The sequence below is a fragment of the Epinephelus lanceolatus genome, chromosome 3 (genome assembly GCF_041903045.1).
Source record: "Epinephelus lanceolatus isolate andai-2023 chromosome 3, ASM4190304v1, whole genome shotgun sequence".
NCBI lineage: Eukaryota > Metazoa > Chordata > Actinopteri > Perciformes > Serranidae > Epinephelus > Epinephelus lanceolatus.
Genome location: NC_135736.1, coordinates 17,078,889 through 17,222,712, shown reverse-complemented (window position 1 = coordinate 17,222,712; position 143,824 = coordinate 17,078,889). Strand labels below are relative to the sequence as shown.

Below are 143,824 nucleotides of genomic sequence, written 5' to 3'. Positions count from 1 at the left end.
TTTCCTCTTTGGCCGTGCCTGACTGTATGAATTCATTATGCCTTTAGGGGAGCACTCGTCCAAAAATCAGCCCTGAACCCCCCGCGCCCCCCTGCCAACCCATCAATTGGGCCTACATTTATTATTTTGACCTTTCCTTTGCGGGGGAGTGACATCAAAGTGGATCTTCGACTAGTTCCTCTGTAAAGGAGACGGAGGTGTCATCCTCACAGTGTGAGAGGCAGACTGCCGGCCTGCGCTGGTTTTGTTGTCAGTGAAGAAGAGAGACGGAGTCTGGGTCAACATAATTAAAATGAGAATCAATTAGGCTGCAGTGTGTGGAAGGAAAACTGGGTGAAACCAGGCGTGTTAATGTGTGGGCATGTTTGTTTATGAACCTATAAGTCATTCAGATGATTCCAGGATCTCACAGAATAAACTTTGGTATTTTCAATATATATTACTCCTGCTTGAATCATACATAATCATAATCATACCACTCTTAAAAATCAAATCTTTATTATTATACATATGTACAGGGTTTGTTTTTGATTTGTTTGTTTTACATTAAAATATCCAGTCTGAATGATAATGATAATAATATATTATTCTTGTTTATACTTTGAATTGAAAAATCTACTAAATATTAACTGAATCATTTGCTATATTTGTTCCATACAAAGTATAAAAAATTAACTAATTAACTGTTGTTGAGTCAGACGTCATTCAATTCACTTTTTAGTAACTTTGTTGTCTAAAAAGTTTTCTAAGGATGTATTATAAGAGAAAAATCTCTGTTTCCACAGTTACCAAAGAGCACCAAAACTATTTTCAGTAAATTGGTTCCAATTGCTAAAGTGAGTTTTGACATTTGAAGGTCAAGGGACAGCCCAAAATATCAACTGAAACGAGTTATGTCATTAAAACCACAAGGGAAATAAATAAAAATGCTTCCACTCAATGTTACCAGGTGAATTTATTAAAATGGATTCCTTTTATCACGAAATCACATTTTACGATATCACCCACAGAAACAGAGTTCTTTCTAAAACTTGTTGAATTTCCAGTCCTCCTGTCACATTTGTAAGCTCAATGAAGCGTGACTCCATAAGCTCCTACTTCAAGTACCAACTGTTCGACTAACTGTGGATTTGAAGCCTTTGTGTTGTTTTATTTGAAGCAGAGCAGTGACGATGTGGTTAAAGGAAAAAAGAAGAACAGACGGTTTTCACCAGAAACAATTTAAGCACAGTGCTTCCTTGTGTCTCCGAAGTATTTCTCACAGCCATTAAGTGTCATTGATATAAAGCGTGTGAGGACCACATTTTTTCATATAATCCAAAAGTGACAATCCTTTTTTTCTTTAAGCTTTAAAAACAAATTTGGATTTTTTTTCTATTTAACACATTGTTTTAGCTCAGTTTGATGATGTTAGAATAAATTACTAATTTAAGTTTTAGTCACTTACTTTATTTAAATAGTCAACATGTCTGCTCGTCTCCATACATATCTGATGTTAAACATTACAGGGATTTTTAAACAAATAATTACAGATATTTTTTTAGTGAGAACAGGCTGAATCATTGCTTTTTCAATGTAACCTCAGTGTTAGTAAAATTCCCAGTATTCATGGCCTTTTAAGAAACTATGTGGCATTTAATTTAACAAGAAATACAACTATACAGAATTTAAAAATGAAATGACACCAAATGTTCAATCACAGCACAGTTCTAGAGCACATCTGTAAAGGCCAGAGAGTTATAGTGAATGAATGTAACCTAAGGTACAAGGTCTCCAGCCTTGATATAGGGATATATAAGACACTATAGCTCAATGTGAAGCAGCACTGACCCTGTACTGGCCGCTCCGCTCTCCTCTGCCATGCAGCCTTCAATCATCTCTTCTCTGGCTCAACGGAGCACCAACTGTTGTCTCTTCAGCAGAAAACTCATCTTCTAAACAACATTGCCCTCTTCCCACTGAAGAATGTGACCTGCATGCTCTCGAAAAATGTCTCATCTGTCCCTCTCCCAGTTTCTTTCTCACTTTCTTTCCTCACACCAATATCAAAGAAAACCAAGGAGGCTATTGCTGTTCATATTTTTGGCAAAGGCTTATTTTTCTTATTTTATTCTTGATACCAGTAAGAACAGCAGTGAAATGCCTGAAATGTCAGATGTGTGATAATAAAAAGAGCAGATGCTATGTATAATCTTTTACCACAGTGGGTGTCTAAACCCTCAGTATTATTCATGATTGTCTTTTATTTGCTTAACAAACACAAGACAAAGAGAGTAATTATACTTTATTGGATAATTCTAAGTTGTTTGCATCAATTTGATGTTTTTTAGTATAATTTGAATTTTCTTTCTCACACTTTGAAATGAAAATAATATATTTCCATTTAATAAGACTACTTCTCCACTTCCCATCTGCTGTTCTTTTTGTAATTCACATCATCATGTGAGCAGCAGTCAACTGCCTTTGTCCACTGAGTACAACATATAATTTTGGGGTACAATGGGAACTTGGGTGGGGAGGTTAAAATCACAAAGTAACATAAAGTATCTAAACATAAAACTGATGAAATGAGTTGAATATGAGATGACTATAAAAATCCCGCTTCACATATTGTGTTTATGCAACAGAAATGCTGTTCCCTCCTTTGACAAAGCTGTTGCAGCGTTTTAAATCAATGTCAACAGCTTTACCAACAGGGCCATCTAGTGTCTGATAACCCACATAACCTGTCCAGTAGACGCTGAGCCCAAAAACACAGAGGATGACTTTCTGTTTCCTGACATGTACAAACTGTCAGCGTAGGTTTGGCTGTCAGATGGATGAGCTGAAACAGATCTCACAACAAGTTTTCAGTTCAGCCACTGAGCATGTTCACAGTGTGACACATCTCTGGATCAGTTGGTATTCATTATCAACAGATGGCAGCACCACATCAGGGACAAGAACGATTCGACATGGGACTGTATTTCCTTGATTTGATAATAAGCAGATTATAGTCTGTTGATTTGAAACTATAAACTAAACATTATTGTTGTCAATCATTTTTAATTCCAACAAATAAATTAGAATCAAGATGTCTCTTGATCGTTAATGCTTTGGTGAAGACTTGGATATCAGGTGTTAATGACAGAGACATATTTGATCAGTGTTTAATAATACACATTATTTCTTTTCTAATGATCCCTTAGTTTTGCTATGCATTAGAAAGAATGGGCATATTGTGAGACAATGGGCGCATGGGCAAAAACATGCAAAAGGCCCCACCAACTCTCCGACATAGGACCAAGACACACAGACTTTGGGGTTTTTCCTCTTTTTGTTGTTGTTGTTGATTTGCATCTTATTGTGGTCAATATGTCTCTTTCTCCTTGTGGTTGTGTTGAGTCTCTGTATAGTTGTTTTCATCTCTTTGAGGTCATTTTGTGTCTCTTTGAGGTAACTCTGAGTCATTTTGAGTCTCTTCCTGGACAGTACATGTTGATTTGAGTGACATTTTGCAGGTGAAGGCCGGAGTGGCCCCTGAAACTTTGGACCCCTGGGCCTGTGCTCGTTAGGCCTGTTCAGTATCCATACATCATTAGAAGTAATGTTTTATGAATTATGGCTAGAGCAAAACTTATCTTTATCTAAAATACATGAGAGTCAAGTCACGATAAAATGCAAGTAATGGCATTTAAATGATACAGACTACCAGTTTAATATAAATGCACAACCTACATCGAGGATAGAGCTGACAAATCAGGTAATAATGAACTACTCATTTATTCCAATTGAGGACATTACTGAATGCACTGAGGGCTTATAAACACTTATTACATGTTACCAAATAAATATTCAGGCTCTGCCAGTAATTACATAGAAACAGTTTGCACCACATATTTAAGTGGTTTATTGTCAGATGGGGAAAGTCTGAGAGAAAGCATTTTTAAAGGATAGGTTCACTGTTTTTTTGTTGTTGTTTTTTTAAACCCAAACCTTGTTAAAAGGTTTAACATAGTTGAACACAGCACAATCTCATAATAGGTTTAGTTTTGAGAACCCTCCTGATGACGCTTCGGATTGGGCTTTGAAACAATCAAATTGGGCAGGTTTTTACATAAGGAAGGTTACAAAGCACGCTTCCTAAAATTCCAGCATGAATGTAACCAAATGAAAAGGTCAATAGAACTTGCGCAACAGTGCCATCTATGGCTCAGTTTTGATCCCTTAAATATAAAGTATTTGTACTAGAGTACTTTCAGTTTTGTGACAGGTGCACTCACGTACTTAGCTCTGGACATTAAAAAAACATTAATTCTTTAGTCAACTAAATGAACTGAGTACAACGACAAAACACGAGACAAAGGGTCTACTAAACTGGATTTGCTGCATTTTGTGGCACAAGTTTAAAATATACTATTATTAAATCGATGAATAGTATATGAATTCAATTATCCATTAAAATGTGTCTAATCATGAAAAACCTTTATATCGTTGATTCAAATTGTAATTTAAATTCCTTCCTTGAAATGAATACAGTAACTGAAACAGCCAACTGCAAGTAAAGTTCTGTATTCAAATTCTGCAAGAGCACATACAGCAGTAAATGTACTTCACTGTTGAGCAGTCTGAGAAATGTTCATGGTGCAGTGTTAAATTAACCAGCATTAAATGGTGATGAGTTTGCAGTGTAACAACTCCATTTACATGCAGTTGGTTTAAAATCATTTGACTATTTTTCATATTTTATATTTTACAACCATCAGCTATAATAGTGTGGGGAAATATATACAAATCTGTGCTCTGATATATAGTGGAGTGAAACTATTTATAGAATCTGATGCTTTTTACCTATGCAAAAAGATTCAAACAACCTCTAAAAAATAACTGGTTAAACCCATAGTTAAATTATTATCTGAAAACACTGTGCAGAATGATTTAGATTTTGTATAGATATTATTTAGGACAGACACACACATAACCTCATCAAACTCATCAGCACCTCAGAGGATACATTAGTCTCAATGTAAAAAATAAATAAAAAATGTTATGGTTGATGGCTGTGTTGTGCACCAGTGGGATGTGCTCACACCCTGGGGTAAATACTGATAACACGTTAAACCACAGGTGAATTCCAGGCAAAGGTGTTAATAAACAAATTTTGACATCAACAAATGATGCAACCACATCCCCTTTACACGAGTCATGACCTCAGCTGGGGCAGAAAACAGGAACGTACTAGCTGGTGAAAACAAAGTATTACTAATGAACAGTGACGATGGCTCCCTGACAGAGTGACAGTGAGTCAGCCTGCAGGACCCTGAAACTGAAGAGGCCAAATGTAATTCAGACATCATTCATTTTAATATTTACTCTTGTGCTTGTCCTACTGTGACATGTGAAAATGTCTTCTGTTACAAAGGCCTTTACACACAGCTGCAGAAGCAATCACACTGGCATTATGGGGAAATAAACAGAACTGAACGCTGAATCTATGTGGGTAGACTTCCTCATATGTCTCATCAAAGTCCTGAGGCCACAGCATCTGTAAACAGATAAATAGATAAGTGTCCTGATTACCAATTACTTGCAGCTGTGACTGGATAAAGTCACTGTTACCTCTGCTGACCCAGCCATCTAACGTCTGCTTACACTTTCTCTGAGGTCTTTGTACAAGAGCTGTGGACCATCTTGAAACCAGGGTTGTCCTAAACTAAAATACTACAAAGCATCCCAACAGTCGTTCAATAGAGTGTCGTAACACTGCTTTCAGGACAAAATGGTTCACTGAGACCTCTGTCCATTGCAGCTGAGACACAAAGAAGAGAAGTTAAGGCCACTCTGAACTGTATCTGACGCTCGCTTGCAGGTGAGGTCAGGTCAACGAAACCTTACAATGTAACGTCAGCAGTAGCTGCCATACCTATAAACCATCTCCTATCTGTTTTTGGGCCACTGTGGCTAACCTTGGAACACACTCCCCCCACCTGAGCATACAGTACACCAAATGCTGTACCCCAGCTCACTAAAAAAACACCCTTTCTCAAGTTGGCCCTGAGTCCTGTCTGTCTCAAGCACTTCACAACTTTGACCAAAATAATTATGAGATCCAAGTAGGCAGCAATGTACACAGAATGAAAGTGCAGGACCCAGTCCATGAGGTGCTAAAAACTGGCTATGGCTCCAAACTATGTGAAGGAAAGTTAGCTTGAGTTGTCCTAAGCCTTGGAGTGTGAGGAGAAATTTGGACTGTGGCAACAGGGGAGTTAGTATTCTTTTGTCAAAGCCAATGTAAGAGCAAGCAGAGACTTGCCAGTCCAAGAAGTCCTTGATCAGTTAATGCCCATCCCAGCTTTGGCTAAGGGGCTAGAATGCGTCATCCATTCGTTACAAGGTTGACAGTTTGGTCCTGTCCACATGTCAAAGAATCATTGAGCACAACAGTGAACCCCGATTTGCTCCTTGCTCTGAATAAAAGCACTGCATCCAGACTCTGAACTCCAGAGTCTGAAATTCAGGGCTCCAACTTAAAATTAGTTTCACTGTCATTGATCTTTTTCCATCATAGATCTATTTTCTGCTGCTTATCTGGGGCCCAGCTGTGGTGGCAGCAAACTGAGAGAGCTAGTCCAGACATTCCTTTCCCAGCAATGTTTTCAAGCTCCTCCTGGAGGATCCTGAGGCGCTTTCAAGCCACATGAGATGTATAATCTCTCCAGAGTGTTCTAAGTCAACCATGGGGTCTCAGTTTAGAAACAGTTTTGTATCCCTGATCTTATTCTTTTGGTCACTGTCCAAAGCTCATGACCATCAATGATGGTTGGAAAGTAGATCAACTGGTTAACCAAAAGCTTTGCCTTCCAGCTCAGCGCCTTCTTCACCACAACAGCCCGGAACAATGCTTGCATTACTGCTGATGCTGCACCACTCTGCCTGTCGATCTCACATTTCATTTTACTCTCACTTGTGATCTAGACCGGAGATACTCAAACTCCTTCACAGGGGGGCAGCAACTCACCCCCAACCTGCAATGAGCACCCTTCTTGTCTGGCAGAGAACCATGGCCTCAGACTTGGAGGAGCTGACTCTCATCCTGACTGCTTCACACTCAACTGCAAACATGCCCTAGTGCATGCTGAAGGTCACGTCTAATGAAGTCAACAGAACCCACTCATCTGTAATAAGCTGATAATCAATAATGAGGTCCCCAAACCAGGCACTCTCCTCCCCCAGCTGCATCTTGAGATCCTACTTGTAAAAAATCATGAACAGGATTGGTGATAAAGGACAACCCTGGCCAACACTAAAAATGTTTTTGGCTTCTTGGCAAGAATCTGGACACAGGTATCGCTCTGGTAATATAGGTATCGGATTGCTTGTAGCACTGTTCCTGGCCTCGCCGTAGCCAGCTATGAGGTCACCGAGGTCCAGACTTCGGTAAAAATTTCAAACTTCATTTGAGGCCTTCATTCAGCCTGCAGGTAACACCCTTTTCCTCTTCTCACACACATCCAGATTACACAGAAACACAGTATATGATATGGCTTGTGCTTGTCTTGGAGAGATGTTATATTTGGCCTTTAACTTTAGTTTGACCCCTCACAAGCTACTTAAGGCAGATTTAAACATTTTCAATTTTTCACCGATAAGGTTCAGGGTACCCCAAATTTCAGCAGCTGTCACGGATTTTCCTATGGGAGTTGAATTTAAATCTTTTTATATGTGTTGTTAGACACCTTTACAAACACATTGGTGAAGAAATCTTTTGGTAAGGAATTTATTCCCAGATTTTCACAATATTCCCTGACCATATGGATATGTTATGAGCATGCTCCTAAATATCTATCCCTGTAGCTTCATCCATCTGCACACCAAGGTCCTGAGCCCATGTTTGCAAGATTGCACAGTTCACTTTACAGGAACGTGTAAAGGGCCTCATAACATCATCTCACTATAAATCTATTGCTTGGTGATTTATTTAGAATTGCTCAGTTGGTGACATTTCCAGATTAAATTCCTACACAGTTTGATTCTGTATAAAACATCTTACTTGTAGGAACCTAAAAAGTGTGTTTGAGGCTGTTTACATTTCAGCCTAAGTCTTTCAGAATTGCAAAAGCTGCATTTTTCCACATAGAAAACCCATTATCTGTCATCCCTGGTGGAAAATCTATCTATCTTATAATCGCTTTTTTATTTATGATTATTATGTTTTTTGTATTTGAGTGATTGGTGATAAAACATCTGTTCTTTTTTCCCCATTCCTTACTGATATCCCAAGCCTTTAGTGTAGATTTAGCAATTAAATTAACATCTGTAATCTCTAATTCTCGCAGATTCAAGATAAATAGGAGACTAGCCGGACTACCCAGCCTGAATGCTCAAATATCTAACCACATTAAGAATCTAGATCATTTTGTACTCTACCAGATACTGAAAATCAGAAGCTAGCTGTTATAGTTAAATGCTGGGGACTGCCATCTCTCCTTGATCTAAAAGTAACTGCAACTTACCAAATTTTAGTTGTGGTCTCTTACGGTTCCTAATAAATGTCCTAAACCAACTGTTTACTGTATTAATAGTGTTATAATTTCACAAAGTTGGAGTAGAGACAGTTTTGTAAATTCCAGCTTAGTGCAAATTATTAAATCCATCACTCTGTTTTTACTGAAACTATCTTACCAAATGAGCCCGCAGTGAATCAAAATGTGTCCACCATAAACCGTACTGTAAACAGCTAATGCAATTTCTCACTAAATAAACCTCCAGTGGTCATGAAAAAAAGACAATATTTTGCTGTCAGGGTAGATTAAAAGTGTTTTATTTCAGAATTGTACGTCAGAAACTGAATTTTTGACATCATTTTGAATTGTGTTAACATGTAGCCTTTCTCAGCCAATGGGAAAAGAGTATCTCTAAGAATCATTTCTTAACTTATGGATCAATAAATCTTTGTAAAAATACAGTTCAGATGTTTTCTATGTTGTCTAGATAAAGTATGCAGACTCTCAGAATTTTGTCTTGATAACTGTATTTTTGACACTAGTTTAAAATCCGCTGTGTAAATACATGCACGGCTGTTATGCTGCCCCCTGGTGGTTGACTGTGTTATTGTGTGAAGTCGCGACTAAATTGTACACTGGTGAAGTAACTCAACTTGATAACACTTTGCTGTTGGTTCCTAAAAGCTGTGAGATCAAGTCTCTGATGCAGATTAAACACTGTTCCTCCATTTTGCTGTGGGTTAGAAACACATGATTTCAAAGCTATTTCAAGGATTAATAATATTTTTGGCCCAGAAAGTTCTACTGATGGATCCTCATGGATTTGTTATTTGTCTTCCTCCTCTCCTTCCTTTTACTCCTTCTCATCCTCCCCTTCTTCTTCTTTTCATTTTATTCTTCTTCCTCCCTTTCTAAACTCTTCTCCATAGGTATGTTTGGCTTAGCTATCAGGCTTTACACACAGTTTGTCTATCCGTAGGGGTTCCCCAGCTCAGATACCTGGGTCCTGGATCACAATTAGCCTCTGGTGTCAGAGGTTGTCAGTTCATCTCACACAGTTCTGGGCAGAAAACATGCAGTTCTTCACATGCAGTACATGTGTTATTCTCACCTATGTGTATTTGACTATTTCTGCATACTGGGGTCCCTAAACAGTCCTGGGGCTGCATAAATTGGACGTTGAGTGACAGTGAGACCAATTGTTTTCATCTGTGATGATGTAAGACCCCATAACTGACTATTTAATGAGACCATTTTTTTAAATGACCTCACTGCACTAAATGACCTATTGTAACCTCTAGGATTATCACAGTAATAATGGGCGCCTAACCAGAATACAATGTTTATTATAGAGTTTATTATTATCAAATTAATCTTCAGGTTCCCAGCTTATATATGGTGTATACTTCTTGAATATGGCATCTACTGCTGACCTCCTATCTTCCCCCAAGCAGGATTTTTATGCCATGCCTATGGCAGACTCTCTCCGTCAATGCAGAGGCTACGCTGCACCCTATGCTGTAGCCTTACCGTGCACCTTCCCAAAAATGTAAACGTGTCGTGGCAATGCAGACCTATTCTATAGTCTATTTCTGTACGCTGAAACCATTTCCCTCAGTGGACACAGAGCTTTAATTTACTTTTATTTCACAGATAAGAAACAATAAAGTGTGAAGGCAATAAAACCTCCACACAAAAAAAATGTCTTGTGTTTGATTTATCCTAGCTTCATACAGTAAGTAGAGGACATCTCTGCTAGTCGCTAGGCTAATTTATACAATGTAAAATGCCATAGGCTTGTGCTAACAACGTTACCATGTTGTATTTGTTTAGAAAATGTGTTGAATATATGACAGCTGTTTTGTCTGCAAACCTTGTGAGCTGTAAAGGAGCTGAATTTTGTAATGGTATCGCTGTTAAATGTTGCTGTTGTCCCTGGCTTCATATGAGAGGAGGAAAACATACGCTAGCCTCTTGGCTGATTTATACAATGTAAAATGCCATAGGCTTGTGCTAATAACATTAGCATGTTGTATTTGTGGGGAAAATGTGTCCAGATAAAGACAAGTGTTTTGTCTGTGAATGCTGCGAGTTATAATTGAGCCGATTTGTGTACTTGTGTTTGAAATTGTTGCTATTAAGTCATGTTTAATGTGTGTGTTTGAAACAATTCGACTTTACAGCACTTCACAGAAACTCCACCCCACTCTAATGTTTAAGAGGTGTAACTGCAGAGTGACACAGACCACCTCCAAGTACAAATGCCCACAACAATGTAGGCTCAACAAAAATATGTATTAAGAGCTATGGCTACCTTTCAGTATTCATCCCACAAAATATTTTCACATACCACATCATATTAAAATAACATGAAGAACTGAATGATTATGGAATATCTTTGTTTAACATTAATAATACCAATTAACACTAACTGCCCACAACCAACATGTGGCTTAGGGTGGATATCGTCTGCATTTCCTGCTACGCTCTCATGTTCTCTTGGGAGACGTCAAAAGCTCACAGTGATCACAAATCCTTCAGTGCCTTTATCTCCAGACGAATCCAGCTCAAGCTATTCAAAGACCCTCGTCCTACACTAAGGTCTCTTTTTGACAGAAAGGTTTTCACATGTGTGCCGTACACCTTTTGTCACATCCCCTCCAAATTCATGTCTGCAAGGCTTGAAGCTCTGCCCATTGCACATATTTAACTGTTACTGACAGAGGACCATTACTGTCAAAAATAACTTTGAGAAACAGATTCTATGTTTGTGAAAATTGTGTAGTCTCTGCCACAATGTGAATCCTACTGTCCAGGTAAAACTTTTTCTTACTTTTGTTAGTCATAGATTTTATCTGAGAACAAAAGGTAATGACTGGTGTTTGATGGAGGAGGAGCCAGTCAGGACATTACTGACAGTCATCATTCTCTTATAGTTGGAGGGAGGTCTGCAGCAGGGGACGAGTGAGTGAGGTACACATCAGATGTTTGACAGGAAGAGACAGCACAGTGTGGTCTGAGAAAAACTGAGGTGAACATCACTCTTTGTAAATCCACAGAAACCTATACACTGGTGTACCCCATACTATACATAGGCCCACTTTACAACATACACACACACACAGTCACATTATTTGGTTTTGATATTTTATTGTAATTGTAATTTTCATGCACTTTTTGAAGCACCTTGTAACCTTGTTCAGATAAGTGCTATACAAATAAAATTATTAATATTACTACTATTATTATTATTACTATTATAATAATTATTATTTGTACTCTTACTCGTACTCGTTCTTGTCTTCCTCCGCTTATCCGGGTCCAGGTTGTGGGGGCAGCAGCCTCAGCAAAGAAGCCCAGACAGTCCTCTCCCCAGCCACTTCCGTCACCTCTTCCGAGGTTCGGGCTGAGCCCAGCCGGACCCCATAGGCAAAGGCATGGCCACCAGGCGCTCGCCCACAGGCCCCGACCCCAGACCTGGCTCCAGGGCGGGGCCCTGGTGATGCTTCGGGCCGGGTACACGTTCTCCTGTTGTTGTCCATCATGAAGGGTCCTTTAAACCATTCTTCGTCTGACCCTTCGCCCAGAACCAATCTGCCATGGGAAACCCTACCAGGGGCAAAATGCCCCCGACAGCATAGCTCCTAGGGTCATTAGGGCACTCAAACTCCTCCACCACGATAAGGTGACGGTTCTCGGAGGAGATAACTATTATTATTATTATTATTATTATTAATATTACTTTTACTATCAATATTACTATTATAATTATTAATATTAATATTACTATTAATATTAATATTACTAGTTTTATTATTATTATTATTATTATTACTATTATCATCATTATTACTATTAATATTACTATTGCTATTATTATTATTATTAATATTAATATTATTACTGTTATTATTGCTATTATTAATATTAATATTGATCTTATGATTATTATTACTATTAATATTACTATTTTTATTATTGTTGTTATTATTATTATTATTATTATTATCATCACTATTACTATTATTATTACTATTATTATTATTATTATTATTATTATTATTATTATTATTATCGTTATTACTAGGTGCATGTGAGGAGCGCCATAATTCCACCTGTACAGAGGGAGCATTTACAGACAGCGTCCTCTGAGCTGGTGGGGACAGGGCACTCATTGTTTCATCTGGTGGGTGAAGAGAGAGGTGTCCTGGGTCGAGGTGGAGGTGCAGGGGCATCCTGAACTCACTCGAGTGCTGAGAGTGGGTCAGTGGTCTGCTGTGGTGTCAGGTCTACCTGGGATGATTGACGTCCACTCTCAGCTGCCCCAGGAGCACCAAAACCTCAGAGGAGTCCTGTCCTATAAAACAGAAACACAAGTAATGAAGACTTTTGAACTCAACTATACATGGAATGATATTATAAACAATGAATAATATTCAACAAGGCTCCTGTAATAAAAATAATTCACATATGTAAAGTTAACTTTATCTCAGCACCACTTTACGTCACTATGGTACTTTTGTAGACTTAGTGAGGGGATTACTTACTGAGCCCACTGAATGAAACACGCCCATCACTCTCCATCTGGTCCTGGAGTCATCCATCCTTCTCATCTGGTCCTGGAGTCATCCATCCTTCTCATTCGGTCTTGTCTTGGTCTTTCGCGTTGTCGCATCTTGTGTGGGGGGGATCTGGTACACCTAGAAATACCTAAGTAAAAGAGACTAGGAGACTTTTCTTTCTGTTAGTAATAATTACTTTCCCTCTGTTGCATCCACCTCCACCTGAAGACACAGGACAATGCAGCAGAGTGAGCAAAAAAGACAATGTGATATTATTAAACTGGTTAGTGACAGAAATACTTGTGTCAATGTTGTCATGAAGTCCTGACTTACCTCACTCTGGTATAGCCACCTATACTTTATAAAGGAAAATAGGTAACAGTATAGCCTGCATCATCTGTTAAATGGACTCAACCCTGACATCCCAAATAAATTCGGGCCAATCTCCAACCTACCCTTTCTGTCTAAACTACTGAAACGTGCTGTAACCTCCCGAAATACCACCTCTCTGTCAACGACATGTATGAAACATTCAATCCTGATTTTGATAAACCAGAGTACTGAAACTGCCCTGCTTAAAATCACTGACAACCTCTTTCTAACCTCTGATGCCAGAACACTCAACATCCTCATCCTCCTTGACCTCAGTGCCGCCTTTGACACCATCAGGCCCTCTATCCCTCAGACTTCAGACAGGCTTCAGTTCATCTCCATCAATAACTGCAAATCTCCCACTGCTCCCCTCCTCCAAGATGTCCCCCACGGTTCAGTTTGGTCCCCTCCTCTTCATCCTGTACCTTTTCCCCCTTGGTCACATAATACGCCGTCATGGTGTCCAGTTCCATTGCATCGTCCATGATATCCAGCTCCTAATCTCCACCAAGACAATCTCCACTGCCACCCACTCAACCCTGACAAACTGCATCACTGAAATAAAATCCTGGCTTCAAACCAACTTCCTCCAATTAAACTGCCACAAATCCTAAATTATCATCATTGTACCAAAAGCAGTCACCAAATCCACCCATAACTTCACCCTCAACATCGACGGCTCCACAGTATCCACCTTACTCACATCCAAAATCTTGGCGTCATTTTCGATTAATTCCTCTCCTTCGACCGGCACATCAAACACATCACCAAAACAGCCTTTTTTCACCTCAGGAACATCGCCTGCCTCTGTCCATCCCTCTCCTTCTAACCTGCAGGTCTACAAACCTCTCCTCATAACATACAAATACCTGTCTGAGCTCCTCCACTATCACATTCCAACGGCACACTCCGCTTTGCCGATGCCACTCTCCTGCTGCTTTTATTAAATCGCTGACAGTTTCTTCTCCTCATCCTTCATTTGTTCTCTTGCTTGTTCCTTGCCTTTTTTTGTTGTTGTTTTGTCCCTGAATTTGTAAATCATCTCTGAGTGCCTTGGAAAGCGCTATAGAAGTATAATGTATTAGTATTATTATTAACTTAGCACTGGAACATCCATCCAGTGTCATCAACTATAATGGAAAAAGTAAAATGTAAATAAAAAACCCTGGTGCAAGACGCTACTGAGGGCTGTGCTAGCCTCGCCAGATGCAGAGGCCGCATGGGGCTTTACCCAGTCACTGGAAAATACATCCATCAACTATTACTCAAAAGAAAAATGTAATTAAACAGCTCTGGTGCAAGACGCTACCAAGGGCTGTGTTAGCCTCGCCAGACGCAAAGGCTGCCTGAGACTTTATCAGTCCTTCCAGGCACAAAGGTTTCCCAATCACTGGTAAATGCATCCAGCAATATCAACTATAATAAAAGATTAAAATGTAAATAAAAAGCCCTGGTGCAAGATGCTACCGAGGGCTGTGCTAACCTTGCCAGACGCAGAGGCCGCATAGGGCTTTACCCAACCACTGGTATATGCATCCAGCAATATCAACTATAATAAAAGATTAAAATGAAGATAAAAAGCCCTGGTGCAAGACGCCACCAAGGGCTGTGCTGGCCTCGCCAGACGCAGAGGCCGCATGGGGCTTTACCCAACCACTGGTAAATGCATCCAGCAATATCAACTATAATAAAAGAGTAAAATGTAAATAAAAAGCCTTGGTGCAAGACGCTACCAAGGGCTGTGCTAGCCTCGCCAGACACAGAGGCCGCATGGGGCTTTACCCAACCACTGGTAAATGCATCCAGCAATATAATTGATAATAAAAGAGTAAAATGTAAATAAAAAGCCCTGGTGCAAGACGCTACCGAGGGCTGTGCTAGCCTCGCCAGACGCAGAGGCTGCCTGGGCCTTTATCAGTCCTTCCAGACACAAAGGTTTCCCAATCAGGTCCGTCAGTCTTCATCGGAGTCGCTGTCATCGGGCCTCCTCTGGTACTGGAAAGAACTTGGCCAATATCTTCTGGGCATGGAGGAGCTGGTGCCTGAAGTGGAGGGTCTTGGCTCTTCATCGCAGTCCTCACAGTTCTTCCTCTGCCTCTTCCCACTTACCTGAGGTGTGTCGCTGTCCTCCCTGCTCCTCTTGGTGGATGAGCTGAGGCCGGAGGCTGGGGGAGCAGAGTCTTCAGACCTAGGACAGACTGGGGGCAGATCTTCAGGACGCTCCACTGGCTGTGCACGAGGCTCCGGGGAAGGAACAGGAAAATAACGCCAAACAGGCCGAAATCTGTCGTCATCAACGTCCACCTCCTCCTCTTCCTCCGCTTCCCCCTCGCTGGTGGACCTGTAACCGGGATCTTCGCCCTCCGGGTCAGACCAGTCCTCTTCATTGTCGTCCTCCTCGGCCTCAGACTCATCCTCTTCATCAGAGAAATCTAGGGGAATGAAGTCAGCTGCAAGTACATCACCTACCTGTACATCACCTACCTGAACCTCACCTTCATCGTCGTCGAGGAGCCTGATGTCTTCAGGGGGAAAAAAAAAACAAATACTCAAATTATAATATTGGAGTGACTATTTGCACCCCAGTATGAATAGCCTTGGCCTCTCAGCTGGGCTATTTTCACCCCTGTATGACGTGACAACAACCTTTGCGCATATAAAAAAACCTAACTGACGCAGACCTCTCTGTTTCTGTATACTGAAACCATTTCTCTCAGTGGAAACAAAGCTTTTATTTATTCTTATTTCACAGAGAGAACTATAAATTGTGAAGACAGTAAAGCCTCTACTAAAATAGCATTTAGTCTTGTGTGTAATTTATCCTTCAGGGATTTATACTAAGGGATTTATCCAGGTTTCATATGAGAAGAGGAAATCTCCGTTCGTCGCTAATTTATACAATGTAAAATGCCATAGGCTGGCGCTAATAACGTTAGCATGTTGTATTTGTCTGGAAAACCTGTTAGTATAAGACAGTTGTTTTGTCGGTGAAACTTGTGAGTTGTAATGGAGCCAAACTGGGTGCTGTTACCTTTGTTAAATGTTGCTGTTGGCCCTGGTTTTATATGAGAAGAAGGAAAGATCGCTAGTTGCTAGGCTAATTTATACATTGTAAAATGCTATATGTTGGCGCTAATAATGTTAGCATGTTATATTTATTTGGAAAACATGTTTAGTATAAGACAGTTGTTTTGTCAGTGAACTTTTTGAGTTGTAATGGAGCAAAACTGGGTGCTGTTACCTTTGTTAAATGTTGCTGTTGTCCCTATTTTATCTGAGAAGAGGGATGGATCGCTAGTTGCTAGGCTAATGTTGTAAAATGCCATAGGTTGGCGCTAATAACGTTAGCATGTTATATTTGTCTGGAAAACCTGTTAGTATAAGACAGTTGTTTTGTCGGTGAATCTTGTGAGTTGTAATGGAGCCAAACTGGGTGCTGTTACCTTTGTTAAATGTTGCTGTTGGCCCTAGTTTTATATGAGAAGAGGGAAAGATCGCTAGTTGCTAGGCTAATATATACATTGTAAAATGCTATATGTTGGCGCTAATAACGTTAGTATGTTATATTTATTTGGAAAACATGTTTAGTATAAGACCGTTGTTTTGTCAGTGAGCTTTTTGAGTTGTAATGGAGCAAAACTGGGTGCTGTTACCTTTGTTAAATGTTGCTGTTGTCCCTAGTTTTATCTGAGAAGAGGGATGAATCGCTAGTTGCTAGGCTAATATTGTAAAATGCCATAGGTTGGCGGGGTCCATGTCATTGGTTCGACAGCCCATTGGTTCGACATCCCATTAGTCCGACTGTCCACGGTGCTAAACGGCTTGCGGCGGGTGTATGGTGCGCTGCGACCGGCTTGAGGCGGAGCAGGCTCACGGTTGATGTGTTTGTCACTTTCTTTTTCATTTTAACCTACACCATGATCTTTTCCTGACCCTAACCAAGTGGTTTTTGTGCCTAAACCTAACCAGACCTTAACCACAGGGCATCATGATGATTTGGGAACGGACTTCGGAACAATGGGTTTAATATGGTCGGAACAATGGGATGTCGAACCAATGGGCAGTTCCTGGTTGGCGCTAATAACATTAGCATGTTGTATTTGTCTGGAAAACCTGTTTAGTATAAGACAGTTTCTGTGATCTTGTGAGTTGTAATGGAGCCAAACTGTGTGCCGTTACATTTGTTAATGTTGTCCCTGGTTTTATATGAGAAGAGGGAAAGATCGCTAGTTGCTAGGCTAATATATACAATGTAAAATGCCATAGGTTGGCGCTAATAACGTTAGCATGTTGTAGCATATTTGTGGGGAAAATGTGTCAGGATTAACACAAGTGTTTGTCTGTGAATGCTGAGAGTTATAGTGAAACTGATGTGTGTATGCTTGTGTTTGAAATCATCTCTATTAAGACATGTTTAATGTGTGTTTTGGGTGTGATTTGAATCAACTAAACTTTACAGCGCTTCACAGAAACCTCTGCCGCCAACTAGTGTTTTGGAGTGTAACTGCAGAGTGACACAGACACGCCACCGCTAATGCTCACAACGGCATGGGTGACGTACGTAGGGTCTACGCACAACCATAAATCCGCTTAAAGAAAAGGCACTTGGCATGGTTGCATTGTAATGGTAGGATAGTTAACTATGTAGCTAACCTAGGTCCTGAGAGTTGAGGTTGAATAATAATAGTTTAGTTGTAAAAATTAGGGTACAAATATTTGCACCAAGGTGGGCATAAGCATCACACATCACTATAATCCAGGGTACGAATAGCATCCACTTCTAATTGTATAGCTGGGTGTAAATAGCATACACTGCTATATAGCCTACAGCAGAGTACAAATAGCATCGGCTTCTAATTGTACCCCGGTACAAATAGCAATATGTTGTTATTAATATTAATATTAATAATAATAATATATTAGCCATATATTATAAGGATTTCTGATTAAGTCTCTCTTTAAATATTTTAGATTAAATAAACAGCAATCATAATGTAAATTGGAAAACACCACAACATACACATATACTAAATACAGCTGCACTATGTCAGTATCAAAGTCCACCAACACACAAGAGGCTACACCTTCTAACAGTAATATCAAATACTGCGCAGCTCAGCCTCCTAGTTTGAGGGTCAGTGACAAATAAGGGTTGGCAAGATGAGCAATTCAGAAATATCTTCAAAAATAGTTTTCAAAGCATGCATCAGATTTGTTAAAATGTACATTCTGTATTTTTGTTGGTTTTATGTCATTTGAAATGACATTTGCACCATTTTTTATGAAAAGCAAGACTGAATGCCCCTGAAAATGTCAAATGGTGTAACCACAACAGAATGATAAATATTAAATATTTTATCCACCTTCAGTATATTTAAGTGTACTTATAAAAAAAAACTTTATTTCAAAAGCATTCAATTGAAATAAGATATTTTTGGAGTATTTCTATATTTAAATTTTAATGCATTTTGGCAATACTGAGCAGGACATTTCCTAAAAACACCCCTTTTTTTCTAAATAACGCTTGACAAATTATGTAAAATTTGTTAAAAAACACAGTGTTGCACTGCAAAAGTGGATTACATTTATTCCACATTTTACTCCACATTTATTTTCCTGTATATAATCATATTTTTTTATGAAAAAATACCAGTTACACCAAATGACACTGGGTTGTGTCAATTGGTGTAACTGATATTTTTCATAAAAATATGATACACTGCCTGACCATGTTCTTTCTACAGTCAAACACCATTGTTTGTTGAAGAAATTGACTCTGAAAATCAAATATGACAGTCAACAAGGTTAAGTGAACTTGTTTTTGTTTTCATGTTATTTCAGTTGACAGTGAGCTAATTTCTTCTACTGTAAATTCTTTGCTGAAAAAACATTTCACAATCATGTTTCATTTTTAAAATTTAACTCATGTTTTGTATCTTAAGTTCTGATAAGAAAAAAGTCACCTGACAACAACAATTGGCCCTTGCTGCAGCATTAGCATTCGTTAGCATTAATTTGCATTTGCATTTGCACTCTATCACTTTTTCCTTGTTAGAGACTGGCTCGTAATGGGGAAAATTGATTTCATTTATTTAGTTTGATTACTTTAGTTTTCTATAAATGTATCACATATTAGTAATGAAATAGCAGAAATGTAAATAATTGTATATTACAGACAGAAATTTTAATGTTTCAGTAACATTTCTACTTTAAATGAATTAATGGATTTTTAGGTATTTTAAAGCTACTGTACAAGTTCAAAATAAGTTGTTTTTTTTATAATACATCTTTAATTAGCATCATAAACTACTGATATCCAACAAATTGCTATCATAAACTGCTGATATTTGACATAATTGGCCTATAATAGAAAGGCTCTTAATAGGAGTCAAATGGTGTAACCAGTTACACCATTTGACATTTCATTTTAAAATCAAATTTGACAGGCATTACCATGGACACCTGTGTAACATGGCCTTACTCTCAATATTTCAAACATAATTTTTAAATTGAATATTCATTTTAATGATTTTTATGAATTATTAATGTTTTTCTAGGGTCATACCATTTGACATGTAAACTTACCAAACCTGACCAGAGTCTAAAAACGTCAATTTATTAGTAATTTTAAGAGATTCTAACCTTGTCATGAAGCAGTTGTGATCATCAGGGGTCCTTCTCTGTAACACCATTTCCTGTCAAATGGCCTTCTTTACAATACTAACAAAACGGCCTCTTAAATGGTGGTTACACCACTTGACACTTCATGTAGTTTACTTGACTTTCATGATTCCCCAAATAAAATTTCATATTTAGAACAATTGTATTCCATTACCTTTACTGAATATAAAAACGTAATAATTTAAAGATCATGCAAACTAGTTGATATGGTGTTTCATTGAGAATTTTAGTGTTTTTAAGCAAGTTTAATTATTTGGTGCAAGTTTTTATGGTTACACCACATTTTTGCCATTATCCGCCAATTCTCTCAAAATGTATTGACAACAGAAATTTTATACTGGATCCACACAAAATTGAAGTTTGTAAGTTAATCATACATTTATTTTCAAATTTTAACCCTTTTAAATTTGACTAAACCATATGGACACAAAAAAGTAGCGTCACGTCGTTGACCCTTGAACAGATGATAGCATAAAATAAAGCTGCAGTAACAATGTGATCAATCCACATCACTTCAGTGATGACAAAACGCCCGATGGTTTGCAATAATACAGTGTAAATGTAGGCTATTTCATATGAGTCGCACTACATGCGTCATTACGCACAGTGCACCATGGCTACATTAATCCAAAAAATACCTCAGTGAGCTCTGGGCAGACCGAACTACAAGGTTATAACACATTATTCTCAAAGTTAATGAGCTGCAAATCACAGCGCGTGTAGCAGGTGATCTCATCCTGGGCGCAGGACGCACACACAGTCAGTCACATACAGTCACATAACAAATCATTCTCTTGTCTCTCGCAAACAAAATACTACACTAATGAGCAACGCGCATTTCAATATAAAATGTTAAAATAGACTAAGTTTATTTAGAGAACCAGATACAAAAAGCCAGGCTTCAACAATCAAAACAAACGAACTCAGGAGACCATGCCCTGGTCTGATTACACCTGGTGCGTCCTCACCTCCTGACGTTCCATCGTTGCCATGGCGCACAACATGATAACATTTTTGATAATGTTTAAAATTCAGTCCGGTCGCCATCTTTTTTTTTCAGTGGAACTGATCACAGATTGTCACATTTCGATAAATTGATACCCTCAAACAAAATTAGCAGTGTTTCCAAATCACTATATTAATTATTAACACATTCCGCACCTGTTCCGGTTGATTTAACACATCCTGTCCATCAAATACATCCGTTTACACGACAAAGGTGAATTAGTGTGATAACGAGATTGTGATCATTAAAAATAAGCGTCTGTTTTCACCAAATCTGAGTTTTCCGACAGACCTAATAACATGCTGTGAACTGTCCAACTTTTAAACTGATAACGCTTTTAACAATTTCAGAGGTCGTGTCAACCAGTAAAATGCAAAAATAAATCTGGAAGTTGTCTTACCTGGTAGGTCGAAGTCCCTCACAGACAGGTGGTCCGCCGGGGGTCCGCTAGGAGCCATCTTCGGGTTTTCCACAAAGTTGAGTTGTCCAAACGGTTGAAAAGTGTTGTCGAAAAAGTTGTGCTTTCTGCTTTAAATCTCACAGAGTAATCTTTCCACAGGTTGGTTCTGGTCCAAATCCAAGTGCAAAGTGAGAGATCACAATGATCTGAAGGCCTTATGCACGTGACCTTGGCCGGGTCATCGTTCTGTTTCTATGACATTTGATGTCATAGAAACAGAAAGCCTGCGAGTGACTGAGACAGACAGACTGGCATTATTCAGTTATATTTTCATAATTGTTCATATCTTAATTTTATTCTTGTCTTTAAATTTTCACTGGTTTCCATTAGCATTTCTCTCTTTAATGGCAGTGCAGCTGCTGGTTCTGTGTAATTACTGCAACATAAATAACTAAAAACATTATAAACCAAACCATAGCCACCCTTCACATTATAATGCACTGGACCTTATTGTTATCCCAGTAACAGACATTTTTGGGCCCTGTTCTTCTTCTTTGAGTTTGCTGCTAACTGCTTCTAGATGCTTTTTAAATTTTGCGGTGGTGGGTCACACACATAAGATGCCATCTAAACAACACCCCCATCCTATCTATGGTCCTGTCCTTCCAGCTGTCACCTTCACACAGACATTGATTTGGCACTGTTACTACCTCTACTGCCAGCTTAAAAGCAAGACAGCTCTGCTCCCCCATTCTGCCCTAAATAAGGCAAACCCATCTCCATCATGACTTTCTGGTTTTGTAAAACAGTCTCAATCTATAACAAATTATAAACTTTTTCTACATAAACCATTTAAAAAAACTATAATTTACCAATAAAAACAATCAAGTTAAACTAATAATTTCCTATTTTCTTTTGTAGATTAGTCTTATACAGATATGTAATGATGATTGCTGTGTAATATGTATGTTAATGTGTCCGATATCAAGTATCTGCAAGTGGATGTAACGTAAAAGCGGCAGTAAGACACACTGTTGCTAAAATATATATACACCTAAAACTCTGTGTGTGTGTGTGTGTGTGTGTGCACTTCATAACTTGTAACTAGGGCGTAATAGGGCCCCTCATAATAGCGTGCACTGGGGCCCATTGTAACTACCTTACGCCACTGCTTTGTAGTTAAGAGAAAAGTTCTTCATCATCATCAGCTGCATGACTCTGCTATGTTGCATCATGTAACTGTGGAAAAAAAAGGAAGATGGAATGATGCAATAACCAAGGGAGAGATGAGGAAGAGGAAGAGGGATGAGGAGAAATAACAGATACAACAAATAGACTGACAAAAGCAGCCTATAAGCCTATAGCAGACAGTGATGAGGAGGATGACTGGGGAGTTGAGGAGTGCCGTAAGAGATAAGTGAGCTGCACTATGTCTTGTACGATCAGAGAGCTGCTTGAGCTCAGCAGGTTCAGGTCGTCACCTCTCCACAGTGCTGGATGATGGACAGCCTGGAGGGAGAGGAGCTCTGTTACCCTCTGCTCCTGAACGTGTCCTGCAGGGGTTTAATGCGTCCTCGCTTTGAGGCCATCCTCCTCTACACGCTTTTCTCCTCCATCACTGTGCTCACTGTAGCTCTCAACCTTATGGTTATTATCTCCATCTCACACTTCAGACAGCTTCACACCCCCACCAACCTGCTCCTGCTCTCCCTGGCTGTCTCAGACCTCCTCGTTGGGGTTGTGGTGATGCCGGTGGAAACCGTGCGATTCATAGAAACCTGCTGGTTGTTGGGCGATGTCATGTGTGCTCTGTCTTACATCATAGGCTTCACTCTCACCTCAGCGTCTGTGGGGAACATGGTGCTCATATCGATCGATCGCTTTGTAGCTATTTGTTATCCTCTGCAGTACCCAAACAAAATCACTCGCAGCAGAATTGAGGTGTCTGTGTGCCTGTGCTGGGCCTGCTCATTTCTCTACAATGGCTTGATTTTAAAGGACCATCTCAGGCAGCCTGACAGATACAACTCCTGCTATGGGGAGTGTATGGTGGTCATTAACTATATCTCCGGAACTGTCGACCTTGTGTTCACATTCATCGGCCCCTGCTCAATCATCCTCATTCTGTACATAAGAGTGTTTATTGTGGCAGTGTCTCAGGCTCGTGCCATGCAGTCTCACATTACAGCTGCTGCAGCCAGAAAAGTTCCAGTCACTGCAAAGAAGTCAGAGAGAAAAGCAGCCAGGACTCTGGGTATTGTCATACTGGTGTTTCTGATGAGTTTCTGTCCATATTACTATCCCTCCCTCGCAGGACAGGACATCTCAAATGATGCTTCATCTTGGGCCATTGTGTCCTGGCTGTTGTTTTTTAATTCTTGTTTGAACCCAATCATATATGCTTTTTTCTATCCATGGTTTAGAAAAGCTATCAGGTTCATTGTCACCCTGAAGATACTTGAGCAGGGCTCCTCTCAGGCTAATATACTGTAGAGTCACAACACCCTTTTCTCATGACCTGTATCACCTGGCATGTTGCAAAAATTAAACTGCTGTTGATGTGTGACAGTAGAGTATGTAAACAACACAAATGCAGCATAATCAATTTTTAAAGTCATTATTTATCAAGTAATAATGCCTAACAATTGATCTTTTCAGGCTCCTAAGTGTGACAATTTTCTGCTTTTCTTTCTTACATTATAGCACTGAATATATCTGGGTTTTAGACAGTTTGTCAAATGAGAAAGGGGATTTGAATTTATTGCCGTGGCTTTAGGAAATGAGCAATGTAAGTAAGGGGCATGTTTTGCTATTTTCTGATATTTTATAGACCAAACTATGATTTCATTAAACCAGAAAGTAATCAGAAGACTATTTTACAATTAAAATAGTTGTTAGTTGCAGACCTGGTATAGTTGTACTAGACATGTTTAAATTTTACATAAAGCCATTAGATAAAATCTATCTATCTAATACAGCATGTTGTATACCTTTCAATATGAGCCTATGTGGACCTTAACAGACTGAACGTGATGGGCTCCCAACAGGTGAACTTTCCTTAGGTGGCTTCAGTTTGGCTTATGCTTCAGTCACAGCATTGTTATGGCACAAGTGACAAACATTGTAACCAGAAGATAATACAAGACATAATTTGGGATTCAGCAACAGAGACTAAAACTGTTATTATTATCAAGGTGGTTGGATTTTACAGACATAAAGCATGACTCTATCTCTGACTGTACACAGTTATCTATTTCAGACTGTTTCAAGAACTTAGGGGAAAGAAAATGTGAAAGTATATTCAGTTGGGTGTAAATGTTTTTCATCATTGTCATAGCAACTTCATTTAGACAGGATTATCAAGGTAATGTGTGAATTATACATGTCAGGATTCAGCAGCAATGCAAAACTTGTGTAAATACTACATCTACTTAATGAGAATAAATGTTTAACAGCAGGCCTCATGATATTTGTGTCTCCCCTGGTTTGGTAAAACCTTTAATGCTGTTGTAATTATAAGGTCTGATTTCTGTCAGATCAAGAACCTGGTTTGAGAGAGAATTAAAATGGATGATAAAAAAAAAGTGTCTTTACGTAACATTTGAGAAGCTTTATTATGTTCTTAATAATTGAGCTTAAAGCAGCACATAGGAGTGAACAATGTGGAAGGAAAATGACTGCAATGAACAAACAAATGATGGAAACAAACAGATGCAGATATATTGTGTACAAAATTAGCACAAAATAAGAATGCATTGGGGTTTCTTTCTGATGGGGACTGTGTTTAAATAAACATTTAAACAAACAAATAACATTTATTTTTGTAAAAATAACTTTAATTTTTATATTAACAGTCTGGTGTAGTACAAAATCATGTTGAAAAAAATTTAACAAACAAACAAGAAAAATTGATGCTGAAGTCCTCATCTTCTGGACTGAGAACGGGGCCGTCTGACTTCTGTAATGAACAGTAAAAATATTTGAAACATATAAGCAGAGAGTATTTTCTTGTTCTAGTCACTTGACAGTCATACATCTGTTCATTTTTATTCTATTTATTAACACATAAAGTAAGACTAATATACTATGTGGTTTTAAAAGGTCAAATAAAATAAAATAAAGAGACAAGAGGCCAGAATATTTTGAAGTTCTTTTTCATGCAGTCATCTAATATTAATAATTTAGACAATAAAAACAGTTGAACAGCATGTTGTACCACACAATTGCAAATGTATGATTATTTTCCAAAAATCAAAATAGAACAAAATCTGATTTTTGAAAAGAAAAAACATTGTGGGAATGGATCTGGAGGGAGCCACTTTCTTTAAAGTATATGTAGGAAATGCATGTAGGACAGTTTTTATTAATAAACAATAAATACCAGGGATTTCATGTGGCCAAAAGTCATCACAAGCTGGACACCGCGGCTCTGCTTTTCCTTTAAAGTATCTGGCCACACATGGGTTGTGTATCTTAATGCCACATAAAGAATTCTCACAAATTTGACACTGAAAAAACAAGAACAAAAACAAAACAAAAAAAAAATCAGATCAGATCACATTAATATGTGAGAAAACTCATTTTGTAAAGATCAGGTTTGTTACACATTAGCTGAACTAACGCAAAAATGATGACTGTAATGTCAACGCAAGGTGAAAAACAATTCAGCCTGACACAGGAAGTAAAAACTGAACAAATCTGAAAATGACAGAGAAATAAAAAGCACCAAGACACATCACCAATATTAATCTCACTGTGTCCTGTATCTGTAGTGCAGATACTACTCAAATCACATTAATAAAAAAAAGGGAATTCTTGGTCATTCATATTTATGTAGTTACTCAAGAGCATGTCTGTGTGACTTCTGAGGTGATTTGCTTCTTACACTGTAATCATAATTGTGTTTGTTCCTCAGATTGACAGCTTTAAATGGTACAATTATGTGATTTATTTGATTAAAGCACCTGATATCAGGCTTTTAGAGTCATATTTAAACAAATTAAGAGATATATGTTATGCCACTGCTTTTAAATGACAAAATTGCTAATTTAGAATAATATTTTGTAACAACTGTGAATATAATCATGTAATTAAAGAAGGCTGCTTTCAAATAAAAAATAGTTGTCACCAGTATGGAATAGCATTTCTACCTGAAAGGGGTAGTTTGGGTTAGTTCGAGTGCACTGACCGCCATTTACTGTATGTAATACACTAAATGTAGGTAAGTATCTCATTCAGCCCCGCTTCAAAAAACCCAAACTATCCCTCTTGCATCATGGCTTTAATGGAATGAGTACTGAAAGCAGTACTGGGAGTTTCTAAATGACAGACCTATCCATCCATTTCCATCCGCTTAACCAGGGCCGGGTCACAGGAGCAGCAGGCTGAGCAAAGCCCTCTCCCCAGCAAAGCTTTCCAGGTCCTCCTGGGGGATCCAAAGGTGTTCCCAGGCCAGATGAGATATGTAATCCCTCCAGCGTGTCCTGGGTCTACCCTGGGGCCTCTCACTAGTGGGACGTGCCCAGAACACCTCTAATGGGAGGCGCCCAGGAAGCATCCTGATCAGATGACTGAACCACCTCAACTGACCCCTTTTGATGTGAAGGAACAGCCGCTCTACTCCGAGCTCCTTACCCTATCTCTAGGGCTGAGCCCAGCCAACCCACGGAGGAAACTAATTTCAGCCACTTATATTCGCAATCTCATTCTTTCGGTCACAACCCAGAACTCATGACCATATGAGAGGGTTGGGACATAGATAGACCAGTGAATCGAAAGCTTCGCCTTCCAGCTCAGTCCGGTGCAGTGCTCGCATCACTGCAGACGCCACACCTAACTGCCAATCCATCTCAAGCTCCAGTCCAAACAAATTCTAATCAATTACATTCAGGTATTTTTCAGAGCTGATGCATTTATACATAGAAGAGAAACAGAAGAAAAATTTACCTGGAAAGCGAAGTTGTGACAGATGTGGCACACTTTGACCTGGTCCTGATACATTGCACGCATGTATGGCTCCATCTCTATGATACATCTGGTGGACAAAGTGTATTCACCCCGTTTCTGCATCAATGAGGAGAAATCAGTTACACACCAATAAAGCAACAAAGAGGGAGCAACAAGTGCTTTAAAAACTACAAAAAAGAGACTTCAAAGGAGATGAAAATGGACACAGAGAAAGGAGCAGGTTGTGTTTACTGTGGTGGAATTTAACTAAGTACATTTGCTCAAGCACTGTGCTTCATTACAACATTGAGGTATTTAACTTTATATGCTACTTTGTATTTCTACTTCACTACATTTCAGAGGTAAATATTGTACTTTTTACTCCACTACATTTGTCTGACAGCTTTAGTTACCTTTCAGATTACAACTTTTCAACACCTTCCTGTCCTGTGAAAACCATGCATCTCCAGATGTGTTGATGTATTTGTGATAAACTGATATGTTGAGAAATGTCTCTTACTTCTAAGCTAAATAAACTCTTTAAAATTACTAAAAAAAGCATCAGCTGGAAAATGTAATATTATTGCACAATGCTAAAAACAGGGCTGTCATCTGACACCATGAGACATTGACTTTTTAGAGATATGTGGTTCTCACAGGACAGCCTCACTGCAACCATTTAATGATCTTACAGAACATGATGCATTCATGTAGATTAAACTACCCAACAATATATAAAGGAGTTAAAATTAGCACAACAGTAATTGTCATCAAATATGACAGGAAACATTTTACTACAAAATGACTACTTTTACATTGAGTACTTCAAGTACATTTTGTTAATAACACTTCTATATTTACTTTTACTTAAGTACTACACTGAATGCAGGACTTTCAGCTGTAGTGGATTATTTTTACAGTGTGGTATTATTAATACTTTACTGCAGTGAAGGATCTGAATACTTCCTCCACTACTGCCTTTTTGTCAAGTACATGGGACAAACACTGCAGCTCATTGTACTGACATTACAGTCAATCTCTCGTCACCCCCTTAACTGAGAAGCGACGCTTGGTGGTAAATTTATTTTCAACCGAACTTCCATTGTGTGGATCTATTTCTGCAATGTGTCACCTCATACTTGCAGACTGTCTTTGCAGTAACTGTGAAATTCTCCTCTGTGGAGCCAGACAAGTGCCACTGATAATCCAGCCAAGCCACAAGCCAGATAGCACAAGCCTAACCTCAACGATGGTGGACTATGAGGATCAATCACAGAGCTGAGATACAATTGTTGGTGGTCATTGGTTCCACCAAAGAGCGTGCAGTCGATGCACAACCAAACATTGGTCAATCAATTTATATGTTGTAGTCATGATAGTTTGTGGCAGGTAGGTTTATTTCAGCAGTCTGGCCTCATCTACACATTCATCCTGTGACTTTGTCCTCGCTAAATTTGATTTGACATCCTGGTGGAGACACTGTTTTACCTCATTGAGCCATTTGTCATGCACGAGTCGGGTCAACAGGTGCTCTGTCTCGCTCTTCTTCAGCTTTCTGGTGGTCAGGGTGTCGGCACTGTTCAGAATATCAGTAGAGGAGGCCTTGCCATCTTCAGAGCCCACGATCAGGTCCATCTGAAGCAGAATTGCATGGCTTAGTCATCACACAATGACAAAGGCACAGCCAAAGCATCTGGACATTTTCCCCTGTGCTAACATTGGATATTGAAAACTGAATAACAGGAATGAATAAAGTGATTTGGTTGTACAAACAAAAGATTCACCGAACAAACTGTTACTCGGCTCTGTCTGCTCGCTACTTTTCCTTATTTCAGTGGAGTTATACTTTGGGTGGTGGAAGATTGATTTTGTTTAATTTAACTGTTCAATGGTGAGGTGATATAAGACATATACTACTACAGAGGTCATCTTTAGTACAAGACTGTTGTATTGGTTTCCATTACAATGAACATGGGTATGTATTTTTTCAGGTCTAACAGTGCAAACAGCAGTATAGTGCAAGAAGTAAGTTTAACAATCAGCTGATTTTTCAGGTTTCATTTACATTATAGCCCCACCTTTTAAAATACAGGTAGCAACTGTGCTGAAGGCAGCTTTGGATGAAACTGTATGGAAAAATATTGATATGCAAGATTTTCTTGGTGAATTTAACTCACAGTTTTCCTGAACAGCTCCAACTCATTGTCAGCATAATCTGACGACATCCTGGTGACATCAGTCTCAGCCATGTTCACCTGCACAGGATTAAAGTAAAACAGGGATTAACAATGCCTCCTAGTGGTTAAACATACTTTTAATGCAGACAGCTTTCTTCGGACATTACAGGTGTATAAATCTTTTCATTAATTTCCAAGTATTATCAAATTTCATACATCTTTCACACCCTACTGAGCAACTACTCAAACTGATTAACTATTTTGAGTCAGTGGACCTTAACCCTGATTAAGTGAGCAACCATTATTGATGAATGATCACAACATAATGTGGTTGTCAAACAGATCCAAGAGCCAAATTACAGCAGCTCCTTGTCAAAAAATGGTGATCTTAAAAGTGACAGACTTTGAAATTTGTTTTTAGATCTAATAATCTTAATTACTTTATCAGTCATTTAACTGGTCAAATACTGTAGCAACATCTGAAACACCATTATAAGTTTCCCACTAACCAAGGCGTAATACTGGTGACCGCTGTCTTCAGACATCCCTTTTCTAATCTGCATGAACATGGGCTGCAGCTTTGAGTTGATGGTATCGATGAAATCATCCAGTTTGTCAGGGATGTGCTGTGCTGTAAAAGACAAAGAAAGTTTGCCCCAAGTTTGCTGATATCAAGAAGACTTAAGTGCAACTCTAACAAGCGCTTGAGCAACACTTCCACAGTGACTTGGCGATAATGAAGCCTGTTGGGCTTTTGCTGTGCTGCTCGTAGTGTGAACAGGATATGTCTCATATGATCACTGTTGCTGTTTCCTCAAAGAATGTTGTGACACAGTTCAATAATGGAGGGACTGTCACAGTTTACCTGTCCTGCTAAAAACCAGTAAACCCAACAACTTGGCAAATCCTAGCAAATTTTGGCTCCATGTATAAATATAGGACAGAAACATTACTTCTGTTTGAGAATTTGCCCAAATTCACTGCCTGTGATTTTTATTTCCTATGCTTTTCAACTAATGGTTTAAAGTCCTGTATTATGAAAATTTTAATTTCTGTCTAACTGAACATTTCAAAAATCAATTATGAGGCTAATTATTTGCCCAAAAACTTACATATCCTCAATAATAAGTGTTTATTAAGTTTACATACTGTTATACTGATTTTGTGCTGCACAACACGAACCTGCCGAAAACCAGTTTTTATCTGAGGTAGGCCAGTTTTACCTGTAACACGCCCAATCTTCCTTTTAATTTATTAAATGTAATATGAATGAGACATGAAAAATGTCCATGTAAAAGACAATGGATACACTGAGCTGAACTTCAAACTTGAAAATGATCAAAATATAGACAAAGGACTTTTGTTTAGAGGCATAATTCGTTTCTTGTCATCCAAGGATCTGCTATAAATCCCATGTCCTGATACAGAGGTGAACTCCTGACTTATTCTGGGTCAGTAACAGGTTTTACAGATATAAAGTGACTCACTGTTGTGGGTTTCACAACAATATTGATAGAGTGCCTTTGCCCCTTGTTCATCAACAATGCCACTGGCCATCATGGTCTGTAGGAACCGTCGATGGCTGTCTCCCATCTGTCGTGACATGTCTCTGGACTGATCTAGACACACACAACAGGTATAAAGTCTTGAAATATATTGGAATATATTGGAGAAATGGTTATGAAAGTACTTTTAAACCCAACAATCACATGGTTATCCAATAGAAGAGACAACGAGCATCTCCATCAAGGAGTCACCATTTTACTGATAGATATAAAAACAAAAACTAATCCAATGGGTCACAGGTTTCAGTTAGCTTAAGGCATCAATTATAACAGAAAATGATTAACCATAGTCATAATTATTACAATTAAGACAATGAACAGAAAAGTACTGTACTTAAAAGTACTGAGTTGCAAACCTGCGATGGTTTGTAACTTCGTATCAGCTTGATATATCTTATAACACTTCCTAAGACTGTAAACAGCAATAAGTATTTTTTTCAGCAATTAGCTGTATTGGTACGTCACCCTAGCTTGCTAACGTTCATACAAAAGCTACATGTAAGTGTTTCAACATCCTGAAGTTAAGCTAACCGTTACCGTTAACCGTTGAGTGTTTGCTAACCTGTTGTGCCGATGCGGAGATTTTGTCGGTTAACGGTTGACAAGGGTTGTTAGCGGGTTAGCCTTACAGCAGCTCAAATATTGAATATTTAGCAGGAATAAACTTTTAAAGTCAGAATAAGTCGTGAACAAGTTTACCGGCTAGTTTCCCTTACGCAAAGCGCGCCTCCTGTGTTGTGTCTCCTGCGTCTTCTTCTTCTTCTTCTTCGCCTTCTTGCAGATTTCCGGTAATTTGCATGTGTGGTGCATTACCGCCACCTGCAGCTCCGGAGAGTAAGTGTAATTTCACCCATGCTTATATTCATGCCAATGTAAACTCCACATCCTGATAATTATCATATTTGCTGCTTCAGTCACAGCGCTCCAACCTACTCTGGAAAATGGCAGTTTTATTTATACAGGACTCAAATCAAAGTGCTTTACATTAATAGACAACATATAGATGAAAATACGAAAACATAATTTGCATAAAAATACTTAAGAATGCATAAACTGAAAATGGGCAATTATTTCTTTTCATGATGTTCCTTATGAAATATGCTATTTTCAATCCGTTAATAGAAGCAACAAAGGATGAATAGATGTAGATGAGGAGTGTTGTCAATCTTAATGTCTCTGACACAGGTTACAGTGAATTTGCCCAGTCACAGCTCCAAGTAATTAGTAATCAGGACAAATACAGTATCTGATAGACATACAGAAATGCTGTGATCTGTGACACACACCAGGTCCATTTTAAAATACTACAACTAGCCTAGAACAGCAATGTTTAGCCCCCAGTTGTTTGTTTGGTCAGGTCAACAGTCCAGGCTTTGTGGCTGCTATTATATTTGCCTAATTTTCCATACACAATAAAACCAGCTGAGTGTGAGCATTTTCCCAGCAGCCCTGTGTGCCTCTGCAGCTCCTGTCACCTGACACAGCTGTGTGTATTCAGTAGATTTAACACAGCAGAGACTCACAGTAGATAATAAAATGCTGATGAAGACAACTATAATACCACTGTAATGATTGCTTTTCAATGTTCAAAGAAATATATTCCCCAATATTACTTTTTGGTATCACCTTCCATCAGGCATAATAACAATATAACCGGACATTAAGGCCTTTTATGACACCCTAACAAATTATAGCCTATGTAGATGTCACCATGGGACACATTGCTGCTATTATGCAGCAGGAATATTTTGTCGCATACAATGAGAAACAAGGATAGTTCAGATTGTTAAGGGGGGCTGTATGGGGTACTTATGCATAGACAGTATATTCCAAGCATTGGATGTCAGTCGGTATGCCTCCAGTTTAAAGAAACAGGCTTGAGTTTGACATGGAAGCTGAGCAATCTACTGCTGTGGAAGGGTCAGTATCAGATTATTTGTATGCTATATTGGGAGTATTTTCACTGCTTTACATCAATGTTAGACAGTGATTTACAACACAAAAATAAAGCGTTTATAGCGCTCTTTTCAAAGCCAGACTCAATTGAGAAAAACAGCAATTTAACACTGCTTAACACTGGAGCTGCTGGCCTACTGCTGCCTCACTCAGTTATCTTTTTGTGTGTGTTACAATGTGACTTTGGCATTTTTAAGGGTTAGTTTGGATTTACAAAAGTCACACAGTAACACAAACCGACAAGGAGTAGACCAGCAGCTTCTGTTTTCATCAAGCTAAAATGACTATTTCTGTCAGTGGAGTCTGGTGGCTTTGACAAGAGCATAGATGGGGAACTGAAGCTGTTACGCTTAAAGTGATATGTGGCACGTGGCTAAAATACGTGTTGCTGCTGACCCCTATCCACAGCAGTACATTGCTTAGCTTCCAAGTCAGACTCCAGCTTGCTTCTCCAAACTGGAAGCGTGCTGACTGACATCTACTTTATGTAATACACTAATGACAAGTGATAATACTGTGCTATAGTTAAGTGTAAGTATTCATAGTATCTTGCTTGTTATGAGATAAACAAGGAAGTGGGAGGACTGAGTGAGCATGTATGGAATATTTATACTGCTGAACTCAATGAAGACAATGCATCCAGTGTTAGACCCGTTTGTATTTTGATCCTAGTCAATGGTTCAGTGGTGCCTAACATGACCAGAGTGCCTTTCGAAAAGCAAGAGACGCAAACAAGACTTATTCTAAATGCTTTATTACTCTAACAAATTAAATAAGAACATATAATACAAGGTGTCTGAGTCTTTGATTACAATATAGCCTATTATTAACATTATTTAAATACAGTATCCAATGTCATCGAGTTTTACTGCAGCATTTAACCTAATATTCCTCAACATTATCCCAAATCTTCTCAGGCTCTTCACCACAAATTTCAAGTTGAAAAAAGGTGTCTGAAAATAGCTGGGTTATCATTGTGGTGCTCATCGGGATCAGCATGTTTACATGTACACAAATAACTCGATTCATGTAAAAAAAAATGTACAGAATGAAGGTAATGGTGTGATTAAACGGTCATTATGGTTTACTGTACTATAATTTCCCGCCAACTTCAGTTAACATAACGTAAACTGATCAATGTCTGAAATGGTTTGTGTTAACCTCCAGGAAACATATTACTACTACCCACACAAACCTAATACTGCAATTAAAAAATAACAGACCAGTAACCACGCTTGTTATTTGGATAATGTTGCCATTGATTCTGAGGTACAGCAGATAATATGGTTATGGTGTTGACAACATTGTGAGAATCAGAGTGTTGCCTTGGAAAGTTTAATCGAATTATTATTGACTGTGTAAACACGCTGATAGCGAGGCTGTGTTCAAGACATTACTGAAAGGGAAAACCCAACAACTATATGCAGTTTAATTTTAAGCTATGCTGACAGCACTGCCTCGTCCTTGCTTCTTTTTGTTGGAGAATCCCAAATTTATTTAGTTATATTACAAATCAGAAATGCCTTGGACAGATTATCTTCACATGTTGAAGTGATACTGCCGCTGCTGAGTTTCATGTAAAATGTCTAGAACAACTAACCAAGTGTAAACAGTAGATTTGCAGTGCAAAGGTTATTCTCCTGTCTGTCCAACAGGACCTCTCTGGGATAATAAAGCAAGGACTGGACTTTGATCTCAGAGATGGGGAGTACAGACACCAACATTAGCATTTTAACAATTATTTTATAGTGACATTTACTTGCTCACCGCATGTAAAAAAGTAAGATTGGGAGTCCTGTCCTAAACAATTTTGTACTTTCTTCCAAATGTGTTCACATCACTAACCACTCAGGTGCAGATGTTGCTCTTACTGAGAAATGTGACATAATTCAGGAAAGAAACAAAAAATCTTTCATCACTGACTAGTCAAAACTGGACAAACAGCGTGTGCAACAGAAATTACCCCCGATGTCATCAATCCTTAGTGATGTGGTTGGAAAAGCGAGGCACGTGTCACTCATTCTCCCAGCTTTGGCCTCTTGTGGTGACTCGACAGCTTCTCCATCTTGCTGTAACAAATCCAACTTCAACAGTATTTTTAGCCCACATCTGAGCACAGTGGGCTTTTTTTTTTTTTTTTTTTTTTTTAAGCCCACCACTGCTATCACCATCTTCCTATTTCTCCAAAGTGCCCATTGTTGACTCAGTGTGCTTTTCGTCCCATCAAATGTCTTTATCCATTTAGTTGGCAGCAGTTGGCTGAGAAAACACCAAACCTGAGGACCAAATGTAAGACGTAAGACGGAGAATGACGAGATGATGACAACACATCGGTGTTCCCTGACAAAAATGGAGGAACCACGAGGGCTGCCTGTTGTGAAACTATCAGCTGAGAATCATTAGTTTCCCTCCACAAAGAGACAATAGATGTCTGGATGTTACAGTAGTATGGGTTTTTATTCAGTAATTACACTTGTAATCTGTTCATATGTGTGTGTTGTACCTTGTGTTCTAGTGACTGGTAGGAAACTGTCCATGTGTGTTGATGGACTGTTGCAACTTTTCCTCTTTGGCCCTTCTGCTGTGGCAAAGCTGTGGAAGAATTAAAAAAAAACAGTCAATGTGCCTTTCTTCTTAAAATGTTATTTAATGCATTTGACCCCCAAAAGGTAATATGTCATGATTGTTTCTACACAAATACTGCACTTCTGGCTTCTCACCGTTCTCTTCTCCATGAAGCTGGTGAGAAATTCATCTATGTCTGTGCGCCCCTCCAGGAAGTTTTCAGCTGTTTCCTCTGATTCTTCCTCAGCCTGGTGGGCTGCAACTTTTAACCGAGCCTGTAGCGTACTAAGACTGCAACTCTAGTGGGGGAAAAGAGATGAAAAGACTTAAGTAAGAAACATAAAGATAAATGTTCACTTGAGTGTTTCAAGACATGTTCAAGAATGTTTGGGTTTCTCTGAACTCTTCAATATTTCTTTTTTTAGTTTCTTTTATTTGACTACAGTACAGGCCAAAAGTTTGGACACACCTTCTCATTCAATGCGTTTTCTTTATTTTCATGACTATTTACATTGTAGATTCTCACTGAAGGCATCAAAACTATGAATGAACACATGTGGAGTTATGTACTTAACAAAAAAAGGTGAAATAACTGAAAACATGTTTTATATTCTAGTTTCTTCAAAATAGCCACCCTTTGCTCTGATTACTGCTTTGCACACTCTTGGCATTTTTTCGATGAGCTTCAAGAGGTAGTCACCTGAAATGGTTTTCCAACAGTCTTGAAGGAATTCCCAGAGGTGTTTAGCACTTGTTGGCCCCTTTGCCTTCACTCTGCGGTCCAGCTCACCCCAAACCATCTCGATTGGGTTCAGGTCCGGTGACTGTGGAGGCCAGGTCATCTGCCGCAGCACTCCATCACTCTCCTTCTTGGTCAAATAGCCCTTACACAGCCTGGAGGTGTGTTTGGGGTCATTGTCCTGTTGAAAAATAAATGATCGTCCAACTAAACGCAAACCGGATGGGATGGCATGTCGCTGCAGGATGCTGTGGTAGCCATGCTGGTTCAGTGTGCCTTCAATTTTGAATAAATCCCCAACAGTGTCACCAGCAAAACAGCCCCACACCATCACACCTCCTCCTCCATGCTTCACAGTGGGAACCAGGCATGTGGAATCCATCCGTTCACCTTTTCTGCGTCTCACAAAGACACGGCGCTTGGAACCAAAGATCTCAAATTTGGACTCATCAGACCAAAGCACAGATTTCCACTGGTCTAATGTCCATTCCTTGTGTTTCTTGGCCCAAACAAATCTCTTCTGCTTGTTGCCTCTCCTTAGCAGTGGTTTCCTAGCAGCTATTTGACCATGAAGGCCTGATTGGCGCAGTCTCCTCTTAACAGTTGTTCTAGAGATGGGTCTGCTGCTAGAACTCTGTGTGGCATTCATCTGGTCTCTGATCTGAGCTGCTGTTAACTTGCCATTTCTGAGGCTGGTGACTCGGATGAACTTATCCTCAGAAGCAGAGGTGACTCTTGGTCTTCCTTTCCTGGGTCGGTCCTCATGTGTGCCAGTTTCGTTGTAGCGCTTGATGGTTTTTGCGACTCCACTTGGGGACACATTTAAAGTTTTTGCAATTTTCCGGACTGACTGACCTTCATTTCTTAAAGTAATGATGGCCACTCGTTTTTCTTTAGTTAGCTGATTGGTTCTTGCCATAATATGAATTTTAACAGTTGTCCAATAGGGCTGTCGGCTGTGTATTAACCTGACTTCTGCACAACACAACTGATGGTCCCAACCCCATTGATAAAGCAAGAAATTCCACTAATTAACCCTGATAAGGCACACCTGTGAAGTGGAAACCATTTCAGGTGACTACCTCTTGAAGCTCATGGAGAGAATGCCAAGAGTGTGCAAAGCAGTAATCAGAGCAAAGGGTGGCTATTTTGAAGAAACTAGAATATAAAACATGTTTTCAGTTATTTCACCTTTTTTTGTTAAGTACATAACTCCACATGTGTTCATTCATAGTTTTGATACCTTCAGTGAGAATCTACAATGTAAATAGTCATGAAAATAAAGAAAACGCATTGAATGAGAAGGTGTGTCCAAACTTTTGGCCTGTACTGTAGGTACAAACAATGTGGTCTTAGATGTCTTTCCTTTTGTCTCAGCCAAAAAGTTGCATCTGAAAACACTGCAAATACTGCAGCCAATGGCTAACTCCAAAGTATATTCTGCGCCTGCAAGAGAGGAGGTAACTCTCCATACCAGCAGGCGACAGTAGTCTGTCTTTGTCATTACAAAAGGGAAACCAGACGACAGACAGGAAGGATTCAAGATGCTAGTTAGCCTAGCATCTTGATGCTAGTCAGCTAGTTAGCACATAAACAACACGCTGCCTCTGATGCCATATCAACATGCTATTGCCAACGGTAGACACACACTGACAGCCTGGCAATGACCAACAGCTGACGGTGGCTTGGTGTGTCAAGGCCTTGACAAAAAGAGGATCCTCACAACACGAGATCTAATGTGTAGCACAGACAGATGTCGAAATGTGACTGCTAGTTAAGTCTGTACTGAAATATTAGGATTTTTTATTTGACAGGACAGATTCTTAAGCATGAAAGAGGGGAGAGAGAAAGGATGACATGCAGCAAAGGGCTGGGGCTGGAATCGAACCCGCAACCACTGTGGTAAGGTCACTGCCTATGTACATGGGACACCTGCTCTTCCTACCGAAATACTAGGAGCCCTGTACTGAAGTTTATATGCAGCTGTTTCTTTGTGTGCTGTTAAATCATGACTGTTCTGGTTGACTCAGGCCATTAAATCATGCTTTGCTTAAATTAAAGAGACTTATAATTCCTTTTTTTGGTCCTACAATTATGGGAACAGCCCAAATGTTCAGCTTTGACTCATCAAAATGGTCACAATTCAACTGAAAACATCAGCAGCTTTTATCCAAAAAGACGAATCTGCACTCAGAACCTATTATCAGTCAAACCACAGTGTGACGAGTGTAGCTGCTTACCTCACTAAGTTCATGCTGTCTCTGCATCCTTGTTTCAAAGGCCGACTTCATCTGAGTCAACTGTTCGTACTGCAGGCAGACACAAACACACATTATAAGCTGCTAGACAAAAGCATGAATGGGTTTCTTGTGTCAGTCTGTTTGAGACAGAGCAGAAAAGATTGGATGTAAAATCTGACCTTGTAAAGCATTTCTTGTCTTTTTCCTTCCAGCTGTGGCTCCATCTGAAGATTCTTCTCTGTTAATGACAGACAGAGATGAAAACATCTTTGTAATGCTCAACTAAACTGAAACTTCTCCTTCATGACTGACCAACAAGACCTTCAGTCCAGCAGCAAAAGGGGAACTTACTAGCCATGTCCACTATACTGGTGACCAGCTCTTCTTTATCACTGGTGACTTGTTTCAATTGTGGCAAACTCACGAAGAACTCCAGTAACACATCCTCGTTTTCAGACATGTCCGACAGCTGGGTCAGACTAGGGTGTGGTTGTAGACGTAGGTAGATGTGCAGCAGTAATTGAAAGAACAAGAGAACAACAACATTAATTATGGGTAAAAAAAAACACACACATTATAACCCACTTTAACAATGGGCACTTCAGAAAATATAAAAGATATTTAAGTTGACAATATTTTGGGATACTTTACTTCAAGTCACAGAGTTCAGGAAAGGACTCGGGGATCTCAGGCATCTTGTACATGTGTCCATTCAGTCCAGCCTGAAACAGAAAGCAGTAGTATGAGCAAGTCACATTCTTCAATGATTTTATGTCAGTGTTGACACAAAATATATCTTTAATTTATCTTTATCATTAAGCTTTGCTTGGTAAATCTTAGGAGGCCAGAGCGTCAATGTTTGAGATGTTGTTGTTCCTCCCCTTGCTTTTAGCATTCATTACCTCTGCCAAGGAGGTCATGCTTTTGATTCAGTTTGTTTGTCAGCAGAATTTGACAAAAATTACCTTGGGGGTAGGGTGTAACATGGGCCAAGAAGAATTCCATTAAATTCTGGAGCTGATTCAAAACCCAGGACGGATTCAGTATTAACGTTGTGAGATAGGTTGTTATGCCTTGGCAGCTGTCTGCGCTCTCAGAGTGCTCTTGTAATTTTTATATAGGCTGATGAACCTGATGCTTTCCTGACTGTCAGTGCTTTGCTTGACATTTGTTTTTCAAGGCATGGGAGCTGAAGAAAGCTCCTCTATGTTAATTCATCACAAGCCATTTACAAAGCAACACTTCACGTATATATTTACTTCACTTTATAAAAACTTGCAGCTCATATCATTGTCCTCTGTGTGTCTGTGAGTGTGTTTAGAACAGATGTTATCAACCCACTTGTGTACATTATCCATTATCTGTGTACCTGGGAGTCTCCAGTAGGAACAGGCAGCGGCAGGTCAGAGATCAGTCCATATGGGGCTGGGGCTCGAGGGGGCCCATGGGTACTATCGACCCCTGGGTGAGGCATGGGAGCTGGAGCTGGGCCTGGACCGGGAGGTGGTGTGTGACTGGGGCCCACATGGCGAGGACCATAGTGGTAAGCCTGAGTGGGGTAAGGAGCCATGCCTGACGGCTTGTACATACTGCTAGGGAAACACAGGAGGAAGTAAAATTATTTTCCTAAAGCATAACAAACACAACAAATGTATTTATAGGAAAATTCCTAGCAAAAAACAAACAAATAAACAAAACCCTTGTAAAAGCTGGGGTTTACTTTATTAGTTTGGTGGTTATTTTATTTACCAGCTTCATTGGAAGGAACCTGGTACACGAGGAAACTACTAGACAGAACTTTTCTGAGGTGGTTATACAGGCAAAGGCATAAATGCCTCATACATGTTTCAAGAAACAAGTTTTATACGTGTCAAAGTTACACAGCATTGCTCCAAATTCCCATTATAATTTCCAACTGCTTTTCAGAGCTACTTCCTTCCTGCACTGCCCCAATAAAAGTAGGATGGCAAAAATATTTTAATAGGACCCAGATGGCAGAACACCTGAACCTTCAGTTGTTATGAAGTGTAACAAGAAAGTACTGAGAGACCATGAATGTAAGAGGAAACTCACTATGGAAAGCCAGCAGCGCCACTGGACATCAAGGCAGGAGGACTCTTCCAGAACTCGTCCAGCAGACTCTGGATGACCTTACCCAGATCTGAATGCATCCCAAACTTCAACACACACAACAAGGAGAGTACTTAAAGAAAAAGTGAGGATAACATTACACAACCAAAGCATGAACAAGCAAAAAGGAGAAGGCTGGAAAAAATGTTTACATGCAGCTGGTATATAATCAGATTTCTACCCCTATCTCTGTTTTGAACTATGGTTAGCATATTATATGGTTTTATGCACACTAATATCTCAGTAATAATCAGATATTTTAGTATGCTGTGATGTATTTGTATGTGTAAACAACTTGTTCCTTGTTCCAACATGAATAAGGCCTTATCCTAGTTGTGTTTACAGAAATGAGTGATAGTGGCTCAGATGTCCAGCGTTCAACCCACTGCTCTACAGACAAAAGATGATCAGAAACTTGCAAGATGACGGAATCATGAATGGAAGAGATGACAAAAACAAACTATTTTTTATGTACTGACTTTTTTCCCTGGTCAATAACAGCATACGGTCTGAGGACGCAGTGAGAGGACAGGCTCTGTGCTGAGAGAGTACACAGTTTTTTCTTTATTTCTCACGTGTGCTTGAATCTTGTAAAGATCTCCTGTTCAGCTGAGGAAACTGTCTTACTTTGAGTCACTGATTTCAGTTTCAGTTTTAGTCAAATGTGAGACTGACATAATTTGGATACAGCTATGAGTTACAACCTTTCCTTTCATTCCAACATACTGCTGCCACAGTGATACTGTCCCTGTGCTGTGTTTTAATTAACAAGCTGTGCTGGGTTTCTATTAACATAGAGCTATCTAATAAGGTTGTTGTTAACGATGGTGTAAACGCATAGCAAGAGAGATGTTGTCACAGGTGTCAACAGTCAGAAGAGAGTACAGCAGAAGAGACAAAACAGACATCTGTTGTCTGTCTGTGCGCATTAGCATTCACCATTGCCATCCACTCAGCTCACAAATTGGCAAATGGTGGCTTTCATGAATGTTTTATATAGCAGATCTGGAAAAACCGAACCAGTTGACCTTATTGAACTCTTTCAATATTCCTGGAAGCACCTCAGGAAACCTAGACAAGAAAGCCTAGACAACCACTTACATTAGTGATGAGGGGGCTAGTGATCATGGTGCCATTATTGCTGTCGACTAAGTGATGACCAACAGGGGGATAGACACTAACCACCGGCTTTTCCTGGGGGAACTGAGGAGGCAGCAGGCTAGAGGAGGGAGAAGAAATTCAGCCTTCAGGAATCACATTAACCTGATGTATAACAGCTTCTAAAGTATGTGATATATCAATGTTGTAATAAGGCATTATGGTAGTGTAATGTACATTTGTCCCCATGTAGACCAGCCCCATGTTCTTAAAATTGGAAGCACCAGTAGAAATAATGTGGGAAAGGTTTTTTACTGACAGCTCCCAGGAGCATACAAAGACTTACTGGTTCATGCTGTGGGGACTAAAGCAAATGAGACAGGTTGCTCTGATTGCTAAGTGACCTTTCCTGCTTTTCTTGTCTTGTCTTTCTTCTTTAACTGCCTTGTTAATATATGGAGTGCTAGGGTTGCCAGGTCTGACTATATGTGCAAAGATGTACTTACATATTAACACTAATAGTGGAGTTGTTGACTGTGAATGGTATTCTGTATTCCACATCTTTCTGGATCTCAGCGAGGCTGTTGGGAAACACAAACACATAATCAGTAATCTTGCATCTGGAATCATGATCAGAACATTTAAATAACTTATTGTGCGTCTTCCATCAATGTTTATGAACATCCTGCTGGTTTGTAGAGTGAGACAGATTCATAAAGAGAGCCCTTTAATGCCTATACTCACCCGATGACTCTACTTCTTAGGAAAACAAAGTCTGATAGGAAATGAATTGTAATGCTGATCCCAGTATTAATTTGTCTCACTGCATTACCAACGCATGGTTATGTTCCACCAGTGACAGCCACCTACCATTACTGTATGCAATAACTGTATTGCTTTATTGTTTACAGCAGCCATCACTTTTTAGTTTTGCTCAGTTGCATATTTCCCAGAATTAATGCCGGACTTTTAAACCTGACAACATTCAGCCCAACAAAAGAGAGCTACATGTCTGGTCTTACCCTCCACTCCTTTCACAGTCTTTACAGTGTATGAATTATCTTCTCCCATCCATTTATTCCTTCACATCATCGCCATGTGACTAACAGTATTCACCACAGCACGTTAGCCTTCATGCCACCAGCCAATGAACTCCACATCCATATGAAACGCAAGGATCCTTGCGTTTCACTGTGCAATCCCATTTATTTGTCACACACATACTTAACATCAAGAGGGAGATTCCTACGATTTAACGCATCTTGCTGACAAGAGATGAACTGTGAGAACAGTCTGTTTATGCTGACTGTCTGACTAAGAAGAAAGACAAAACAAATTGTCACTGAGACAGAGCTCCTTAGTAAACAAAGGCTACTAATACTTTAATCTCCACATCTAATTAGCTAGCTCCTCCTAAAACTCCATGCGTGACACACTGGCGTGGTAAACACCGGAATGATCACAGGACAGGGCCAGCCAGCTACGTCTCGTGTCATCAACCCTAAAAATAGACTGTAACTCTAACTGTCACCGGTTGACTTGATCAACTAGCATGCTAACACAGCGCCCTGAATCACATCCAGCTAATGTTGGTTAGCTACGAGGAAAAATTAGCAAACATTAGCCGCTCAACGACCACACTGGTGCATGTAACGTAGTGGCTGTGGGTTCACGTAAAATCCTGTGTACCACTTTAACACGTTTACACAATCCCAGGGATAATTGTGTACGAAAAACGAGACTATTAGCTATAATATTAGTTAGCCTAGCATACTTCCTCTGACTAAACATTTACTGTGAGCCAGGTGGCTAGCTATGCTAAGTTAACATCAGCTGCGTGTCAACAGTCAACATGTTTCATTAAATAACGTTTAAAACAGTGGGCAGAAAACACAGTGGTGGCCATATTCTGTTTGATGTTTTTTAAAAGCTAGTCAGCAGCACCAGGGTCTGTTTTTGTGACCGGTAGCCGTCCACGTTACCTGGGGTGAGCGGCTTTGAGTGACTCGATCTGCCGCTGTCTTTGTTGCTGTAGGCTGTTGAGAGGAGGGAGAGGTCCGGAGCCTTTAGACAGGGGGAAAAGCCAGTTCATCCTCTCCTGGCGACACCACGGACTGAAGTTGGTGACAGAATATAAAGGCCGACAAGAGACGAAGACGAAATGGAAGAGAAAGTGAGAGTAAAAAGCACACGGTGTGCAGATATGTGGTGCTAACCCCTGTTAGCTGGTTGACTAACTGACGACTCCGGCTGTACTTTTACAGTTAGTCTACGTTACAGAGTCAGATAGCATATCCTTATGTGAAGAATAAAATGTCTATTCCGTCTTATCTCCAAGAGTTCGTATGTAAATTCAGCAGTGCCATTAATATTACGAGGAGAGAGGTAATTATAGCTGAGAGAAGACGACAACCTTGCGAGTACGCAGCAGAAGCTTGAGCAACTTATTTACGTATGACGTCAAGTTACGTAAAGCGCAACTTCCTGTTTTTCTGTTGTCTTCATGATAAAACCTATGGATAAAACATCCTTAAAGCCAGACAATAAAAGTGATTTACACCTTAAATTTATAATATATTGTATATCGATTCAAATCAGAGGCTGTCAAAAATGATTGTTCTTCATATTGCCTTTATATTTACTAGTGTACATGCTGTTGTTTGTTTATTTTTTCCCTATGGGCGTATTAAGGAAACTCTCATACTACATTCCATTTATTTTTCAGGAAAAGGTGAACTATTTATAACAGATAATAATTTGAGATAATCAGAAAAATGATGGCCCATACAGTTGAGGGGATATGTCAAGTGTAGCAAATTAACCCCTTCATACACTGTGGTCACTGCAGTGGATAGCTATTTAAAAGACAGTTTCTTGTACATGCATGGGTTTCACAGAAGACCCTAGTGCGTCATGCCATATACTGCCACCCACTGGCCAGGTGTTGTCAGTGCAACACAAATCTTTCAAAACCAAGATGGCCGACAGAAAGCAAGAAATGTGCAGGTCAAAAATATCTTGCCAATCCTTCTATAATAGGAGACCCTGGCAGGTAAATAAAATCTGGTAACATCAAGTAACATCTGAGGAGTAACACAGTTGTTAAATTTTCCAAGTATTAATTTTATGTTGTGAGATAATTACAATTAATCATCTGTTCACTGAACTGAACATCAGGCATCGCTGGCGTTATTTCAACTACAATTAATATTATTACTGCAAATTTGTTGTTCTTAAATAAACTTCATCTGCAGTGACATTTTTGGCTGTAAATTAACTGATTTATGTTGTTTGAAGGTAATGTACAGTTTTTGTAACAGAAACAATATTTTGACAATATTGGTGTTATTTTTGCAAGAAAATGTTGGTTGAAAAAATTACAGTCAGAAGCAAGGTTCAATGCTTTTGCATGGCATTGAACTGTATTAGAATATGTTAAAATATGTGAACACTAACAGCATTAAAAATATATTTTTATCGTTTCCCCTGATATACAGTACAGGCCAAAAGTTTGGACACACCTTCTCATTCAATGCGTTTTCTTTATTTTCATGACTATTTACATTGTAGATTCTCACTGAAGGCATCAAAACTATGAATGAACACATGTGGAGTTATGTACTTAACAAAAAAAGGTGAAATAACTGAAAACATGTTTTATATTCTAGTTTCTTCAAAATAGCCACCCTTTGCTCTGATTACTGCTTTGCACACTCTTGGCATTCTCTCGATGAGCTTCAAGAGGTAGTCACCTGAAATGGTTTCCACTTCACAGGTGTGCCTTATCAGGGTTAATTAGTGGAATTGCTTGCTTTATCAATGGGGTTGGGACCATCAGTTGTGTTGTGCAGAAGTCAGGTTAATACACAGCCGACAGCCCTATTGGACAACTGTTAAAATTCATATTATGGCAAGAACCAATCAGCTAACTAAAGAAAAATGAGTGGCCATCATTACTGTAAGAAATGAAGGTCAGTCAGTCCGGAAAATTGCAAAAACTTTAAATGTGTCCCCAAGTGGAGTCGCAAAAACCATCAAGCGCTACAACGAAACTGGCACACATGAGGACCGACCCAGGAAAGGAAGACCAAGAGTCACCTCTGCTTCTGAGGATAAGTTCATCCGAGTCACCAGCCTCAGAAATCGCAAGTTAACAGCAGCTCAGATCAGAGACCAGATGAATGCCACACAGAGTTCTAGCAGCAGACCCATCTCTAGAACAACTGTTAAGAGGAGACTGCGCCAATCAGGCCTTCATGGTCAAATAGCTGCTAGGAAACCACTGCTAAGGAGAGGCAACAAGCAGAAGAGATTTGTTTGGGCCAAGAAACACAAGGAATGGACATTAGACCGGTGGAAATCTGTGCTTTGGTCTGATGAGTCCAAATTTGAGATCTTTGGTTCCAAGCGCCGTGTCTTTGTGAGACGCAGAAAAGGTGAACGGATGGATTCCACATGCCTGGTTCCCACTGTGAAGCATGGAGGAGGAGGTGTGATGGTGTGGGGGTGTTTTGCTGGTGACACTGTTGGGGATTTATTCAAAATTGAAGGCACACTGAACCAGCATGGCTACCACAGCATCCTGCAGCGACATGCCATCCCATCCGGTTTGCGTTTAGTTGGACGATCATTTATTTTTCAACAGGACAATGACCCCAAACACACCTCCAGGCTGTGTAAGGGCTATTTGACCAAGAAGGAGAGTGATGGAGTGCTGCGGCAGATGACCTGGCCTCCACAGTCACCGGACCTGAACCCAATCGAGATGGTTTGGGGTGAGCTGGACCGCAGAGTGAAGGCAAAGGGGCCAACAAGTGCTAAACACCTCTGGGAACTCCTTCAAGACTGTTGGAAAACCATTTCAGGTGACTACCTCTTGAAGCTCATGGAGAGAATGCCAAGAGTGTGCAAAGCAGTAATCAGAGCAAAGGGTGGCTATTTTGAAGAAACTAGAATATAAAACATGTTTTCAGTTATTTCACCTTTTTTTGTTAAGTACATAACTCCACATGTGTTCATTCATAGTTTTGATGCCTTCAGTGAGAATCTACAATGTAAATAGTCATGAAAATAAAGAAAACGCATTGAATGAGAAGGTGTGTCCAAACTTTTGGCCTGTACTGTATATCAATCTTAATTGGTTTATATTTCTTCTATTTCTAAACCTATGCTGTCCACCCGAGCGGACATGTGAAAAGCTCCATAAAAAATGCATGTTTAAAAAAAATGAACTTCATAAGTTTTTTTTCATGCCTAAAGAAAAATAAAACACTTGGCTGAGGTTGTAATAATTAATGCGTGAAAGACTTAATAGCACTGAGAATAACAGTTAACATAGCTTAGAAGGATATTATACTGAGTGCTGGTTTATTTATGTGACAGACACTTGACCTCTTCTGTGAGGACAGTATTGGGTATCATGGGAGACCGCTAAACTCATAAAACATGAGGACGTGAACAGTAGTTGATCAACTGAGTACTGTATTCAGAGACTGAAGGATGGTGCTGCTTTTAGACTTCTGCCACCGTTTCAACCTCCACACCTGAGTAAAGTGGAACAAACTTTAATCTACAGGTGTCAGTGAAGCACAGCCTGTACATGCCCACACAGTCCTGGGAGGAGGTCTGATTAGTCAAGTGGAAACACCTGTGTGAGTGTCACATGGACATGTAGGGAGTAGCTTTCAAGCAATGCACTGTTTTCACAGTAGACATTTTGACATGTCACTGTAGGAAAAACACAGGTGTAACAATGAAATTAATTATGGCTGAACTCCATTTAGCTGTGTCAGTTTCAGGGTTCTGATATTGTTCATGCTGGCTCACTGTCATACTGTCACAGCTTATTACAACACTTGAATAGACCAGAGCAATCAGTAATGTTATTAGTGACACCTGTGCTTTTTCCTGCTATGAAAATTAAAAATGTCAAAATGTACTTTTACCATCACTCTAGTTTGACATTTACTTTGTAAGAAGATGCACTGCATGTTGAACTTTTATGACCTGTGCTGTTATCACATGTAGTGGGTGTACAGCAAAACACCAGACAAAGTTTGAGAAGCCTCGATTGGATGATCAAAATCAATTCACATTAAAACATCTAATTGTAGAAGACCTGAAGGTGGCCTGTAGAGCTTTCAGCTAATTTATCAGTCAAACAGAAAGATTCCTATTTAAACCCCTTTCAGATAGGTTTAGGCTGTAGTGTAAGGTCTTCACAGAAGCTCCTGCTACCACTCTGATCATATTCCCTTCATCAATGCTACACAGGAAAGTAAAGAACAATCATCAATGACAGAGGCCATGATTACATCTGTGTCAAACCACTAATCAATGAAGTATTTAGTATACTTAATAAACTTTGGCAAAAAAATCATTTGTCTTTAAAGTGCATACTAACAGGAAGATGTTTCATTAAAACACTTATTTTAACTTTAACATATTTGTTACTGCCACTCTGATCATATTCCCTTCATCAGTACTCCACAGAGAAGCAAAGAACAGTCATCAATGACAGAGAACATATGACCTGAATCATTATTCTCTGTCAGCTTCAGGTTCAGAAGGGAATATCACAACTCATCATCGTGGTTAATGAGACCAGACACTTTAAAAACACATTTCTCAAGTCAGAAACTATAGAAATGATCCCTGAAAGTATAGTCTTAGTTTGACTGAGGCTGAAAACTGCATCTCATTCACTGCAAAGTGATTCTCACTCAGGGTTCAGAGGTACAGAAGCTCATCATTACATGCTTCAGATGACAGGTGAGGAAATCTAAGACCACAAAGTATAATTCATTCATTTTCCATAACCGATTATCCTGTTAAGGGTCGTGGGGGGCTGGGACCTATCCCAGCTGACACTGAGTGAGAAGCAAGGTACACCCTGGACAGGACACCAGACTATCACAGGGCTCTATGTGGAATTGAAAAGACGAGTTTGCACTGATTGGAAAAAGAAAAGATGTGTTCATGTCCAAATAGATGTTCATAACACTGTAAAATTAGATTTTTGTTTCATTTCTTTCAGTTGGTCTGTTTTTTTGATCATTACTGGAGTTCAAGTGCTTCATAGGTGATCATATAAACACAATGCTTGAATCATGAGAAAACCTTGTTTAAGAAGACTCAAATGTAGCCTACACTTCAATTTGATTTACAGACGCAGTCTTACTGTAATAACTCTGTTTCAACTTGATTATTTTCAACAATAAGGCAGCAATATGTGATATTTGGCCACTGATCAACTAAAATATTTAATTATTAACTGACAAATAAACTAAAATTGTTTTCTTTCAAAACACCAACTGATTTAGTCCTTGCTAAACTTTTGCTAACTTTGAACAACTATTTGAAAAACCAATCACAGCAATTATTTTTAGATGACAGCAAAACATAACTGCTTTATCAAGTTATTTGTTTTAACTTTAACATTTGTGTTGCTACCACTCTGATCATATTCCCTTCATTAATGCTCCACAGAGAAGCAAAGAACAATCATCAATGACAGAGAATATATGACCTGAATCATTATTCTCTATCAGCTTCATGCTCAGAAGGGAATATCACAACTCATCATCGTGGTTAGCGAAACCAGACACTTTAGAAACACATTTCTCAAGTCAGAAACTATAGAAATGATCCCTGAAAGTATAGTCTTAGTTTGACTGAGGCTGAAAACTGCATCTCATTCACTGCAAACTTACTATCACTGAGGGTTCCTCCCTGTCATTAATAGGCTCCTCTCATTGTTGTATCACAGCAGCCAGTCCTTGCATGACTCTGACAGCACACAGACAGAAGAGAAAAGCAGTACTGAGTGATAACAAAGAAAAAACAAGAGTAGCATGTATCAAAGTAAGAAAAGTTGATGGTTCAAATACTGACAAGAGAAATGACATATTTCTCTCACTGACTAGAAAAATGAAAAGGTGAGTTCAAGTCCCAATAAATATTCATTATACTGTATACTTGATTTTTCTTTTCATGTCTTTCATCTGGCCTGTTCTTTAAAAGCATTACCAAAGATCAAGTCCTCCAAAGGTGGTAATATTAGTAACAAAATGCTTGACTCATGAGAATGTTTTTGTGAGAACTAAAATGTAGACTACACTTCAATGTGATTTTCAGACACTGTCTGACTGCAAGAATTATGTTTCAGCCTGATTGTGTTATACAATGAAGGCAGCATTATGCAATTTTTGGCTGCTGATCAAAATTAAATAATTAACCAATGATTCAATTAAAATTGTAAAAAGGTCTTTGTCAATCCACTAACTGATTAAGTATTTACTATCCCTACTAAACTTAGGTTAACTTTAAACAAATATTTGAAAACTCAATCACATTGAATTTGACATTAAAAAGAAGCAGTTCTGTTCAGATAATTGTTTAAGATTTGACATTTATGTTGTTGCCACTCTGATCATATTCCCTTCATCAATGCTCCACAGAGAAGCAAAGAACAATCATCAATGACAGAGAACATATGACCTGAATCATTATTCTCTGTCAGCTTCATGTTCAGAAGGGAATATCACAACTCATCATCGTGGTTAACGAGACCAGACGCTTTAGAAACACATTTCTCAAGTCAGAAACGGAATATGTGGAATTGAAAAGACGAGTTTGCACTGATTGGAAAAAGAAAAGATGTGTTCATGTCCAAATAGATGTTCATAACACTGTAAAATTAGATTTTTGTTTCATTTCTTTCAGTTGGTCTGTTTTTTTGATCATTACTAGAGTTCAAGTGCTTCATAGGTGATCATATAAACACAATGCTTGAATCATGAGAAAACCTTGTTTAAGAAGACTCAAATGTAGCCTACACTTCAATTTGATTTACAGACACTGTCTGACTGTAAGAATTCTGTTTCAGCCTGATTGTGTTATACAATGAAGGCAGCATTATGCAATGTTTGGCCGCTGATCAAAAATTAAATAACTAACCAATGATTCAATTAAAATTGTTAAAAGGTCTTTGCCATTCCACTAATTAAGTATTTACCATCCCTACTAAAACTTTGGTTAACTTAAAACAAATATTTGAAAACTCAATCAAAACTGCCAGATCACATTGAATTTGACACTAAAAAGAAGCAGTTCTGTTCAGATAATTGTTTTAACTTTAACATTTATGTTATTACCACTCTGATCATATTCCCTTCATCAATACTCCACAGAAAAGCAAAGAACAATCATCAATGACAGAGAACATATGACCTGAATCATTATTCTCTGTCAGCTTCATGCTCAGAAGGGAATATCACAACTCATCATCGTGGTTAGCGAGACCAGACGCTTTAGAAACACATTTCTCAAGTCAGAAACTATAGAAATGATCCCTGAAAGTATAGTCTTAGTTTGACTGAGGGTGGAAACTGCATCTCATTCTGCAAAGTGATTTTCACTCAGGGTTCAGAGGTACAGAAGCTCTTCATTACATGCTTCAGATGACAGGTGGGAAAATCTAAGATCACTGTGGGGAATTAAAAGTACTATTTTTCACTGATTGGAAAAAGAAAAGATGTGTACATGTCCATATAGACATTCATAATAATGTAAAATTGATTTTTTGTTTCATTTCTTTCATCTGGCCTGTTCATGGTAGAAAAAGATTTCTGCACACTGACATCTACGCAGTGTCTCACTTTATTGTTGAGTTTTCTGTCTAGTCGACCTTCATCAGAGCATAGATATGGCATCAATGGACAGGCTGGTAAAAGTAACCTGATGTCATCACTCTGGTAGTCAAATTCTGGACTGGCAGAATATCCGACCATGACATTAATCTATATTTACAAAGATACTGCACTATTCTACATTGCACTAAACCACTGGATAAATTTGGCATCTGGTACGGAGTCAGAAAGTACAAGGTCAAGATGCACAAAGACAGAACCGGTCAAAATATTGCAATACCAAGTTCCATCTCTCTTGGACCGTACAACGGTCGCATCATATACCCCGGACAGTCATCCAGCTGCTTCATATGCAACAGTACCGACCATCAGGCTAAACAATGTCACACTGTCAAATGCTGGAAGTGCGGCGGTTTGGGTCACAAGGCCAAAGACTGTTCAGCAGAAGGCTTGTGCAGCCTGTGTGGAGGAACAGGTCACACCTTCTTCGCCTGCCCTGACTCCTATGCAAACAAAGCAAGAGCACAGCAGCAGCCGAGTCTACCGCCGACACACCAGCGGCCGCCCAGTCGGTCGTCGGATGAGCAGCCTGACACTCCATCTGTCCAGTTGCCGCAGCCCAGCAGTCACCCTGCCTATCAGCAGCAGCCCTCCAGAGAGTTCACCATTGAGCATCGTAAGCGACAGCCCCGCCCTCAGCAGCAGCGAGACACTCCACCTGTCCAGCAGATGCAGGAGCAGCCCAGCACTCAGCTGGCTCAGCGGCAGCCCCATCCTCAGCAGCAGTGTGACACTCCACCCGTGCAGCAGCTGCAACAGCAGCAGCAGCTTCCTGTAGCGGAGCTACAGCCACCAGCCCCTCCTGACGACATTTCCTCTTTGTCAGGTGAGGGCAATTTAGTTATTGACAGTGAAGAAGAGGGTGATAACAGTGATGTAGAGAGTGTTGATGAATATGATGATCAAAGATATGAAAGTGCCAGCGAGAGCCCCAGCTCTGAGTTCAGTAGTGAGATGTTGACAGCTGGCCAACGAGCCAGCAGCACCCCCCTCCCTTCTCCCCCTGATGCAGAGTCTGCTTCATCTGAGAGTAGCTCCTTCTCCCCCACACCTGAGTTTCCTGCTCCGAGCAGTAATAATTCAAACAGTGAGGTCCTGACTGAGTTAGTTGGAAAGAAAAGGCCAGCTCACTTTACCTCCCATAAAAAGGAGAAACGGCTGGATGACAAGCCTACACCTTAAGACTGACATAAACTACCATGGGTTTTCTTAAAGTGGCCACCTGGAACACTCGTGGTATTCAGTCTATGTCATTAAGAAAAGAAAAAATTGAATATCTTCTTAATACTGACTTTGATATCTTATGTACTCAAGAACTGAGACTGACTACGAACAATGATGTTGAAAATGTTAATAAACTGTGGCAAAAAGGGAAATGTGTAACATCTATAGGTGAAAGTAAAGCTGATGGTGTTGGTATATTTTTCAGACATCATGATGTTAACATAATCAGAAGAAGAGATATTATTCCAGGAAGACTTCTGATGCTAGATTGTTATTATCAAGGTGAAAAATATCGCATTATTAACCTGTACACTGCACCAGATGCTCGTAAGAAGGTCCAGTTATTTAAAAGACTTCGGGAATTGTTACTGGTTGGATATAAAATTATTTTATGTGGTGATTTTAATACAGTAACAGATGAAAATGACAGGTGCAGCACAATAGCATTTAAACTGAGCCAAGAAGGTAAACTCTTAAAAGAAATCTGTAATGAAGCTAAATTAACAGATGTATGTAGAGCTGTTCATCCTTCTGGTCTTCTTTTTACAAGGTTTGACAGTAAAACCAAAACTCGTATCGATAGAATTTATGTGTCTTCACATTTTAATGTATCTCATTATTCTGCTGTTTTCAGTGACTTCTCTGATCACTTCTTAGTGAAAACATTTCTGTCATGTGGAACCCCCACTAACAGAGGTTTCTGGAAACTTAACACCCAGTGTTTAAAGCATATAGATTTATTAATAGAACTGAAACAAGAAATCCATAAAATAATACAGCTAAAAAGTTTATCCAAATCTGATATTAAATTGTGGGAAATATTAAAACATAGAATAAAAGATTTTTTTAAATATAAATGTAGAGAAATAAATGTAGTTAGAAATATAAATTATGATACATTAATGAAGACATATATTAATCTTAAACAGAAGAAGGAACGATCTATTGCAGAGGAAGAAACTATGTCAGATAGTAAATTCCAACTAGATAAATATAACAATGAACTGTTGTATGGTATCTATAATCAGTCAGAATTTGAGGGCAGTGGAAATTTAATTCATGCAATTAAATCAAGACACAAACAAATCCAAAATAAATTTATTAAATCTATTAAAAATAATTTAGGTGATACTGTCCATGGTGAAATGCAGAAAAGAGAAGTGATCAGAGACCTTTGTGCTGACGCATATAAAAAAATAGAAGTAGACACTGACTGTGTAAATATTTTGTTAAAACATGTCCCTTTATACAGCTCTCTGACCTTCACTGAACTAACTGGTAATATTCGAAAAGATGAAGTGGTGAATGCTATTCAACAACTGAACTCTGGTAAAAGTCCTGGTCCAGATGGACTGCCCACTGAGTTTTATCAGTTATATATCGATGATGTAATTAACCTCCTTACTGCGATGTTTAACGAAGGTTTAAACAGCGGCTGTATGGGGGACTCATTTTATCAAGGAGTTTTATGTTTGTTGTATAAGAAAGGTGATGACACTGACATAGATAACTACAGACATATAACTATTATGAATACAGATTATAAGATACTTGCTAAAATAATTATGAATAGATTACATGATATATTAGATAAAATTATAGATAAGGAACAAACCTGTGCAATTAAAGGGAGATTAATGTGGGATAACCTGAGCATCCTTAGAGAAACTGTGTACAAACCAGACAAAGGATTCTTTATCATTGGGCTGGATCAAAAGAAAGCCTTTGATTACATTTCCAGAGATTATCTCTGGGCTGTTATGAAGGCTTATGGTTTCCCTGGTGACTTTATTCATTTAGTTAAGTGTCTGTATGTGAAGTCAAGTGTCTGTGTTAATGTAAATGGTGTTTTATCTGAGCCCTTTGAGGTCGAGAGAGGGGTCAAACAGGGCTGCCCGCTTAGTGCTGCTTTGTACATTTTGGCCATAAGCCCTTTAATCAAAATAATCAACTCTGAAAGTTTGATCTCTGGTATATGTGTGGGTCATATGCCCAAGTTTACAGCAATGGCTTACGCTGATGATGTCACTGTTATTATAAAAAACCAACTGGAAATGGACGTTCTAACTAATCATTTAAATCTGTATGCTAAGTTGAACCATAGTAAAACAGAGGGAGTTTGGATCGGAGACGAGAGGGACAAACCTAACATTAATGTTCAAATTAATCATGAAATAAAAATTTTGGGTATAACATTCTGTAGTAATGATTGTAGTGAAAGAAACTGGGAGCAAAAATTGACTGACACCAAAGAAGAAGTAAAAAAATGGGAAAACAAAGGTACCAGTTATAAAACCAGAATCAACATCATTAAAACTTTCATCCTGTCCAAACTCCTCTTTCTGGCTAACATCTTTCCTCCATCAGAGAAAATGATTATGAAATTAAATAAACAGTGTGTTAATCTAGTGTGGGGTACAACCAGAGAGGTCACTAAAAGAGAAATAATGTTTAAAGGTAAGGAATATGGGGGTTTGGGGGCTGTAGACCTGGGCATTAAATTAAAGGTCGCTTTTGTTAGAAATGTATCTGCTGCATTCCTCAGAAATGCTCTCTGGATAGGGAACAGATCACTGTGGAGAAAAAGGAGAGGGAGAGACCGAACTGGCCCATATTATAAATTATTAAATGCTGATTATCTAATGGAACACCAACATTTAAATATTGATTGGAGTAGTTCATCCAGCAAACATATTTTTAATACAATTAATAATTATAAATATGGAGGCCTTATAAAATATAAATACATATCTGATAATTATAGCAATGAAGTGATAAATATATTAAAAAATAAATCCATGTCAGAGAGCATTAGAGACAACAGATGGCTGACATCAGTGGGCAGACTCCCAGTGAGAGCAGTTGTTTCATGGAGTTGTTACGTTACCACCAAAATATGTCCAATGATCAACTGCTCCGAGCCTGAAACTCAAGAACATCTGCTAATGAACTGTTACAGAGCACAAGAGGTGTGGAGCATTTTAAAAGGTCTGGGTGTGAATTTTAAAATATGCTACAAATCTGTTATGTATGGACTTTTGGATGAGAAGATGCCCCCGAAACACAAAGAGCTGTTTCAAATGATCATCAGTGTAGTTTGTGTTAAAATATGGAAAACAAGATGTGCCATGACTCTACATCAGACTGTCATAGACAGCAACATGGTCGTGAGGCAGGTACTCACAGACCTCCGGAGGAGGAAAACAATGGTCAAATCTAAGCGCCTCCCCTGGCACATCTTGGATCTATAATTCTGATTAAAGGACACTTCCCATCCTTTTGGTTGTATTGTTGTCATGTATTGTATTGTCTTATCTAATTTGTATGCTGATAAATTCTGTCTATACTTGTATTTGAAATTAAATAAAGTTTATTTAAAAAAAAAAAAGTAAAAGTAACCAATCTCAGTCTAATCACTGGCTGCATACAATACAACTGTGTGCATCCCTGATGGTAGGAGCTCCACCTTCTGGGAGTTGCAGTTTTTAAGACGGGATGGCAAACTGACCATACAGTACCTTAATACAAAGCAAGGATGAAACACAGTGAAAACAGAAATACAAAGAGTCTTAGTTTGACCGGGGGTGAAAACTGCATCTCATTCACTGCAAACTTACTATCACTGAGGGTTTCAATAAACTTGTCCAGTTGTGTCTCGTCCAGTCATACATGTTTATGTAAATACAACAGCACAGCCAATCACTGCATGACTCTGACAGTTCAGCTGTAATACACAGAGACTGATTGGAGACAAAGGCAGCACTGAGATAAAGAACATGTTTGTATAAAAGCCAGACAGTAAGAAAAGTAAAGTGATACTGTTTAAAGATCACAGGCTGCATTTATATCCAAAAATATGCCCAATGAATGATCATCAATGACAGAACAGATGAACTAAATCATTATTCTCCGTCTGCATCACACTCATCTCTGAGATTTGCAGAAGACTGGAAATCCCCCAAGTTACTTTAGCAGGTCTGCAGCTAACTACTACTTTCAAAATCAAAAATGCACTCATTTCAGAAGGTGGAAACAAAGAATGAATGGGAACAAATGATTCATGTCAAAACTGCCATTGCTTTCTGTTGACTGATGGTCATTTAACTGGCTTATTGGTTTAAGGTTGAACCATAGTCAACCATCAAACTGGCATTTAACACTTAGTTAGTTTCTAAAAACAAATATCTTGAACTGTGTTAATTACAAGCAGTGCTTAATTATGCTCTTAATTATTTGGTATTTTGGATGCTATTAGTTTACCATCTATGTGTTGCTGCCACTCTGACCATATTCCCTTCATCAATGCTCCACAGAGAAGCAAAGAACAATCATCAATGACAGAGAACATATGACCTGAATCATTATTCTCTGTCAGCTTCATGCTCAGAAGGGAATATCACAACTCATCATCATGGTTAGCAAGACCAGACACTTTAGAAACACATTTCTCAAGTCAGAAACTATAGAAATGATCCCTGAAAGTATAGTCTTAGTTTGACTGAGGCTGAAAACTGCATCTCATTCACTGCAAAGTGATTCTCACTCAGGGTTCAGAGGTACAGAAGCATATTGTTACATGCTTCAGATGACAGGTGAGAAATCAAAGACCACTGTGGAACTGAAAAGACTAATTTTTCTCACTGATTGGAAAAAGAAAAGACGTGTTCATGTCCAAATAGACATTTATAATACTGTACAATTTGATTTTTATTCACTTTCTTCCAGTTGGTCTATCTTTCTAAACTTTTTATTTCTCAACATTAAGTCCTCCAGAGGTGATCACATTAACAAAGTGTTTGACTTATGACAAAACTTTGATTATAACATGACTAAAATGTACACTTCAATGTGATTTTCAGACACTGTCTGACTGTAAGAATTCTGTTTCAGCCTGATTGTGTTATACAATGAAGGCACCATTATGCAATGTTTGGCCACTGATCAACTCAAGTATTAAATAATTAACCAATGATTCAATTAAAATTGTTAAATGATCTTTGTCAGTCCACTAATTGATTAAGTATTTACTATCTCTACTAAACTTTTTTAAACAAATATATGAAAACTCAATCAAAACTGACAATCTGCTTTGAATTTGACAATAAAAAGAAGCAGTTCTGTTCAGATAATTGTTTAAGCTTTGACATTTGTGTTGTCCCCACTCTGATCATATTCTCTTCATCAATGCTCCACAGAGAAGCAAAGAACAATCATCAGTGACAGAGAACATATGACCTGAATCACTATTCTTTGTCAGCTTCATGCTCAGAAGGGAATATCACAACTCATCATCATGGTTAGCGAGACCAGACACTTTAGAAACAACTAGAGGAGCCTATTAATGACAGGGAGGAACCCTCAGTGATAGCAAGTTTGCAGTGAATGAGATGCAGTTTTCAGCCTCAGTCAAACTAAGACTATACTTTCAGGGATCATTTCTATAGTTTCTGACTTGAGAAATGTGTTTCTAAAGTGTCTGGTCTTGCTAACCACAATGATGAGTTGTGATATTCCCTTCTGAGCATGAAGCTGACAGAGAATAATGATTCAGGTCATATGTTCTCTGTCATTGATGATTGTTCTTTGCTTCTCTGTGGAGCATTGATGAAGGGAATATGATCAGAGTGGTAGGAAAGCAAATTTAAAAATGAGCACAGTTTTCTTTATGGACCACTTCGCATTAGATTATATTTTCATAGCATTTAAGATGTTTTAGGAGTTGCAAAGGTTTGCTGAGGACACTACTAGGCTCTTTGTTTCTTTGTGGAGCATTGGTGAAGTACCAAAAACACAAATGTTAAAGTTAAAGCAAACTTTGTAATGGCACATTTTCCTTTCTGTGTAGACTTTAAAGAGTTATGATTCTTCATTCAAATAGTTGTTTACGTGTTTGCCAGAGTTTGGTTAAGACACTAAATAATTGATTAGTGGTTTGACAGAGAACTTCTCTGAGAGAAGTAATCACCAATTTTAATAGCCATTTAAGCATTTAGTTATTTATCAAGTTGGTCCATGGCCAAAATGGCATGATTCTTAGTGATGGTGAAACTGAAGCTTCATGAAGCAGTGAACCACTTTGACACAATTGCTTCAAGAATGACACACTGCTTCGAAGCATTTCATACAGTCGGAAGAGTGACATCTGCTGGCTGTGCGTCAGAACTGCATCTAAGTGGAAGACCTGAAAAAGCCTCAGGACTGCTCGACACATACTGCTTTGTACTTGTATTTAATAAATGTTTTAAAAACAGTATATGTATGTATGTATGTATATATGTATAAATGTATATGTATATTTATGTGTTTGTGTGTGTGTGTGTATATATATAAAAATATATGTATGTGTATGAAAATATAAATATAAATATACATACATATGGTGTGTATAGAGGGAGCGGGGGAAAGGAATGTGCTTGTGCTACATTGTATAATATACAAGTATTATGTGATGTAGAAATTAATGCTAGTGCTTGTGCAACTTTACCATTGTGGTAATATAAACGGGGTGTACTAGTAAACCAGGGAGTGTTTAAAGATTTTTATTCAAAAAGAGAAGCATTTCAACAGTGCAAGATTTCAGTCTGCTATTTTTGTGGCTGACTACCTCTCCAGCTTTGGAGAAGACCCGCTCACATGGCACTTATAGTGCTGGCATGTGGAGATACTTTTGGGCCATCTTGAAGAGGTTTGGGTAGATACTTTCACGTGATGCCCAGTAAGTGAGCAGGTCTTCTCCTCTGGAGAGGTAGGGCTCAGACAGATATCTCTGAACCTCAACTGTAGCATCTGCTGTTGCACTTTGAGATTGTTGTGTTCTTCCTAAACAAAAAGAAAAGGGAAATTAGCCATCTTTCATAATAAGAAAATGGTGCTTACAGTAATAACAGGCCATAATACAAACTAACTCTGCTGTCCAAAAGATCCCACAAGTTGTCTTCTGCTGAAGGCCCATGTTCTTGTTGGCAGCTGACTGATGGAGTTGATAACATTTTAATATGTGTTACTACAGAGGTATGGAAACCACAATAATATGGAATAATAAATGGTACACTACCTGCGATGTCCACAGCATTCCCCTCTCAACCCTCATGGCTCCAGCGCATTCTGCAGTCAGTTTTGACATGGCCTCCTGTGCATGGGTTTCATTGCCAAAGGCTAATGTCATAAATCTTGGGTCCAAGATGGTGACTAAGGCCAGAACTCTGACATTTTCAACTGTGCATCGTTTGACCAGCTCATACTGCAGTTGTTTTATCAGATGGAGTGCTGTTTGGTTTTTAATGGCTGATGCCTTTACAGCCAGTTTGTGCTGTACCATTCTGATGAGTGGAATGACTTATGAGGCAGAAACATGCTTTTCAGCTGACATCTCTGTGGAGGCCAGATGGAAGGGTGCAAGAACATCTAAGCAGTCATTGACTGTCTCATAGTCTACACATGTGAGGGGAGGAATGTCTGTGGTAAGGGATGCCACTGCCGCACCAACTGGTTCTCGTTCATACAGTCTTTGTAACATCAAGTATGTGGAGTTCCATCTGGTTTCTACTTCTTGAACCAGTTTGTGAACAGGCTTCTGCAGCTGATTTTGCATCTCTGTGAGTTTCTTCTTTGCTTTAGTGCTTGTCCTAAAAAAAAAACGCATCAATTTTTTGGCCTCTTGTTCTGATGTCAGCCAGCGGAGGAGTTTGATCCAGTGCCTTCTTCACAATGAGATTGAAACTGTGGGCTAAACATGGCACATTTCTGACAGCCAACAGTTTGGCACAAAGGATCATATTGGATGCATTGTCTGTGATTAAACAGTGCACTTTCTCTCTCAAGCCCCACTGATTTATCTGCAGCTCCATGGCATCCCTCAAATTTGCTGCTATGTGGGAAGCAAAACACTCTCTAGCTCCATTTTGTGATTGATAAAATGGCAGGTGACCCCAAGATAGGCATCCATGTTCATGGAGGTCCACATGTCTACAGTTAAGCTTACAGACTGTGCTTTTTCCAGTTCCTGCTTTGCCTTGTCTTTAGCCTCTTCATACCTTTACTCCACCATAGCTTTTAAGGCCTGGCGAGTGGGCAGGATGTAGGTTGGGTCCAGCTTCTGTACGAGGGCCCTGAAGCTTTTGTCCTCCACCACTTTAAATGGTTGAGTGTCAAGCACAACCATGTCAACTAGTGCCTTGTCCAACTCAGCTTGTCGACCTTACAATGAAAGTATACAAACATTATTATTTCAAAAAGTATTAATTTCAGTTGAATATAATACTGTTATGTGTTTTAATCTATAGGAATTACCTTGTCTGGTCTCCGCACCCCCAGAAACAGCAGTAGCAGCAGCAGCTGTATTGGATGTCGTTTCTGAGTGTTTGCTGCGCAGGTGTTGCAGCATTGACGATGTGTTGTTGCTGAACGTCAGCTCCTGAGCACAGATAAGACACTTGACCCTCTTGGGGTTGATCAGGTCAAAGTGCTCCCATGCATAAGTGCGCGCTCTTTTAGGCACCGGATACTCTGCCATATCCCTCCCTTACTACCTCACGTCACTCCTCACAAACACACCACGCACTCCCACAAACACACCTTGCACTCTCACAACTCACAACACACTCTTTCAACCACTCACACAACTCTCTAATGTAACTATCTAAGCCTATTCTACTATACGTCTAGTGTGTTTCTATGAATGAATGTTTGTTGTTTATGTATGAATCTGTGTATGTAGGCTATCTATGTGTATTATTTAGTGTATGAAATGTAACTAAATCTATCTAAACCTAATTCTAACTACAATAATACTCTCCTTAGCTTCTTTCCAAATAACAAATATAGCAATAGCGTTGAACTCCTCCTCTCAAAAAAAACACAGTTTGAGCAGTGAATCAGACCCCTTTAAAAGCCTTGACATATTGAAATGCCCAACCCCTTCAAATTTCCCGCAAAGCAACACAACACGCGATGATACGTAACGAGGCCTTGCTCACAGTAGTCATGTGATTGTGGACGTGCCGAATCAGAGATCAAAACACTGTCTCGGAACACTTCCGCTTCAAAAGATAGACACTGTGTTGAGCAAACTGACTCGAGCATAACATCACTAATGATTTTATCTTTAAACAACAATTGGGCAGAAACACAATTATTACAGTGACACAGTGTCTGAAAAACACAATGAAATGTACATGTGAGTCTTCTTGAACATAAAGTTTTCTCGTGAGTCAAACACTTTGTTTGTATGATAACCTCTGGAGGACTTGAGATCCAGTGATAAAAGTGTACTAAAACAGACCAACTGAAAGAAACAAAATAAAAATTAAATTTTACAGTATTATGAAAAAAAAAAGCTTTATTAAAATACTTGTATTAGCTTAAACATGTGTGCTGCTACCACTCTGATCATATTCCCTTCATCAATGCTCCACAGAGAAGCAAAGAACAATCATCAATGACAGAGAACATATGACCTGAATCATTATTCTCTGTCAGCTTCATGCTCAGAAGGGAATATCACAACTCATCATCGTGGTTAGCGAGACCAGACACTTTAGAAACACATTTCTCAAGTCAGAAACTATAGAAATGATCCCTGAAAGTATAGCCTTAGTTTGACTGAGACTGAAAACTGCATCTCATTCACTGCAAAGTGACTCTCACTCAGGGTTCAGAGGTACAGAAGCTCATCATTACATGATTCAGATGACAGGTGAGGAAATCTGCTTTGCTTTTTAAGAATCACAATATGTAGATTAGAGTTTCAGTTTCTATTTGTCTCAATAAATATTTTTCAGCCTACTTTTTTTCTACAATAAAGGTTCCGTTCATTTCTTTGAACTGAGCAGCATCAAAAGAGTTTTTTTGTGAAAACTATACTGCAAATTTCACAGTGAGATATCGCCTCATGTTTCTATATAATTCAATGCATGTCAACATTGCAACTTGCATGCTAACTATACAATTATGATAGTTATCTGTTTCTTAAAAAATACAAGCATCACACTAAAATATTTACCAATGATAGATTTCTGCAAACACTGTGATCATATTCCCATCCTCATACTGCCAAAATAAAGCAAAACCCATTCATCAGTGACAGTGAAGATTTGTTACAAACTAAATTATTACTCACTCTCTGTTTCAGCTCAGAAAGAACTATAATAAATCAGTATTGTAGTAAACATAATACATTTCACACACCTTCAAGAAACCTTGGCCACCACTCCAACAATGATTTGTATCATTCCTTAAATCACAGTTTACAAACACATCCGTCAAGTCCAAAACTGTAACAATGATCTTTGAAAGTATAGTCTTAGTTTGATTTGCACTGTCTGACTGTAAGAATTCTGATTCAGCCTGATTATTGTCTACAATAAAGGCAGCATTATGTAATTTTTGGCTTATGATCTCCTTGATAAATTACCCTAACAATTTATTAATTGTTGAATATGTTTCTGTCACACTACTAAAAAATGAGTTATCTAGTAGTGTCCTCAACCAACCTTTACAACTCCTTACACTACATCTTTAATGCTCTATAAATAATGTCTTTAAGTTAAGTGATCCATTAAGAAAGTTGTTTAGCTTGAACATCTGCTTTGCTACCACTCTGATCATTTTCCCTTCATCAATGCTCCACAGAGAAGCAAAGAACAATCATTAATGACAGAGAACATATGACCTGAATCATTATTCTCTGTCAGCTTCATGCTCAGAAGGGAATATCACAACTCATCATCATGGTTAGCGAGACCAGACACTTTAGAAACACATTTCTCAAGTCAGAAACTATAGAAATGATACCTGAAAGTATAGTCTTAATTTGACTGAGGCTGAAAACTGCATCTCATTCACTGCAAAGTGATTCTCACTCAGGGTTCAGAGGTACAGAAGCTCATCACTACATGCTTCAGATGACAGGTGAGAAAATCCAAGACCAATATGTGAAATAGAAGACTAATTTTTCTCACTGATTGGAAAAAGAAAAGACGTGTTCATGTCCCAATAAACATTCATAATAATGTAAAATTGTTTTTCTATTTCATTTAACTGGTTTGTTTTTTCATCATTACTAAAGATCAAGTCCTCGTAATGTGATCATATAAACAATTTGTTTGAATCATGACAAAACTTTATTTTTAAGAACACTAAATTGTAGCCTACACTTCAATGTGATTTTCAGACACTGTCTTACTGTAATAATTCTGTTTCAGCCTGATTATTGTTTACCTATACAGGCAGCATCATGCGACTCTAAGCCACTGATCAGCTTAAGTGTTACATTATTAACAGACAAAATAATTGTTTATATCTTTGTCAAACCACTTTTCAATGAAGTAGTTAGTGTCCTAGCTCAACTTAAGCTAATGTTAAACAACTTTCTGAAAAATCATAGTGCATATTTGTGTTGCTACCACTCTGATCATATTCCCTTCATGAATACTCCACAGAAAAGCAAAGAACAATCATCAATGACAGAGAACATATGACCTGAATCATTATTCTCTGTCAGCTTCATGCTCAGAAGGGAATATCACAACTCATCATCGTGGTTAGCGAGACCAGACGCTTTAGAAACACATTTCTCAAGTCAGAAACTATAGAAATGATCCCTGAAAGTATAGTCTTAGTTTGACTGAGGGTGGAAACTGCATCTCATTCTGCAAAGTGATTTTCACTCAGGGTTCAGAGGTACAGAAGCTCTTCATTACATGCTTCAGATGACAGGTGGGAAAATCTAAGATCACTGTGGGGAATTAAAAGTACTATTTTTCACTGATTGGAAAAAGAAAAGATGTGTATATGTCCATATAGACATTCATAATAATGTAAAATTGATTTTTTGTTTCATTTCTTTCATCTGGCCTGTTCATGGTAGAAAAAGATTTCTGCACACTGACATCTACGCAGTGTCTCACTTTATTGTTGAGTTTTCTGTCTATTCGACCTTCATCAGAGCATAGATATGGCATCAATGGACAGGCTGGTAAAAGTAACCAATCTCAGTCTAATCACTGGCTGCATACAATACAACTGTGTGCATCCCTGATGGTAGGAGCTCCACCTTCTGGGAGTTGCAGTTTTTAAGACGGGATGGCAAACTGACCATACAGGACCTTAATACAAAGCACGGATGAAACACAGTGAAAACAGAAATACAAAGAGTCTTAGTTTGACCGGGGGTGAAAACTGCATCTCATTCACTGCAAACTTACTATCACTGAGGGTTTCAATAAACTTGTCCAGTTGTGTCTCGTCCAGTCATACATGTTTATGTAAATACAACAGCACAGCCAATCACTGCATGACTCTGACAGTTCAGCTGTAATACACAGAGACTGATTGGAGACAAAGGCAGCACTGAGATAAAGAACATGTTTGTATAAAAGCCAGACAGTAAGAAAAGTAAAGTGATACTGTTTAAAGATCACAGGCTGCATTTATATCCAAAAATATGCCCAATGAATGATCATCAATGACAGAACAGATGAACTAAATCATTATTCTCCGTCTGCATCACACTCATCTCTGAGATTTGCAGAAGACTGGAAATCCCCCAAGTTACTTTAGCAGGTCTGCAGCTAACTACTACTTTCAAAATCAAAAATGCACTCATTTCAGAAGGTGGAAACAAAGAATGAATGGGAACAAATGATTCATGTCAAAACTGCCATTGCTTTCTGTTGACTGATGGTCATTTAACTGGCTTATTGGTTTAAGGTTGAACCATAGTCAACCATCAAACTGGCATTTAACACTTAGTTAGTTTCTAAAAACAAATATCTTGAACTGTGTTAATTACAAGCAGTGCTTAATTATGCTCTTAATTATTTGGTATTTTGGATGCTATTAGTTTACCATCTATGTGTTGCTGCCACTCTGACCATATTCCCTTCATCAATGCTCCACAGAGAAGCAAAGAACAATCATCAATGACAGAGAACATATGACCTGAATCATTATTCTCTGTCAGCTTCATGCTCAGAAGGGAATATCACAACTCATCATCATGGTTAGCAAGACCAGACACTTTAGAAACACATTTCTCAAGTCAGAAACTATAGAAATGATCCCTGAAAGTATAGTCTTAGTTTGACTGAGGCTGAAAACTGCAGCTCATTCACTGCAAAGTGATTCTCACTCAGGGTTCAGAGGTACAGAAGCATATTGTTACATGCTTCAGATGACAGGTGAGAAATCAAAGACCACTGTGGAACTGAAAAGACTAATTTTTCTCACTGATTGGAAAAAGAAAAGACGTGTTCATGTCCAAATAGACATTTATAATACTGTACAATTTGATTTTTATTCACTTTCTTCCAGTTGGTCTATCTTTCTAAACTTTTTATTTCTCAACATTAAGTCCTCCAGAGGTGATCACATTAACAAAGCAGGGCTTGACACTAACTTTGTTCCCAAGGAGCACATGTGCTCCTAAATTGAAAAAGTAAGGAGCGCACAAAGAACTTTAGGGGCACAATGTAAATTGATCAAATAATGTGTTTTCCGTAATAAACATGATGCAAATAGACATTTACAAGCAAAATTATTTAATGAATTTAATGTATACAAAATGGAGAACGGTCCCTAACTGCGGGGAGAACGGAGCAGGCTTCCCCGTAGGTGGTCCCTCTTCTCCGCCACACTTTGACTTATTCCCACCCAGCTGACAGCCTGGCCGTGGAGAACGGTCCCTAGCTGCATCAATAAGTGATTAACATAGGGGGGATCAAAATAAAATAAATAAATAAAATAAAAATCAACCAGCCACCCTCCTCCCCTGACAAGTAAAGAACAGTCCCTCCATAAGTAAAGAACAGTCCCTAAAGTGCTGCGTCAAAGACAGAAATGTGAACGACTTGTTTCTCCTCTGACACGCCACATACCTGTGTGCCGCCATGGCTCGGTTGTCCAGGTACTACTGGGCAGTCATGATACCAACGAAAGAGGAAATTACTGGACCTGGAGTCGGACTTCTCTGTCGCCGGTAAGCCGTTATTTTGCGCCGCAGAGCACTATGAGCCTCTGCCGTATTCCTGTCTGTGACCCCCGTTCAACCCACAAACGCCACACTTTGACTTATTTCCACCCTGCTGACAGTGGGACTTATATTCATTGTGCCGACAGTGGCTTGGAAAACCGCCCATAACGGTGTCACACGGGGAAGAGGGAAGGCGGCTGGAGTTCCTCTAACATTTGCGGTTAGATTATCATATTTTTTTATTGACAAAAATATAGGCTGCTTCGGCTGATTTTTTATGCGCGCATGTGCCCCTAAATATTTTTTACAGTTCGCACACACCTATTTTTAGTCGCAAATGCGAGTAAAACGCTCGCACTGTCGAGCCCTGCAAAGTGTTTGACTCATGACAAAACCTTGATTATAACATGACTAAAATGTACACTTCAATGTGATTTTCAGAAACTGTCTGACTGTAAGAATTCTGTTTCAGCCTGATTGTGTTATACAATGAAGGCAGCATTATGCAATGTTTGGCCTCTGATCAACTCAAGTATTAAATAATTAACCAATGATTCAATTAAAATTGTTAAATGATCTTTGTCAATCCACTAATTGATTAAGTATTTACTATCCCTACTAAACTTTGGTTAACTTTAAACAAATATTTGAAAACCCAATCAAAACTGACAAACTGCTTTGAATTTGACAATAAAAAGAAGCACTTCTGTTGAGATAATTGTTTAACCTTTGACATTTGTGTTGCCCCCACTCTGATCATATTCTCTTCATCAATGCTCCACAGAGAAGCAAAGAACAATCATCAATGACAGAGAACATATGACCTGAACCATTATTCTCTGTCAGCTTCATGCTCAGAAGGGAACATCACAACTCATCATCGTGGTTAGCGAAACCAGACACTTTAGAAACACATTTCTCAAGTCAGAAACTATAGAAATGATCCCTGAAAGTATAGTCTTAGTTTGACTGAGGCTGAAAACTGCAGCTCATTCACTGCAAACTTACTATCACTGAGGGTTCCTCCCTATCATTAATAGGTGCCTCTCGTTGTTGTATCACAGCAACCAGTCCTTGCATGACTCTGACAGCACACAGACAGAAGAGAAAAGCAGTACTGAGTGATAACAAAGAAAAAACAAGAATAGTAAGTATTCTGAAGCATGTCATGATGAGCTTCTGTACCTCTGAGCCCTGAGTGAGAATCACTTTGCAGTGAATGAGATGCAGTTTTCAGCCTCAGTCAAACTAAGACTATACTTTCAGGGATCATTTCTATAGTTTCTGACTTGAGAAATGTGTTTCTAAAGTGTCTGGTCTCGCTAACCACGATGATGAGTTGTGATATTCCCTTCCGAGCATGAAGCTGACAGAGAATAATGATTCAGGTCATATGTTCTCTGTCATTGATGATTGTTCTTTGCTTCTTTGTGTAGCATTGATGAAGGGAACATGGTCAGAGTGGTAGCAGACCAAATGTTAAAGTTAACACAAGTATTTTAATAAAGCATCAAAATTTCAGTGTTGACTTTAAAGAATGATCGTTTATTCACATAGCTCTTTACAAGTTTGCCAAAGTGTAGAAAGGATACTAGCTACTTATTTGATTAGTGGTTTGACAGAGATGTAATCGACAAATGTAGTGGTCAGTTAAGCATTTGGTTATTTATCAAGTTGATCCATGGCAAAAAATGCCATAATGCTGCTTTTATTGTTAAAACAACAATTAGGCAAAAGCATAATTATTACAGTGAGACAGTGTCTGAAAATCACAATGACGTAAACATTCTAGTCCTGTTATAATCAAGGTTGTAGTACTATACAAAGATTGTATTAATTTCCTTGACCTGACTTTCTTTAAAGACAATCATGGTGCTCTACACACTTCAGTATTTAGAAAACCTACTGACAGGAACACCATTCTGCATGCTAAAAGCTTCCACCCTAAGTGGCTGAAGGAAAATGTTCCTTATGGGCAATTCCAGTGAGTCAGGAGAATTTGTGACCAATATAATGCTTTTGAGTGTAAAGCACAAAAGATGATGTCACGTTTTAAGGAACGGGGTTACGAAAGCACAACTCTCCAGAAAGCATACACCAGGGCCAAACATGTAGACAGGGCATCACTTCTACAAAGAAACCCACTTAATGGTGCGTTCCAGGCAACCCGTAACTCGTGTTTTCACAACCTGTAACCCGTGAAAGTGCACTGGAACGGCAGCCGTAACTTCCCACTCATGAAATCGTACCAGATCGATGTACACCCAGTTACGCTTTCTGACGTCACACAGCCCTCTAAACCAATTACCTTACTCCTCTAAACAACAATGGCAGCCCTATGGATGCGGTGTTGATGCAGGTGATACATGGTGAGAAATAGACATAAAATAACCCTAATGTTAACGCATTATTGGCAGCCGCTCTAACAGCTGGTTTCCAGTTCAAGAATAATCAATACAAAATTTAATAAAACACACAGATAAAGTAAAAATAAAAAGTATAATAGCATCTGTGACCTTATGCGCCGTTTCTCCTCCTCCGTTTCACTCAAATGAGAAAGGAGCAGGCACCTTTGGCAATAGAAATAATGGGCAAGCACAAACAAACGGTTTGCCATGTTCAACGTTAAACAGGAAGCAACTGGCAGTTTGCCGTAACTTTCCTGGAACGCTACAAAGTCGTAACTCGTGACTTGAAGTCGTGACTCACGAGTTCAAAAGCCTGCCTGGAACGCACCATTGGCCAACAAAAGACAGACCCATTTTTGTCACTACATATAGTACAGAGGCAGAACAAATTAAGAGAATAATAAGGAAAAATTGGGGTATTACTGAAAGTGATGATGTGCTTGGCCAGATGTTTCCTGAGTCACCTCTGGTCACCTTCAGGAGATGCCCTATGATTTGAGACAAACTGGTCCAGAGCCATTTGAAACCAGGCGGCCAACAAACGTGGTTGGGATCTAAGCCCAAAGGGTCTTACAAATGTCAACGCTGCAATCATTGTACAAATGTATTACAGACCAAAACCTTTGGTGATGTTGTATCCCAAAAACAATTTACCATTAACCATTTCATAAACTGTAAAACTGTATTTGTTAGACTTGGAATGCCCTGACTGCAAAGTGCTTTATATAGGAAGAACAAAGAGACTTTGCAAAACAGACTGGCTGAACATAAATATGCAACCCGCACAGGCAACATGAACTATCCTGTGGCGAGGCACTACATGGAACACCATAATAGTGACCCATCCACCTTACAGGCCTGTGGGATTGACCATATACCACTGTCACTAAGGAAAGGAGACAGGCAAAAACAACTAAACCAGAGAGAAAATTTCTGGATTGACAAACTGCAGGCTACTAGATACCCAGGCCTGAACGAAGAACTTGATTTTAGTGTCTTCCTTTGATTAACTGTGTTTTTTCTATGGTGTTTGGTTTGTTGTTTTTTGTCGACCTGTAAACTATACCCTTGACTTTAATATGTGTTGTAGTGATGCATGCATTGTATGTAACCTTTGTATGTAGTCATGAAAATTCTGTTCTATTAAGTGCGAAGGAGGACATCTAGTGGTCTTTGTATAGTACTACAGCCCTAAACCTGCTTCTGCCAAGTGGAGGCCTCTGATTGGTGGTTTGAAAGCTTTTAAGGAAGTCTTTTCCAGTTTGAAAACTGTTTGACTCCCTGACGAAGGCTTGTATGCCAAAATGTGAGTTTTTAAAGGTTTAAGATGACCAAGCCATAACAATAAAGGCTTTTTAATTTTTCCAAAGAGAGTGCCTTGGAGTTTCCTGAGTTTTGCTATATATGATTGTCCCATCCAAAGAGCACCTTAAGCAAATAATTTGAGTCCTGGAAGCGCTCCTCTACAAACATTTTGTGAAACATTCATGATACCGTGAAATCTGATTTGTTCTTTCATTTCTATTACTAGAAATCAAGCTCTCCTAAGGTGATAGTTTAAACAAAAATGTTTGATTCATCAGAGACCCTTGTTTTTAAGAGTACTAAATATACACTTCTGTGTGATTTTCAGATATTGTCTCATTGTAATAATTCTGTTTCAGCCTGATAATAAAGGCAGCATTATGTCATTTTTGGCCTATGATCTCCTTGAAAGTGACCCTAATGATCATTCTCAGGAATTGGAAGACAGTGGGAGAACCTCCTTTTCTTGCCTGGGTGACCGAGTTGGGCAAAGTAGCTGCATATGAAAGGATGTCATATAGGATGCAGGACAGAACAGATAAATATCTCCTGAAGTGGGGCATGTACCTTGACACTATATATGTACCCGTGTAAAGAAGAAGAAGTGGAGGCACAATGTTTGTGATGAATAGGTTTGAGATATAATGGGCATTGTCTTAGAATATATATTCCTTTTAGCTTACTCACAGAATTTTATTTTTCATGCCCTGTACAAGCCACTCTATAGATTGGTTGACCCCTCTTAGTTATGGGCGGGATGGGGGGGGGGGGGGGGTATGTTTTTCTGTTGGAATAGACGTTATTATGTATGTGATGTAACTGATTTGAATGTTATAAAATAAAAAATTACAAATCATAAAAAAGATAATGACCCTAATGATTTACTGACTAATTGTAGAGTACAATGCGATGCGTGTATCAAGGCTTGTCGTTTCAGACAAGTGACGTCATTGGTGACGTCCGAAGCCTTGCTGTCCGGCTGTACCATGTGACTGGTTCGGGAAGCGGTTCAGATCTTGGTGCGAGGTTTTGATAGAAGTGACACAGAACACAAATATTACCCCTTTTACCATTATTATATATGACACTAGACAACAATAAAATTTTTGGCCAAATGATCGGTTTAGGCCATGTCCACACGGAGACGAGATTACAGTCACTCCAGAAAAACGCGATTATGCGATCGCATAATTCAACGCATAATCAGACAAAGTCCGCATATTCATGCAGGGGCCGCATTTTTCAAAGACGCTGCACTTTCGCCGCATAAATTCCGATTTCCGCGTAAAATGCACTAAAAATGCGGGGCTTGCATGATTTCATAATCCTCGCATTTTCGTTGCAAGAGGGGTTTTCCTTGTGAACGCTCTCTGTAATGTACAAACAGCTGTTGTGTCTCTCTGACGCTTGCTGTGCGCGTCACGTAATGAGACAGGGCGCACACTTGGCAGAGTCGGTGTGATGTTTCTTCTCTCTCGCTCATGTGGGGAGGAGGGAAGAAACCTTCCAGTGAAATAACTCTCGATCTAAAAGAGCTGGTTATGATTTTAGGCATCAATGTAGGATTCGGCCTCAGAGTAGCTGCACTCCCTTCATCTCTGATAACGAGACAAGACGGGGAGACTGAAAGCGCACATAAATCACTCACTCACTTAGCTGAAGTCAGGGCTAAGAGAAGTGCTGTCTTTAATGACAGTAGTTTGAGAGCGATTTGTGACAGAGGCTCGAAGGGAGGTTCTCCCAGAGCGCATAACACCAGGGGTAAATCCCACTGCGGGGCCAAAGAGCGCGTGACAGGTCTCTGTTGCCTGACTCTTTTCAAAAAGCGCTTAACCAGCGGGTGCGCAAAAACGGATCTCTCTCCATAGCCTTCATGACATAATATATATGTTATTTATTTATTTTTACATAAGTTGTAGCATATTCTTTTTGTAAAGCTACAGAACTTGTTTGACTCAGCAATGTTTTGTAAGTTTGAGCCATGTGTTTATTAAGGTCTGAAATAAAACAAGATGAGAACTTAAATATTCCCTGCACTTTCTGTGATGTAGTATGCTTGCTTATCATAGGAAGTAATTAGAAATGACTACATTAAGGTAGTAGCCTAGTGAGAACAGGGTGCTGGGGGAATCACTTTTTTTCCTCTTTTTCATCAAACCGCAGTTTTTGCACGTTCCCGCAATTTTTGCAAGTTCCCGCAATTTTTACGAGTTCCCGCAATTTTTGCAAGTTTCCGCAATTTCATCGCATGAAATTGCATAAATATCCCGCATATTCCATCGCATTTTTTAAGAAAACGTGCCGCATAATCAAGGATTTTTGCCCGCAACAATCACAAAAAAACTCCGCATTTTTCTGGAAGGACTGAGATTAGGTGTATCCACAAAGGTTTTTTATCTTATAGACCTTTCGTAAACACGGAACCAGCGTTTTAGGAGGCAAAATATGCCAACTTTTGAAACCAGGTCCCAGAGTGAAAAAATCTGAAGACGCCACCTTCGCGTTTCCGTATTTACAACACAGTACGCCTCTTTTCTGAAACGTTGATGCCATAACCCCATCTCTCCCTTAACCCGCATGCGCTAGTCAACATTCACCTGCAGTTTTGTAGCTTTGTAATCAAGTGTGACCCTAAGTAGCAGCTCTACCTCGTCGTCAGTCCATACAAAGTGTGCTCCTCTGGCATTTGTTTTTGGTGTGCTTTGTGGCAGTGTTGCAGCGCCACTTGATAAAAACCATATTGACAAAAAAGAAGTTATGTGGTGATATATTTTTTATTATATTCTATTATTATTATTATCATTATTAGTCAGAAAAGTTGATGGTTCAAATACTGACTAGAAAAATGAAAAGGTGAGTTCAAGTCCCAATAAACATTCATAATACTGTTTACTTGATTTTTTTTTTTCATTCTTTCATCTGGCCTGTTCTTTAAAATCATTACCAAAGATTAAGTCCCCCAAAGGTGGTAATATTAGTAACAAAATGCTTGACTCATGAGAACGTTTTTGTGAGGACTAAAATGTAGACTACACTTCAATGTGATTTTCAGACACTGTCTGACTGTAAGAATTCTGTTTCAGCCTGATTATGTTATACAATGAAGGCAGCATTATGCAATGTTTGGCCTCTGATCAACTCAAGTATTAAATAATTAACCAATGATTCAATTAAAATTGTTAAAAAGGTCTTTGTCTTTTTGTATCGCAATAAAAGTAAATATAAGACAAAAATATAGAGCCATGTGTTCATGGCTGTTTTGATCCTTCCTCCTAAGTGAGAGAGGAGCCATAATTCCCAAATGCAACCTGCAGAGCTATAGTCATGTTGATTATAACATGACTAAAATGTACACTTCATTGTGATGTTCAGACACTGTCTCACTGTAATAACTCTATTTCAGCCAGATTATTGTCTACAATAAAATCAACATTATGCAACACTGGCAATTAATACACTTGATAAATAAAGAAATGATTAACTGACTGTTACATCTTTTGATTTAATCTATGTAACACCACTAAAAGTATTCAAGGTAAACAACCTTTTGTAAGAAACAATGATAATTGTTTTAAAAGGTAGTACCAAGAGTAGTGTGATCTATAAAAACAACTTCTTTTAATATTGACATTTGTGTTGCTACCACTCTGATCATACTCCCTTCATCAATGCTCCACAGAGAAGCAAAGAACAATCATCAATGACAGAGAACATATGACCTGAATCATTATTCCCTGTCAGTTTCATGCTCAGAAGGGAATATCACAACTCATCATCGTGGTTAGCGAGACCAGGCACTTTAGAAACACATTTCTCAAGTCAGAAACTATAGAAATGATCCCTGAAAGTATAGTCTTAGTTTGACTGAGGCTGAAAACTGCATCTCATTCACTGCAAAGTGATTCTCACTCAGGGTTTCAATAAACTTGTCCAGTTGTGTCTCGTCCAATCATACATGTTTATGTAAATACAACAGCACAGCCAATCACTGCATGACTCTGACAGTTCAGCTGTAATACACAGAGACTGATTGGAGACAAAGGCAGCACTGAGATAAAGAACATGTTTGTATAAAAGCCAGACAGTAAGAAAAGTAAAGTGATACTGTTTAAAGATCACAGGCTGCATTTATATCCAAAAATATGCCCAATGAATGATCATCAATGACAGAACAGATGAACTGAATCATTATTCTCTGTCTGCATCACACTCATCTCTGAGATTTGCAGAAGACTGGAAATCCCCCAAGTTACTTTAGCAGGTCTGCAGCTAACTACTACTTTCAAAATCAAAAATGCACTCATTTCAGAAGGTGGAAACAAAGAATGAATGGGAACAAATGATTCATGTCAAAACTGCCATTGCTTTCTGTTGACTGATGGTCATTTAACTGGCTTATTGGTTTAAGGTTGAACCATAGTCAACCATCAAACTGGCATTTAACACTTAGTTAGTTTCTAAAAACAAATATCTTGACCTGTGTTAATTACAAGCAGTGCTTAATTATGCTCTTAATTATTTGGTATTTTGGATGCTATTAGTTTACCATCTATGTGTTGCTGCCACTCTGACCATATTCCCTTCATCAATGCTCCACAGAGAAGCAAAGAACAATCATCAATGACAGAGAACATATGACCTGAATCATTATTCTCTGTCAGCTTCATGCTCAGAAGGGAATATCACAACTCATCATCATGGTTAGCAAGACCAGACACTTTAGAAACACATTTCTCAAGTCAGAAACTATAGAAATGATCCCTGAAAGTATAGTCTTAGTTTGACTGAGGCTGAAAACTGCATCTCATTCACTGCAAAGTGATTCTCACTCAGGGTTCAGAGGTACAGAAGCATATTGTTACATGCTTCAGATGACAGGTGAGAAATCAAAGACCACTGTGGAACTGAAAAGACTAATTTTTCTCACTGATTGGAAAAAGAAAAGACGTGTTCATGTCCAAATAGACATTTATAATACTGTACAATTTGATTTTTATTCACTTTCTTCCAGTTGGTCTATCTTTCTAAACTTTTTATTTCTCAACATTAAGTCCTCCAGAGGTGATCACATTAACAAAGCAGGGCTTGACACTAACTTTGTTCCCAAGGAGCACATGTGCTCCTAAATTGAAAAAGTAAGGAGCGCACAAAGAACTTTAGGGGCACAATGTAAATTGATCAAATAATGTGTTTTCCGTAATAAACATGATGCAAATAGACATTTACAAGCAAAATTATTTAATGAATTTAATGTATACAAAATGGAGAACGGTCCCTAACTGCGGGGAGAACGGAGCAGGCTTCCCCGTAGGTGGTCCCTCTTCTCCGCCACACTTTGACTTATTCCCACCCAGCTGACAGCCTGGCCGTGGAGAACGGTCCCTAGCTGCATCAATAAGTGATTAACATAGGGGGGATCAAAATAAAATAAATAAATAAAATAAAAATCAACCAGCCACCCTCCTCCCCTGACAAGTAAAGAACAGTCCCTCCATAAGTAAAGAACAGTCCCTAAAGTGCTGCGTCAAAGACAGAAATGTGAACGACTTGTTTCTCCTCTGACACGCCACATACCTGTGTGCCGCCATGGCTCGGTTGTCCAGGTACTACTGGGCAGTCATGATACCAACGAAAGAGGAAATTACTGGACCTGGAGTCGGACTTCTCTGTCGCCGGTAAGCCGTTATTTTGCGCCGCAGAGCACTATGAGCCTCTGCCGTATTCCTGTCTGTGACCCCCGTTCAACCCACAAACGCCACACTTTGACTTATTTCCACCCTGCTGACAGTGGGACTTATATTCATTGTGCCGACAGTGGCTTGGAAAACCGCCCATAACGGTGTCACACGGGGAAGAGGGAAGGCGGCTGGAGTTCCTCTAACATTTGCGGTTAGATTATCATATTTTTTTATTGACAAAAATATAGGCTGCTTCGGCTGATTTTTTATGCGCGCATGTGCCCCTAAATATTTTTTACAGTTCGCACACACCTATTTTTAGTCGCAAATGCGAGTAAAACGCTCGCACTGTCGAGCCCTGCAAAGTGTTTGACTCATGACAAAACCTTGATTATAACATGACTAAAATGTACACTTCAATGTGATTTTCAGAAACTGTCTGACTGTAAGAATTCTGTTTCAGCCTGATTGTGTTATACAATGAAGGCAGCATTATGCAATGTTTGGCCTCTGATCAACTCAAGTATTAAATAATTAACCAATGATTCAATTAAAATTGTTAAATGATCTTTGTCAATCCACTAATTGATTAAGTATTTACTATCCCTACTAAACTTTGGTTAACTTTAAACAAATATTTGAAAACCCAATCAAAACTGACAAACTGCTTTGAATTTGACAATAAAAAGAAGCACTTCTGTTGAGATAATTGTTTAACCTTTGACATTTGTGTTGCCCCCACTCTGATCATATTCTCTTCATCAATGCTCCACAGAGAAGCAAAGAACAATCATCAATGACAGAGAACATATGACCTGAACCATTATTCTCTGTCAGCTTCATGCTCAGAAGGGAACATCACAACTCATCATCGTGGTTAGCGAAACCAGACACTTTAGAAACACATTTCTCAAGTCAGAAACTATAGAAATGATCCCTGAAAGTATAGTCTTAGTTTGACTGAGGCTGAAAACTGCATCTCATTCACTGCAAAGTGATTCTCACTCAGGGTTTCAATAAACTTGTCCAGTTGTGTCTCGTCCAATCATACATGTTTATGTAAATACAACAGCACAGCCAATCACTGCATGACTCTGACAGTTCAGCTGTAATACACAGAGACTGATTGGAGACAAAGGCAGCACTGAGATAAAGAACATGTTTGTATAAAAGCCAGACAGTAAGAAAAGTAAAGTGATACTGTTTAAAGATCACAGGCTGCATTTATATCCAAAAATATGCCCAATGAATGATCATCAATGACAGAACAGATGAACTGAATCATTATTCTCTGTCTACATCACACTCATCTCTGAGATTTGCAGAAGACTGGAAATCCCCCAAGTTACTTTAGCAGGTCTGCAGCTAACTACTACTTTCAAAATCAAAAATGCACTCATTTCAGAAGGTGGAAACAAAGAATGAATGGGAACAAATGATTCATGTCAAAACTGCCATTGCTTTCTGTTGACTGATGGTCATTTAACTGGCTTATTGGTTTAAGGTTGAACCATAGTCAACCATCAAACTGGCATTTAACACTTAGTTAGTTTCTAAAAACAAATATCTTGACCTGTGTTAATTACAAGCAGTGCTTAATTATGCTCTTAATTATTTGGTATTTTGGATGCTATTAGTTTACCATCTATGTGTTGCTGCCACTCTGACCATATTCCCTTCATCAATGCTCCACAGAGAAGCAAAGAACAATCATCAATGACAGAGAACATATGACCTGAATCATTATTCTCTGTCAGCTTCATGCTCAGAAGGGAATATCACAACTCATCATCATGGTTAGCAAGACCAGACACTTTAGAAACACATTTCTCAAGTCAGAAACTATAGAAATGATCCCTGAAAGTATAGTCTTAGTTTGACTGAGGCTGAAAACTGCAGCTCATTCACTGCAAAGTGATTCTCACTCAGGGTTCAGAGGTACAGAAGCATATTGTTACATGCTTCAGATGACAGGTGAGAAATCAAAGACCACTGTGGAACTGAAAAGACTAATTTTTCTCACTGATTGGAAAAAGAAAAGACGTGTTCATGTCCAAATAGACATTTATAATACTGTACAATTTGATTTTTATTCACTTTCTTCCAGTTGGTCTATCTTTCTAAACTTTTTATTTCTCAACATTAAGTCCTCCAGAGGTGATCACATTAACAAAGCAGGGCTTGACACTAACTTTGTTCCCAAGGAGCACATGTGCTCCTAAATTGAAAAAGTAAGGAGCGCACAAAGAACTTTAGGGGCACAATGTAAATTGATCAAATAATGTGTTTTCCGTAATAAACATGATGCAAATAGACATTTACAAGCAAAATTATTTAATGAATTTAATGTATACAAAATGGAGAACGGTCCCTAACTGCGGGGAGAACGGAGCAGGCTTCCCCGTAGGTGGTCCCTCTTCTCCGCCACACTTTGACTTATTCCCACCCAGCTGACAGCCTGGCCGTGGAGAACGGTCCCTAGCTGCATCAATAAGTGATTAACATAGGGGGGATCAAAATAAAATAAATAAATAAAATAAAAATCAACCAGCCACCCTCCTCCCCTGACAAGTAAAGAACAGTCCCTCCATAAGTAAAGAACAGTCCCTAAAGTGCTGCGTCAAAGACAGAAATGTGAACGACTTGTTTCTCCTCTGACACGCCACATACCTGTGTGCCGCCATGGCTCGGTTGTCCAGGTACTACTGGGCAGTCATGATACCAACGAAAGAGGAAATTACTGGACCTGGAGTCGGACTTCTCTGTCGCCGGTAAGCCGTTATTTTGCGCCGCAGAGCACTATGAGCCTCTGCCGTATTCCTGTCTGTGACCCCCGTTCAACCCACAAACGCCACACTTTGACTTATTTCCACCCTGCTGACAGTGGGACTTATATTCATTGTGCCGACAGTGGCTTGGAAAACCGCCCATAACGGTGTCACACGGGGAAGAGGGAAGGCGGCTGGAGTTCCTCTAACATTTGCGGTTAGATTATCATATTTTTTTATTGACAAAAATATAGGCTGCTTCGGCTGATTTTTTATGCGCGCATGTGCCCCTAAATATTTTTTACAGTTCGCACACACCTATTTTTAGTCGCAAATGCGAGTAAAACGCTCGCACTGTCGAGCCCTGCAAAGTGTTTGACTCATGACAAAACCTTGATTATAACATGACTAAAATGTACACTTCAATGTGATTTTCAGAAACTGTCTGACTGTAAGAATTCTGTTTCAGCCTGATTGTGTTATACAATGAAGGCAGCATTATGCAATGTTTGGCCTCTGATCAACTCAAGTATTAAATAATTAACCAATGATTCAATTAAAATTGTTAAATGATCTTTGTCAATCCACTAATTGATTAAGTATTTACTATCCCTACTAAACTTTGGTTAACTTTAAACAAATATTTGAAAACCCAATCAAAACTGACAAACTGCTTTGAATTTGACAATAAAAAGAAGCACTTCTGTTGAGATAATTGTTTAACCTTTGACATTTGTGTTGCCCCCACTCTGATCATATTCTCTTCATCAATGCTCCACAGAGAAGCAAAGAACAATCATCAATGACAGAGAACATATGACCTGAACCATTATTCTCTGTCAGCTTCATGCTCAGAAGGGAACATCACAACTCATCATCGTGGTTAGCGAAACCAGACACTTTAGAAACACATTTCTCAAGTCAGAAACTATAGAAATGATCCCTGAAAGTATAGTCTTAGTTTGACTGAGGCTGAAAACTGCATCTCATTCACTGCAAAGTGATTCTCACTCAGGGTTTCAATAAACTTGTCCAGTTGTGTCTCGTCCAATCATACATGTTTATGTAAATACAACAGCACAGCCAATCACTGCATGACTCTGACAGTTCAGCTGTAATACACAGAGACTGATTGGAGACAAAGGCAGCACTGAGATAAAGAACATGTTTGTATAAAAGCCAGACAGTAAGAAAAGTAAAGTGATACTGTTTAAAGATCACAGGCTGCATTTATATCCAAAAATATGCCCAATGAATGATCATCAATGACAGAACAGATGAACTGAATCATTATTCTCTGTCTACATCACACTCATCTCTGAGATTTGCAGAAGACTGGAAATCCCCCAAGTTACTTTAGCAGGTCTGCAGCTAACTACTACTTTCAAAATCAAAAATGCACTCATTTCAGAAGGTGGAAACAAAGAATGAATGGGAACAAATGATTCATGTCAAAACTGCCATTGCTTTCTGTTGACTGATGGTCATTTAACTGGCTTATTGGTTTAAGGTTGAACCATAGTCAACCATCAAACTGGCATTTAACACTTAGTTAGTTTCTAAAAACAAATATCTTGACCTGTGTTAATTACAAGCAGTGCTTAATTATGCTCTTAATTATTTGGTATTTTGGATGCTATTAGTTTACCATCTATGTGTTGCTGCCACTCTGACCATATTCCCTTCATCAATGCTCCACAGAGAAGCAAAGAACAATCATCAATGACAGAGAACATATGACCTGAATCATTATTCTCTGTCAGCTTCATGCTCAGAAGGGAATATCACAACTCATCATCATGGTTAGCAAGACCAGACACTTTAGAAACACATTTCTCAAGTCAGAAACTATAGAAATGATCCCTGAAAGTATAGTCTTAGTTTGACTGAGGCTGAAAACTGCAGCTCATTCACTGCAAAGTGATTCTCACTCAGGGTTCAGAGGTACAGAAGCATATTGTTACATGCTTCAGATGACAGGTGAGAAATCAAAGACCACTGTGGAACTGAAAAGACTAATTTTTCTCACTGATTGGAAAAAGAAAAGACGTGTTCATGTCCAAATAGACATTTATAATACTGTACAATTTGATTTTTATTCACTTTCTTCCAGTTGGTCTATCTTTCTAAACTTTTTATTTCTCAACATTAAGTCCTCCAGAGGTGATCACATTAACAAAGCAGGGCTTGACACTAACTTTGTTCCCAAGGAGCACATGTGCTCCTAAATTGAAAAAGTAAGGAGCGCACAAAGAACTTTAGGGGCACAATGTAAATTGATCAAATAATGTGTTTTCCGTAATAAACATGATGCAAATAGACATTTACAAGCAAAATTATTTAATGAATTTAATGTATACAAAATGGAGAACGGTCCCTAACTGCGGGGAGAACGGAGCAGGCTTCCCCGTAGGTGGTCCCTCTTCTCCGCCACACTTTGACTTATTCCCACCCAGCTGACAGCCTGGCCGTGGAGAACGGTCCCTAGCTGCATCAATAAGTGATTAACATAGGGGGGATCAAAATAAAATAAATAAATAAAATAAAAATCAACCAGCCACCCTCCTCCCCTGACAAGTAAAGAACAGTCCCTCCATAAGTAAAGAACAGTCCCTAAAGTGCTGCGTCAAAGACAGAAATGTGAACGACTTGTTTCTCCTCTGACACGCCACATACCTGTGTGCCGCCATGGCTCGGTTGTCCAGGTACTACTGGGCAGTCATGATACCAACGAAAGAGGAAATTACTGGACCTGGAGTCGGACTTCTCTGTCGCCGGTAAGCCGTTATTTTGCGCCGCAGAGCACTATGAGCCTCTGCCGTATTCCTGTCTGTGACCCCCGTTCAACCCACAAACGCCACACTTTGACTTATTTCCACCCTGCTGACAGTGGGACTTATATTCATTGTGCCGACAGTGGCTTGGAAAACCGCCCATAACGGTGTCACACGGGGAAGAGGGAAGGCGGCTGGAGTTCCTCTAACATTTGCGGTTAGATTATCATATTTTTTTATTGACAAAAATATAGGCTGCTTCGGCTGATTTTTTATGCGCGCATGTGCCCCTAAATATTTTTTACAGTTCGCACACACCTATTTTTAGTCGCAAATGCGAGTAAAACGCTCGCACTGTCGAGCCCTGCAAAGTGTTTGACTCATGACAAAACCTTGATTATAACATGACTAAAATGTACACTTCAATGTGATTTTCAGAAACTGTCTGACTGTAAGAATTCTGTTTCAGCCTGATTGTGTTATACAATGAAGGCAGCATTATGCAATGTTTGGCCTCTGATCAACTCAAGTATTAAATAATTAACCAATGATTCAATTAAAATTGTTAAATGATCTTTGTCAATCCACTAATTGATTAAGTATTTACTATCCCTACTAAACTTTGGTTAACTTTAAACAAATATTTGAAAACCCAATCAAAACTGACAAACTGCTTTGAATTTGACAATAAAAAGAAGCACTTCTGTTGAGATAATTGTTTAACCTTTGACATTTGTGTTGCCCCCACTCTGATCATATTCTCTTCATCAATGCTCCACAGAGAAGCAAAGAACAATCATCAATGACAGAGAACATATGACCTGAACCATTATTCTCTGTCAGCTTCATGCTCAGAAGGGAACATCACAACTCATCATCGTGGTTAGCGAAACCAGACACTTTAGAAACACATTTCTCAAGTCAGAAACTATAGAAATGATCCCTGAAAGTATAGTCTTAGTTTGACTGAGGCTGAAAACTGCATCTCATTCACTGCAAAGTGATTCTCACTCAGGGTTTCAATAAACTTGTCCAGTTGTGTCTCGTCCAATCATACATGTTTATGTAAATACAACAGCACAGCCAATCACTGCATGACTCTGACAGTTCAGCTGTAATACACAGAGACTGATTGGAGACAAAGGCAGCACTGAGATAAAGAACATGTTTGTATAAAAGCCAGACAGTAAGAAAAGTAAAGTGATACTGTTTAAAGATCACAGGCTGCATTTATATCCAAAAATATGCCCAATGAATGATCATCAATGACAGAACAGATGAACTGAATCATTATTCTCTGTCTACATCACACTCATCTCTGAGATTTGCAGAAGACTGGAAATCCCCCAAGTTACTTTAGCAGGTCTGCAGCTAACTACTACTTTCAAAATCAAAAATGCACTCATTTCAGAAGGTGGAAACAAAGAATGAATGGGAACAAATGATTCATGTCAAAACTGCCATTGCTTTCTGTTGACTGATGGTCATTTAACTGGCTTATTGGTTTAAGGTTGAACCATAGTCAACCATCAAACTGGCATTTTATACTGTGTCTACAAAATAAACTATTACTTTTTAAAAACAAAAATCTTCAGCTGCAGTAATTGCAAGCAGCTCTTAACTTAGCTAATAATCACAGTTGTTACTTTTACTTGTGTAAGTGCCACTCTGATCACATTCCCTTCATCAATGCTCCACAGAGAAGCAAAGAACAATCATCAATGACAGAGAACATATGACCTGAATCATTATTCTCTGTCAGCTTCATGCTCAGAAGGGAATATCTCAACTCATCATCGTGGTTAGCGAGACCAGACACTTTAGAAACACATTTCTCAAGTCAGAAACTATAGAAATGATCCCTGAAAGTATAGTCTTAGTTTGACTGAGGCTGAAAACTGCAGCTCATTCACAGGACAATCATTCTTACTGAGGGTTCCTCTCTGTTTATAAAAAAAAAAAAAAATTCATTTGCTGCATCTCGTTCAGTCATTTGTGGTTTTGAAAATGACACAGCGCAGCACAGCCAATCACTGTAAGACTGTGACAAGCACAGGTGTGACAAAGACAGCACACAGATGGGACGCAGTACTGACACTGAGAAAATGTGTCTACAAAAAGTCTTATTGTAAGTAAATAAGTCAGAAAATAAGGAAAAAAAAAGATACAAAAAGTTTAGTCATAGTTCAAAATACTGGCAAGACAAAGGGGTAATATCTCCCACTGTCTGGAATAAGTCAGACTAGTTGTATTAAAGCCTCAGTTTACATTCAAAACCGTAAACTGTTATCGTCCTAATTTGTTTTAACCTTATTTTATACAGTCTATGGTTTTAACTGATCTGGTTTTAATCATCACTAGACAGGTTGTTTTTGAGAAGACTGAATCTGCCCTAGGAGGCTGGAGTTCAGACACTAATTAGTCCTAATAACTGTTTCAGTCTGCTTTGTTCTTTTCTTTTTTTTTCCTTTTTTTTTACAATGAAAGTTGCATTAATGTAGGCAATGTTTGGCTGCTGGGGGGCATAGAGACTGGTTCTTGTGAAGACTAAAATATACACTTGACAGATGTACTTTAGCCAAATACTTTCTTGTACAGCAAATTTTGTAACTGGCGGGCCTTAAGACACAGGCTAATTTAATGAATATCACATTGTGACTCACATGGAATGTAAATATTGACTGTGACCCTGGGCCTAAACTAAAACATGTATCTTTTATGTTTGTTAAAGTATTTTATACCATAGCTTTACAGACAACTTACTATTTTACTGTGTCACACTGCACAACTCCACCTACACTGAATGCAGCACTACTGGACTAAAGTATTTAAGACTTAATAATAGTAATACAAATTTCTTAATTTCCACTAGTATACACGTATGAGTGGTAACACTACGAATTACCTGCTGTAGCAAGGCAGAAGCCAGACACAATAAATCAGTTTTTATAGCTTATTTTAGACAGTAAGGGCTACCACTCTGACCATATTCCTTTCCTCAATGCTCCACGAGGAAGCAAAGAACGGTCATCAATGACAGAGAGCATATGAACTGAATCATTACTCTCTGCCCGCTTCCCGCTCAGAAAGGAATATCACGACTCATCATCGTGGCTAGCGAGACCGATCACTTTAGAAACACATTTCTCAAGTTAGAAACTATAGAAATGATCCCTGAAAGTATAGTCTTAACTCTTACAACAAAAAAGTCAGGGAGTGATTCGCAGAGCAATCATTCTAACTCTTGGTTCCTCTTTTTATCGTCACCCATGATCACACACCCCAGGTACTGATTATAAATAACGTGTAACCTTATACCATGACAACACCACTTTAGTCTAAATTGCTGTTAAAGCTGTTAATTTAATGTAAAGATACAATTTTAAAAACCCACAATGCCTTGCGAAGTGAGTTACCGGCACTATTTTTTTCTGTATTTCTTGATATATTTTAACAACAGTACGAGGCAAAGCCCTTATAACGGACCGGAATATTTAGACAATTAGCAACAGAACAATAGAGACTACGATTCAAGTAGTCAAAGTAATTTAAACCTGATTTTACACCGTTTACACGAGATACAGGCTGAACGGTGCGTCGTTTAAAATGTTCCTGACAGAAACTAAAGACCAGGAAATACAGTTCCGCTTACAACTCAAACACAACATCCGCCTCGGTGGTTTCCAGAGGCGTCAACTTAAAAACTTAACTTATAAACCTTGACAACATACACGCAGTACAATGAGTCGTTTGCAATGGTTAACGCCTATTTTTTCCCCAATTTATTTATGTTTTTATTTTACTTTTGTTTTACCGTTTAACCAGCAGTTGGTTTCCTTCGACTCACGAGGGCAGCATTTCACTAGCTCAAAAGTTCATCAACGAAAACTGTTGAAAATTTGAAAATAAACTATCGCCAACACGGATACGGAGTTGTATTAATATTAAGGACAACGTAACACAACCATACAAGCATTATAGCAAACGCTAACATTTTGTAACTTCCTAGAAAATATTATTCATTTTGGCACTAACAGCCGTTTATCTTGCCTCACCGTACCGTGTAAAGTCTCGCGTTAACTGGCGAGGCCAGGTAAGATTAATTTCGTTTTTAGCTTCAAAAGTTCGAAAAACACACATTACTGTGAATAAAATAGAAATAACGTAACTGGAGAAAACTGATAATATCCCCTTAATGTCCGTAGCTAGCATAATAGACTGACCACTAGTGTTAGTTAGCGTTAGGGTGGCATTTTCACCCTAGTTAGGCTAACGTTACTTGAACTACCCCATCACCTCCTGAAGTGTCTACTCACTTTTTCTTAGTGTCTCATTAGTTGCGACACTGTGACAACCAGCTTACCATGTTCTTAGTATTCCTGGGACTGCAGCAGCCGAGTTATGTCTCTGAATGAACACAAAAAACATTAAATCCAGGTGTGCCGTTATCCAAATTTGTTCGTCTTCGTCAATTAAAAACTGCTTGTGTAACGGCTGTCGTTGCGCATGCTCAGTGAATGACACAGGTATCGCGTGTTTTCGTAAAACAGTTTATTCATGCATGCAAACTGCTCGATGAGATATACTGACGTGACATACATTAATTATTGCAAACATTATGAGAATAATTTACGTTTTAAGAATACAACCCACAATTCCTCACACATCTAAACTTCTTCCTTCATTTCAATATATTCAAAATATATTCCATATTGCACACCAAGACTTCAAAAATTAAATTCATTGGTTTATAATATATTACAACATTTAAGACTGGGCAATGAATCACAAATAGTGCATATAATGTAGTCACCCCACATGTTTTGCAGTTTTGTTCCTGTTCCTGAATCTACACAGTGCTAAATTATATGCAGAAAAAGTCTGGTTAGCTATGTGACTTTTTTTCATGGATTAAAAGGGACTGGAAAGAAGGCACCTATGTGGATATCTATGTCTACACATATATATATTGTCATACATGCAACTAAGATACAAATCGGGTCAAGACATTAAGGATTCATTCATGTGATATATTGAAATCACAATACAATTACAGTATCACAAAATAATCTCTTTCCTTGTCTTTGATGTTCTATGCTGCCACATCCAGGTAAAAGACTCCCAAAGTGTAGTAATATCAGGATAATATAGCATCCTATAAGTAGCAATAGTGTTTATATACTCTCTCAGTGCAATAAAAAGCAACAATTAAACTGGCTAGATGAGATCACACAAAATTTAAGTTAAAAAAAGATAGATGAATTAAAACACAAGACAGTACATATTCATAATACCTCAGTCGTCTGCTGTTATTCATTGTATAAGGATAACATAATCATTATCAAACAGGTTTTTGTTATTTAATTACTGTTGTGCTCCTTCAGTTGTTACAGTTTGTAGTGCAGCAGTTCAAATAATTATTTATGCCTAAAAGGCATATATTATAGTTTTGAGAAGTAATTGAAAACATCATACATAAGTGAAAAAATCATTTGATTGGCAGAACCTCAAAAAGGCTATAAACTTGCTTAGTTATGTCCATATAATATTGTTAGAAAATCAATACTTTGCAGTTTTATGATGGTCAGAATAAGTAAGCTAATTAAAACAGTGTTGGAAAAAGAAAAAAGAAAGACTGATCCACAATAAAGATAATCATTAGTTGCAGTTTTTCTGAGTGTTGTTAAGATGCCATGCTCGGAGAGTACAGTCATATTCTAGTCTAATTCTGTATTGTTTTTATACACTTTAATTCATACTTGGCATTAGATCAAGACTGGGAAAACAGGAGTGATGTTGCTCGTTATCATCATCATCAGTCAGCTGTGTGCGGGCATGCTCGTAGTTATTATCAGCTTTGGAGGTCCATTCGAGATCTGCCCTTGAAACCACAATGTTGTAAACTCAGGCTACTGAATTGGATTTATTCCATTATCAGACATCTTCTTTCATCTTTTTTCTTCATCCCTCCTCTTCTATGGCTTCTCTGTGTACCTCCTCCAGAGCTGGTGCACCTGTCTCCTGGCCTCAGAGCGAACACAGCCAGAGAAGGAGGTGTGGTGTCGGCCCTTCACCTGGTACACAAAGAGCAAAGGGAGGCATGGTCATGCTGGAGGCCAGAAGTCAGAGTTGAGTTATACTGAAGCTATAGTGACAACAAAATATTCTAGTGACAAGGAGATAACTACTCAGGGGTGCTTTTCCTTTATTTCATCTGTTTTATGATGAAAGTGTTGACGTGAATGTTTTCAGAAGCTAAAAAATTACTTTGCACATCATTTTGAGCTGTCCACATATTCTACATTCGGCAATAAAGACAATAAGGAGGCCAGTGTTGCAACTCTGTATACCTAGTGGCACCCTGTGTAGGGACATTGAAAATGTGTCAGTTAACAGGTACAAGTACAACTAAAGCTAACTGTGACTGTACAGTGTGATAAATAAATCTAGACATAGTATGTATTTCTTAAGGAAAGAGACTTTACCATCAAAGTGAGAGAGTCATTAAACATGTAACAGGCCATGTAACTGTAACAAAGTGGTTGTCTCCTTAATTCAAGTTTCCCATGGTGTTAATGCTTTACAGTAGGACCAGGCACTGAGTCAAGATTAAGGTAGAACGTGTGAGTGAAAGATGTTAGCGAAGTCAAATGATTAAAAGTCAAAGAAGTTTTTTTTGTGGCTAATGCTGTTATTACTTCGCAATATGTGACTAATACGCTTTTTAAAAATTACAACTCTCATATAAAAATATAATTAAACTGATTAAAACAATGAACATAATGTAAATAATCCAACTTTCTGTTGTCAGTGGTACTTATCTGCTTGCCAGTTCCCTCTTCAGGCAGGATTTAAAAGAGGTGGCACGCTCCACAGATTTATAGCCCTGAGGGGATCAGTGGATGGACATCATGGCAGAGGACAGAAAAGAGAGAAAGAAGAAGGATAAACACAGGGAGAGGCGGTAGGGAACACAGGTTGTAACACAGGAGAGGTTGGAATGATGAGTGTTGAGATGAGTGTGGCAGAAAGAGAGGAGATTGGGGATGCAAAGCAAAGAGAGAAAGAGAGAACACTTGTTAATAAGCCAAGACTGTGAAGCAAAGACAGCATCCAAACAGGCCAAAAAGCTCACAAACAGAACTGTCAGGTTCGCTGCTGTGCAGTGCTAGTGATGTTTGTGGCACATCAGGCAAACTGTAAGCTTGCAACAGCCTGGCATCTCATGTGATTCACTTCAGTGGTAAATCAAGTGAATGATGTGTAGCTATGGTATCACAACACACCACTAGAGGGCAGTATCCCTCCTTGTGAACAACACAAAGTCTCTTCAGGTGATTTCCAGTTCAGTTAGAGTTTTTCATCACTTCAAATAATACATGTTGTTACCAGCTTCTTCCTAAAAGCTGACACCCTACAGGACCAAGCATAAAGCCCCTGAAAAAAGCACAACCATGTCAATATTTAGATGTCTTTGCTTCTCTGTTTATCTGAAATTTACTTAAAGGCTTTTATCAGCTTATGTGCAACAAATGCTCATAATCTAAATTTATTGTAAAAATTATTCTCCATTCATTGTAGTTTTTGCAGATGCCACTGTAAATATAGCCTGAGTCCTTTTTCTTGTGACTCCATTTTGGTCACATTACTCACTTCCTGTAATTCTGTAATCACCTGAGTTTGTCTGCGGTGGCAGCAGTGTGATAATAGCTTGTGTTGTTTTAAAAGCCCTTTACAATGAATGGAAACCTTTTAAACAGCAGGTGGTCTAATTTTTATACAGGCTGTTCTTCAATGGAAACACCTTGTGCCAAAAAATAAAAATAAAAAAGGAAATTGCTGCACTCATGCTGGTGGTTTTCCCAGTTCAGATAATTTACTACTGTTGACAAAAAAATATTTTTTCAAAACTTGTAAATCTACGACCAGACAGTTCAGCACAGGTAAAAGGAAGGCTAGATGTTTTAGGAGAAAAAAGATTAATTTGTGATTGATTAAAAAAACATTGTTGATGAAGAGCTTCTGTGTTTCAATTTTCATCTCTTCTGTTCCAAACAAGTTCGACCAAGTCCTCAGAGTAAAATATGCCACTCAAGTTCAGCTGTAATAGTAGTGCTTATTGCATGTGAAAGAGTATTGTAGGCTTTTCATGCTTGACCTGGAAATAGTATGTTTTTTGTTTATGCTTTAGATTCCTTTAACTGTGAATTTAAAGATCATCTTTATCAGAATAACAACTTAAAACCTTTTTAATACATGACCTTAATGCATAAAATTGAAGATTTCTATGTAATGGCTGCATGTTTCCGTTTGTTGACTCATTACACTCTATATTAGTTTGGTAAATTCTACTAAGCTTCATGTATAGTTTCTATAGCAGACCTTGATCTCTAACTTCTATGTGAAGGGAGGTAAATTTCTCCAATGGGATCAATAAAATCCTGTCCTTGCTGTGGCTGGTGGTGAATTCGTCTCCTCTTAGTCTTTTTCAAGAGGCGTTCTGTTATTTCAACCACAGATCTATCATTTAAAGTTAAATGGTTTAAAGCCTAGGAGTGTTTTTTTTCTCAACTAGCAACAATCTGTCTGTTTCTTTCACACACAGTTCCTCACCCTAGCTCCCCTGTGCAATCGGTCCTTCATTATTCCAATGAACTCCTTGTAGGAGAGCTGGTCATCGTGGTCCACATCAAAGATCTTGAAGATGGTGTGTACAAGGTGACGTGTCAGTTTCAGCCCAGTGGCCACATACACAGCTCTTGCAAACTCATCTGGTGGGAGAGAGAGTTAAAAGCAATACTGATTGTTTAGGCCACTTGCTGTACACCAAGCTAGAGGGCAAAACACACCATCTGTGTGTGTAAGCAGAGTCCCTCAGCGCCTCGAAGCTCCAGTTCCCACTGTCCCCTTCCTACCTTGTCCAATGGAGCGAGAAGCAAAGTTGTACATCTGCATGGCGATGGCAAAGTCCTCAAGGTTGTTGAGAAACTGGAAGAATGACCTGAACTCATCAAAAGTGATTCCCTGAAATATCAGAAAAAAATGTGAACCATCCCAGAAATGTAATCAAGAGAGAAGTGCTGATGAAATATTAATGAAAATGTTGTTCTCTGGAGAAAAAGCAGCTTGAAAATGAGAGTGATGAGTGTTTCAGTTGACTGCCATCAAAGGGACCCTGAAAAACGTGCATACAGCATTCAATAAGGCACATCCACTCTGTCGCCTGAAATATTAACTAAAAAAAAAACAAAAAAAAAAACCAACTCATAACTATCAACCAATAACTGAAATATTCTATAAAATAGTCCTATTAATGACATAAAAGAATAAATGTCATTAATAACAGGACTGTTTGTGCACAACATGGACCATTTCAAACCTTCTTGCAGTGTATCATAACCCGAAAGTTGCTGCATACATTAATAATGCTGAAGCCATTCAAGAAGTAGCTGTAACCACCCCATGCTCTTTGCTGTGAATCAAGATCAAACTTATGATGGCTAGACAGCTAAAACATAAAAAAATCTATAAATTGGAAAAAAATAAATAAATAAATAAGGAAATGCAGTCTGCATACACAGATAAATAGAAAAAGAACAAGGTAGCCGTGTGTTGTTCCTTATGTGGAGAAACAAAGAAGTAAGTAGATAGCAGGATAGACTGACAGATTGTAGCTGCAGGCTTTGTATTGTACGTAGCAGAGACCAACCTCCTGCTTCTTCCACAGCATGAAAAGGAAAGAAGGACAGAAATAGAGATGGGTTGCATAAGTAACTATAAGCTGATAGATAGATAGATAGATAGATAGATAGATAGATAGATAGTCACATGTAGCTGGAAGTGCAGTCAAGTGTGTGTTTGCGTGTGTGTGGTCAAGTGATGCAATAGAGCGCTGAAGTGTGGAGAGCCACAACAGCCTCAGGCATAGACAGTGGTGGGAAATTACGGACGCTCTAGATGACTGGAAGGCGGGAGCACCCATAAAAGAGGAAGAAGAAATTCAAAAGGATTAAGGAAGGTATCTGGTGTTACCTAAAGAAACTAGAATTACCACCTCGCTGTTGTATGTCTCTGCCGACCTGTCACACTGCAGTTTACATCCATATCTGTCCAGACCCATATGTAGTGAAGAGTTTAATAGAAGTGATATTAAAATTAGGTGTATTTTTTTGGTGAAACGTGGATGTTTAACACACATCTTCAACACAGCAGCACAGAGGATCTATAAAATCAGCACAGTTTCGAGGTGGACTCCCAAGATTAGTGTCACCAATTCAGTATCTGACCACATGTCTCCTCTACTGTTGGTGAGTTATGACGCTGAGTAATGGCCAGAAAAGTGTTTTTGTAGAACATTGTGATGTCCCAGCAGAGCTGACTTTTGACCTGGATATAAAATCTCATTACCTTATCACTTCATATTATCATGTTTCATATCATCTCATTAGATATTTATATGAAATTGACATTTGAGCAAAATTTGAAGAAATGTGCTAAAGTTATCCCTGAGATATGAGAATGGGACGGACGGATGGACAACTCCAAAACTTGAGACAAGGGTGTTGCTGACATGGAGGCATAAAAAGAGAATAATTTTTATTGTACACTGATTATCATCTTGACATCCTTATGGGAGCCATTAATTCCCAAAAGGCAATACAGGTATCTAGTAAAATGACTGTCGAAACACAGTGGATGGCAATCATTGTTATCATCAACATTTTTATAACTACGGCGTACATTATCATGTTAATAATGACAGCTTTACAGCTACGATAAAGGTATTCTGCTATTAAATCTTACACTCTATATAGACCATGACCCGATGGCAGGACTGCAACTTCTGTTTCTAATCTCATGTCATGTTTTTTTGTTGTCAGATAAGGATAGATGTCTGAAGCGAACATATCTGAACAAGTAGAAACGCAAAGAAATTACATTGCAGATCCACACATCAGGAGTCAATGTGAACTCAAATTAGCTTGGATAAGAGCGTGTGTATATATTGTACCTTCTCATCAGGTATACACTGGCGGACATTCTCCAGGTAGGCAGTGATGTTCTCCACATTGGTGAAGCGAAGCAGGATTTTGGCAAAGTCTTCCTCACTGATGGTGGTCATCCCTTTAGAGTAGGTCAGAAACTCAATTTCCAACACCTCTGTTTGAAGGTTATCCATAAACCTGAAAAACAGCAAGGAAGGGAAAGAAGAAGATGATCTTACTTCATAATCAATGGTTACACATTTTATGCAATCCACTGTATATTTTCCGGTACCTGTAGAAGTCCTCAAATGTAAGCTCTGCCTTCCCTTTCTTCCCAAAGAAATGGACCAGAAGGGTGGTGTCAATCGTGATACTCTCATCTGCTCGCTGAGAACCATCAGAGAGGGAACAGCAACAGAGAGGATCAATGAGTGACTGATCAATAAACAGTGAGCATTGTGATTGGAGGGGAAGCAGTGGGCAGGATGAGTCCATCATCAATTCAACATGGCAACCGTGGTGCCAGGCTAGCAGGAAGCAGGATTCTGCTGCACGTGTGCAGTACGTGCACCGGATGAGCAACAACAGACTGTCAATCAAACGGATCAGCTCAGACAAACAGTCAGCGGCCATCATGACATCAGACATACCAGTCTAGGCAGCAATAATGTTTAAATTAAACCTCCTAAATGGGACAAGTTAGATCAAAAAACAAGGTTCAGTAGCTTGGTGGAAACATTTCACTGTCAAAGCTTTCAGTATGTTAACGTATATGCAGAAGAAAATGGACAGGTAACATGAGGTAAAGAGGTAAAACGGACAGAAGGGTTTCCGTCATCTTCCATCTGACAATCAATATCATCCTCATCACTAGTATTTGAAAGCAAAACAAGGAAATAAAATGAGAGCTATGGAGCTATTTTCCTCTGTGCTGCCTAGACTGGCGAGGAGTGTTGCTGTAGCAGCATGAAACACAAACCACGACTGGCCTGGTAAAGACACAAGAAGTGCTCAGGAGGCAGAGAACAAAATAACACAGAGACATAATGACAGAGTCATGCAAATGTTCCTTGAGCCGGGGCTGGATGGGTGGGGATGGAGGTCAGAGAGAATGTAGTAGAAAGAAGGAGGAAAAAGTCAGAGTCGACAGAGAGAAACAGGAGAGGTGAGAGAAAGAGAGGAGACATGTGGAAGAACAACTGAGGGCAAGACGGACAAAGACATAACACTAAGCTGCCAAACGGACACAGGCACACTGAAGCCACCACATCTCATGCACGTCTCTGCAAATGCCACATCGACACACCTCAACAGAACCTCGAATCACAAACAACAACAGCACAGGACGAAACCCACATAAGCACAAATGCAGAGTGTGAGTCGATTCCACCTTTTTCCATCAATGGGCAAGAACCATAGTGTCCTATTGGCAACTTTACATTGTCTATTTCTTTTTTATATCTTTACTCTATTTACATTTTCTTCAATCTTAGCCCTTATGTCTTCCCTCCTAGTTTGCAAGTGTGTGTTTACTGAATGACCCTACTCAGTTGAACCCATTCAACAGGCTTTGGGATGTTTGTTGTGTTTGCTCATCCATTAATCTGTTACTTAGCATTTTCTAAATCCCTCACAAACACAAGGTGGCATGAGTACATTTCATGAGCCTTTGAAAAAACAGTGCCTAAGTATGTATGTATCTCACTGTTTGCCTATGTTGACGCTCCCTAACATGTACCTCAGAAAAAGGTGACTGTGCTTTGGAGCAGCTCCAGAAAAGACTCAGCCAGCGCCGGTGCAGAAAGAGAGGATGTCAAACGCCCATCTGTGTCTCTCTCTCCCTGCCATGCCCCACCCAGCCAACCCCTCTGTCCAATCCACGGCCATGCTGAGGTTTGTATGCAGACATAAGATCAGGTGGAATCTCATGTCCTTCTAAAGAGGAAGAGCTTTTATGCCATTTCCGTCATCAGCATAATTATCATCACTTCCACGATGCTATTCGTGGTTCTATACCTCCAGAGTAAAATCCTAAAATCCGAAGTGGGATAAGAAGAAAATGTCAAACAAGATGGCACAGGTTTACAAAAGGCAAACTACACAGATTCACACCCTTGATAGATGTAGATGTGTTGTCTGTTGTGACATAAAATGTATATTCATTCTGTCATTGGCGAATGACTGTAACTGAGCTGCAGGAGGTAATGATGGAGAGGAAACCACTGCGGGAACCACTGCGACAGTACACTGAAAACTCCACTGGCAGACGCCTGTTACAACAGCATTCAAAGCAGTTAACCAAATCTTATTGTGGTTCTCAGTTTTGGGAACTCGCGGCCATCACTGCACATTAGTAATATTATCTACAGTGAGATGTAGCAGATTAAGGCCCTAATCCAATTTCAAACAAACCGTCTTGTAGTAGATCCCACTGTAATGGATACAGATCGGTAACTCACTGAATAAAAATGTCTTCTGGGAAACAAACATTAAAAGTAAACCCTGTTTCAGGACCACCGGCATTAGTGTGACTCCCGACAATCAGTCTGTTTCTGATTCACTTTGCAGTCTGCTCTTTGAGTCTTTGATTAGGAAAACTTCCTTCGTCTAAACACAGACAAACTGAAACGATTACAGACTTATCATGTCAGTGTCTTGTTTTCTGTGTCTCACTTATGATAATGGACAAACAGGACAAAAATACATTTGCTCTTTTATCTTATAACTGACGCATTACTGATGTCTTTATGACACATGAGCGGTTCATACATCTAGACAGCATCCAGGTGGTGTGTCTCTGCCTCTCTGCCTCTCTGCCCTGCCTTCACCATATCTCTCCTATTCTTTACACAATCTCAAATTGTTTGTGTTGTCCTGCCAGTCATAGGAACACTGACACAAGAGACAGGTGGGCTAATGTCGATCATTTTGTTCATATTTTGTGAATCTACACGTGATTAAGGAATTCATAATGAAACAGATCATTGTCTAATCACTGTTGCAGCGACTTATCAGTTGTCCCCAACTAGTTTAAACTTTGAAGTGTTAATCCAGTTGGTCAAGTGACTTTAGTTTACATGGCTTCATGTGGTTAAAAAAAAAGTAAGGTGCAAATTTGGCACTGAGTGGAAGGTACATCAGTAGTGGTGTTTGATTGCAGTTAAGTTGAGCAAACTAACAACAGAGGTCATTGATATTTGGATGTCATGCACCACAGGAAATCTGTAAAATCAGTTAAATCAAATACAGAACCAGACGTGGTCATCTCTATCTACATGCTATGCTATGAACTGTTCTACCCCTCCCCCCAACTGAGCATGCTAGCAATTAGCTTGCCTTGCTCTGTTAAACTATTGTTAACTTTAACATGGCCCGAGCTAGCTTAAGGTAAACATCTGCTCCCTCCAAAGATGATTTATGATGAGTTATTAAGAGATACTAACACATCTCATATCAATGGTACCTTTAGCAACAGGAACAATCCCTTTTTGTTCTGGTTACGTGTTCAACACGCAGTTGCTGAAGACAAAAATTTAGCTTAGACTGGTTGTTCGTCGTTACAGACATGGACAGTGCAACAGGTACCAGAGCTCCGCAAAGACATTTTAGAGAATGCTAAGTTAACATTAGTTAAATATTTGTTGAAAAAACAAATTAGTTTTTGCTAAACTGAAAGCAAATTACTTCGAAAAGAACCACCGTGGGCGATTAGCCACCAAGAGTAGCCACTGGGACTAACCACAGACAGTCTATGGGACTAACTAGCTTAATGCTACTTCCGCTATCTCACTGGAAGTTGCGCACATAATCATTTCTACAGTAGTGCCCTCAGAGATAGGGTGGATGAAAATGATCAATTAGTGACCAAAAAACTTTGTGCTGTAGTGGAAAGAGTTTTTGTCAATGGGAGCACATTGGTAGCTGAGGGGTTACAGTGCATGCCACTTAACCGCAAAGTCCAAGGTTTCAGTTCTGGCCTCGGGACCTTGGTTTCATGTCATACTCCTCCCCGATTCCTACAGTCAAATAAAGGCAAAATGCTCCCCAAAAAATTTAGACACTGCATAGATTTTTTGTCTCCCTTTTGTCAAATTTAAAGTCAATGTATCAGAAGATTCAACAGGACACGTTGGCAATAACACAGACCCCTTTGAAGAACAGGTTTCGGTCTAAACTTGAGTAAGATGTAATGGCAAACTGATCACAACAAGCTTATCATTCCTGGAAGTGTGGCAGCACCGGTGTGAGCTCATCATCCCCGTGAAGACGTAATGGTTACCACGCCCACAAGGCACGAGTCAACACCTGGTGTATGCATGTGTCTATTTGTCCGTCTGTGTGTGTGTGTGTGTGTGAGCTTCAACAGACTTTGATCATGAAGCTGGAGGTAAAAACAGTAATTAGTGATGTAAACACTAAACGGTCTTCCTCACCCTCCTTATCTGTGAGTAATACCTTGGAGGAAGAGTTCATTGTCAGTCTTAAGCCAAGTCAGTCAGACTGTCAGTCAGTCACACCTTCCAGGGTAAAAAAAACAGCAAACTCTACCTTTCTTCCCACCGACCTGTTTTTCTTATTTTCCTATTTTATCTTCTACCTTCTCTCTTTCTGTTTCCTTCCCTCTCCTATCACGTCTTTCCCTTGTATCCTGCCCCTGCTCTGATTTCCTTTCTCCCCATGCTGCCCGTCAGTACCTCCTTCACCTGACAAACACAGAGGTGATTTGCTCTTCCCTTCCCTCCCTCCCTTCTTCTCAGCCTGTCAGTCCCTCCTTCTCCAGACAAAAGCAAAGAGGTATAATGGTGACTAATCTGTTGAGTAAACACATCTTTCTCTAAATACAACCTGTATCCCTCTTTCCCCCTAAATGTGTTTCCCGAACCTCTTCTCTCCCCACCCACTTTGTTCTTCAACATTTGCTCTCTCTGCTGACCTGTGTCATCCTCTTGGGGCCTCTCTCACCTGTTTGTTGTCTCCCTGATTTTATCTCTTCCCCTTTTTTCTTCACCCTCAGGTTTTCTGCTTATCTGATCTGGCGTTCTTTAAGATTTGTTGCAATTCCTGTGTTTCCTTTCTTTTTAAATAATCCCTTTTTCTTGTATTTGTGTCCCCATGTCTCACTTTTTGGGTGATGTTTTTAATGTTTTAAACCCTTACACTTTTAATCTCCTTGTTTGTCTCCCTTTTATTTTCCTCCCCCTCCATCCAACCCCCTGTCTGATTCGTCTGTTCTGTCCGTCTGACATCCCGGCAGATGAAAGGCTGCTCGGTGTAAATACAAGGTCAGTCCCATTACCCTCCACTGTCATTATCTCCACCTCAGCTTCCGCTGCCACCACAGCACGTAGCCTGTCATTAGTCACTTAGCTTGCTAGCACTGTTAGCTGTTATTAATCATTACCAACAGCTTCACCTTTTGTTGGATATATCGGAAAGACAATTTGAGAAGGTCATGCACAAACTGCCAAAATGTAAGATTCTGCAAGTACACTACATTTTTACCCATGCAAAAAAGGCTTTTATTTTTGTCCTGTTTGTTTGTGTTCAACAGATTTTTAGTCACACTAGCACCATGGCTCTAGAGACGACAATGTCTCTTGATTGGTTGGATCACCACTGTGGTACCGACTAAAATATCTCTACAAGATGGATTGTGATGAAATTTTGTACAGATATTCACATTTTCCAGAGGATGAATTCTTGTGATCCCTGATTTTTCCCCTACTGCCACCAAGAGGTTGACGATTCTTTGATTTTTAGTGAAATATCTCAGCATTTTTTGCTGGATTAGTCTGCTATTAATTCTGTCCAAAATGTTTGATAAATAACATTAAAGATGTCTAGCCTTTGAAGTAGAAGCTTTTGAGAGTTACTATCAATAGCCTGCTAGCCAAAGATAGCTGAGGTGGTCACCATTTGGTTTTAATTGCTTTAGTAGTACAAAGCAACAGACTACGGTACTCAAAATAACTCATAAATCATATTCAGTATAAGGGTAGTGCTGTGATGATCAGGGTTTTTGTATGTGCTCTGCAATCAGCCTTCTTATCCAGTTACCACTGTCATTAAACATGTTGTGGTGTAAACGGAGAGTGATTGGCACCAAAGCTACGGCACTAGCCACAACACAGCACAGATAACAAGGCACAGATACACATACAAAAGCATAACGAAGAGACCAAATGACAGAAGGCAGGTGGGAAAGAGAACAGGTTATCAGAATTTGGACGTTACAATATCTATCATCTAACCTCCAATACTAGATCTATATTGTCACACAAGTGCAAAAGATACAATTCTTTAGAAATAATAATCAATAAGAACAAATATGAAAAAGTTCTTGTCATATTTGTTCATCAGGAATACATGAGTGACACAATGAAATGGGGAAGACACTCTGAAGGAGCCTTGAGTTACTCCACAACTTCCTCTCAGTTTTTAAAGAGATCAATTTGATGAACATATTGTGCTTAGTACGAGGAAGTCTTTTAGAGGTCATCCAAACAGAAATCATTTCACACAGGGAAAGGGAATGGAGAAATGAGGGTAGTTTCTGTACCCTACTTAGGCCTGTAAAACAATGAAGCAAACTATTTGTCATATAAACAATAATGTTGAGGTAAGAATGGAAGACAGAAAGATGACAAGTAAATTATCAATATCAAGCAAAACCAGAATAAAAATGTTAGACAGAAAATGACTTTTTGAAACAAGCCTATTTTGACAAATATTTTGGCTCTTTCTCTTTTAGCCATGAAATAATCAATAACAAAATTTTAACATTTTCCACATTAATGTTGAGTTGTTAGGCATGACTGCTCCAAAAGTCAAAGATTAAGACCTTCAAAACTTTTATGCTGAAGGTTAACATTTCCGGTCTTATTCTGGCCAAGCTTGGTGGTATTATTTTAGATCTATGGAGCTAGTTGGAGGATCGGCCTCCACTACAGGGAACTGAAGAGGAAGAGTGAGGGATGGAGAATGGAGGGATGTAGGGACAGAGGACAGTTGGGTCTGTGTACCTCCGCAAGGTCAGAAAAGAGGACTTGACTGGCGCCTCGCCTCAGAATGTCCCAGTAACTCCGCGCCACAAACTCCTGACTGTCTTTTTTTAGCACCTGTAGGAGCGGTCAAGCAGGGCCAGGGTCAGTTCACCTACAACTCAACCACTTCAGGAAGGAAACTTAAGCTACTTAAATTCACTCTATGAGATCTCAAAATGTACAAACAGATTCATAAGGTTGATTTTTAAAATCCATTACATCTACAGTACATATACTATATATTAACAGCGTCATATACAACATTAATAAACAGTAAATACTTAATCAAGATAATTCTGACCTGGCATCTGATGCTCATTGAATTGTCTAATATGGAAATCCTCATTAAATGGCATAAAACAAACTATAGACATTCAACTATTTGCCAACCCTACATTGATGAAATACTTTTTTATTCGGAAGAAATGGATAATACAACTAGAAAATTTAAATGTTCAGAATTCATGTTCAGGTTACAAGAGTAATACCCATTTGTAATGTCTGATTTAACTAAATTCACCCCATCAACTGTAATAAGCACCAACTATAAAAACCTATTAGTGTCAAACAAAATGGGAATGAAGGGAGGAACGGTCAGATTTAGACAAACACTCTTGGTTAACAAAAACAACAAGGGTTATGTACGAGGAATCTGCTGTATGACCTTCATATCAAAATTACTAAAGCTACCATTCGTTACTTTGCCTATGTACTGAAACAAACACAATCAAAAATAAAAAAAAGAATAAAAATCTTGCATACATAATTAACCTCCCAAGCAAATACACAATTTTTCCACCAAAAAGCAAGTCTTCCTATGTAATCCCTGATAGTGAACCAGCTGAACATATTGCCATATTCCCAGACAAAACCAGCTGCTTCTGTTGAGAGCTTTATAAAAGACAACCACAGTGCTGAGCTCCTGACCACCCACCTTGCCTGTCTCCCCTGGGAGAATGCAGCAGTGGTCATTTTAACATGACCCTGCACCGCTCTTAACTTCACAGTGACAATGCAGCTATCCATCACAACACTGACAGGATGAGGAGTGTCTGTGTGTGTGTGTGTGTGTGTGTGTGTGCGCGCGCGTGTAAAAGAGAGAGACACAGAGAGAAATAAAGAATAGAGACTGGCTGGTAGCCTACAGTTACTGGACAGTACACATCCTCCTGGCAGTTTTGCTGCACTGTATTCTATCTCTCTTAGTAAGCATTCATTACCAGCCAGGGTGGGAAAACTGCTACAGTGGTTATCAGTGTATCTTAAGGGCAAATTAGGAGCAAATAAAGAACATTTTTAGTACAATGTAGGACAATTGAGTATTTCAGTGTCCAAATTCCATTATTATTATATTGATTTTAGTTTCTACTGCTAAGTATGACATCATTAAGTGAATTAATCATGAAGTTTTTCTTTAAATTTATAATCTCGAAGATTTTCATTTGATAAATGTCTCTTAAGTCACTATCTATTGCAGAATAAGGTAACACAACATGGTAATTGAGCCCAAGGACCAATGATGATAGTATTGCAATATTTACATATTTGCACAATTTTATTTTGTGTTTCATTGCCCCATGTGCCGTTTCTTGAGGAATCATTTGTTTGAAAAAATTCAGTCAAGGAACCCCGAGTTGTTTGGGTTACCTGAAGGTAATATGTTGTGCTGTCTCTTTTATGAGAAGGTTTTCTGCCTTAGGCAGATTTAAAGAAAATGCATGGAAACTAAGACAGAGAACAATGTATCTGTCATTGTAAGACCTTTTAGTAAATGTAATGCTTTTACATGTTTTCTTGCTGAAGTTGTGGAACTGTATGCTATGACTGGTCATTTGCCTGCCCTGATTGTTGTTGTCTAATGTCTTGTAAGCCCAAATTGGCTGGGCTCCATCTGGGGCACAACCCTTTAATAAATCAAAATCAAAATCAGGATCTGCAGTATCATGATCTGGTTGTCAAGGGTGACATTCAAGGAAAAAATGCTGTATTAAGTTACTGTTGATGCAAACCGAACATTTCCTACTGCTGCAGCTTTAAAACAAAATGATTTAACTGTTTAAACACACGCTGACTTTTATTTTGAGGTAGTCACAGGAAATGCAATGTGTTTTTCAGTGAGCTGAGCATTCACCGATACTGATAATCAAATATGTGTCCACAAAGCAAATCAACAGGCATTTTTATCATTTCATATTGCAGGGAGCGATGTAACAGTCAGGAGCAGCCACAGTGAGCTGTTAGATGCAGATGTGCAGGCAACAGGCCGTGTGCATCATAACATCAGATCACTGTTGCTCATGGAATGATGGGAGAAGGCCAATTATTGCTTGACTTCTTTATTAACTCTGTCACTTGTAGTATTAAACTGCATTTGCTGTTACAACCAGTAACTGCAGGTGTGGCCAAGTCATCCAGCAATGAAATCTTCGAGACTGCCACTTTAACAGAAATTTAACGAGATAGTCTTAATGTTATGTGAAAGTATAAATCTTTCTCTCCATTGAAAAGCAATAGGTTAAATGTTTGATATCATACCACTCAGAAGACAAATGTCACCTGTTTGCTTTCTTTATGTAAGTGTGAATATGCTCACACAACTAGTAACAAGCAACTTTCTGTCTGTGCGCCTGGACCTCCTTCAGTACAAATCTCTCTGTTCGTTAACAAAACCTCCAACGAGAACACACACACAGCACGTGTCCTAAAACAGTCCACACTGGACAGTGTCTGATTGTGTTTAGAGCTTTAAAGTGCCTCAAGTCATTCCAAATCACATCACTCTCATTTTGTAAGAGTTCATCTCTCCTGACCCCTTAAATCTATTACTCCTCTGCTGCCATCCCTCTCTCCATTCATCCCAACCTCTGCCATCATCCCTTGATCAATCACCCAGCTGACCTGACAGATGGACACCCTGTCTTGAAAGAAGTCTCTCTCTCTCTGTCACACTTATTCTTTCCATCCATCCATCCTTTCAAGGAGTCTACTGTGTACATTTTACTGACAACAGAGGATCAGGTGGACTGGGTCAGGGTAAAGGCTTGTAATTGACATTTACGACAAACAAATCAACAAGAGTCCGCAGAATAAGGCAAATACTTGATTAGCCAGATACCCAGCAGGTTGTGGAACTGATGTTGGATTATAAGCTTCATCAATTGGAGAAACTGTCAATGAAATGTGCCTATTACATGAACCTATTATGCCTAATAATTCCTGTCCCCATACCTCCCTCCATTGCTCCATCCCTTTAATTTCTATGGCCTACCATACCACTGTAATTTGACAGAGGCAGTGATATATGTTCATGTGAATTGCAATATTCAAAAAGTTACAGTGAAACTGAAGGAACAGTGCAACATTTTCAGAAATACTCTAATATGCTTCTTCGCTGAGAGTTAGATGAGAAAATTAATACCACTGTCGTGCAGTAAGCTAGAATCAGGTGACGATTAGCTTTGCATAAAGGCTGGAAGCAGGACGAGACAGCGAGCCTAGTGCTAGATACAGTGACTTCCTGGAGTCTTGGTGTCCCAAAAACCTGCAGAGACTTCAGAAAGTCATGCACCCACCCAAGGTATTGTCAAACACACATCCCGCCCAATAAAACCACATCTTGTCGTCTTTGCACTTTGGTTTTTGTACGAATTTAACAAGCAAGATAGAGTGTGTTACTCAGCTTTAGAGGTGCTGCTAGGCTGATTTCAGCACCTTTGAACGGAACCAAGTTAGCTGTTTCCCAGGCTTCTTGTCCTTGTGCTAAGCTAAGCTAACAAGCTGCTGGCTTTGGCTTCATATTTAACAGGCAAATATGAGAGTGGTGTTGATCTTCTGACCTATCTCTTTGCAATAAGAGTATTTGAAAAATGTTGAACTACTCCTTTAATCATATTTCCTAATCTTGAGAGATGCAAAGTAAGTTAAAAATGTTCTTTACCACAAAAAATAAATAAATAAATTATGACATTCAACAAAGAGTTTACAAGAGATTCTAGATATTCGGCAATATTCTTCATAAAACATCTGTCTACCATGACTGCTTATCCCTTTATAGCCACCATATTTAAGTCCCAAATTTGGTTCTATTATCTTAAAAAAGCTGTCAAATGTACAATCTTCTTTTTCAAAGGAAACCATGTAGCATGTAATAACCAGCAGACAGAAACAGCTAGCTCTCTGTTCGTCCATCCATCCATTTCTTTAACCATCTAAAGAAGAGCAGAAAGCAGGCTAAGGGGTTACGGTTTTGGATACATACGCTGTTCATGGGGGCAACCTGATATCCATAGAGCTGCATACTCTGACACACAGAGAGAGACACGAGGGAGAGAAAAGAGGAGGACAGAGCATGCAGTCAGAGAGGAGAGAAGGTAAAAGACATGTTAGTACATGCAGAGAGGCTGTGGATACGCTCTGCAGAGGGATGTGTCGTTTTCAACACATCTGTGATTATGTTTTGAAACAACACACACACGTCGCATTACAACACTGTGCGCTGTCCTTCACGGAGATGGTTTGCAAAGTGCAGCATTTTTATTCTTCAGGTTTTTCTTTCTTATAATTAAAATTAACTGTAAATGTTATTGATAGCACTTCCTGTGAGCTGAAAGCTTTACTGGGACAGATCTAAAAGACAAACTATTCATTAATAACTTTTTGATAACTAAGAAATTCTAAATTTAGCCCATCGAAAACTGGATTTCAAATTAAAAAAACTACAATTTCTACATTGTATTTGTAGTTTCAAAGTTATATATGCCCATATTCCTATTTTTTATATTAACAGATAGCCCAAACAAACATTCTTGATAAGACTCCCTTACATTTACATACATAAATTACCTCTACAAATCTTAACTGACTTGCCTTGATTTTTATTAGCCGACATGCTGTATATGCCAGCATCCATATATCTGTAAAACGCCAATATTCACCCAGTCTGACTAATTTATCATTCAGCTCATATTCTATGTGCAGGCTAAGTTAAACCTGCAGCTATAAACATCAAATGCAGTCAGTGTAGTAAAGCAAGGTGACCTGTGTTGTTCCAAAAAAATCACACAAGTGTTGAATGGGACAAATTCTTTTGAGAGTGTATCCAATTTAACAAGAACACAGTGATACCACATCGTCAAAAACTGTTCCCATACGGCGCATGCACTGAAACATGGTTACATGAAGGGTTTAGCTTACTTTACTTGCTCAAATACAGATGACAATTAACTTGGATGATGATGTGTCATTTTCAATACATCCACATGGCACAGCATTCATTTTGCACCTTCAGTAACTAAGACGTGTTGCATCATTCTACACTAATGGATGTATTAAAATGCCACTTTAAGAGGGAAGTAACTTCACAGTGATCTTTACTGTTTACTGTTAAATGAACCTCCAGGACAGTTTAGATCTTTGTATTTCAAGTTTACCCCAATGATGATAGCAACATTACTGACGTCCATGTCCATAAGGACTTATAATAATGTCGTTTTACTGTTGCGCTAACACACCTTCGACTTACGTTACCAACTTTCTTACCAACTGTGCTGACTTCTCAGCATCTCCTCTTCTCCCTTTCTTCTCATTTTTCTTCCGGAAGATCTCCTGGAGCTGTAATGAGAGAAAGAATGAGGATCTCGTCTGCAATTCAAAGCCAGATTCAAAGCTCTGTTTGAAGCTTAAATGTTCATATGTACAAACATTCACTGAGTTCACAAAGTCGTGCACTCTTTCAAGCTGGTCTGTGATGTGATTCAAGTATTGGCTTTCTGACAACATGATTAAGAGAGTGTTGGTTTTCTAGTTTAGCTTTTGATGGGACTTTTGGTCACATCTGGCAGAAGACTGCAGCTGTATTAGTATTAAATCTTAATTTGGAGAGTAAGTGGTCATTGCTTTGTATTTTGCTTTCAATGTACTGGGCTGAAAACATCATCAAATGCAGCTTTTATAGTCTACACACAAAACTGATTTTCAATACATTTTTATCATTAATTCAAATTGATAATGGAAATGGTTGCCTACAGCACTAAACCAAACGCTGCAGTATCAATTACAAAGGGCTATCTCAAGAGAATATTTCAAGAGTGAAGATGATAAAAGTGCCTGATGTTGTTCATTTGGGGTTTTAATTAAACTTAATCATTTGACCACAGATGACATTTTTAGGCAAAGTCTGAACTTCAGAGGTCAGAAAAATTCAAGCCTGTCGCCAAACCCTCACTGTGGGAATATTTTTTAGGTCCCACAACTGCCCAGTCCCACAGGATCTTCAACTGTTACCGCCCCCTCCCACTTATACACCATCCAACTCCCACCAGCCTCCGCAGGGACTTCGATCACTTCCTGCCTGCAGCAGTGCTTTCTATTAAAAATCTCTTGGTCCCATCCTACAGGGAGAGTGAGACACATGTAGCCCTTATAGGTTTTTAATCTAAAGAAATATTATTACAGTGAGGCTACTCAGATGTTTCATATTCTGTCTTTAGTAAATGCGATCTGGAAGTCAGCTTTTAAATGCTAATGCTTTTGCTAATGCAAAAAGCTGCTTCATCTTAAAGCAGCTGGGATTTAAGGTACATAAAAACATGAATTGTCCCTCCCTGTTTTACTGATAATCATTTCACATTGATTGTCAATATCTTCAGCATCCTAACCTAGCCCTTTTGCGATGGTGATGTTAATAATAACATATGAATTCAGTCATGGATTTTCTCTCAGTATCAGAGACTCACCACCAAGAACTCCCTCTTGTCCACCATCTGGTTGCCGTCTGCATCAAACATATTGAAAGCAATCTTAAAGCCAGCGTGGGGCTCTGGAGAACAGAGAGGAGAGCACGTAGGGTGAGTGTGTGCATGTGTGCATGTGTGCGTGTTAAAGGCAATTTTAAATCCAGTAATAGCATAGGAAGCAGTGGCATATAGGCTAGACAGAAGGGAGATGGGACAGATGGATAAATCTATATGAGCTACTGTTAACATTTGAATTTTTCTATATCACTCTGTCCATTTCTTAGAGATCAGGTACAGTTGTTGTTCTGCCAAATCAGATTTAGCTTGGGTCACTTAATGTTTTTATTCTAGAAATACTAGAACACATATGTTGGTTTGAAATAAAGATATTTTCAAGCAAAACAAGAACTGTTTCTCCTTTGTCCTTGTTTGTCCCTCACCTCGAGGAAGGAAGCCCAAGACATCATACATATTAATTTTGGTATTATTCATCTTCTTTTTAGATTTAAAGCTTCTGTTGAGATTTATCTTATGATGTCATCACCCTAAATAAAGGTAAGAAATCATTAAACATAATCTTATATTTGATTATCGTGATCTGTCTGCTTAAATGAATTAGTCTTTTTTATACATCAATTGTCTTTAATAAATAAATTTAATGCATGGTGCTAGACCGCTCTGTTAATACAGATGTGTGCTCCCTTTGTAAAGCAAGCAGGAGAGCAATGAGTTTTTGACCACAAAGAAAAAATGTTTTTGAAGGACTAAAAACACCAATAAATATCTCTTTTTCAAATAAATTTTGCCTTTTGGATTTAAAAACACTATGGGGTCATTGAAAATGTTTGTATCACATGAGTCAGAAACAATCCAACGCAGCCACAAATATTCCACAAATAGTGTAATGCTAATAAAATTACTGTAGCTTAATCTTTATCTGCAACTGTGCAGAAACACTGGGCTCAAACAGATTCAACAGACATGAAAAAAGCTGCACAGCATTTGAATGTTTACAATCCAAATGTCAGCACTCTGAACAAAGTTTTGAAGCTTTAAATTATTTGGTATAGCCTTGGTATCATTTTTGAAACTGATGCAGGTACAATGAGCACAGAATTAGTCAGAAACTGAATTTCAGTTATCAATAACAGCTCTTGAAATTACATTTAAGAACCATTACTTTTTAAAAATATTTCAATCTGAATTTCAAATGAACGTTGATTAAATTAAATCAGACTGCAAAAGGGCCAACCCTCTGCTGATTAATGTGTTCATGGTTAATGGCTGCCCTCTCGTTTGATACGAACACACTGACCAGTACTAAATACTAAACTCCTGTGACTTTCTTGAGTGTTGCTACAATTCTTACTTTATTAGTTAAAAAAGGTAAGAAAGCAGAACATTGGTGCTTTTGAGTTTGTTTATCGTTTACAGAAGAGAAAAGAGTTTAATTTTGAGTGGGAAAAAGAGCAGACATACTGTAGTTTTAAGGGTGTAAAGGGGAAATTCAGATTTAGATCCAGACACTATTTGTCCCAAAAAGGGTGATTAATGTGCAGCTTACTCAGTCTATACATACAACACTCAAAAACTCAAAAACTCACAGGTAGGGCAGTATAGTTCATATAAATAATAGAGTATAATAATAGTGAGTTTAGATATATAATGCAGTAAATTGCTGTTAACTCACTTGCTACACTCATCACTGTGGAGAGTAATACGTTTACAGGTTGTTGTTTTTTGAGGAATAAGCGTCACATTCCTTTCTATATTTAAGTTTTGAAAGGTTATAAGTAGAGGTATTATTTTCTTCTCTCTGACTCTCTCCCACTTTCTGTCTTACCCCAAGGGGAAGGGGAAAACCACCAGATTTGTGTCATAATGGCCTCTCGTCAAGTTCTGGGTGGGCCTGGGCAGAGTTCATATCACGTACCTCAGCTAACCCTCTCCCAAAATAAGCACAGCACACTGCTACAGTAAAGCAGGACAACCATAAAATAAGAGAGAAGAAGATGAGATGAAGTGAAGGAGGATGTGTAGAGGGACTGAACTGACTCACTTGTCAGGATGCAGAGCAGGAACAGGTACTCTGTGTATGAGATGATGCCTGGTAATGAGACCAAGACAGAGAGTTAAGGAAAAGGTCACTTTCAACACACACACACAATGTTTACAGATGTTCAAAGACCATAGGCCTCCTGACACATGCACACACATGCGCACACACACTAGCACACATAATCCTTCCTTTCATGAAGATAGCATCTTAAAATGTGTCTTCTGGAGCTGAGCTGCCAACAGCCATTTGGCCACACACCGTTTCTTTTTCTACACCCCGAGTGTCCAGAGTGAAGACACTGGCTGGTAGGTGTGTGTGAGTGTGTGTGCAAGTATATGTGTCTGTGTTTGGATAAGCAAGTGAAAAATGTTTTAGGAGGTGATCCTTTCTTGCCTCTGGGCCATTTAGGAATCTTTGTAGTTCCATCTCATCTCTTTAGCTCCCTCTTTTTCGCTTTCTGCCTGATCGTTCAGATAGTTCAGGGTGACTCGCTTGAGTGTTATGGGACACTGCTTTCCCCCGTGTGTGTGTGTGTGTGTGTGTGTGTGTATGTGTGTAGGTGTACATGACACCAGCTGAAACCTGTGTAAGCCTTGTGTTTTCCTGATGCCCGAATGCATTGTGTAGAGGAGCTGGTTTGGAACTGGATTCTCTTTTCCCCATGTAGCCTGAGCTGTGCAAAGAGCAGGAGATACACTCTGAAACTACTCAGGTTTCTAAAACACATTCTGCATGTTTACACTCACTTACTTTCAGTGATATGCTGCTGCTGAATAAAAAGATGGGCACTGATACCCATGTAGTAACTATCATTAGAAGAAAGACTTTTTACGTCAAAGTCAATGATCAGTCTGAAAAAAATTGAATTACTATGTATGCTATTTACTTATTTATTTCTGCATTTATTAATATTTCCTATGGGTTTGTACATTTCAAATTCAATTACACATCCTTAACTGCCTAAAAAGTTAAACAGCAGTTTGGCAGGAGATCACTATTACGCATGAAGATTTTAAGAACAGTAGCACTAATTTATGATCACTGAAATCTAATTGATCACTGCCACTTCACAGGTACAATGCTTTAAGATCCACTGAGAGCCATGCAATACTTCTGACATCAAGAGAAAAACATTTCCTCCCTTGTAATATGAAAGCGTTGCTGGTTAATCGAATCTAACTGAGAATCAACACCACAGTGTCCTGCAGATTTCAGCTGATTGTTTTAATTATCAGGGCCACATCAGTCCTGACAACTGCCACCGACTCCACACATACAGCAGACACTCCTAGTTTGCTAATCCACTCAAGTTGATTAGATGATAGTAAATAAAATGATAGTAAACAAAAAATAGAAAATTCAGGTCTACTTGCATAAGCCAGTATCACATATGATGTCTCAATGTCTCAAGACAAGTTATGAGACAGTTGTAGTTATAACTTTTTTTTACCATGGGTAAAAGATAAACCAATAACTTGTAAGGTAACTGTGTAAGGTATGTTCATACAACTGATATAATGGACAGCTGACATCATGCATTTAAATTTACTATGAACTGTAGTCTATCATGTAAATGCTGAGACCGCAATGGTAAACTAATAACCACCTAACCATGAAGCCACTACAACACTGAATACATTTCTAAACTGAAGTACTGTGCCAGATCACTGTGTAAGACAGGCCGAACTAATACTGACATGTTGGACAGCCCACCACACACACACAGACACACACACACACTGAGCAATGTTGAGGCAACTCTATGCATTCCTTCGTCTGACACATAGCTCTGTCATTCTCAGAAATCCAAAGCCATCCCAAGGATTTTAACTGTCCTCGCTCATCATGGCATGGAGAGGAGAGCATGTCCTGACATCAGCACACACACACACATACACACACACACACACACACACACACACACATATACACAGCTTATTCATTGTAAGAAAGCTGAATTGAATAAATGTGTGGATGAAAAATGCGTGGTTCTGAGGTAATACAAGCAAATAAGTACACTGTACATACTACATAGAGAGGTATTGTAGAATGCTGATAGTGAGTGAGCGTGCGCGAGTGTGTGTGTGTTGGTGTGTGTGTGGTCTTGGCAATATGCCATCAACAATTTGAATAGACATGCACTGTATACAACTACAGTCTCTTCCTCTTACCAAGTTACCATGAAGAATTAGGATAGGTTTACGGATTTTCTCTTTCCTCTTTTTCCTTGTGCTCTCCTTCATTCCTCCTCTACTTTGTCTGTTTTCCTGTGTATATTTGTCCCTTTACACTCCATCTACTACTTCAGTTTCTTACTTCACCCCACTCCTCTTTTACATGTCTAATTTCCTCTTCCTCACTCCTCATGTCTCTTTCATGTCCTCTTCCTTTTACTCTCCTGCACTTTCTGCTCTTCATCACTTTTTAAATTTCCTCTCTTTTTTTGTTTCTGCTTTTTCTGTATCACTCTGATTTAAAAGTCATGGATACTGGTCCCTGAAGTGTAAACGTGAAACACACACACACTTACACACATTAGTTACAAGATGTAAAACATCCTCATAGAGGAAGAGAGATGTTATATTTAGCATCTCCCAGTGTGTGTGTGTGTGTGTGTGTGTGTGTGTGTGTGAGTGTGTAATTATCACTATGGGGACTCACTCCCAGACTGCGTGATTCCTCTGTTACACTCTCCCGAAGCAAATGCTTTAATTAGGGGGAGCTTCTCTCCCTCTCTCTCTGTCTTTGGTGCTGTATAATTTGTTCTGTTCCCATATGCAATGAGGAGAGAAGAGGAGAGAGGAGGAGAGGAGGAGAGGAGAAGAGGAGAAGAGAGGAGGTTTATTTTTAGTTTTTTCAGCAGGTTGTTTGGCTGTGAGGGAGGACAGCATGGCTCCAACCCCGGATTAGAGACACCTACAGTGACACACACAAACACACACAAACACACACACAAGCTCACAAGCGCTATTTAGTCACACATCGTCAGGTAAGCCCTGGTATTCATAAAAGCAAGTGTGCTGAGAAGCTGCAAAAATGCTGTAACATGGTGAAAATTGTCACTAATTTACTCCTTATATCAACAGAAAATTAAACTGCCAGGTTGGAATGCTGCTATAACTATGTTACAGTGAAATTAGTATATTGAGAATATCTATGAAGCAAATAAAACTGTAACAGCTAATAACTCCAAATCCTAATCTAGCAACATTCACTGACCTTGTTATTATCTGACTTCTCTGATAACAATGAAATATGTGTTATTTAAGTGTGTGTGTGTGTGTGTGTGTGTGTGTGTGTGTGTGTGTGTGTGTGTGTGCATTTGAATTACTGTAGTGAGTGCAAATGTACTCAAGGTGCCTTTGCTCCTGTTTGTGTGCATGTGTGTGTGTATGTGTGTATACTCTCTCTGACCTCGTTCTCTGAGGTTGCGGAACAGTTTGGAGGATCCTCTCCATACTGGGGGAGTTTCTGACAAAATCTTCTCCAGCTCCTGACACACACAAAAACACAGTTTACACAATTTAAGTGAGTTGTGCCATACAGCAATGAATTTCTACCTTTAAACTTCAAAACATGACATTTGCATAGACAGAAACAGAGAGTGTACCGTGCCAGGAAAGAGTGAAAGGATTCCCAAAAATAACTAACCATCTCTACATGTAGTTTATTCTAGTATTGTTTCCTTTTTTTTGCAATTAAGTGATAAGGAAACAAAGAATTTGTTTTAAGTAAAAGTCTATTGAATGTATATGATGATATATGTACCATTTCATATTTCTTCTTTTAATACTTTAGATGTACACTTTGTAAATAGGTAACCCTGTGGAGCCTTCGACCAAAGGTGACGCTATGGAGCAACATTTGATTAGCATGTATCTGTTTTGCTTGTATCTCTGGCTTTAATAGAACGACCATGTGGGTAACACAGCACATATTCCTGCCCACTGCAGAGGGGAGTGATGCAAATGTGTACTGCATGCAAGCCACACTTTCCACAGATAAACAAGTGCCATAGGTAATGCACCGGGAAGGCAGGGAACAAGAAAACCTCTATTGGATGTAAACATCTGGGGCAGGAAATGCATTGAACATGTTGTGCCTTGTCATGAGATAAACACAATACCAGCTAACTGTTACAAATAAAATTAAGATTTCAGCCGGCAAGTTGGGAACCCCTGCTCTACTTCACATATTGTCTTCTCACAAATGACTTCAAATGTTGACATTTTATCAGTCTTTGTGCCATGCAGCACACATTTTGTGTTTTGTGCACTATTGCAAATAGAAACATGCCAGACTTTGCACAGCATCCAGTGATAAATGCAGCATGGAGGCCATTTAAGGCTTCCTTCACCTGTTTTTTCTTTACATACAGTGACAACAAAAACCAATAATGATGAGCAATCATGCATTGATGCTACTAAACATGTAAAATCTTCACATTTACATGAAAAAGCTTTTCAACAATCCTGGCAAAACCAGCATTTGAACTTTGCAGAGTCTGCAACAGATGTAACATGCAACAGATGCCTGCAACAGCAGAAGAGAGAAACATTAAGAGTGTGTCTCCCACCTGTTTGGCCAGGGACCTCCAGGGCCTCTTGTCTGCCAGGGAACGAGACAAAAGAGAAGAGAAGAAGAGGGGAAAGAGGAGAAGAGAGTTTGGGTGGGCTTGGTAAGATAGCATCTGTATGATCTAGAAATGGGTCTTAATGTGCCGGGTACAGTCACAACACACACACACACACCAACACACACAGACACGCTCACTGTATATACACTGTCATCATCACAAGCCCATTTGTACCGTCTAAAGTGCCCCGTGCTTGTCTTTGTAGTATGTGGAATGTCCCCGTAAAAGCACATACTACTTTTGTTCTGTTTTATACAACAAAGTTCATCTAATTCAACTTCAAAGGGGGCATTAGAGGATGTCGGCTGCTGAGAGGGTATGTGCGGCTGTATCGTATGTCAGTGAGCCAGGGTAGATGTAAACACACACATACAGGTGCACAGTTTGCACGCAATACAATCACATGCCCGCTGAAGAGAGGAATGGCAGCTCTTTTGGACGGGTGTTTGAACCAACGTCAACTTTTACATTTCTAAAACAGTTGTCACAAAGTAAAAAGAAAAAGTTAAGTGTCTGGTTTACATATTTACTGGCTAAGAGAGAGGGTGAATGTGAGCAACTGGAATGTGGACAAGTCGAGTGCGTGTATGTGTGTGTGTGTGTGTGTGTGTGTATATGTATGTGTATGTGTGTGTGTCTGACTAACATTAACCTCAGACTAAACAATAGCTGTAAAGCCATCTGCTTTGAGGCTGGCTGGCCAGGGCTAATCTGTTACAACTGGCAGCAGGCTGACAGAAACAGCAAAGATGTGTTTAAACCCAGCAAAGTGTTTTAAAACTTAGTTTTAGGGGGGAAAAGGATCTATTTTACACCTGGATCTGACATCCATTTTAGATAGAAGCTAAAAACATCAAATTAGTTATCAAAAGCACAACAACAAAAAACATTAACAGCAAAGTACAACAAATACAGAAAATAAAACTAAACTTAAAAGATTTGGATTCAACCACCGCACAAATATTCAGTAAAATTAATACTTTTACATGGTAAAACAACAGGATGAGTTTGTACTGTTAGGGAAAGTAACATTTAATGCATGATGTCATGTGTTGATGTAATCCATTAAAATCTAGATACAGTCCACATGTAAGAGGCATGTAAAAGGAAAACTTCGCCCACAAAATGACCATTTATAAATCAATAAGTCATGCCGTGTTACCTTGAATTCATAAAGAAAACTGTTTTTGTTGCATGCCTTTGCGGAAAACAGCAAACATATTAATTTATTGATTGATTGTGGACCGATTTACCAACAGCAAAACTCCATTTACGAACTCTCAAACAACTAAAGCAGTATAAATCAAGTCTCATTTATCCAGTCATATGCACAGTACTTCCCAAACACATGCATTTTTGTTAAAAAAAAATACAACTTAATATTGAAGTCTGGCTTTGAAGAGAGCACAGTTAAGTTTCACTTTAAATGTACTTTTGAATAGTAAGGTTTTAAAGAAAATCCATGTGTTTGGGAAGCACTGAGCAAACCACTGCATAAATGAGACTTTGATTTTACTGCAGGAGTTGTGTGAGTGTTGGTAAATAGATGTCTTGAGATAGCTTTGCTGTTGATAAACGTGGTCCCCAATCCATAAATCAATAGTTTTCTTCATGAATTTTTAAGTAACACAGCATGACTAATTGATATACAAATGGTCATTTTGTGGGTATTCCCTTCATGCCATGTGTAAATAGGACCCAGGTCATACCTGTATAGCTATGTCAAACTGAAACGGCTTAAACACAAATACAGAAAGTAATTTCTCTCAAAGTAACAATCTTGAGTTACTCGTGAGTCAGTTTCCTAACTCAAGTTCAAAAACATTTTGGGCTAGGAGAGCATGTTCTTGAAACAATATCCTCCCAAGACCCGAACTCTTGTTAGATATGCATTTTTAATTTCTCCTAGCTATTTGGGATCAGTAGGACACAATAAGTATAAAAAACTAAAATTGTCAATGATAATTAAGTCCCAATGTCCTCAAACAAGCACTTCCAAATTAACAGCGTCTTAGCTTGTTACTGTTGCTGAAATTGGTCAAATTTGTTACCGTATAAAATGTAAACCGTGGGCACTTTTGTGCCAGAATCGGCTGCAGACTGACTTGGAAGAGATGGCTGCCATCTTGTTTTTACATCAATTAGTGTATTGTGCTGTTACTACCACTAGATGGCACAAAAAAGTGTCCACGAATGAGGACAACAGGTTTACATTAAGTAGAATGAAGTATAAGGTCATGTAAGCCCAAAATGTGATGTCCTCATATGAGTACACAGGGTCTCAGGAGGATATACAAATGACAACAACAATCTAGGTCTCAAATATGGATACAACTCCCATTGATTTTATTATACTCTTTCCCAGGCCAAAAGTTTTAAACTCAAGTGTAAAGGCTCATTTGTGAGTCAGTTAAACATACTTCTGGGTTCGCTCATGGTGACCGACTCGATGAAGTTCTGTGGAGTCATGTACAGCTGCCCTTCATACTCCACGGAGCTGAACATGCGGAAACGATGCTCATGGGACGACATGTACACATCTCCATCCTCAAAGTCAAATGGAGCTGCCTGCAGACATGAGACGAAAACATTGTTACTGTGTTGACTCTACTGCCCTCTTGTTTAGCTAGGCTATTTTTGTTGCTTTTTTAAATTATTTTTAAGATATTTTCCCTGATCAAAATATTTTAAGCCAGCTGGCATTTAAAAAAAGAGATTACAAAATAACAACAACAAAACAGTCATCAGCAGAGACAAAGCAATCAAAGAGGTGCATTTTGGATATTTCAGGATCATTACATTACTGACAATATAAACACCAAATTTAGTGATGTGAAAGTGTAGGCTATAAAAGGTACATGTGAAAATGTACTTTTACTATTTAACCATGAGATTTAAATAATCCACTCAGTAATAGGTGCTAATTTGCCCCAATGACTGTAGTTTGAATGTGACTTCCCCATCTATAAAAAGAAAACTCTCTGATCTCTCTCATAGACTGCAGAATTTAAACTGTATGAACCTCTTCACTGCTTTTGAACCTCTATAATGAGGAGATCCATCTATTCTTGGCATCAGCTCTCTCCATTTAGCTCTCTGAAATTATAAACAGTCAGCACCTCTGGCACAGTACAATAACAGTAGAACAGGGGCGCACACACACACACACACACACACACACACACACACACATATACACACAAATACTTTGTCACTACTTTCTACTTGATTAGCATCTCTCTCGCTCCGTGAGGAGCCAGGGCTTCAACTTGATTAGCTGCAGTGTAGGAGAGCTGCTACGCCAACAGACTGTGCTGCATGAAGCTGTGTAATTAGCAGATAGGTTTCCAAATTTAAACCTGTTTGGCCGCAGGGCCCAGCGCACCGAGGTTCCTGCTCAGCTCAGCTAACATGCTAATGAGCACGCAGATTCATTCATAAAGCTTTGATGCTGCCTTCACCAAGGGGGCTTTTGAAGGCGTGAATAGGAGATGAGTGCTCGGCTTCATAGGAATGCACTGTAATCAAGTGTAAGAGCACAGACGCCCATGGCTTTGACGCTCACTAATGAATGAAGTTTGTAAAGTTCTGCAAAGGCAGTTCGGTTCACATGCCATGCTGCACGACATGATGTAAAAATTAATGTGAGCTCCTTGGGATAAAAATAATTAAATGTGATTTTAAAATGACATCAGTGTGGTACACTGTTTTCCTGTGTAGTTATAATATCACGTAGCCACAAAACATGGTCCTGTCGCCTTGTCTTGTTCTCCTGACTGCATAGCAGATGCTGCAGGTGTTTTTTTCCCCCTCAGGCAAAACAGTGTTCTCCATCCACAGACTGTAGTCTATCTCCTCAGTTTTCTCAGAGCTAGACAGTCCTAACCCTCTGTTTCCCAAATGACATCAAGTTTAGTTATTTCAGCTCAGTCAAATAAAAGTGTAATCTAGCCAGCTAAGGTCTCAGTCGATAACAACCAGCACTTAAATCTGAGATGTCAGAAATTGTTGACACTGTTTTTTTTCCACTTAGGACTCATCCAAACAGAATGTAGCAGCTTTTTCTGTTGTAATGCTGAACTTGCCCCTAAGTGACAGAGATCAATACTACAAGTCTTTTTTGGCTGTTTCTTCAACTCTCCGTCAGCCAAGCTGCTTGGCTTTCCTAAACATATATGTCGAGGGGTTCTTCCAACATAAATGAGCACACAGCTGCCGAAACATTCCCAAGAGGTCCTGTGTCTGTCAAAGGCCAGCCTCGCCCCAAACACAGCCCAGCATCACTCTGATGGAGCCATTGTCTCCTCATGTGACTCTCTGGTGTCCAGGCTGCCAATCACCCAAGCAGACATCAGGTCACTGTGTGTGCCACTAATGCAGAATCCAGACAGGATTGTTTTCTGGGGTTTTGGCTGACCTAAGCTACATTTTGTTCTGTCCATCTCATGCTTCTGTTCCCCAATGCAAGCAGTTCTTACTGGGAAGTCCCCTTGATCCAGGTCTCTGGAGCCTCAGGGGACCCACTTGTTTCCTGGTGGATGGTCTTCTGGTTTCCTTATAAATCACGATCTTGTCTTCAAGCATGTTAGCGCTTATGTTTCCCTGAAGCTTTGTTATTTTTCCCTGCAAATGAATTCTCAAAATTTCTTTAAAGCCTTATCCTTTAGAAACATTATGGGCTACCTTTACTGAATAACAGATGGCTGTTTTTCCCTTTTCCCACTGGAGCTATCCTGTTACCAAGTTGGATGGCTATCTAGCCAACCTGCTCCCCAGTCAGGTATCCTGCTTGTATTCTTATACAGTGGGCTCTCCTGCTTCAAATTGGCTTTCCCTTGATCATCCCAGTATCTTAACAGGCAACTCTGTTATTCCTGGTAGTAGATGATCTAATCTTAGATCTACAATCTGCATATACTTTATTTAGTTTTATTGATGGCTGTTTTTACCATGTTTTACATTTATTTACAACCCCTCAATAAACCAGTATCAAACTGGTATCAGTTCATTTCAGTAGGCGTACAAACAGCTGTTATTTCAGTGTGCCAGATACATATTTAATTAACACTGCATATCTTCTGAAATTAAGTTCTGAATGTGCTCATTAGTACAAGCATCAGATCAGACCCTGTATTGAACAACACCCCAGTTTCAAAGGACTTGGATCAGAACTGGGCCCAAAATAACTTGATCATTACATCTCTACTCGTCATAAAGCAGCTCATATGTATATAAAACATATGTTCATATTTGGCTGCTTAACATCTCATTAGTTACTTAGTTAGTTAGTAGACAACATATATATCTAGATGTGAAAATGTATGTAATTGTGCTTTGAATATGATGAGTATTTGTTGTTTCTGGCTCGTATCATTTATGAACTACGAGTGGATTCTCTGGTAACTTTCAAAGGCTACTTTTCAGTTCAGAGGGGTGACGCTCTTCTTTACTTTAGGGACCACAAAATGGTGGTTAGGTTATGTATGGTGCATATTATACCATAATTATATAATCTTTAGCTTTAAATATATAATGAGAAAAACAGACATGTATCCAAGTGCATCCCTAGCCAAATAAAGTGTATCAATGTCAAACACATGTAACGGTGAACCAAGAGATGTGGGCCTTGTATGTTATTAAGTTAAATTAAATTAAATTAAAATTTTTTGAACATGTTACACAGTCGAGACAATAAATAACAGTTGTACATATACACACATATGAAGATACAGGCTATTTTTGTTATATGTATGTATACATGCACACATGTATACATACATGCAGGCACTTTATGTATACATGCATTAAAGTAGTAAGCATTTTAATGGTATCTGGGAACTATAAGACTGCAGCAGGTTTTCCTCACTTATTAATCTGCTGAATATTTTCTCAATTAATTGTTTGGCCTATAAAATGTCAGACTATACAGAACAAAAAATTATAGTTTATAAAGGTCAATGTGACATCTTGAATCTTAAATCTATGTTAAATGTATCGTTTTGTCCAACCAACAGTCAAAATTCCAAAAATGTAGTGTTTTTGTGTGAAAACTGATGTAAATGATTGATCAATTATCAAAATTATTGCCAATTATTTTTTTGTCAGTCAACTGATGTTTAATCTCCACTAGAACTAATCATTAAATACTGGCAGTATTCTAGTGCAGTAAATTTACTCGAGTACTGTCCTTCGGAACAATTTTTAAGTACTTCACTCCTATACTCTATACTTCATTATATCTGTTTTATGCTATTTACAGTTCTATTCTGTGATATCTAAGAGTAAAATATTGTAATTTTTTATAAATACATTCAATAGAAAGCTACAGATACTTCATAGGTTATTTTTTTCTTCAACACACATCATTATCTCAAAAATGAAACCTATCAGAAATGTTAAAATTAGCTCCAGTTCCACCAGCTGCAACATTACAACACTGCTTACATGTTAATGCATCAATAATAACAGCACAGTAATATACTATTCATTCTGAAAAGCCCTCTTCTGCATAATGAGCAATCTGTTTAATTTTAACTTCTGATATTTTCTATAGGCTACATTTTGCTGTTCAACATAATGAAGTGAAAACTTTTAATGGAGGACTTTTACTTGTAATGACGCATTTTTAATTTGTGGTTTTGCTACTTAAAAGATCTTTAAGTACTGGGTACTTTTTCCAACCCCTGCAACTGGTTATTTGAAATAGTAGGGTCAGGGTGAGATGGGGAAAGATACCCCCACCCCCTTAATTCCTCTCCTAACTAATATATGGCACTAAATCTACTTTCAACACATGTATTGCATGGCAGTGCTATAGTAAATTGTGACATTTCATCCAAATTGCTGCATTCTTTAGATTTATTTGTTGTTTTAGGGTAAACTGATCTAGTTTTGTGAGCTATGTGTAAAGTCAGACACTTGGGGCAAGAAGCCCCTCCTTAGAAAGGGGGTGTAAACACCCAGGGACATCCTGCTGCAAAATATTATTTAGTTAGATTATCTAGCGTTTAGTCATATTTGACATTGTATAGTTCATATCTACATATAGGCCTAGCAGTAGTATTGTAGTTTCAATGGATTGCTAGTGTTATTAGCAACCTTGATAGCAGTCATTACCCTTGCTAGCTATCTAGAATTAGCCAACATTTTTAGCAAGCTTGCTGAAGGAGACATCCTGACATAAAAACAACTAGTCTGAAAGAAAGGCTGTGAGGCTTCTGGATTATCCATTGATGGGTTAAGGTTGGGTTTTTAGTTCATTTAGTTAGATAGATAGTTTTGAGCTCGGGGGCTTCTTGATCCAAGCAGGGGGCATTTTTCCCCAATGATATTAATTTTAGTGCTATGAGAACAAAATCAATCAATCATCTTTCTGCACGTGCTTATATCATATCAAAATATATTTTAAAGTGGCTTTGTTTTTACCATATCTAGCTGTCTGCTCTCAAGTGGCTTAACATTTAACATGAAACCACAGGGATAACTGGGCCCTGCAGACACTAGTAACTAATTTCTGTGCCTTATTTTAGAGTGTTAGTGTCTAATTTAAAGTGTTGCTGTGAGCAGTTCCCTCACCCAGCAGCCTGATTGACAGTAACATCCTCGACGTGGTGTCATTTCAGCACCAGCTCGAGCGGAGAGCGCCATTCATGCATCTGCGCGCGCACACCGTCCTGGAGCCAAACAGTGAGCAAACTGTTTCCACTGGGCGTGCTGGGAATGAATGACACAGTTTATCCGCCCGAGAGGAAAACATATAAACTGCTAGTCACACCATGGCTACCAAACACAAGTAGGCCCGTCTAACTGGGCCCGTGTGGGTCTAATTTTAGTGGAAGGAGAAGTGAATATACTCTGCGCTCTCTGCCTTTTCTCTCAGTGGTTTTTACTCCATGGTCCTTCACACCGAGGCCCCTGTATCAGCACTGGAGATGGGGCACTTTCTGCCAACGACCTACCGTGTCGCTACGTGTCACTAAAGCCCCTTTGCATTACAAATGGCAGGGCCAGTTTACTCAGCCTCCTACCTTCTCCTTCGCTTCAACGGTCGGGATGGACGGCAGCAGCAGACCGTTGATGCTGTGGCTCCCCATCCTCTTCCTGCCTCTGCCGCTCGTCATATCGTTGTAGAAGTAAAGCGCCACGGCGCCTCCCGTAGCAAGGCACATCCCGACGGCCAGACACCTCCGTGCCCTCCCTCCACTGGCCGTCTGACCGCCGACAAACTCGCTTCTCGCCGCTGACCAGAGGTTAAGCTTACCGGCCAGCGCTGCCACTCTGCGGAAAGCGGCCATTGCTGTTGTTGTTGCTGCTGCGGCTGCCGCTGCGCTGCTGCTGTGATTATAACTTTACTGGCAGCACAAAACTATCGCGTTTCCTCGCTTTTATCGCGAGAACTGAGAACACCGTTGATGCTGAGGCTGAGAGCAAAGTCCCACACAGAGAGGAGAGGATTTGATGCTTGGCTGAGTGGGAGTGAGTGATTAATTTGAACCGCGGTCACTTATAAACAGGAATGCAGTCTAAGGCAAACAGACTCAGTTCATCCAGTTTACATGAGCGGAATTTAACCAATAAAGTGACATGTATTAATTTAGTAACATAGAAATGATATAAAATGATAGGCTACATCAAAATCTTGAGGTATGATTCACCGGCTAGAAATCATATTTTACCGGCCTATTACCAACTACCAGTGGTAATTATTGCAATTACAAAAAAAGAAACTCTGTTATAAAAGTTAAATAAACAGTCCTGCATTCAATGATCAGATAGCCTATATTGCATGTAAAATCTTATAGGGAAGCACCACCTAAAGGATTCCAATATGTTATTTCTATGGTCTAATAAAGTTCAATCAATATTTGTGAACATTATCTCTCTCAGAGCCAGAAACCAGAGAAGTCTCAGACTTGTGATGTCATACAGTATAAAGTCTGGAGCTGCTCCACAGACAATGAATGGGAAGCCTGATTTTGTGGACCCACAAAATGTTTATTTTATTTTCTTTATACCCAAATGAGCTTTATGGTATAGTAGTGTTCTCATTTCAGAAACAGAAATCTACCCATACGCTCAGAAGATTCCCCTCTGTGCCTTCAATGTAATCTATAGCCTAACAGTAGTTCCCTGGTCCAAAAGTGGGTCTTGTGCCCATTCTGAATGGACCGCAAGTGACTTGCAAATATGTCAAGTTTGTAACTGTCGGACAGCTGCTTGACAGAGACAGAAAACTAGCTGGATGACATGGCCAAATACAGGTATGACGCTGAATGTATTTAACCGTGGGACCTCAAACTAATGACTAAGGAGAAATCTGGATGCCCTGGCTGGACTAGTTGGGAACCACTGAATGCAGCTCCAGACTTTATACCCTATGACATCACAAATTTAAGTTTTGCCACTATGGTTCTTTGATTTGAGAGAGAGTTGCTCATTTTCATTTATATTTTTGGACTGTCTTAGACCATTGTAATAAGATATGAATTTTGAAAATGAACAAAATAGCAAAATATCAGCAAGATATGTAGCTAACCAATAGGTCTATTGCGGTCAGATAAATCCAGTGAAGTAGGCGTACAGCATTTCTTTCTCAAAGTAGAAGTATACAGTATCATAAAATGGAAATTCTCAAGCCTAAAGAGCCACCTCAAAACCGTTCTTACATACTTTGCATCACTGTTCCCACGAGAAACTGGCAAACTCTCTGCATGCTGTGACACACATGAAAAATCTAGAAAAAAAAATCAAATTTCAAAACCAATGACAGCATTTATAAAAAGACTGTTAGCTCAAATATCTCACAACATGTGAGTCGTCATCTTTGAGTAGACTTGAAAGACATCTCGGTTTACATTGGGAAATTATAAGTGACCATTGATATCACCATTTGTCAGTCTTCACTTTTTATTGAGGGTCAGTGTGGTGTCAGATTTCCAGCGGGAAGTTCAGGATCAAGGAGCCAATGGAGAGCAGATATCAAACAAATATCAAAGATGAACTCTTCATTTAAGTCTTTACATGTGAGACGAATGTTAACCTGATGGGGCTTTTCTTATGACTTTGATGTGGAGAGAATAAAAGAGAGCAGTCTAATAGATGGTCCTGTCACCTGTTCACACATGAAGCACGGTGGATCACTCTAACCTGTGAGATCTATTTAGCCAGAAGTTGAAAACAGATCAAACAATGACTATCAAAACCTCTTGGTACAAATAAACCCTTTAAAGGGTTGAATCTATTAAGCCTTTAATTTATCCCTTTGATTTCTAATTTGGTCAAAGTCCAAACAAGATTAGGCTATTACGGTGACTAATCATAACAATAGGCTCCCTAATTGGTTAACTGATAGAGATGGGAATGTTTAAGCAAAATTACGACTGACCTGTTTAAAAAAAATCCTCAGAAGTTAAATGCAATAAATTTTGACATCTAATTTCACACCTTTGACAATGATTGTATTCAGTATTGACTGCTGCACAAAATCAAGTATTAACACATGACCAAGGCTCCAAGCAGAAACCCAATATGGGTTTTTGTTGTGGTTGATTTTTGAACCCCAGACCTGTCCAGGGACATAAAAGTGGAGAGAGTACAATATCAGATTCTTATGCAATTTTCCAAGTGACATAAAAATTAAATTATGATTGAATTAAACAAGTCTACATTTTGATAGGGGCCCTCTGAATCCTGCTTTCAAGGACCCCTGGAGTTCCCTCGACCCCAGTTTGGAAACCACTTGCATTAATAACCTCTAGGCTACGTATTCAGTTATTCCATTATCCAGGCATTCGATTAGGTTGTAATTTCTTTGTGTGTGTATGTATGTGTGTGTGTGTGTGTGTGTGTGTGGGTGGGTGGTTGGGTGAGGGGTGGGGGTATAACCCTGGGGGCCTCCCTCCTCCTCCTCCTCCTCCTCCTCCATGAATGCTATAGTGGCTACATGGTTGGCTTCACTCCCTGTCCCATGTCACAAACAGGGCAGTAAACCAACAGAGAATATATTTTAAAGCAAACCATGTGACCCTGGGAACTGTTAACTTGCACCTCGAAAGCGTGCGTGGAAATGTGGCGTTGACGTCTTCATTGTGGCCAGGTCGATATCCAATGCATCAGGTTCTGATCAGCCTGGAGGGGTTTCTGATCGATTCTGTCCCCTTTAAAAAAAAGTTCCCTTTTTTTTGCTGGTCATAAATACTAATGAAGCGAGGGAAGGAAGGAGGAGGACGCACACCACACACACATGTCCACTGCAGTCTGTATGTACACACACATGCGCACAACTAACATCCACGACATAACATATAGACAAGCATAACAGCAATAAAATAAAATAAAATAAAATCACACATGGGCCTACCGTTGTCCCACAACGCCTCTGTCCTCCTGTCAGGCTGGAGAAATCGACACGAGTACAAAATGACCTGCGTGGAGCGACCACACGCGCACACAAACACCTCTGCACCTTCAACTCATTCATCAATGCAACTCCCAAGGGAGGGGGCAGCTGTGTGCGCGCGTGCGTTGGTGTGCGCGAGCGCGTGTCTGTCTGTATAGCTGCCAAAATCAATGCCATATACTATAGGCTGGAACATGGGCCCCTGTGCCACTGTTTAGATGAAACCACAGCTTAAATCAACCATGGAAACTGCGCATTGACCCCAACGCAGATCTGAACAAATGACATCCGATGAATAAGAAAATTGTGCAACTTTAATATTTTGGTGATGCTGCAAGTCAAAATCAGTTTGTTATCTTCATATTTTACATTCGTCTAATACAAAATACCTAATGATTCACAAATGAGGCAATCTGTCATGGAATATGTTCAAAGTTATGATCAATAAAAAGATGTAACAAACTCCCTTCATTTACATAAAGCATTAACAGCTTCTGAAGCCCTTCAAGTGTCAAGTGTCGGGGTATTATAAGCTTGCAGTTCAAACAGGTATATTCCCCTCTTCTGGTTGTTATTGCCTGATCCCCTTACAAGATCCCAGCACTTTGAAGCGTCTGTGTCTTTGATTCGTCTTTTAAGACCACAATTAAGGATATATGGGCTCCTGCGCTGTTCAAAGCACAGTGGAAAGATCAATGAGGGGATTGACAGTCAAGTGATGTCGTTTGCACAGGTGTGTGTGGGTGCGTGTGTGCGATTGTGTGTGTGTGTGTGTGTGTGTCTGTGCGGGCGCTGTAAATGTGCGGCTGGGTTACATAAAACGGGGGCAATAAATCAACAGCCGAGTGCGAAAATTACGCAAATGGGGGCTTTCCTCTCTCTCTCTCTCTCTCTCTCTCTCTCTCTCTCTCTCTCTCTCTCTCTCTCTCTCTCTCTCTCTTTCTCTCTCTCTCTCCTGTCGCACCTGAGTCATTTCGAAGCGGGGGGCGTGGGGTTGTAAAGCGTTTAGGGTAATGGCAACATCACTTTCATGATATTTGACTTATACACACACACTCTCTTTCTCTCCTTTTCACGCACAAGTTGCTGCTGAGATGCGCACAGCTCTAACACACACTGACAGTATTAAATGTGGTGTGCCTGTGCTGAAGTGCTCATGAGCATTGCGTCTATATGAGCTTCAGTGAAGTTGCTGTGCTGCTATAAGGGGAAACGAGGAGGGAAAAAACCTATCGTGCTCATTTTTATTAGTAGTTTTAATTTCCTCTCCAAGTCCCTGCGCTCTCCGCACTGAAACTGAACATCAAAGGTGAGACAGGAGAGCGATGAGCAGAGGGATGAAGGGCCTCCTTTTCAAACGGGAGCAGATATGAGCCATAAAGGGAGGAGATTGGGCTGCATTTGCATTAAAAGGCAAATTGGGGTGAATTACCGTAGGGAGTATTGCGTTATATAGATGTTGAGCGCAGCGCACTGTTGTCACACTGCGCTACATGCTGCCGCTGGAGGAGCTGAGCGCAGGGTACCGCAGAAATAAAAGGCTGAAGTGCACTGGAGAGAGAGAGAGAGAGAGAGAGAGAGAGAGAGAGAGAGAAACCCTGAAGTGCACCGGAGCAAAGGGGAGTATCCCGAGGTGAGGAGGAGAGAGAGGGAGCGGGCAGAGGACTGGGGAGAGGGATAAATAGCAGTAGAGAGGAGTAGAAGGGACACGGGGCTGCTGCAAGCAGGGATACCTGCATACATCAAGATAACACGGGAGTTTAATCTCAATTAGATGACAGTCTAATTAACGGTGCTGGTGACTGCGCCAAAACGCGCACACACATTGGAGATTTTCTCCGCCCGCACATCCAACTTTTCTTTTCCTCCGCTTCACGGGCTGACCCCTCGCTCGCTGGTTCGTACCGAGGCTCTGTGCTCATCACTTGGACTTGGATCTCCTGTGCTGTAAAAGCCGCATCGGCTGTCTTATCTGTGATGGGGGCAGCGGCGGAGGTTGGGAGCTTCGTCAACGGATTTCTGGACAGCTTTGGCCCCGCGGGTGCCGCTTCGGCTCCCGTCGGCTCTCATTTCGTTCTCACCCCAGCCGGGGCGGTGGACTACAACTCGGTGACCGGACTAATGATGGGGGGACAGGGACAGCAGCAGGAGCACCTAGTGTCCGCGGAGAGGCTGTCCCGGAGCCTGGCGGACCTCAGCCATCTGAAGGGGATTCTGAGGCGGCGGCAGCTCTACTGCAGGACCGGCTTCCACCTGGAGATCCGTCCCGACGGCACCGTGCAGGGCACCAGGAAGGACCACAGCAGATTCGGTACACACCCCTCCACAAATAAACCTATATTCATTATTATTATTATCATTATTGTTATTATTAGTAGTATCATCAGCAGTAGCTTCCTGTAGTAGCCTAGTAGTACTGTGGTGGTCTATTGTGGAATTTCTGCTATAGGCTCTATTGTGAGATACAGACTGACAGGTAGCCTACCCCTATGGTGGAGTCACACACACACACACACACACACACACACACACACACAGAGTTTAGTGTAACGTTTAATGATTGTTAAATGAAAACTAATATTATCACATGCAGCCATGCAGGTTACTTCAATCTACCTGAAACACCTCACTGGTGCTATAAATGCTATAATGCATCCAGAGAAACATAATTTATTTCAAGATGATTATGCTTCCCAGATGGGACATTGCTTTGAGTATTTCATGTTTGTACATTTTTACCACATTTCCTCTTCCAGATTAGATTGGAAGCTTTTCTTTACTTTTACCAGCTTATCTTCAGTTATCAAGATAAACAGCTGCAGCTTACTGCAGATCAAAAGTAGACCTCTGAGAGATTTCTGTTAGTGCTGCAGGCTGTAGCACTTCTGGCACTTGATTTATTCCATTTGAGACTTGGATGTAACTTCATGCCAGAGGCCATTCCAGACACCCAGCCTTGCTTGTCAGAGTCAGCTGGTGCGGTTATTTACTGTACTTTTTTTTGGAGGGCAGGTCAATTTTACACAGGGTGTCCATCTTCAGATGTTCCCTTTGGCTTATATATCTAAATGATCTGACAAACACATGATATTGTAGGATACTCTACAAGCAGCAGTGGAACAAACTTGAGCAGGACTAATGTTATATTGTATCCAAGATAATTAAATTCACATTTATGGGTGTGTTCAGATGTGGTTATGAGAAAGCACGCTGAACAAAATTGTCTGACCAGTGAGTCTAATGTAATGTGTGTGTGCGTGCAGGTATTTTGGAGTTCATCAGTCTAGCTGTGGGACTTGTCAGCATCAGAGGGGTGGACAGTGGACTCTACCTCGCCATGAACAGCAAGGGAGAACTGTACGGATCTGTGAGTGCACATACTATTGAGTACACACTGAACGCACACATCTGTATACCAATTCTCAACATATCTGATCTGCGGGCAGCAGGTGGCACATTCTGCATCACTCAACTCATCTTTCCTCTGCTTATCTGTCTGTCTGCAGGAGAAGCTGTCTGCAGAGTCCGTTTTTAGGGAGCAATTTGAAGAAAACTGGTACAACACCTACTCATCCAACATCTATCGACATGGAGAAAGAGGGGCATTTTACTTTGTTGCGCTGAACAAAGATGGGACGTCCCGGGATGGAACGAGGTCGAGGCGACATCAGAGGTTCACGCACTTCTTACCGAGGCCTGTAGACCCGGACAGAGTACCAGAGCTGTACAGAGACATACTGGGCCAGAGCTGAGACTGAAGGGGCGTTACCTTGACCCCATCAGAGCTGCAAAGCAAGTGCACCTAATCCTAACCCACTCTTGAGGGAGATGGAAGATCTTGTTGATCTGGACAAAACAGGATCATAAACAGTGCACCAAATCAACACTCCCCACTGATGGCATGGAGGAAGGACAGAGATCCTTTCTGAACCACACTAGCCGGGGAGCTTGACTGAACAGCACCAGGGATCTTCTGTGGAAGATGTAAAGGCCCCTTACACAGACACAAACACTTGGGCCCCTAATATTGCCCCTTTATGGGCCTATGCAGAGGCCCTGGTGGCCAAACAGACAAGTCATGGATTTGAGTTTCCACTTCTTAAATCCAGCTACCTGCTTGTCCAAACTGCATGTTCAGGAGGTCAAAAGTATGGGAACTAGGAGGTGAGATTAACAACTAGCTGCTAGCGTCTTTCTGCTGTGGCTGCTGAGTCTTGTCAATTCCACTGTTTTCAGTTATTTTTATTCAAATCACTACTGTGGCTGCTAAGTAAATGATTTATTGAAATGTTTAATCCACTATACCGTGTGGCTGGTTTACAAAAAAAGGTAGTTTCATGCACTGGAAACCAGCCATGTCTGTTGTGGGAAACGGGTCTGAGAGCTGGGGGAATCATCTCCATCGGACTGACTGTTGAGATGGTGCGGACGGATTCCCTTTGAAACTGCTCCAAAGAGAGATGCTGCTCAGAAAATATGACTTTTCTACAAAGTGCATGAGGAACAAAAGAAGAAGGATGGGTCCAGTGGAGTTTTATAAGGACTTCTTCTGTGGTGTCCCGTGGTGGATTACTGCGTGTTCTGTTGGAACTCTAGAGACTCATCTAGACCCCAGTGAAGGAATTCGGTTGTTCTCACACTGACTGCAGTCAAACAACGAGCACGGGACCGACAAAGACACCCTTACAAACCTGTTGGCAGATTTTATTCTTATTTATGAATTTTTGTTTCCTAGGACATACAGTATATTTATTTCATATATTTATTTATTTTGAGAATATATTTTTACAGGTATGAGACAAAATAAAAAAGATATTCAGAAAAAGCCACGAGAGATTTTTCTTTGTTGTTGTGTTGTCATAGTATAAACTGTTGTTTTCCATTCTCACAGTGTGATTGAAGAGGTATATCAATGTTCACAGCATTGAGTGACCTTGTGTCATATGGGTAAGTGATGATGCAACATCTGTCTGTTCAAAAACAGCACAGTATTTCTATGTGTCGCTTTATCACAATCTGCTTATCGACAAGCTGAGGTGACATTTTCAGCTCTTCAAGGCTGGCCCAAAATTTATCTGGTGCTGTTGTTGGAGCGACAAGTCCTTAAAACCCCACTCCAGCCAATGTTACCTCCTGTTTCCCCCCTTCATCAATGAGGGAATAGGGGTGCGGTTAATAGTCAGATGTAATCCATTACCATGGCAACCAGATCATTGTAGTATATGAGTCAAAGCAGTAGCATGGATGGCAATAGCGGTCACTCTAACATGAGTTATGAGGTAGAGGAATTTTCTCCACCTCCGTCACCTGAAGGAATTATGAATGAATATAAATCTAAAATTAGCTGGAATTCACTTACTTCTGAGTAACAACTGCATAGTTTAACTATTTAACTGAGTTGATATGGACAACTAGTTTTGTTGCTAGTTTCTGTGATGCAGACAAGTTAATGAAATAGCCTAATTTTAAATGAATATTCCTATCAGTTTATATCCATAAGATAAGTAAGATAGCCATGCTGTATATTAGCTACTTTGTACCAAACAGGGCTTCCACTTTGGGGTCTTGATCACCCTGTCTGCATTTATTTTGCCAGTCATTTCCTTAGCAACTTTATCTCTTACATGGCCTATTGTAGTGTGTAGATGTTAGCTCACCCATAACAAACACACTGTGTAACAGCTGAAGTTTCACGGTGCTGTGCTGGTTCCAAAAACTGAAGAAAACATCCCAAAACCAAAGGTCATTGTGTTGTTTTTCCTGTGACTCACACAGACCTATGCTGTATGTGTGCGGCAGGTGCAGACAGTAACAATACACATTCTGCATCACATCCGCTCCATGAATGGTCTGCATCTGTTAAGTCATCAATGTAGTCATTATACAAGATAAGTTCATAAAGCTCACAACCATGTTTATCAGTTTGCAGCTCAGACGAAAAGAGGCATGACAGTGCACCTGTGCAAGCTTGGAGGATGACCTGCAGCTTCTGCTTTTAGTACCAACCTTCTTTTGTTTTTTCTAACTTTGAGCATAAAATGAAGTTATATGTAAAACAATATTTGGCAAACAGCAGGGCTAATCAATATTGTCAGGTAAACTCAGACAAATATAAAATAAAAATACAAAAATACACTGGAGTGGAGTGGGGCTTGAACCTTGAAGCATGGTCCAAGCTGATGCAGCGGAGACAGAGATATTCTGACATTAGTCAAGCAACAAAAAGACTTGTTGTAAAAATTCCAATAATTCCCATAATGCAACTATTTTGTTAGTCCCTTCTTATCTGGTAAACACTCTTCATTTTCAAACTCCACAGCCCCACATTGTGCTGAATACTCAAGTGATGTCACTCGGGTCACTTTCTCAGAGTTGATAAAGCTCCTCCAGAATCACAGAAGACACATTTCCATCTGTTTATACAGGCCAAGTTGTAGCTACTCCCCAAGTAAATTGACTTTACTGGAGTGCTCCTATGTAATAATGCAGGGAGCTTTTCTTAGCTGTCCCTGAAAAGGACTGTGGACCACCAATATGGATGCTTTGTTAAAGGTTAATTTTTGCTACAACATTTGATTGCATAATGTAGTAGCTCACCTTTTCTCACCCTACAGCATCACTAATACCTAAACTACCGTTCTCTGTGATACTGCAATCTAATCCTTGTGGGTAAGTTTATTTCCAAACCACCATACTGAATAAAACAACAATTAAACTACAAAGTCCTTCATGTTTTATGTAACATTAAAACTCATGATCAAAGTTTTTCAAGCTTTAATGTCAAAACTATTCCTCTAAATAATTTAAAGTCTTTCAGTAAGTAGACTGCGTTACTCTATTCCAGTAAAGGCCTGGGTATTTTCATATTTCCAAATCGTTCCTGTGGCCAGTTTCCAGCGTTATTATGGATGATCTTTATATAATGTATATTATACATTTCATTTTTCTGGCCTAAGGAATGTGTCACACAAAGTCAGAAAGGAGAAAAAGACAACAGAAAAGGAGTGACAAAATAGTGAAAACTAAGGTTCAGCTAAAGGAGACGGAGTGATGGAAAAGGAGGTAAATAACATGAAGTCATCCAAGTGAGGAGACAGACAGCACGCGCTTCCTCTGATAGACACTGCAATTAGACAAGTGACTGGCAGGCCAAGTGCACTGCTGCACTCTTTCATCCCCCCTTCATCATCCCTTTATCTCCCTCTTCATCCGCTTGTCTTGGATGAGTCATACCTGCTTCTTAGGACACCTGAGACTGAACTGGCCAGATGTCACCCTGGCATAGGTGAAAGACAGATGAGTGCTCGAGTTAGAAAATGATGTAGCAAGACAGGAAAAGATGATTATGAGAAATAAGAGGATGGTTATTGAAGGCAGCTCTCAGCATTGAATTGTAAAGTACATTTTGTGCCTTAGAAACAGCAGTTGACAAAACAATCTCACCTTAAGGTCCAGTTAGCAGCTGGTCCAGAGCTTTTCATTAATGTATCCTCATACAGCACACACTCAACGCTTAGTTTTGGTTTCACATGGGACACAAACAGCAGTCTCCTGGGCCCTCATTTATGAAAAGAACATACCACAGAAAACTGGGCATATAGTCATTTCCACACAAACCTCAGCATATATCAATGTGGACGTGAGCGGAAGCTATGATCAAATCTCACGTCAGGTCTCAACTCATGCAGGCATGCTTGAGTCAGCGAGGACTTGAGGTGCAGCTTAGTAAACCTGGCTGAGGTGGAGAATTGGTATTAGATGCCAGTCAGAATATGGTCTGAGTATTTGCAGCCACATATTGATCACTTAAACATGTATAGCCTACGAGAAAATATTATATTTTGTAAAGGCCACTCTATATCACAGCTGGCAGTTGCCTGGCCCTGTGGGACTCGCTCCAGGCTGACCGAAGGCTGAACTTTTTTTTTTAACACTGACAGGGCAATGTTTGTTTGGATTTATCATTTGTGGTGCGTCTGTGTCTCCTCCACCACCTGTTATACCAGAAATGGAAGCAGACCCAATGCACGTGGCCATGCGCTCCTCGGTCTGGGTCAGTTAGAAGCTATTATATAAATATTATAATTATATCAATATTGTATAATATAAGGGCTACCATTATTAGCATACACAGGCTGTAGGTTGGAACATATCATGGATGTATAAATTAAATATTTCAACGTCAGTTTGAGTGTGATTGTCCACTGCAACGCTGTTGACTGCAGCAGTGATTTCTTTGCATATGTTTTTCCAACTTTCTTTAATGCCTCTTTTCAGGCTGCTGAATAAATTTGGTGAAATTGGACCTGGGGCATCGGTGCTTCTATTTTTTGTTTAGAGAAATTTCTCTTCTGGGTGGTATTATGTCTCTCCATATCGTAAACTCTATAGGGACTGATGCCTTTCAACAGAGAATATATTGGGACAGGACATGTAAATGATGATGATGACTGATGATTTCTGTGCTTGGATCTGCACTAGTTTGTATGTTAATTTGATAAATGAGGGCTCTGGATTGAAGTCCTGTGTTTGTTTGACCCAGACACCTCCCTTCACTTCCTTTGCTCCTGTCCTATGAAGGAGGACAGCCTGCAGCACATAGGTCACGTAATCACAGGCCCCCTGGCTCAGGATTACATGGGTTATTATAGTGCATTATTTTTATTTTTTTTTGTAGGTGTAAGTATGAACAGTGAATGAGAACAGCTTAAATCATATGGTGATACTTTTATGATAAAATGGAAATTTACACCTCTTCAACTGACGATTTGCTAAACCCTTACCCTTAAAAGGGATTGTCCAATCACAGCATCGCAACCATACCTAGGCATGGAACAGCCCATTCGCCAGAATCAAATGTTGGCATTGTACATTTCTGCAAACCACAAATACATTTCATTTCATATGTCAACAATAAAACTGGTTGTGTTTAAGTGATGCATTACTGTTTTACAAGTGGCTTTTCAGGCATCAGATGTGGGTGTTTTTAGCAACCTGTTGCTGTTTTCCCACCAGCAATAGTGCAACAAAATGTGGTTGGTTTTTACTGAGACATCGCTGCATTTCCTGATCCTTTACTAACCATAACCAAGTGGTTTTTCAGCCTAAACCTAACCAAATGTTAACATTTTTCTCTGCTGACTGGGTTGCATGGAAAGTCTGTCAAGCTTTGTATTCCTCTGTATGTTGTAGTGGCGTTCATGGGGGTAGTGTCTTTTTGTTAGCCTGTGGAAACAAAACACACAGCAAAACTGCGAGAAGGGAATTAAACAGTGTGTTTCTCTGCTCAAACATACAATGCAGATATTAGTATGTCTACCTAACTAGCTTACTAGCTACAGCTGTCATCAAGGGTGTAGGCTTTGCTTGAACTTTGGTTTTGAAAGTGACTCTTCATTAGTCATGCTGATGTAGAATTACTTTCAAATCCAAGCAGCATGTTGTCAGTTAACTACTAATTATTTTGTGGGGTTACATTAGAAAAAGCCCTGTTCAGGACTGGGACATCCACTGTTTATTATTAACCTGCTGTGTAGGAGCTGGTTTTGGATGTTGCTGACTGTACAGTGTTTTAGTGGCTCCTAATTTTGTCAGGGTGACACTCAGAAGCCCCTGCTCCAATCGTCACTCAAATAAGTTCGCCAAACACGTCGAGAAGTTGTTACTCTCAAAGTCTTTCCTCTAGCTGAAAGTGAACTGTAAGCTAGGCATGTAACTGTATGACCTTTGTCATGTCATACCGAGGTCTAACTAGCTCTTTACAGTACAAAAACAATGCTGCTCCTTCTACATGGATCGTTCGGTAAATCAGTAGGTAAGGTAAAGTGGAGTGAAACTGGAGTAAGCATAATTCAGTTACCAGAACTCAGTAACTTGTCAATCTTTTAAATTACCTTGGCACACCTTAAGCCCTCTTCGCACAGGACTAGAATTACCTGGGGACCACGTGTGATGTAGGAATTTACCCCCACGTAATGTGAAGGAACCTTTGTTCTACTTTGTACAGAATAAGTGTTCTAACAGGCTCTATAGTGCTGTGAGTGAAGTACAATGCTTGAACGCCCCCATTGTCACGCCCACAGGACCCCTGTGTGCTGAGGATGGGAGTGAAAAGGCTCAACAAAGCCTGACTGACCTCACGCAGCACCGAAGCAGAACTCGCTGCTGCCTGTCGGCCTGCACCATTCAACATCTGGCCTATGTTGTTTGCCTGACACTGGGGAAACACCACCTCTGTCAGATATATCTCAAATTGTTACATGTCCCCAGCTGCATTTCACATCAAGGAGATGTTGCCATGTATAGGTCGGTGCCAGCATACAGGCTCATCAGCTCGGCAACATGTTTCAGATAAGATTACAGGGTGCTGTGGTTCACATCTGCCCAGTTGTGCAGGCGGGAGCATGGCTACATTGTGTCTAGTTAAGACATGGTTCGGTTCATGTATAATCCTCTGATAAGGGTATACAGTGTAGGATGAGATAAAGGAGAACATCAGACAGACAGCGCCTGAGTACCAGCATACGTACACTGACTGAGAGTGTGTGGAAGACACAGAAAGAAAGAGAGAGATCTTCAAACCAGGCACGAGAAAGAGGGAGAGGTATGGCTTGAAAGTTTGTAAGAAACAGGTGGGTTTCTGAGGGGAAGAATTAGGGGAAAAAGCTGCATGTGGGTTCTTAGCGTTGCCGGCCTGTCAGGTTACAATCTTCCTTTGAAGTGTGCGTGTGTTTGCAGGGAGGGGGAGGCATGTTTATGTGAGTCAAAGTGACTGCGTAGATTCATGTCAGTACAACTTCTGTGTGTGTGTGTGTGTGTGCGTGTGTGTGTGTGATCTGTGAATCTGTGTGAAGGTGAGCCAGGGGTTCTCCTGACTAGAGGGCTGTCTGACTGATGTGTGGAGGCTCGTGTGTGTATGTGTGCATTGCCGCACCTCCACCCCCTCTCCTCATCCTCTGTCTGTCCTCTGTGGGGTTTTCCATGGACTGGTTAGATCTCCACTGCTGGATCCAGCAGGTAATTGTCCATGCAGAGATAACCGGAGCAAAAGAAGTAGGAAACGGACAAAAAGAATTATCTTCTCTTGAAATCATTGTACCTCTTCGTTGCAAATTTCCCCTTCGTCTCCTCAGTGTGCAGTGTCTCCTCAGTCGTCTCTTGTCCTGTTCTCAAGTACTCAGAGGCACCCTCAAGAATGGCCCACCCTGTTACAATTTACAATATTTTGGCAAGGGAACAACTGGCACGGGCATTTATAAAGGGGTCCCTTGAACGCTCACCTTGAGATATCCGAATGAAAATGAGTTCGATGGGTACTCATGAGTCTCCCCTAAACTTGTAAAGGCTTATCCCCAGTAAATGTTTTGTTCCTTACAATCAGTGCACTTCATATAAAGCAGTATATTCGTCTTTTTAAGGAAAAGGTCAACCAGCCTATTTGAAGACCAGTGAATCGCCTAAAACTTGTATAGACATGGCACAAAAAACAGGATTGTTGTAAAGCTCATAATATTAACTGTACCAGTATTAGTCCATGTACATTCAATTTTCAATTTTATTCAATTCAATTTTATTTATAAAGTCCAATATCACAAATCACAATTTGCCTCACAGGGCTTTACAGCATACAACATCCCTCTGTCCTTAGGACCCTCACAGCGGATAAGGAAAAACTCCCCCAAAAAACCCTTTAACGGGGAAAAAAATGGTAGAAACCTCAGGAAGAGCAACTGAGGAGGGATCCCTCTTCCAGGACGGACAGACGTGCAATAGATGTCGTACAGAACAGATCAGCATAATAAATTAACAGTAATCTGTATGACACAATGAGACAGAGAGAGAGAGAGAGAGAGATGCAGGACAGACGGTAATGACAGTAGCTTACAACAACATTAATGAAAGTGATAATATTATAGTTATAATTCTGGCTATTGTGGCACAATATGTTGTAGGTATATAGTACATCACATTATTAGTATCATTATATTCCTTAACTCTCATATTGGTAGTTAGTTTTCAACCAGTGTCTATACTGCAACAACATAGACAAATTCCTGAAATTCAGTCATGGCTTTTGGTTTTGGTGTGCTACTTTTGGTGGCCCCATCCACGCCCCCCTGTGAAACATTTCTGGGGGCGCCACTGCAAGTACTGCAACACTGAAAGCACTTTGACGTTAAACATGTCAAATAAGGCATGGCTGACAGTAAGAACAGAGAATTCAAACCCTCCTCAGCCACTGTCCCTTTTATGTGCCATAAACTGTGTGTGTGTGTGTGTGTGTGTGTGTGTGTGTGTGTGTGTGTATGTTTTGTTTTTCCCAACAGGCAGGTGTAGAAGTCAGTGATCTCTGCTTGTACGTATCCACGACTAGCGGAGTCCACACAGGTGTTCTTCCTGCAGTCGTCAACACACACGCACACTCACTTAAGACATACGCGCACCGTCTGTCATCACCTCTCTCTGCGTGAGATTAATGGTGCTGTGTGAATGACTCAGCTGTGGTGAATTCAGACAAAAAGAAAAAAAAAAACTCTGCGTCCTTTCCAAATTCTTAGACATATTAGACAGCTATGAACTCATCCAACTTTTGACTGTAACAAATGACTTAACCTCTTAAGCTCTGACGTACTCACTGGTGACTCCATCTCAACCAACTCAAACTTCCATGATCTGAGCATACCAGACACAGTATTTAGGAGATGCACCCTACAATATATGTACTTCAAATGTGTTTGTGCTAATTTTAACATCCCTACATGAACGGGGCTTTCAAATGGTAATCCATGTGTGTTTTGTTTTAGGAAAGCCCGTGGTCATGGGTGCAGTTAAACTTGAAGGGAAAGATCACCTTAAAAGAAACCAATGTTGACTGTTGGCAGGACATGAACCACGCTCTGTGGTGTTATAAAGTCACATGCTTTGTATGCCAAACCATCCACCTTGTCTCAACACATTTTTCAGCAGCATAACACGTCACACGTCTGTACTTCCACTTACACTACTCAAAAGCAAAAAGATTAATTATAAAGCTGCGCTAATCAGCATGTTACATCAACAATGGATCAAATTACTTAATGTGTAATGTAAGATGTGTCACTCGTATCAGCATCTCTGCAGTTCCTGTCACCTCTGTGGAGCGTTTTAGTGTCTTTCAGCTCATTGTTTTGGTTTTACAACCTGCAACTTTACTGTGTTGATTCACTCTCAGCGCTGGCGCTTGATTGTAAGAAACAAAACATTTACAAGGAGCAAGCCTTCTCAGATTTAGGGGAGACTCGTGAGTACCCATAGAACCAGTTTTCATTCAGATCTCTTGAGGTGAGAGTTCAAGGGACCCCTTTAAAAATTCCCTTGCCAAAATTTTGCCTAAATTTGGAGCTTTTTGCCAACATTGCCTCTTAGATACAGTAATGGTGGCCTCCAATCATTTTCCAAGGGTGTTCTCAGCACCAAAATAATCAGTCAATGCACATTTAAGCTATTCAAGAAAGATATATGTACTGTATTTGCAGTATACTAAATTGAAATGTTGCAGACTATGATGCTGAGTAACAGAAGCATCATAATTAAAGGGAATACATTTAGTATAATAGAAAGTACAGTCTAAACAGTGTGAGGAAGTTGGCCAAAACAAGTGTTAAATGATTTTAGAAGACACAACAATACACAGTAAAACCACATCACAGGCTAAAGTAAACCAAGCGTACCTGATGTGCGCCTCCGCACCCTCCTGCTATTTGCTCTCGGTCTGCTTCAATGAAAGAGTGTTACCTGACATATTGTAGATGAAAGATTCACACCGGTGCACATATTTTCAACCCTGTTATCATCGACAGTTCAGAAGCAGCCGTAGAACATGTTGTTGAGCAGAAGGCATCGTGCGGATTCCATGTCAAATACCCATCTAACTGCTGTCTTCAGCTCATATCCACAAACCACAAATTACAAACAGCATGGAATAAAACTGGACAGAGAAGGAAAGATTTGCATTTTTGTTAGTTTACAGTGGGTGTTGTCATTACGATTTTCATCGGCCCTAAGGTCACAAAACAGTGCGCATAAAAAATAATTCCCTTTCAAGTCATGTAAACATATCAACAGGCCATAGTTGGTGGTGCAAGAGTTTTGAAATCAGTGTTTGTCTATAAGTGCAAACTGTTTCTACCTTATAACTTTAATTAATTTAGCTGACTGAATTATGCACCTGGGTCTCCATAAACGCACGTTGACACACCTGACACACACAGAGGGAAAATAAACAAGTACCTCAGTTGAACCTGCAGGTGTGTTCTCTGATTGTTTTTAAACCTGGTCAGGAAATGCTCATTGTGACGATGAAGTCGAGCAGAATAACTACCTAAACTGGTGGAGATGAACATCCTCTGTAGGACAGTAAGTGAGTTTAAGTTCATTTCCTGGTTTTATTTGTACTGTGTGAAATCCCTGGGCTCTTATTTCTGAGCGTCGAATGACGGAAAGGAAGCAGTCAAGAAAGAACGAAATACTGCAGCCACACATCCTTTAAATATTTTGTATTTACTAAGTTATTTAAAATATGGGAGAATGATTTCTTAGAAATTCAAACAAGACTCAGTGTCTACAACCATGCTTGCTGGTTTGTGAGGCTGTGCTAAGCATGCTAACAGGCTTACAGTGAGGATGTTACCATGCCCTTGTACAGCATAATGGTAACCATATTAGTGTGTTAGCATGCTAACAGAACTAGCAATAAACCCAAAGTATGACTAAGGCTACTGGGAAAGCACTTGTTTTTTCAGATATTTAAACCCAATTATTGGATAAACTGACATTTTGACCAGATGATGGTGTTAGATGAAAAGTCAGGGGATCATCAAAGTAATTAGGGTTAATTCTCTGGGCACCATGGGTGTCTATAGCAAATTTAATGGCAATCTATCAAGCATGGCTATAAAGATTAGTTGATCCAGCCACAGAAGCTCTGGGAAAGTGGAAATAGACTTTTCTTTAACATAACATTGTGAAGTAAATGTTAATTGCGCAATGTAATGGCTAAAGACTACTGACACAATCTGTGTTTAGACTAGTTTCCATAAGCCTCACTTTTACTATGCAGTTCTGTCTGCCACAAATTACAATTTCCCTGGAAAATGAAGGCTCAATTTTTGGCACACAGAAAGTGCACCAACCAACCATAACAGGAAGAAAAAAGAGCTTTTGTTTTTCTGGTAGCTATCGGTAGCTATCCCCAGAGTATCAGTGTAAGTTTTTTTGTTATTATCCCTAGCAACAGAATGGTGGATGGGGGAACAAACTTTTATCAAATTAACTTTTTTGCATATTTGCTGAAACTGTCACTTTATTCACTAAGTACAAAATGACAAAGATAATCTGTGAAAAATCACATTACCCTGCCCGCTGATGTCATTGCCGCATGTGAACGACAACAACCAATCAATACTCAGCTGTCAATCAAGTCTCATGAACTATGGTCAAACTGTCAAACTAGGTGATGTAGCTGATCAAATATGAATGAAGATTTTGTTACTGCATTATCTATTTCTTGCCTCAAATGTTTTCAGAAACATATTTTAGTGTACTGTTTAGCTGTAAAATGAGAGAGTTGTTCAGGCGGGTGGGCGTCGCTTGGCTATTTCCAACACATCAGCCGGGTAAAAAAAAAAAAAAAAAAACCTCTCATTTTACAGCTAAAGAGTACACTAAAATATGTTTCAGAAACATTTGACACGAGAAACAGGCAATGCAGTAACAGAATCTTGATTCATATTTGATCAACACTACCTAGTTTGACTGTTTGACCACAGTTCAGGAGCAATGATTGACATTACTGACCCCTCAGCTCTGATTTGTGGTTTTCTAACAATTCTAACAAATGCCATTAGAGGCAATAGGAGAAGGAGGGATGTGATTTTTCATAGATTATCTGTTTCATATAATACTTTGTGGATGTAGCAACAATTTCAGCTAAAATGACTAAAAGTTTTTTTGATAAAATAATGCCAACTGTGGCTTCAATGAAACCCTTCATTATTTTCTTCAGCTTTTGTGTGTTTTCTCTCTTCTTCTGTATCAAACTGTTTTTAATTTTCTTTTAAAACTTCCTGTAATCTATGTGAGCTCACTGGAAGTGAAATGGTAACTCGAGCATGAGTGGAAGTGCAGAGAAAGAGGTATTGGGAAGGGGAAAGAAGGGATTAGAGATGAGACAGCAGACACTTACTCCCCTGTGACCCTCCACCCTTGTGGTGTAAAATCATTTATGTGGCTTACTGCAGACATGTTCGCTCAATGCTATGGATTCACAGACAAATTCACTCTTAAATTCTTAATAGGAGCAGAAACATCCATTAAGCTGCCAGGCGAGGAGGGGACAGGGAGGGAGAGGGTGACAGAGGGAGAGAGGGAAAGACTGTCACAATGAAGACAGAGGGGAAGCCTGAAAGATATACCATGATACAATAAAGAAGAATTAATGCAAACACATGTGGTATACTATACTGTATTTTCGATGTGTTGGACGTACTGTATTACAGTAAGTCCCACAACAATTGGGGCATGACTTTACCTGTTTCTGTGGGAAATGAATCATCTTTGCTGAATTAGGACTCATTAATATATAACCTTTGAAATTATGATAAAAACCCAGATTATAACAAATTTAAGTCACAATGCATTTAGATTTTATGTACTCATTTGTATGTTGCATGTTAGCAACCCACAAACCCAAACAACCAACATTACCTCCTGATAATTATACATGTGGAGCAATTTAGTGACTAGTTTCCTGCTCAAGGACACTGGCAGAGATAGACTGGTAGAGAAGAAGGGCAGGAAATTGAACCACCAATTGAATAGTCAATGTAAGTTTGGGAAAAAGTCAAGACAATTTTATATCTATATCACAAATCACAAATTTGCTTCTAGAGGCTTAGCAATCTGTTCAGCATGCTCTCTGATTCACTCATAGACTCTCGATTTGAATAAGGGCAAAAGAAAAAAATGGAAGAAACCACAGGAAGAGCATCAGAGGAGGGATCATTCTCCCTGGATGGACAGTCTAGCAATAGAGGCTGTGTGTACAGACTAGACCAACATAGTACAATTACAGTAAACAGTACTTTTTCACTTTCCTGCAGAGAGTTAGATAAGAAGATTGATACCACTCTCATGTCTATGTGTAACGGATGCAGCTAGAGACAGGAGGAGGTTTTCTTAGCTTAGCATATAGACCGGGAGAATATAGCCTGGCCGTAGGCATAGATTAAGGGTGGATGGAGATGGGGTTGGGGGTTGGAGGTGTAAAATACCTCAGTATTTAGAACATGTGCTTGACCACCCCAATAAAAACACGCAAGTAGCAGAGGACTTTTATTTTTGGTGAATTGTTGCGTAAGAATTTAACAGAATGTAGGATATCAAGTGTTTTGGGGCTCAAAATTTCCATGGAGAGGACCCCCAACCCCCTGTTTCATATGTGCCCCCCTCAATGTTGAAACAATTGTATGTTCTAGAGCCTAAACTGTTAAGTTTACCAGTTATCGTGCTTTATCTTGTTTGTTTAATCTGCACAAAACAGAAATGTGAAAATGACAATTTATGGTTTCATGGGGAATTCCAACCAGGTTTCACTCCAAAGTCGTTGAAATCTGGCATTTGGGCAGTGACTTCTGGCGTCAGGCACAGACGAAAAAAGACCTTTCACATTACCATGATATGCACCTGGTTGCCGTTATAATTCAACGTGGCGGGACAAGAGCAAAAGTTAAGGTGGAGAAAGTCCAAGTAGGGCTGGAGGGGTGGTGGATGGGTCCAACAACCACTGGCTTTCACCTGGGAGGGCGGTGTTCACTTCCTGTAAGATTGTAGAGCCAAACCTTGTTCTTTTTTCCTAAACCCAACCATATGCTTTTGTTGCCTAAACCTAACCATGTGTGTCTGTTGGCTAAATGCAACCATGTGTGTTCATTGTTGAAGGAAAAAATGTGATGTTGTACCAACGTAGTGCATTTATTTTGAAAGAGACTGTATGTAAACATTTCCTGTGAAAACAGAAGTGTATTTTAAAAAAAACACACAATGCATGTAACAGGCTGAACCTGACATGGTGTCCCAGGAAGTAACAACCAATGCACCCAGGGTACCTTGCACATCGTATCTGGACGTGGAAGGTCCATGACCAAGCTGCTAGTAGGTGCATTTTTCCTAAAGTATTTTTAACTTTTCATCTTACCAACTTTTACAGACCTGCTTTCTAAGGGGCTTGGGGGTAATATAAGACCATCACACTACTTCTGCCTTTGTTTCATAATGTGCACAGCCACAGGTCTTTGTACAAGTAACAACGTAAATACATGTATATCTTGAGCGCAACATCCTGACCAATCAGCCACAAATCACCATTTTTTAAAGCCAGTTAGATTCTTTTTTGTATTATTTTTTTGTCCGTCTGGGCTCAAGAGCATGAAAGGTCCCTTTTGCAGTATTTAGGCAGCCCGGCTTGAACCTACTGAGTCACACGTTCTTCATCACTGGAGGAAATCAAGCAGTGGCAATAATGTATTACTTTACAAAAAAACAAACAAAAAAAGATTATACATCACAAACAGCATGGAATGGACATAATGATTAAAAATTGACGACATTCTTTAAATAAATTCACACCTTGAGGGATCAAAGCCCCCAGGACCCTCCTAAATACTCAGCAGACCCTGAATTCAATAATGGCCAAAGCTGTATTTTTATTATCAGCCTTCACGGGTAGTCTAACACCACTCAGCCTCTGGGGGGTACACACACACACACACACACACACACACACACACACACACACAGGGTGGAAGTAATTAAAGCAAGTGGAGCTAAATTGAAGTATATTGAACTCATCTCTCACACGCTCCCGCCCTGTCGATAGATCACTCGCCAAGTGCTATCGACCGCTGCAAAGACTTCCCTCTGCAAAACACTCCTCTCTGCAGTGTGTGTATGAGTGTGTGTGATGTGAGTGAGTGAATGAATGAGAGGAAGGGACAGAGGCAGAGGACAGGAGAATCCAGAGAGAGAGAAAGTGATGCTCTGTGCAGCAGAATTTGCAAAAACTAATTTTAGGATTGCCCTTCATGCTATTCTCGCTCTTCACCCCTCATTTCCCCTACTCTCACTCTCTCTCTCTTTTTCTCATATTTTCTTGTCACCTCATCTGCCCTACTTGTGC

The 143,824-nt window shown here is 39.4% G+C and overlaps 5 protein-coding genes, 21 non-coding genes and 1 pseudogene across 37 annotated transcripts; 4 read left to right on the top strand and 23 right to left on the bottom strand.

Annotated features, from left to right (window-relative positions):
• Positions 1-23,001: 23,001 nt before the first annotated feature.
• Positions 23,002-23,997, top strand: LOC117254714 (trace amine-associated receptor 13c-like). Its single transcript, XM_033623106.2, has one exon. The coding sequence runs from the start codon at positions 23,002-23,004 to the stop codon at positions 23,995-23,997; it is 996 nt and encodes a 331-aa protein (XP_033478997.2).
• A 1,321-nt stretch (positions 23,998-25,318) lies between these two features.
• On the bottom strand, positions 25,319-31,964 carry nsmce1 (NSE1 component of SMC5/6 complex). Of its 5 annotated transcripts, none has more exons than XM_033623378.2 (8): positions 31,892-31,964; positions 31,115-31,246; positions 30,137-30,258; positions 29,628-29,705; positions 28,939-29,085; positions 27,451-27,567; positions 25,886-26,012; positions 25,319-25,462 (listed from the first exon to the last, which is right to left on the bottom strand). In XM_033623378.2, the coding sequence occupies exons 2-8, from the start codon at positions 31,230-31,232 to the stop codon at positions 25,428-25,430; spliced, it is 744 nt and encodes a 247-aa protein (XP_033479269.1). In that variant the 5' UTR covers positions 31,233-31,246; positions 31,892-31,964; the 3' UTR covers positions 25,319-25,427. The 5 variants fall into 5 exon arrangements, with proteins under 5 accessions (XP_033479269.1, XP_033479270.1, XP_078022099.1 ...); XM_033623379.2 differs by having other exon boundaries at positions 31,909-31,953; XM_078165973.1 differs by having other exon boundaries at positions 31,730-31,949.
• Positions 31,965-33,886: 1,922 nt separating this feature from the next.
• On the bottom strand, positions 33,887-44,376 carry vps37a (VPS37A subunit of ESCRT-I). Of its 2 annotated transcripts, none has more exons than XM_033625024.2 (12): positions 43,903-44,376; positions 42,427-42,501; positions 41,924-42,041; positions 40,766-40,869; positions 40,062-40,284; positions 39,344-39,414; positions 39,044-39,171; positions 38,872-38,930; positions 38,693-38,761; positions 35,869-36,012; positions 35,652-35,740; positions 33,887-35,424 (listed from the first exon to the last, which is right to left on the bottom strand). In XM_033625024.2, the coding sequence occupies exons 1-11, from the start codon at positions 44,010-44,012 to the stop codon at positions 35,660-35,662; spliced, it is 1,182 nt and encodes a 393-aa protein (XP_033480915.1). In that variant the 5' UTR covers positions 44,013-44,376; the 3' UTR covers positions 33,887-35,424; positions 35,652-35,659. The 2 variants fall into 2 exon arrangements, with proteins under 2 accessions (XP_033480915.1, XP_033480916.1); XM_033625025.2 differs by having other exon boundaries at positions 40,062-40,281.
• A 3,998-nt stretch (positions 44,377-48,374) lies between these two features.
• On the bottom strand, positions 48,375-48,590 carry LOC117256109 (small nucleolar RNA U3). Its single transcript, XR_004501621.2, has one exon. It is a non-coding gene; the product is annotated as a small nucleolar RNA U3 (small nucleolar RNA).
• Positions 48,591-49,370: 780 nt separating this feature from the next.
• On the bottom strand, positions 49,371-49,586 carry LOC117256094 (small nucleolar RNA U3). The gene has a single exon (XR_004501607.2). It is a non-coding gene; the product is annotated as a small nucleolar RNA U3 (small nucleolar RNA).
• Positions 49,587-50,341: 755 nt separating this feature from the next.
• Positions 50,342-50,562, bottom strand: LOC117256110 (small nucleolar RNA U3). The gene has a single exon (XR_004501622.1). It is a non-coding gene; the product is annotated as a small nucleolar RNA U3 (small nucleolar RNA).
• Positions 50,563-51,073: 511 nt separating this feature from the next.
• LOC117256092 (small nucleolar RNA U3) lies at positions 51,074-51,289 on the bottom strand. The gene has a single exon (XR_004501605.1). It is a non-coding gene; the product is annotated as a small nucleolar RNA U3 (small nucleolar RNA).
• Positions 51,290-57,129: 5,840 nt separating this feature from the next.
• On the bottom strand, positions 57,130-57,345 carry LOC117256097 (small nucleolar RNA U3). Its single transcript, XR_004501610.1, has one exon. It is a non-coding gene; the product is annotated as a small nucleolar RNA U3 (small nucleolar RNA).
• A 666-nt stretch (positions 57,346-58,011) lies between these two features.
• Positions 58,012-58,214, bottom strand: LOC117256112 (small nucleolar RNA U3; annotated as a pseudogene).
• A 53-nt stretch (positions 58,215-58,267) lies between these two features.
• LOC117256104 (small nucleolar RNA U3) lies at positions 58,268-58,483 on the top strand. Its single transcript, XR_004501616.2, has one exon. It is a non-coding gene; the product is annotated as a small nucleolar RNA U3 (small nucleolar RNA).
• A 3,748-nt stretch (positions 58,484-62,231) lies between these two features.
• LOC117256088 (small nucleolar RNA U3) lies at positions 62,232-62,447 on the bottom strand. Its single transcript, XR_004501601.1, has one exon. It is a non-coding gene; the product is annotated as a small nucleolar RNA U3 (small nucleolar RNA).
• A 998-nt stretch (positions 62,448-63,445) lies between these two features.
• LOC117256106 (small nucleolar RNA U3) lies at positions 63,446-63,661 on the bottom strand. Its single transcript, XR_004501618.2, has one exon. It is a non-coding gene; the product is annotated as a small nucleolar RNA U3 (small nucleolar RNA).
• A 593-nt stretch (positions 63,662-64,254) lies between these two features.
• On the bottom strand, positions 64,255-64,470 carry LOC117256096 (small nucleolar RNA U3). Its single transcript, XR_004501609.1, has one exon. It is a non-coding gene; the product is annotated as a small nucleolar RNA U3 (small nucleolar RNA).
• A 1,245-nt stretch (positions 64,471-65,715) lies between these two features.
• LOC144462614 (small nucleolar RNA U3) lies at positions 65,716-65,931 on the bottom strand. The gene has a single exon (XR_013490857.1). It is a non-coding gene; the product is annotated as a small nucleolar RNA U3 (small nucleolar RNA).
• Positions 65,932-67,569: 1,638 nt separating this feature from the next.
• Positions 67,570-67,785, bottom strand: LOC144462618 (small nucleolar RNA U3). The gene has a single exon (XR_013490862.1). It is a non-coding gene; the product is annotated as a small nucleolar RNA U3 (small nucleolar RNA).
• Positions 67,786-68,073: 288 nt separating this feature from the next.
• LOC117256111 (small nucleolar RNA U3) lies at positions 68,074-68,289 on the top strand. The gene has a single exon (XR_013490859.1). It is a non-coding gene; the product is annotated as a small nucleolar RNA U3 (small nucleolar RNA).
• A 5,888-nt stretch (positions 68,290-74,177) lies between these two features.
• LOC117256095 (small nucleolar RNA U3) lies at positions 74,178-74,393 on the bottom strand. The gene has a single exon (XR_004501608.1). It is a non-coding gene; the product is annotated as a small nucleolar RNA U3 (small nucleolar RNA).
• Positions 74,394-75,097: 704 nt separating this feature from the next.
• Positions 75,098-75,313, bottom strand: LOC117256098 (small nucleolar RNA U3). The gene has a single exon (XR_004501611.1). It is a non-coding gene; the product is annotated as a small nucleolar RNA U3 (small nucleolar RNA).
• A 1,638-nt stretch (positions 75,314-76,951) lies between these two features.
• Positions 76,952-77,167, bottom strand: LOC117256103 (small nucleolar RNA U3). The gene has a single exon (XR_004501615.1). It is a non-coding gene; the product is annotated as a small nucleolar RNA U3 (small nucleolar RNA).
• A 704-nt stretch (positions 77,168-77,871) lies between these two features.
• Positions 77,872-78,087, bottom strand: LOC144462613 (small nucleolar RNA U3). The gene has a single exon (XR_013490856.1). It is a non-coding gene; the product is annotated as a small nucleolar RNA U3 (small nucleolar RNA).
• A 1,638-nt stretch (positions 78,088-79,725) lies between these two features.
• On the bottom strand, positions 79,726-79,941 carry LOC144462617 (small nucleolar RNA U3). Its single transcript, XR_013490861.1, has one exon. It is a non-coding gene; the product is annotated as a small nucleolar RNA U3 (small nucleolar RNA).
• A 704-nt stretch (positions 79,942-80,645) lies between these two features.
• Positions 80,646-80,861, bottom strand: LOC144462612 (small nucleolar RNA U3). The gene has a single exon (XR_013490855.1). It is a non-coding gene; the product is annotated as a small nucleolar RNA U3 (small nucleolar RNA).
• A 1,638-nt stretch (positions 80,862-82,499) lies between these two features.
• Positions 82,500-82,715, bottom strand: LOC144462616 (small nucleolar RNA U3). The gene has a single exon (XR_013490860.1). It is a non-coding gene; the product is annotated as a small nucleolar RNA U3 (small nucleolar RNA).
• Positions 82,716-83,418: 703 nt separating this feature from the next.
• On the bottom strand, positions 83,419-83,634 carry LOC117256091 (small nucleolar RNA U3). The gene has a single exon (XR_004501604.2). It is a non-coding gene; the product is annotated as a small nucleolar RNA U3 (small nucleolar RNA).
• A 1,096-nt stretch (positions 83,635-84,730) lies between these two features.
• LOC117256099 (small nucleolar RNA U3) lies at positions 84,731-84,946 on the bottom strand. Its single transcript, XR_004501612.2, has one exon. It is a non-coding gene; the product is annotated as a small nucleolar RNA U3 (small nucleolar RNA).
• A 2,644-nt stretch (positions 84,947-87,590) lies between these two features.
• micu3a (mitochondrial calcium uptake 3a) lies at positions 87,591-121,595 on the bottom strand. Of its 7 annotated transcripts, XM_033624403.2 has the most exons (15): positions 121,241-121,594; positions 115,634-115,781; positions 113,154-113,185; positions 111,992-112,070; positions 108,578-108,625; positions 106,519-106,601; positions 105,323-105,394; positions 104,043-104,084; positions 99,764-99,859; positions 93,034-93,128; positions 92,768-92,939; positions 90,672-90,780; positions 90,370-90,527; positions 88,578-88,642; positions 87,693-87,833 (listed from the first exon to the last, which is right to left on the bottom strand). In XM_033624403.2, the coding sequence occupies exons 1-15, from the start codon at positions 121,505-121,507 to the stop codon at positions 87,827-87,829; spliced, it is 1,473 nt and encodes a 490-aa protein (XP_033480294.1). In that variant the 5' UTR covers positions 121,508-121,594; the 3' UTR covers positions 87,693-87,826. The 7 variants fall into 7 exon arrangements, with proteins under 7 accessions (XP_078022066.1, XP_078022072.1, XP_078022079.1 ...); XM_078165940.1 differs by lacking the exon at positions 88,578-88,642 and having other exon boundaries at positions 87,591-87,830; XM_078165949.1 differs by lacking the exon at positions 99,764-99,859.
• A 4,636-nt stretch (positions 121,596-126,231) lies between these two features.
• On the top strand, positions 126,232-129,397 carry LOC117255726 (fibroblast growth factor 20-like). Its single transcript, XM_033624873.2, has 3 exons — positions 126,232-126,922; positions 127,875-127,978; positions 128,118-129,397. Exons 1-3 carry the CDS (start codon positions 126,589-126,591, stop codon positions 128,361-128,363), a joined length of 684 nt encoding a protein of 227 aa, XP_033480764.1. The 5' UTR covers positions 126,232-126,588; the 3' UTR covers positions 128,364-129,397.
• Positions 129,398-143,824: the final 14,427 nt, after the last annotated feature.

Coding starts and splice junctions, on each gene's coding strand:
- vps37a (XM_033625024.2), bottom strand. CDS start 44,012: ATGAACTGGCTTTTCCCCCTGTCTAAAGGCTCCGGACCTCTCCCTCCT. Junction 40,870..41,923: donor CTAGCCCCCTCATCACTAAT/GTAAGTGGTTGT, acceptor TGTGTGTTGAAG/TTTGGGATGCATTCAGATCT. Junction 35,741..35,868: donor GCTTCATGGAGAAGAGAACG/GTGAGAAGCCAG, acceptor ATTCTTCCACAG/CTTTGCCACAGCAGAAGGGC.
- LOC117254714 (XM_033623106.2), top strand. CDS start 23,002: ATGATGGACAGCCTGGAGGGAGAGGAGCTCTGTTACCCTCTGCTCCTG.
- nsmce1 (XM_033623378.2), bottom strand. CDS start 31,232: ATGTCACGACAGATGGGAGACAGCCATCGACGGTTCCTACAGACCATG. Junction 29,086..29,627: donor TGGAGCTGTTCAGGAAAACT/GTGAGTTAAATT, acceptor ATTCTGCTTCAG/ATGGACCTGATCGTGGGCTC. Junction 25,463..25,885: donor TTGGCCACATGAAATCCCTG/GTATTTATTGTT, acceptor TGTTCATTACAG/AAGTCAGACGGCCCCGTTCT.
- LOC117255726 (XM_033624873.2), top strand. CDS start 126,589: ATGGGGGCAGCGGCGGAGGTTGGGAGCTTCGTCAACGGATTTCTGGAC. Junction 126,923..127,874: donor GAAGGACCACAGCAGATTCG/GTACACACCCCT, acceptor GTGTGCGTGCAG/GTATTTTGGAGTTCATCAGT. Junction 127,979..128,117: donor AGGGAGAACTGTACGGATCT/GTGAGTGCACAT, acceptor GTCTGTCTGCAG/GAGAAGCTGTCTGCAGAGTC.
- micu3a (XM_078165940.1), bottom strand. CDS start 121,507: ATGGCCGCTTTCCGCAGAGTGGCAGCGCTGGCCGGTAAGCTTAACCTC. Junction 115,782..121,240: donor CCGTTGAAGCGAAGGAGAAG/GTAGGAGGCTGA, acceptor TCATGTCTGCAG/GCAGCTCCATTTGACTTTGA. Junction 106,602..108,577: donor CCTGCTCTGCATCCTGACAA/GTGAGTCAGTTC, acceptor TCTGTTCTCCAG/AGCCCCACGCTGGCTTTAAG.